The sequence below is a fragment of the Trachypithecus francoisi genome, unplaced genomic scaffold, assembly GCF_009764315.1.
Source record: "Trachypithecus francoisi isolate TF-2019V2 unplaced genomic scaffold, Tfra_2.0 Lachesis_group4, whole genome shotgun sequence".
Taxonomy (NCBI): Eukaryota; Metazoa; Chordata; class Mammalia; order Primates; family Cercopithecidae; genus Trachypithecus; species Trachypithecus francoisi.
The window spans coordinates 105,053,629-105,197,807 of NW_022681469.1; the positions used below are offsets into that span (position 1 = coordinate 105,053,629).

A 144,179-nucleotide genomic window follows, 5' to 3' on the forward strand; every position below is an offset into this window, starting at 1 on the left:
TTGAATTGTAATTCCCAGTGTTGGAAGCAGAGCCTGGTGGGAGGTGACTGGATCATGGGAGCAGAGTTCTCATGAATGGTTTAGCACTATCCCCTTGGTGCTGTCTTTGCGGTAGTTCTAGCAAGATCTGGCTGTTTAAAGGTGCGAGGCATCTTTCCTCTTGCCCTCTGTTGCTCCTGTTTTCACCACGTGACATGCCTGCTCCTGCTTTGCCTTCTGCCGTGAGTAAAAGTTCCCTGACGCCTCTCCAGAAGCCAAGCAGATGCCAGCACCATGCTTCCTGTACAGCCTGCAGAACTGTGAGCCAATTAAACCTCTTCTCAGGGTTTTTTTTTTTTTCCTCAGTCTCAGGTATTTTTTTTAGAGCAGTGGAAAAACGGCCTAATAGCAGTGGGAAAACGGCCTGTATAGTATTTCGATGATTAGTTCTTCACTATATATTAAAATCGACTTATGTTGCTGCATGTATGGCTAATTCATCCCTCTGCTTCAGAAAAATTCCACTTTTTTCATATTTATTCAACATTTTACTTATCCCCTGTGTACTAAAAGTCAAAAACATTACTAATTTAATAATGTCATATTTGTTCTTCTAATTATTTTTTGCTGCATAACAAAGCACTCCTAACTTAGTGGCTTAAAATGATAACAGTCATTTATTTTATTCAAAAATCTGCAATTTGGGCTTAATTGGCAGAACAGCTCATCTTTGCTCCATATGGTATCAGCTGGAGTTGGCGATGACTCAGCAGGTCAGGGCTGGAAGACTCATTCTCGTCAGGTAATTGACATTGACCGTCAGTTGGAACCTCAGCTGGGGCTGTTTGCCGGAACACCTACACGTGGCATGTCCATGGAGCTACTTGACTTCCTCACTGCAATGGCTGGGTTCCAAGAGCAGTTATCCCAAGAGAACAAGACAGAAGTGCATCACTTTTAGGATCTTGTCTCACAAGTCACACAGAGTCACTTCCACCATCCCCTGCTGGTCAAGGAGGACATGAAGATCTTCCTAAACTCTACCACCTGATGGAAGGAGTGTCAGTGTTGCACAGCAAGAGAAACACATGGAATGGGATGTATTGTGATGCCCATCTTTGGAACAGACAATTTGGCACATCTGTGAAAATTAAAAGTCTGATTTGGTTATAACAATTGAGAATGATTAGCAAAGATGTCTAATTATAAAAGTTAAATTCCAAATATACTTTTTGTTTTTTTTGGCCAAAGAACAAAGACTAGGTTATAGCCAAGGAATTCTGGCTCCCTATATCCCTAGGTTTTCTTTTTCTTTTTCTTTTTCTTTTTTTTTTTTTTCTTTTTTGAGATGGAGTCTCACTCTGTCACCCAGGCTAGAGTGCAGTGGCACGATCTCGGCTCACTGCAGCCTCCGCCTCCCAGGTTCATGCGATTCTCCTGTCTCATCTCAGCCTCCCGAGTAGCTGGGATTACAAGTACATACCACCACACCCGGCTAATTTTTTGTATTTTTAGTAGAGATGGGGTTTCACTATGTTGCCCAGACTGGTCTCAAACTCCCGACCTCATGATCTGCCCGCCTCGGCCTCCCAAAGTGTTGGGATTACAGGCGTGAGCCACCGCACCCAACCCCTAGGCTTTATTTCTAAGATTATCAATACCTTCTTCCCCTTGATCCTTATTTTTTATGTGATCAACATAATACATGAGATCAACCAGTTCAAACAACATGATTACAAAACCTATGCACACCTTGAGTGTAATAAAGAGAAACAGAGAGCTTTTTTCCCTTTAGAAAATATATCATACAAGAAAGCAGTAGTAACAGTTCTCAACCTCTTTCTCTTTTTCTTTTGCGCTGCTGGCCAGAAGATCTCTGATGTGTTGGACATTGTGACTAGATACCTTCAGTATACACATGACTATTCTGAAAGCTTATTATTTCTATCACTAGAAAATAGATCCATAACTTTTGCAGTCCTTGTGCCTTTTTCTCTGAACTTGTCTCTCCTGAGACTCTATTAAATACAATGGTGCTTGAGGAAAACACTGCCAAAATAGCTCTGCCTTTCATAAGGTTATGTAAGAAAAATGGGAAAAGCATTCTAGCAAAGTGGTCATGAAAAGATTGTAGTGAGTTCAACTGATTTCTGTATATCGTTTAACTCATTTCTCTTAAAATCCAGAAAGGTCATACCCAAATGGATGAAAATGCTGATCACTTTTACCTTTTAACTACATAAAAATTTCACCAAGGCAGAAAATCACAGCTAAAATATTGACATAAGATGGACCAACCTGATTTGTTTCTTTTCTTGAATTGCTAAGCCAAGACGAGATGAGTGTTGGGCCTTTGTTTTTGTTTTTTAATGGATAATTTGAAATATATACGAAAGTAGAGAGGATGGTTCAGTCATCCCTCAATATCTGTGAGGGATTGGTCTGAGGACCCCCTGTGAATACCAAAGCCTGCTGACACTTAAGTCCCTGCTATAAAATGGCAGAGTATTTGCATATAACCCATGCACATCCTCCCACGTACTTTAAATCATCTCTAGATTACTTATAGTACCTAAAACCAAGTAAATGCTATGTAAATAGTTGTCATATTGTATTGTTTAAGGAATAATGACAAGAAAAAAAATCTGTACATGCTCAGTATAGACACAACCATCATAGACCTAACTACACTTTTGATCTGATTTGAATCTGCAGATGCAGAACCCTACAGAGGGCTATGTAGTGAAATGCCACACCTGTCCCCTAACTTCAGCAATTACCAACCCATGGCCAATCTTGTCATCTGCACTCTCTATCCCCAAATATATTAAAATGTATTACTTTAAAGCAAAAGCTTGATATTATTTCATCCGTAACTGCTTCAATGTGTATCTCTACAGGAAAGGGACTCTTTAAAAAAAAAACTAAAATACCATTATCACACATTTTAAAATTAGCAGTTCTGGAGGCAAAAGGTGTGTCTATAAATGGGGATAATGAAGCAAAGAATGTAAGTGGACATAGAACAGGAGAAACAAACAAAAACTGAGTCTCTGAAGTCCTGAAAGGGGTTCCAGTCCAAAGGTCTCCCTTTGATGTTGAGAGTCACCTCATCTCTTTGTATCATTCTAATAAATCCCCTCTTTTTTGATTACACTGAGTTGAACTTCAGTAATTTTGATTTGGAAGCATCATGACTAATATTCCTGCTATCTGGACAGCTTAGTGTTACTCTTCTCTCCATATTTGTTTGTTTATCATACCATTCAATTTAGTTAATGCCAGTGGCTACTGTTTATTGAACGCCGATCATGTACTTGGCACTCTACCAAGTGTAGAGATTAAACTACACTAATTTACAATAACCCAATCAAAAAGTATTTCCATATCTTGTAGATAAAGAAATGAAGGTCTACCTGGATTAGGTATTATTCCCAGGTTAAACAGTTAACAAGTGTGGAACCAAAATCTCACCCAGATCTTTCTGGCCCTCAGACTGTTCCCACTATGCCATACTGCATCTAACATGATTTTTGTTTTCTAAAAAAGCCAGTACAATTCTGTAGTACCTGCTGTTCATCATATTGTTTCCTCATCTTCCTAGGCATGCAACTACTCCTTCATGGCACTTAGGCTTGGTCATGTGATTAGGTTCTGGCCTATGGAGTGTGAGTAGAAGACATGGCATATTTCTTGGCTGGGCCCAATAAAACTTCCCATTGGCTGTCCTCTTTGCTCTCTCTGCTTTTGCTGTCTGGCTGATGATGCCCAAGGTGACCTTAGGAACCACTCATTGGTGATGGAAAAGACTGACATCTTGAGTCTCTGAGTGACTGTATGGGACAGAGCCCCCCTGCCACCAATCTGAAACCTCTTTGGACTGTTCACATGAGCAAGAGAAGAACTTCTATTGTGTTTAAGCCATTGTATATTTAGCATTCTATTTATTATTACAGCAGTTAGCCTTCCTTAACTTTTGTGTACTGTTTCAATTATCTTTTACTGGGTAACAAACTACCCCCAACATTTAGCGACTTAAAACCACAGTCTTAAATTAACTCATGATTCTGTGGGTCAGAAATTTGGGCTTTTGCCCCTGCTTGTTCATGTGGCTACAGTGAGCAGGTGGGCAGCTGGGGGCTAGTTGGTCCAGCATTGCCTCACTCACATGTCTGGAAATAGGTGCCAGCTGGACCGTGAGTCTCCAGCAGACCTGCCTGAGATTTTTCACATGTTGGTGGAAGTGTTCCCAGCAGCAAGAGAGGGCAAACCCCAATCTGCAAGTACGTCTCGAGCTCCTACTTGCATCGTGTTTGCTGATGTGCCATTATCCAGTGTGAGTCACCTGTGTAGAGGGGAGTATGATTTTTGGGGGACTATTTACTGCAGCAATCTGTCATATGTACAAGAGTTAGGCAAATCATTTACATATATATGACATCTTAGTCACATATTTAATACCAGAATCCCACTTTGAGACTGTTTTCATAACCCCTGAATCAAGTTCTATTTAATAATATCTGATAATCATTTATTTTTTACTTTTCAGGTTTATATATGAGAATAAAATATTTGACCAATACATCATATATTTAGGTTAGTAGAATTGGGATTTAAAGAAATGAACCCAGTTTCATCTTTGCCATTAACATTGAGCTCCCTTTGTTTTAAGTCAGATGCAGGAACCCTCCCTAGACTCCATATCCCCTCTGAGCTACTGTCATATCCTGTCCCCTTCACATCATATTTCTTTCTTTCCTTTTTTTTTTTTTTTTTTTTTTGAGACAGAGTCTTGCTCTGTCACCACGCAGGCTAGAGTGCAATGGCACGATCTTGGTCACTGCAACCTCTGCCTCCCAGGTTCAAGAGATTTTCCTTCCTCAGCCTCCTGAGTAGCTGGGATTACAGGCACCCACAACCACGCCCGGCCAATTTTTATATTTTTAGTAGAGATGGGATTTCACCATGTTGGTCTTGCTGGGGTTGAACTCCTGACCTCAGGTGATCCACCCGCCTCAGCTCCCAAAGTGCTAGGATTACAGACATGAGCCACTACGCCCCAGCCAACATTGTATTTCTTGAAGGATATCCTCATCTTCCAGTTATTTCTCAATCCTTTTCAGTCTGGCTTCCTTGCATTAATTCATGAAAACAGCTCTTAAGAGGGTGACCCATGACCTTCCTGTCACTATATTCATAGGTACGAAACTTTCTTACTGGTGGTTGACTTCTTCTCAATACCACACCACCATCCCTCTGCTTTTCCTTCAACCTTTCTGGCCTTGTCTTAGTTTCCTTTGAAGAGTTATCCTCCTTTACCTTGTCTTTAAGTGACAGAACTCCTCAAGACTCCGTGCTTGGTCTTTTCTCACTCTGCTCTTGCCCTAGGTTGGCCTCATCTTTGACCACGTCTTCAATACCATCTATATCCTGTTGAGTCCCAAACTTGTTTCTCTACCTTCGGCCTCTCCGTTAAGCCCCAGCCCTGTGTATCTCCAGCTGTTTATCTCACGGGCACCTCAAACTCGATTTATGTCCACACCGACCCTGTGCTTCCTCCTCACTCACCCTTCCCTCTAAACAAAATCCAGTTCTTTTCTAGTAGTTTCAGAATGACCCCACAATCCAGAAGCCTGTGAATCATCCTTGATTCCCTGTACCATCACTGCCCCCTGTGCCATCCTTCACCCATTCCCATTGGGCCCCTTTCTATTCTGGGAAAATCTCCCACCGTGAGTCATCTGGGTGGTTGACAGTGCCCCAGCTCCCACTGTGAAAGACAAAGGGGCTAACGTCCTCCCTCTCTCTGTCTCCTAGCAGCTGAAGCATTGCCTGTGACCTGACCTTGGTTGATTGGCTGTGTCTGCCAAGAACTTTGCATAGTGAGAGTAAAACCAAGAAGGTACTATTAGAAGTCATTCATGAATGTATCAGTGGAGTTCTGGCTGTGTTGATCCTGCTTCGTGTATTTCTTAGCCTTCCAGAATTATCTTGGTTCCTGCCCCACCACATTTTCCATGCTGGTGTGCTAGCCCCCAGTAGATTTATCCTATAAATGCCCCCATTTGTTTAAGATACCCAGAGAAGGGTTTTATTATTTGCCACCAGAAAAGCTGTGACCAATACAGGCACTGATGTTCCAGGTGGATTCAGATGGCATCACAAAATTTTCTCCACTAATTGAAGACTCAGCCACAGAATGCACAAAACAGCTCTCAAGATCTCAGCATGCAATATCAGTGCCCATGAGTCCTTGTGGCTGTTTCTCAGTCCCGCCCATAAGCCACCATCATCTCTGCCTCAACTTCTGCGAGAGCCTTCCACCTGGTTGTCTCGTGAGGTCCTCAACCCATTCTTCATACTACAGCCAAAGCCATCTTTTCAGAATGTAAACCTGATGGTGCCTCTCCTCTCTGATGAAATCGTTCAGGGGCTTCGCATTTCTGTGAAAGACCAAAATCCTTTAACTTTTCTGACCTTTACTCACAATAAGATATAGAGTTTATATTGAAACTCAGTACACTTGATGTGTATTTTATAAAAGTGTCATAAGACAATACTTACCCTTTATTTGATTAACAAATACTTGCATGGCAGTTACTGATTGGCAGACACTGTTCTTGGTATGCTGCGAGTAGTAATTCGTCTCTAGTCCCCGTAAGAACCCATGCGATGCACGTGTTCTTATGACCACTTTAACTAAGGCCACTCGGGCACAGAGAAGTTCAGTTGCTTGTCTGAGGTTGTACAGTTAATGAGTGGCAGTCTGGGTCCAGACCCGTGCTTGTCACTGCTTCTTGGTGCTACTCTGTGGTGGACTCTGATATTCTATTCTGTTTCATTTTTTAAAAACAGAGATTGGGCGTATACCACATTGCTTTCACAACCTCCTAGCAGGTCACAGTATACAGTTTAAGAAACACTGGCCTCTCTTGGGGTGGGTCCCTACCTTGTATTTCCCAGCTCTACCTATGCCATGCTCCTCCTTGAGTTCTGTGCTCCAGTTTTCATGGCCAGGCTCCTCAGAGCCATGGGGCCTTGGCCCATGCTGTTCATTTACTGAACCTCACTGTCCTCCCTGCAGATCGTGTCCTTGATTCCAAGCGAGATCAGTACACCTATGATAGGCCCTGAAAGCCCTTGCACCTCTCCTCGGGCACTCATCATGGTTGCAGTTTGGCAATTATCCACTTGGTGGTTTAAATAAATATATCCATCTTCCCCGCTAGACTGTACATGCTGTGAGGGTAAGGTCTCTGCATGTTTTTAGTTCACTGTTGAGAGAGGTGATCTGCCCTGAGTTCTGAGCATCCAGCACATTCTTGCTGGGTATGCACACAAGGCAAGGTCCTGACCACTCTACTCAGGCTGCTTCTCAGCAGACATTATGTTTGCAGCAGACAACCTTGAGGATAAAGTAGTAGCTCCCTCCAGTTCAGAGAGCAGACTTGCTGCTGCTTGCTATAAAATGGCAGGTTCCTCAAGCTCAGTGTTTTTCAGCTGCCATGCAAAGCCACTGTATGCGTAGCATCCACCTGTGGCCCAGCACACTGTCTTCGTGGGCTATGGGGCACAGGGGCTGATGCAGACATGCTCGTGCTCATGTTGTCTACCATTCTGTGGATCATAAAGTCTTGCACTTCCAACCCAGGAGGCTCGCACCCTGTGCCAGCATCCACAAAACAGTAACAGTCTAACTTACTAACTTGCAAGTAGGGTGAAAAGACATGACACTAACCATTTGCTATCAGCCAGCACAGTACCTGACCTAAAGCAGATGTTCAGTATTTACTTGTGAAACAAATGGATGGTTGGATAGGTAGAAAGTGGATGGACTTTGAGCTCTGCTTAAGGTGTTGCAGGGATCAAACCCTTTCAGAAATGCCAACCATACTCTGGAATGATTCTGGAACTCTGGGGAAGACAATTGAGGAGAACTGAAGATTATCTTGACCCGAAATTTCTCATCCTTTGTGTTTCTAAGTAAAGTTTTAGAATCAGCCAGCTCCTCTTCTGATATTAAGCTATCTGACATGGATAGTCCTGTGAAACAGTTGCATTTTATTCTGAATTAGCTCAGTGAGTCTGATGTCCCCAACACCTAGCGAAGCTCAGCAATGAGGCATGGGGTGGGCTAACGTGGGAAGTAGGCAGCCCGGAATGGCAGAGGCCTGGGTGCTATTTTAAAAGGGAATTCTGGGCAGCCCTGGGTCTCTTAGAGGGGGAGTTCGGGAGGGGGAACTGGAAAGTGAGAAAGGGAAGTTGGCACAGCAGCAATGCCAAAGTTAGCCTCAAGTTCTCCCCAAAGGCCAGGTGGCAGTAATTCGGGACATGTTGCAGAAATTCATCTCTGAAGCAGCTGGGACCAGAAAACTTCAGACAACAACTGTCCCCACTAGGAGGGCCTGTTCCCCTTTCACAAACAGCACTGCTTTTCCCAACATAAGCACTGTTCTTACACATAGATAAAACTGTCTTTAGGATAGAGTGAAAAGAGAATAAGAATGTTAAATTCGTAACTATTAAGATGTATTGAAAGTTGAATAATGTGCAGAAAGCAAATCGCTCTTCACAGAAAGAGAGGGTGATAGGTTCTTGAAGACAGCAAGTGTGAGAAGACTTATCTAGGGTTTGATGAGATTTTCAGCAAGACCTTTATCATCCCCACAGGAGCAAAACTGATTCTTGGGAGACAAAAAGGAACCTAGATATTCGATGGTTTGTGGCCTTCAGAGGGCTGCAATTGTACATAAACAAACACAGTATATCAGTGGTATTAAAATTTCAGGATGGGAGAGAGATTGGGGAAAATATATCTAAACTATCTCCTTACAGGGGTGATAATGAGAAGCAATGGACTAGAAGATTCAAGTGAAAGAGTTTTGACCACCAGTGAGTCCTCCTGGGAAAGTGAATTGGAAACAAGCTAAGCACATTTTCTCAGCAGAAGGAAGAAGATCTTACACATCACCTAATGAATATCCAGTTGGGAATCTGAAAGCAGCAGTGGGCAGCTGAGCTGTCCCCACAGCTGTTCGGCAGGTGATGAGCTTACTGGCTCCAGGAAACGTCAGTGTGCTTGGGATGCAGCTGATGGCCTCAGGCACCAGGCCAGTCCCCGGACACACCAGTAGGATAGTGGCAATAGAGGGTGGAAGCTAAGATTCCAGGAATTAGCCCACCCACTTCCTTCTTCCCTTTCTGTTCTGTTCTCATCTTCCTCCATCCTAGTCTTCTCTCCAGCTTGCTCATTCATTTTTACTACAGGCAGGGAAATCAGGAGCAATGTTCATCAGTGAATGAAAGGAGTGCTGGAAAGAGAACCACATTCTGACATCAAAGAAAGAATCTTCAATCATATGATTTTAGTGTGGAAAGCCAGATGATACACTCTAACATCTATGGAATCAAATCAAAATGCAAATCGGTTTATGACTTTCCTAATCTATGTTTCTGGATATGTGTTCACTGGGACACGTGGCTCCTTAACAGAATCAGACTGAAGACAATTTCAAATATAGACAATAGTTAGTTCCAGTCCCACAGGTATTCAGCCTTGGAAATGACTTCTGGTCTCTGGGCTTAAAAGACCAGACTTTGCTATCAGTTTGAAAATGGCAGTGTCGTGAAGGGGCTTTTAAAGTTAGGAAGGATGGCAGAGTCTCTCTTTTTTTTCTTGCCCTATCCCTGATGCTCATTAAGGCAGTGCTGGAGGAAAAAGGTCTCATTAGGTAATAGGAGTTGCTACCGAGTGCTGTTTAAAGTGCTTTACACCTATTAATTCATTTACTCACAACCAGACAATTCTGCAAGGAGAGCACTGTTTTATAAACTCTTATGGATGGGGAGCTCAGATACAGAAAAGCTAAGTCATTCGTCCAAGGTCACACGGCTTCTGGTATCACCAGGATTTGAACCTAGATCCTCAGTCTCCAGAGAACTTGCCACAATAGTGTTCTTTTAATGTGCCCTCAGCCGACTCTTGCACTTATTGATATCTTTGAACTCATGAATGAATGGGCTTAAAATTGTTTTTAACACAATGTACTTTGGTTTGAGTCTTATTTAAATAGAACAATGTGCCAGTCACCAGACCCCTGCACAGTTGAATCCTTTGGCCACTTACATAATGGATTAATTACTGGACACATGCTGCCCTCTTGTGATGAAAGTCACTCAATTGCAACCTTCTCTACTTCTCTGGAATGCACCCACTTACTTCCTTTGTTCCAGTCTCATGGTTGGGGGATGGAGGATCTGTAGCAGTGATGAAGCTGTTGGCTCTGTAGAGCTAAGATGTCACCTGCCATTCTGCAGGGTGCTCCCGGGCTGTGACTCCAGCCATGAGACATGACCCCAGAGTCCTGCAACTTTTAGCACCTGGATATAGGAGAAAAGATCAGGCTTCCTGAAGGAACATTAAAGAGACCCCATCTGTGTCCTTGGCGAAAGAGCTCCATCTTGCTTAACTTGCCCTAGCAGATTGGAACCAGTGATAGTGACAGGAGGCAGCCAAATGCCTAGGCAAATGGGGCAGGTCCCAGGTGAAACCCCACCTTAAAGCCAAAAAACGGCCTGAGGGGTGAAAGACTGGATTGCTGGTCCCTGATGAAACCCACAACCGAGAGTGAAAACTTCTGTTCCTGTTTGCCTGCCCTTTCCTGATTGATTCTTTCTGAATAATGCCTTTTAACCAATCGCATGTTGCCTTTTCCAATATTACCTATGACCTGCCCCTTTCCCATTCTGAGTCCATAAAAGCCCCAGACTCAGTCACAGTAGGGGGGCTTTCCCACCTTCAGGTAGGGGGACCACCCCTGTATCCCCTCTCCACTGAAAGCTGTTTCATCACTCAAACTCCTCGCCTTGCTCACTCTCCGATTGTCAGCATACCCTCATTCTTCTTGGGCATGGGACAAGCACTTGGGAACCAGTGCACAAGCAAGACTTGTCCCAGGCAGGCCATCTCCTGCAGCAGGTACCATGACTGAACAAGACCCAGGTGGGGCATCTCCAGCTAGAGGTCCCTGGCTTGCAAAGTGGCCAAGAAAAAAATCCTGTGTCACCAGGTAATAGATTTGGCAGAAAGGTGATCAGTTGCAGAGTGAACTGAAGTTCACAAACCCTATCAGAACAGAGGGAAAATAAAACCAGACAGAAGACCTGTGTTCTAGTTCTTGTTCTACCAGTAGTTAAAGTGACCTTGAGTGAGTATCTTTTGCTCTCTGACACCAGTTTCCTCACTGGGAGAATGAGGAGATTGAAAACTTAGATATTGCCAGGCAAAACTTAGATATTGCCAGGCAAAACATTCTGGTAGAATATATTAATAATTATAAAGACTAACAATGTGGGAAAATGACAAAAATAACTGCTAATGTACTCTGTGATTATAGCTATGTAAAAAGATGTCTCAAAGTAGGCAAAGCATGGAAGATTACATACAAAAATTAAAATAGCTGTGTTAGTGTTGTGTTATTATAAACATTAAATTTTTCCCTTTATGACATTATTGACAAGGCCAATCCCCCCTACAATGGAGTATTTTCCTATTTGGTGCCACAAAGCCAATACACTAAATCAAAAGCGTGCGTCTAGCAGTGCAGGCTTTATTTGATGCCCATAGAATTGAGATGTGGGAACCTGACTCACAAATCAACTTCTCAGCCCGTGAGGGATAGGGCATCCCCCTATGACAGCCAAGAAATCACAAATATAGGACATCCCTGATGTGAGCCAGGAAGTCACAGATATGGAGCATCTTTAATGAAGGGGTTGGGGAATTAAAAGCAAGGGGGAAAATATTCATGTCTTTTCTGGGAATTAGGTAGATAACTTTTTAGAACCAGAATTTTTGTCCCCCTTTTTTGTCCTTTTATGGTTTCTTCTGGCCATTGTCATGGTGATTGTCTGCTGTCTTGGCACTGGGGGGAGTGTCATTTAGCATGGAAATTAGATTATAATGAAGTTAGAGGTTCTTCAGAGGTCAAGTGAGCTGCCATCTTGGATCCCACCATTCTTAACTGGTTTGATCATGATGAGGAGCTTTTAGCTGCAGACATCCTATTTCGTAAAGATAACCAGAGTTAAAGTGGGGAAGAAATTTACTTAGGTCACACAGGCATTACACTGGGTAACAACATTGCTTTGACAACAAAAATAAATGCACTTTATAACAGAAAAAAGTTCAGGAAAAAATTGAGACACTTTAATATTTGTTATTGGCCTGAAAAAGCACCCGAGTAGTCATGGGAAAAATTAGAAACTTGTTTAACATCTTTGCACTTACTTTATAATATACTAAATATTTTTATTATAGGTCAGAGGGGCCTATAACCTTTTCAGTACTTAATGTCTCTAAGAGTCTTAAGCTGGTCTTGGGTGCAGTTCATTCCATTTTAAGGTTGAGTGGGTAGTGCTGGAATGTCCCTTGGTAACACGAGTCTCAGTCTCCTCACAATGCCATTCTACTTTCATAAAATTCTTCTTCATGGACTTGGGTTAATGGTCATGGCTTTGCCTTTCAGCTCTAACGCAAGGGTTTTTTCTTGTAAGTAAGCAATTGGTTACTGGAAACAGACCTGTGGTCCACCTGGAAGTGAATCAAAATATGGATGAGCAGAAAGCTCCTTCCCACTTGGCAAAAGCTCATGGGCCTGGCTCCATGGGGTGGTGCCAGCTCCTGCACTGCTCTTTTGTGCAGCAAAGACACAGGTGCCCCCTGTGTTCAGTGAGTTGACACTTAAATGGCAGTATGCTCTTTGGTAATAATAATGAAAACTAACAGTTACGCTTTTCACCGACAAAGGTAGGATATTGCAGGAAGCTTGATGTTGAATATTTTGGAGTTTTACTTTGAGAACTCCTAGTCCTGTATTTGACCTAGCTGGAAAGTTCCCTGAGCCTACGAGTGAGAAGGGGACGATGAGCAGAAACGAGACCCGCTGGCTTGATAGTAACTGCCAAACGTTGAAGAGGACCCTGTGCCAGGCTCTGTGCCAGCTACTTTCCATGACTCATTGAATCCTCTCAACAACCTTTTGAGTCAGATTCTGTCAGTTTTTTCAAGGAGGAAATCAAGATTCTGGCCATCTTAGACTGCTCCAAAGCCACACAGCTAGGGCACTCCAGAGAGCTAATACCACATGGCCACACAGTGACTCCACATGGCTTTTAAAGGAGTTCCATATCAGCCTGGACCTGACACAAGTGCAGGTATGAGCTATGGGAGCTGAAGCTTCTTTCCCAAATCAACCAAGATGTCCTGTAGAAAGAAAGAGTTGTAGCCCTCATTTACAGAATTGTTTTTTCAATTGGCTTTTTCTTGATTAGGAAGAGTCTCCATGTGTCTGCTCAGAAGCTCAGCTGTTTCTAATAAGAGAACCTTTCCATCGAATTAGGAGCCTGCTCTCAGTTTTACAGGAGGAATAGAAAACTTACCACTTGCCGGTTGGGCGCGGAGGCTCATGCCTGTAATCTCAGCACTTTGGGAGGCCGAGGCGGGTGGATCACGAGGTCAGGAGATCAAGACCATCCTGGCTAACATGGTGAAACCCCATCTCTACTAAAAAATACAGAAATTAGCCTTGCATGGTGGCGGGTGCCTGTAGTCCCAGCTACTCGGAGGCTGAGGCAGGAGAATGGCGTGAACCCAGGAGGCAGAGCTTGCAGTGAACCAAGATCGTGTCACTGCACTCCAGCCTGGGCGACAGAGCGAGACTCCGTCTCAAAAAACAAAAAAGAAAATCTACCATTTGCCATCTGGACGATCAGAGTATTTCCAAGTAGAATTTAAGTCAATACCACACAAATTCTAATTCCCTAGAGGCAGCAGTTTTAATTTTGATAGTCTCTAGAAGCAATAACATTTGGTAGTTTCTGAGTAAATTTTAGACTCTCAAGGGTTTAGTTTTAGCAGTTTAATAAAACGTGAATTTCGTCTGCTAAGAAGTGAACTTCATGGTAAGACTTGGCAAGTCTGAGGTCTGTGGCATTCCCCCTTTGACCTTCAGTGGGCCATACTCATTCCCTCGTTCTTTCTGGGCATATTTGCTGCCCAGATTCTGCAGTAAGAAGAGAGTTGCTGCCTTGGGGTGATTATTATGTGAATACTCAGGTCTGGGGTTGGGAGGGACATGGTAGGAACCACCAAAATTGAGCCTTTAAGGGAACTGCCACCATGTAGTTGTTAACTGTACACGATTTCCCCCCGCAACGGTCCCCTTCCTAAGAGGCTGCTCTACAAAGCCAGGCTTGGACTCTAAGAACTCAGAGGTGGACCACCGGAGGCCCTGCACGCCTTCCCCTGTCACGTGCTGCCCCTGGCAGCTTGGTGCTTCTTGCCACAGGCCTACCTGGGTCCTCCACTCAGCAGTGAACAGCCGAGGAAGGTAGTGGACGTCGAACCTGGCCTGCCGGCCCTACCATGGCATCGTGATGAAGGCATGAACTTTGGCTCACTTGGCCTGTCCTGGCACCAGCCACCCCCTACTCACAAGTTATTTCCTCTGAGAAGCCACCTGAAGAGATTCAGAGGCCAGATGGAGAGACTTCAGAGGCAGCCGCAGCCTCTTCCTCTCTCTTGGTAGGCAGAGAGGCCTGTGAAGGATCAAACTGGTAATGCCTCTGGCCTTTGTCAGGCTCTCCTCACAGCACATTGCCCCAGAGCCCCTTCCCCGCTGCGGAGTGAGTCAGCATGGGGTTCAGGAGTCAGAGTGCTTACCAGGCCGAGTCCCTTCAAAAACTCCAGACTCAACCGTAAGAGTGTTTTCAGTATTTTATTAACAGATGGGCTGGCAAGAGGACAAGTGATCTAGTAATATCACCCCACCCTCATGAGCAGCCATCACAAGCCCACCATGGTGAGGGGTGTCCAACATGCTCTGCTGGCCCCGTTCCCAGCTGATCCCCCAAGTCTTGGCACCAGTTTAGTCACCCTTCAACTGCTCGGGAGGCAGGAAGAGACTTCCCCTCTTCACGAGGTAAGGGAGACAAAAGCAGCCATTTGGATGCCAGGGCCACAAAGGCAAGCCATGCCCTGTTTCTTTGCGGGGACAGAATCATTTCTTCCCGAGGCCAGACACTGTAGCCCACGGTACTCAGCCTTCCAGAGGAGGGTAGCCTAGCAGAGAAGCCCTGAGTAGAAGCAGGAGTTTGAAGGCATCGTCATTCTTCTTAGACCAGCTAAGAGCTAAGAGGGCATTCTCTGATCTTCGCCAGCAGACAGTGAGACTCCAGGATTAAAATTAAAAGCTTGTGGTGCGTCCTTTCCTTGACACTAACTTTCCACAAAATCTTGGAGGAGTCAAATCCCACACTGCATATACCCCAGTGTCTCCAGCTGTGAAATGGGACCAGTATCAATACATGGGTAAGTGCTGAGAAGGAAGAAAATATTTCAGGTATAATACTTATCCATCAAACACCTTTTATTCAAGAAGCTTGGCACCAACTTTGTGCCACATGCTCAACTCTTCAATGAAAACAGCAGTGGCCGACTCGCTCCTGTTGGTCCCTATGGCAGGCGTTGGAATGAGCTGAGGCTGGCCTCCTCTGTTCGGGTCACAGCTTTATTCCTCCAGCTTCAGATACAAATAATTATAATAGGCAATAAAGTCTCTTCACAGTGTATTTACTGTAACTACAACAGCTCACAAGACACATTATTTTTCTGCAGAATTGTAGCGGGTACTTAGGGAGTTTGCCAACCTGACCTTCTGCACAGGAAGCTGGCTTGCATCATGGAGGCAGTGGACTCCTGATAGTCCCGCCTCCGCAGGCCCCTTTAAGACACTGACACGAAAGACTGCCCGGAGTGGCATTCGCTGCTGAGATTCTGGGGCAAAAACCCCATGCACAGGAGAAAGCATCCTCTCAGAAACAGATAATCCGCTTCTCGTCTTCATAGACTTTGGCCTCCTCTGGTTTTATCAGGTTCCCATTTAGGCTGTTGAAAAGGAGGAAGACAAAAGTACACAGATAAAATGTTAAGGACTCTGGCACACTCCTTCCCAAGGTGTGTTCATAGCACACACTCGTGCATCACACAACCCTGAAATTAAGGAACATACCCTTTTCAGATAGTTCCTTCATATTAGCATGGATCCTCTCCAGCTGCCATCCCTTTGTTCACTGAGTCTCACTAAGGTCACCTGTAGCCTCCATAAGCCTGAATTTAATGACATTTTCCAGGTCTTGGCTTTCTTGGCCCTCACAGGATTTTGGCTGTCCTAACCTTTCCTCCCCCTCCTTCTTGAAGCACTCCCTCCCCTTGGCTTGGTTATATGCCCTGATTTTTCTCCCGCATCTGAGCACTCTACCTCCGTTTCCTTTCCTATATTCTCCTCCATGTGACCTCGACATCTGAGATTTCCTCCAGGCTTGGGGCTAAGCCCTTTTCCCCAGCTGATCTCATCAGTGCCACAGTCTTGTTCATCTGTCAGTGGAGGCAGTTACCTGCTTGGCATCCTCACTTGGACCTCTCCCCCGCACCTCAAAGTAGCCACACGTCCTAGGGTCTCCTGGCTTAGTGAATGGACCACTCTCATCCCGCTGTGCAGGTTAGTAACCTGGGGGTCAACCTGGACACCTTCCTTCTCATCCCCATGTTCCTTGTACCACAAAGTTCTGTCCTAATTCCTAAGCATCTAGAATGCCTCCCTGGAACCTCTCTATATCTTCAGCCGACCGTCTTGGTCTGAGCACCCATCATCTCTTCCCTGGATCAGTACAATGTCCTACTGACAGGCCATTTCCACGTATTCTGGCCTTCTCCAGTCCAGTTTCCTAGAAGAGCCAAGAATTGGTCTTTTTGCAATGCAGATCTGATCACATTCCTCTCCTGCTTCAAACTGTTCACCAACTTTCCATCACTTTTAGGATAAAGACCAAAACGCGCATCATGACCCACAGATCTTTTATGGTCCAGTCCCTGTCTATCTCCTCAGCCTCCTGTAGTCCCCCTTCCACACTGTCTGAACCCCAGGGCACAGCAGCTTCTGGCAGTTCTTCATACTCCCTCCTGCCCCAGACCCTTTGCACATGCTGTTCCCTACTCACCTCAGCTGTCTAGCTCCTATTCATCCTTCATGGTTTACTGTAAGTGCTGCTTCCTCAGAGAGGCCTTCCCTGCAACCTCATCTAAATCAGGTTCCCTCTTGGCCTTCCCTTTGTGACAGTACCCATCACAGTTGTAATTAAATAATGACGCAAATGATTTTCTTTTTTTTAAAATGTGCATCTCGCTTTCTAGACAGTGAACCCATGAAGCCATGTAGTTCACCACTGGATTTTTGGTGCTAGCACAGTCCCTGATGCTCAAGCATTTCATTATTCAAGGAATAAATGAAGACACGGTGCTAGTCCCTAGGACCGGAGCAACGACCTTGACTCAGGCCCCACCCTCCCAGAGCCACAGTCTGGAGGTAGCCTCACAGAGAGCTGTTATACTGGAGTGGGATACATTTCTATAATTTATAGTGTTCATTGTACACCTCTAATTTCTGTTCCTAAAGGCAGAACTCACCAAGGGACTTCAGACTTCCAAGTTATTTTCAGAAAGGAATGAGGTAGAAATAAGTGTCAGTATAGATAGTAAGTCCAAGGAGAAGACTCACTCTGTAAGTGCTGGCTCCAAGCAGAGCTGCTCCCTGAACCTGGCTCCCCGGCCAGCTCGACCACAGCCCTGTGGCCTGGTGTGGCTGTCCCTGGCAGGGCCAACAAAGCCACGGCCTTCTCAGAGCCTAGTTCCATGAAGTCACACACACAGGAGTATGCTCTGGAGGCTCCCAGAACAAGCCAGGGAACTAAGTGAAGACACTCCCAAGACTAGCATCCAGGCCACCTGTCCTGCCCTCTCTGAATTGATGGCCAGGTCCCCTCTCCACCCTGACACAGGTGTAGGCCTTGAAGCTGAAGGCTCCTGGCCCTACTCAAATGGTTCCTTGTGTAGGAATGGTGGCCCTCAAGAGGGACGCAATGCAGATTTTGAAACTTGACAGAATTTAAAGCAACTGTAGGTCTTTACGACCCGCCTGACCAGCTGCAGAGAAAAATGGAAGCCAACTGCTCTGCAAACTGTTCTGTAGTCTGGCAGTCTCCTTCCTCTCCTGCTCTGCCTGCTGTCCTCAAAACATAAGAATCAGCAAAAATGGAGTGACCTGAGGGCAAAGACCCATGCAAACAGTTCCAGTGCCCTCCAGTGCTTCCCAGGCTGCTGGGCAGGCTGGGCCTCGCAGGCACACAGGCCATGGTGTCTGGTTGGATCTGGGCTCTGTTCTCTATGATGGTGTTTTTCTTTTTTTCTTTCTTGTTTGTTTTTTTAAGACAAAAAACACCCAGGCTGAACTGCAGTGGCATGATCCTGGCTCACTGCAGCCTTGACCTCCCAAGCATCCATCCTCCCACACCAGTTTCCTCAGTAGCTGGGACTACAGGCGCAGAGCATGATGTCGGGCTGATTTTTGTAGTGACAGGGTTTTGCATGTTGCCCAGGCTGGTCTCAAACTCCTGTGCTCAAGAGATCTGCCCATTTTGGCCTCTCAAAGCGCTGGTATCACAGGCATGAGCCACCACGCCTAGCCAACAATGTTTTTCAAAAAAAAAAAAAACAAAAAACCTTTTGTCTACAACCCCAAATAAGAATTACATTTTACATTGTGAACCAACGCTTATGCAAACACACACCCACTGACATGCAAGCATGAACTAAGATGAATGAAATACTTCCGCACCACGCACATTGCATTCTGATATTCTGTTCTGTTCTGCTTTCTTTTTAAATATTGTTGGTTGCAACTCACCAAACTGATCTGATTTTATGACAAGTTCCAAACAAGTTCTAAAGCAAAGTTTAAAAAACATTGTATGAGGAGCCTATGTTGGCCAAGGAGCCGTTTTTTGTTTTTTGTTTTTAATTGGCTATGAAATTCTCCGCAGTCATGAAAGGAGGACATAGTTAATGAGGAATGGGCACCTGAGCTGAGGGTTTGGGTCCATGGTGAGACCGCCCCTTGGAGCTTAGAGAAGCCACAGCGGGCTCAGGAGCTCCTGTGTTCTTACCAGAAACTGGCTCTGCCTTCTGCCAGTCTCCATGTGGGTTGAAGCTTCACATTGGGAAGGGGTGTCTCAGGCTCTGAGGTTCAAAACAAGTTTCCAGAGCATTTACGAGTCTGGGTTGAGGTATCCTGAGCCCTCCATGCTCAGGTTGGGTCAGCCAGCACTTTGGTCACATTAATTGCTGCATCTCCAGCCCCTAACATAGTGCCTGGCATGAAGCAGGTGCACAAACACGGAGACCGTTGTTTCTATTGGACACACCATGCATGCGCTACAGGATTGACTTGGTTTGGCTGTGTCCCCAACCAAATCTCACCTTGAATTATAATAATCCCCACGTGTCAAGGACAGGCCAGGTGGAGATAATTGAATCATGGGGGCAGTTTCCCACATACTGTTCTCATGGTAGTGAACAAGTTTCATGAGATCTGATGGTTTTATAAAGTAGAGTTCCCCTGCACAAGCTCTCTTGCCCACTGCCATGTAAGATGTGACTTTGCTCTTCATTCGCTTTTTGCCATGGGATGGTAAGGCCTCTCCAGCTATGTAGAACTGTGAGTCAATTAATCCTCTCACTTTTATAAATGACCCAGTCTCGGGTATGTCTTTATTAGCAGCATGAGAACAGACTAATACAAGGCCCCTCTCCCAGCATCCACCCAGTCCCACCTCACCCAGGCAATTAAGTTGCTAAGGAAGCTGCTGAGTGGGAAGTGTCTGTGCCTTATGGGAGGCAAGAAAGAAGTGGCATGGCACTCAATGTCACAGTAAAGCAAACTTTTTTTCTTCTTTTAGCATAAGGAAGTTCTCAAAGCAGAAAAAAGAAGTAGACAAAGAGCATGAGTCAGTTCAAGTCAGCCTGGAAACGTCTCACGGAGCCCAGAAAAGGGGAAGAACAAGCTCCAAACTCCTGGTCAACACATCCATCTCTCAATCGCTGAGTCCCAGGGGGATTTACTTCCACTAGGAAATCATTTCATTGGCCACTTCCCCCCTCCCACCCAATGAGGGTAGATGGGGGCAGGGGCCCAGGGCAGGAGAGCACAGACTATGGAATCAGGCATTCTGGGCTGAATTCTAGCTCTTGTGGTGACCTTGGGTAACTTTATTTCACTAGTCTGGGCCTCTGTCTACATCTGTAAAACAGAGGTAATACCACTACTGTGCAGGGTTGCTGGAGGAATAAACAGAAACCACCCTGCATCGTGCCTTGCACATAGTCAGTGGTGGTGAGTAAACAGTCACTGGTGTTATTACTGTGACAAACGCTGGGATCTTACCAAATCTCTGTTATGCCAGTGTTGTTCTGTAACGCATCTGCCAGCTGGGCAGTCCCCTTAGCTGTGATCTGATTCTGGATAAGCCTGAAAGAAGAACATAGCTTGTATAAAATCCATAATACTGGATCAAATTTGACCCCTTTGTGAGGGAGTTGTAAGGGTGTGTTGGGATAAGAGACAAGTTGGTCAGGGGAAGAACCGAGTCCATATGACTTTGTATCTGGCTAAAACTGTCTAGATCAGATCCACTAGAGTAAAGGATAGCTTGACATTTTTTAAATTTTCTGTTTGTTTTTATAGTGAACATAATGTAATACATGAACAGATGTGTGTGTTTGCATTTTTCATTGCAGAGGTGCATAATCAAAATATATGGGGCCGGGTGCAGTGGCTCACGCCTGTAATCCCAGCACTTTGGGTGGCCAACGTGGGTGGATGACGAGGTCAGGAGATCGATACCATCCTGGCCCACCTGTCTCTATTAAAAATACAAAAAAATTAGCTGGGCATGGTGGCACGTGCCTGTAGTCCCAGCTACTCAGGAGGGAGGCTGAGGCAGGAGAATTGCTTGAACCGGGAGGTGGAGGTTGCAGTGAGCCAAGATCACGCCAATGCACTCCAGGTGACAGAGTGAGACTCCGTTTCAATATGTATATATATTTTGGAGACCACTAATCTGAACAACAAATTCTAAGAAACACATCATGGGAACAGGAAGTCTGACATCTCCTTCCAGGTAGCAAGGGAAAGGCAAGGCAGGTTTTAAAGTTAAGAGGCTACCAACATGCAAGAGGGAGCAGGGAGAAACAGTTATGCTGCCATGAAATAGTTCTCATGGGGCTCAATGGAAAAGCTTTAATAATGGGGCCTCTGAGAATGCACCCCATTGTTCTGGGTAGCAGTGATTCAAATGAAACAAAGGTTTCAGCAATCGCTAGGAAGCCGGGCCTCTCCTGAAATGCTCCCCCGGGCAGCTATGCTTCCAACCCAACCAGGAAATAAATGCATCAAAAGGCTGTGGTGTCTCCACTTCATCACAGAGTCATTCCCTGCTCCTGGCTGTTTGTAGAATAGGCTCCTGCTAAACCTGACCCCTAGAAATCCTGGCACTAACCCAAGAAGGAAGCTCTTACCAGGAAGACGAGGGCCCTATGCTATCGTGAGTGAAGAGGACTCCCTCGGGAGAGGCAGTATCGCAGAGCAGTTGCAGCTACTCTTAAACCCTCCCTCCTCACTCTTCAGCTACAGAACCTTGAAGAAATAAACGTATCTGTCTGTGCCTCAGTTGTGTCATCTGTCAAATGAGAATAACTGTAAGAGTGCCCCCCATCTACTGGGTGTGTGAGATTTCAAGAGGAGGGTGTGTATTAGGCACAGTATCCAGGGGAAGGGAGCTCTTGTCACTCTTACTGCCCAAGCACACGGGACCACTGGTGGCTGGGCTGTAGCCAGGACCTGGTACTCCCAGCCATATCCCACAAGGGCTAGGGCCCCTGGGTTCAGTGGCAGAGGTGATGACCTTCCCTTTCAAAAGGGACAAAAATAGAACCAGGAAGTGGGCACCGAGTTCTATATTCAGTAACACTCTGCTGTTTTCCAGTCACCACTTAGGCTTTGTTGAAGGCAGGAAAAGCAGCCTCCAACCAAGACTTGGTAGGAGGCCAGGAAGGAGAGCACCTAATGCCCCTAAAAAGCCTGCAGTGTCCAGGCACATCCACCCACTCGGGCTGCCTTCACTAGGGCCAGTGCAGTTTGGGAATGCACAAAGCAGCCGAGACCATCTTTCTGGCCCTGTCCTAGCTCTGCTCTCCCTAGAGAGGCTGGCCTGCACTTAGGGAATGGGATCAAATAATTTTGCAAGCTAAAAGCAAAGAAAAACCAATATGTAGCAGAGTCTAGTCTTTTTGCAGAAATTGACAAGGTGAGTCTGAATTCATAAGAAATGCAAAGAACCTGGAATGGTCTAAACATTCTTGAGAAAGAAGAACAAATGGAACTCACACCTCCTGATTTCAAAATGTACTACAAAGCTACAGCAGTGGTCGTGGCATAGGAGAGACATATAAATCAATGGACCAGAACATAGAATTCAGAAATAAACCCATACATCTATGGTCAATTGATTTCTGACAAGGGTGTCAGGGCCATTCAATAGGAAAAGATAATCTGTTCAACACGTGGTGCTGCCGGGACAGCTGGATATCCACGTGCAAGAGAATGAGGCTAACCCTCACTTTACACTATACACAAAAATCAACTCAAAATGGATTGCAGACCTATATGTGAGGGGAAACAATTATAACACTGAACAGAAAACTTGTGTGGAGATCTTTGCGATCTTGGATTAGGCGATCATTTCTTAGATAAGACAGTGAAAGCACAAGCAACCAAAGAAAAAAATAGATAAATTGGACTTCATCAAAATTAAAAACTATTGGCAGGGTGCAGTGGCTTCTCGCCTATAATCCCAGCACTTTGGGAGGCTGAGGCAGGCGGATCACCTGAGGTCAGGAGTTCGAGACCAGCCTGGGCCTAAATGGTGAAACCCCCATCTCTACTAAAAATACAAAATAAGACAGGCGTGGTGGCTCATGCCTCTAATCCCAACTACTCAGGAGGCTGAGGCAGAAGAATCACTTGAACCCAGGAGGTGGAGGTTGCAGAGAGCTGAGATCGTGCCACTGCATTCCAGCCTGGGTGACAAGAACAAGACTCCATCTCAAAAAAAAAAAAAAGTGAAAAATTTTTGTTCTTCAAAGGTCACTATCGAGAAAGAGGAAAAACTCCACAGAAAGAAAGAAAATACTTGCAAAACCTGTATCTAGTAAAGGTCTAGCACCCAGAATATATAGAGAAACCCTATAACTCAGCAATAAAAAGACAAACCCAATTTTAAAATAGGCAAAGGATATGCAGACATTTCTCCAAAGAAGCAATACAGATGCCCAGTAGGCACATAAAAAGACATTCAACATTGTTGTCATCAGGGAAATGCAAATCAAAACCACAGTATTACTTTACACCCACTAGTATAACTAGATTTTAAAAGATGGACAATAACAAGTGTTGGTGAGGATGTGGAGAAATTGGAACCCACATATGTTGCTGGTGAGAATATAAAATAGTATATCCACTTTAGAAAACAGTTTGGTGGTTCCTCAAAAAGTTACAGAATTGCCATATGACCCAGAAATTCTGTTTCCAGGTATATTCCCAAAAGAGATGAAAACATATGTTCACCCAAAAGCATGAACAGGAGTGTTCACAGTAGCATTATGCATAATAGTCAAAAAGTAGAAACAACCCAAATGTCCCATCAACTGATTAATAAACTGCAAAATTTCCTTAGAGTGAATTATCATTTAGCCATAAAAAGGAATGAAACATGCTAGAACACAGAGACAAAAGGTCACATATTGCTTGATTCCATTTATGTGAAATGCCCAGAGTAGGCAAATCCATAGAGACAGAAAGCGGATTAGTGGTTGCCAGGGTCTGGGAAGGAGAAAGATAGGGAGTGACTGCTTAATGGATACAGGGGCTTTTTGGAGTGGGGAGGGGAAGTAAAAATGTTCTAGAATTAGGTGGTGATGGTTGCACTAAAAACCTCTGAATTGTATACTTTAAGAGAGTGAATTTTACAGTATGTAAATTTTATCTCAAAAAATACTTTTGAAAAGCAACACAGTCTGAAATTCTAAGGCTCTCTGAGTTACCATAAATGCTTTAACGTCTGGTTGACTTTCAACATTTCTGCCAAACTCTCTGCCACTTCATCGTCGAGTTCATTTTGGGTCAGCCTAGGGAAAAAAAAAGGAAGTATTTACTCAAGAGAGCCTACTTGGCAGACATTGTTCTAGAGTTCACAGGAGCAGGAACCCAGCCCAAGGCTCTCCAGCTACACAGACGATCACCCTGAGAACCCAGAAAACAGCCAGGCTCCAAGCCCAGCCTGTCAGCTGCACGGAAGGTCAATGGGACTCATTTCTAATGCAAATCCTGTACCCAGGCTCCTATTTCTTAGCCCGGCTACCTGTAGAGGAGCCCACCTTCCCTCCCCACTTTTACTGAGCCCTCAGATTTCATGGAAGATGGGGGCCCACAGAAAATAAAGATGGGGGCCCACTGCCTGCTTCTCAGGTCTCCTCTAGTCCCAAGGTCCCTTGAACACCACTGACAGTGTGTTATTCCAAGTCAGTTTGAAGACCTGAAACAGCCTGCACATTAAAATGTGTTCAGTGCTTTGCTCTTAGTTAACTTGTGAGGGACCCAAGTTAAGTGACTAACAGTTCAGGAAGCCTCTCAATGGCCCTTAGAACCAGAAGTGGTCTGGATAAAGCACCAAAGTTCCTCGGTGTAAATAGGGTAGGACCCACTTGTGCCAGTGGACGAAAGAATCATTAGGAAGAATAGAACAGAAAGAACATTTAAAAAAATCATTCCTTGAAGGGCAGTTTGGATGTGCCTGTCCAAATTTTAAATGTGTTTCATTTTAAGACAATTAGACTTCCAGAAATTTACCCTACAGTGTGCAAGGATATACACACAAAGCTTTACACATTGCAGCATGCATTGTAGTATTATCCTAATGTAAAATCTGAACAAATTTAAATCAGAAACAACTGATGCAATACATTGTGACATCTATTCAATGGATGATGTGCAGCTAGTAGGGAGAATGAGGTAGAATGAAGAGGGAGAAGAACACAGCATTGACACCTGCTCCGGACTCAGCCGGGGCAAGTTTGTATCACCCACGAGCAGGGTGACCTTGGGCAAGGGGCTTAAGTTCTTTGGGTCTGAGTTTTCTCCCTGGTGAATGTTAATAGTATAGATCGTATAGAGTGATTGTGAGGCTGAGCTAACACAGGGAAAAAGTGTAGAATAACACATGGCATGTAGTCAGCACTTGAGGGCTTCTAGGTGTTGACATTACTACTATCCATGTGATTTCGCTCTCCATGGGGCACCTGGCCATGTCTGGAGGCATTTTGGATCCTCACCACTGGGAGGTACAGGGCAGAGACGCTGCTAAACCTCCTACACAGGACAGCCCTACTGTAACAAAGAATCACTTGGACCAAAATGTCAACAGCATCAAGATTGAGAAACCCTAAAGGAGACATGTAAAATATGTGTAATCCATGATTATGATATTTTTAGAGCCACTGGTTGAATGCTATTCTATTTTGCATATCTTTGAACATACATAGAACAAAAGGCTAGAAAGGAAAGGTTATTTTGGAAAACACAACGGGAGGTACTTTCACTTCCTCCTTTTAGGAGGAACTTTAGGAGGTACTTTCATGTCCTCCTTTAGTGTCTTACATTTTTTCCAAAAACCATATATTACTTTTCAAAACGTTAAATGATTTTTTGAGGGGAAAGAATTTAAAATGCACTTACTGGCCAGCAGGTCTAGTGTCAAAACTCTCTCCTAAAGATGACACTGTCATTATTCTCAGTAATTTAGCAAGATCAGATGAGCACTGGGCTCTGAGTAGATGATAGGGAGGGGTGTAATACAGCTCCCTCACCTAACCTGTAAGGAATTTTTTGCTTTCCTTTTTTTTTTTTTTTTTTTGTAGATAGAGGGTCTTGCTATATTGCCCAGGCTGGTCTCGAACTCTGGGCCTCAAGCAATCCTCCCACCTCAGCCTCCCAAAGTGCTGGGATTATAGGCATGAGTCACTGCACCCAGCCACCTGCATGGAATTTATGATACAGGGATGTAAATAAAATTCAAATAAAGCAAAATAAAACATTAAGTGACCATCAAAAAGGGAACACCAACAAAAAACACCCTCAGGAGGCCACATCCACTTAGTAAGTGCCCTGGAGTGCAGAGAGGGAGCGAGGACTGTGGGCTTCAGGTGACAGGTGAAAGCCTTCAGAGGACTGTGGGCTTCAGGTGAGCTGGATGGAGCACAAAGGCCAAACCCCAATGTGAAGACCTGGGGAAGGAGGAGGCTGCCTGCGGGGAGGCAAGTGAAGAGGAAGAAGGGAGAAAATTTTGAGCCAAGTGCATAGAAGTTGGCCTCTACCAAGCACATCTGAAGGTATCTGAGGATACCTGGATAGCTTGCATGGCCAGCCTTCTGGTTCTCCTGGGGCCTAGAAGGCCAAGGCCTCAGACCCAGGCTCCTGGAGCCCACTTCCCCCTCCTGTACCTGTTTATGCTTGTGGAAGTGGCTATTTTCTTCTCTAGGAGGAAATTAAGTTATAACTTAACTGAAAGGCCTAGAGCCTTTCCAATTGGGAGACATCTTTTCTGTTAAGATTCCAGGCCATCTGCAGCCCCTGGGATAATTCCTAAGACCCAAACCCTCCAAAATGACTCTGTGCCAGGTGCAGTGGCTCACACCTGCAATTCCAGGGCTTTGAGAGGCCAGGGCAGGAGAACTGCTTGAGCCCAGGAGTTCAAGACCAGTCTGGGTTACAGGAAAATCCCATCTCTACAAAGAATTTTAAAATTAACTGGGCGTGGTGGTGCGTGCCTATAGTCTCAGCTACTTAGGAGGCCAAAGCGGGAGGTTTGAATGAGCCTGGGAGGTCGAGGCTGCAGTGAGCCGAGATTGCGCCACTGCACTCAAGCCTGGACAACAAAGTGAGACCCTATCTCAGAAAAACAAACAAACAAATGAAAGGACTTGAGCTATTACCACAGTATTTCTAGAGACGTGTTCTGCTGCAGGGCCCTCGCAAGGCTCTTTCCTCCTTCTGTGGAGACGCCGTTGGACGCAAGACTAGGAAGGAACATGCTTGGGGTGAATTATTAGAGACACATCTACATTCAATCTTAGCTTCAACATCAGAACAGCTGGAAAGCCTCTGCCTGGCCGTGGCCCCAGCCCAGACCCACTCGGGGCAGGATGCAGAAGTACTCAGCTGAAGCGGCAGTGCCCAGGCGTTGCTGCCCCAGAGCCCACACAGAGAGCACAAGGGGAGGCCGGATGAAAACCGGGCCATCAGCACAGCCTGCTCACACAACGGTGGGCTGGGGTCGGTGCCTCAGGTTTCTGCACATGGGCAGGAGGCTGGAGAGGCCTGGCAAGCTGTGCTTCTAAAGGCTGGTCCCATCAAGGGACCCCATCTGCGAGACCTGGTGAAGTCTCTTCTGCTACTGACCCCACCTTCTTGGACTCTTTTTCAGTGGTAGGAAGGACAGCAGCAGAGCCTTGGACATACCAAGGCCTCAAGATTTGGCCAGCAGCCTAAGTGGGGGCTGGGTAGAAGCATCCCTGTTTATAGAGAGGAAGAGTCCCTCTTTTCTAGCATCATCCTGAGGACAAGGAAGGGGCAGGAATCTGCTGGCCAGCATCTTGTTAAGTTTTACCTGCACTTAGGAAACCCTCCCTCTACCAGCAAGGGGCATGCAGGGATGGCTGAGGGACTGGAAATGTCCTCTGTCTTGATGGGGGTAGTGGTTGGCTGGTGTGGGACATATGCAGAATTCACTGAGCTGAATAAATACTTAAGGTGATTCCTAAAGGATCTAGAACCAGAAATACCATTTGACCCAGCAATCCCATTACTGGGTATATACCCAAAGGATTATACATCATTCTTCTCTAAAGACACATGCACACGTATGTTTATTGCAGCAACTATTTACATAGGAAAGACTTGGAATCAACCCAAATGCCCTTCAGTGATAGACTGGATAAAGAAAACGTGGCACATATACATCATGGAAGTATTCCATTGCAGTCATTAAAAAAAAAAAAAAAAGAATGAGATCATGTCTTTTGCTGGGACATGGATGAAGCTGGAAGCCATCATCCTCAGCAAACTAACACAGGAACAAAAAACCAAACACGCATGTTCTCACTCATAAGTGGGAGTTGAACAATGAGAACACATGGACACAGGGAGGGGAACATCACACACCCGGGCCTGTCGGGGGGTGGGGGGCTAGGGGAGGGGGAGCATTAGGACAAATACCTAATGCACGCAGAGCTTAAAACCTAGATGACAGGTTGATAGGTGCAGCAAATCACCATGGCACACGTTTGCCTATGTAACAAACCTGCACATCCTCTACATGTATCCCAGAACTTAAAGTTACAAAAAAAAAAGAATGTGCTTTACTAGATGGCCTCTTATGCATCAAAAAAAGGTTTGACAAGAGTAAGGAAAATCACACATGCAATCCCTCTTCTATTAGGAGCGCCAATCACCCTTCCCCAGCAAACCTAGAGCAGCTAGGAGGGACCAGGTTGGCCCCTGGAGACAGCAGGGCCGCAGTTACCTCAGGGTGGTCAAGCTGGGGTGGTTCCGCAGAGCCTCTGCAAAGGCTTTTGCTCCTTCATCCCCAACTTGATTGCCCCACATCCTGAGGGAGAAGACAAGATAGTGAATGTTAGCTCGCCCAAAAACAGCCACACTTACCCCTCCTTTTATGCCAATGGCCACAGCTCAGTTCCTCCTCAACAGACAGATGTTTGTGCCCAGTCCCTGGATCTGTGGACTGGACACTAATTCCTCACGCTGGCCTCTGAGTGGGCTGCTCTGGATTTCAAATTCAAGGAGTGATGCAAGACTGAAGAGCAGGGGAAGCCTTGTGAACAGAGGCCATCAGCAAGTGGCACAGTTGGAGACCGAGCCTCACCACGAGCTTCAGAGAGCGGTCAGCCTGGGAGCCTGAACTCATGAGACCAAGCACCTGCACGTCTCCTGTGGAGCACAGAGGTCCGCAGAGTCCTGGAGGGAAGGCTGTGTGCAGGTGCTGGGGTCCCAGCAACTGCTCAACTCTGGGCAGGGTCAGAGACATTCCTGAAGACATGGTCTTCCAGGAGACAAAGAGCAGGAAATACCTTCAGAAACCCTATCAGTAATGTTCCTGTCACATAAAGAGGACGTTACCCAACTAAGCTCTGCAGCTGTGGCCATCTTGGTGGAGAGTTGCGGAAATAAAGCTGTATTCTCTCCCCTGCAGCAGATCCGGAGAGGCCCTGGCTAAAACAGTCTGCATGGTAAGATGGCTCTGCCATCTGCTACCTGTGCGAACTTCGGGAAATTATGTAGTCTCTTGGACCTCAGTCTCTCGTCTATAAAATGGAGATAATTAGAGCATTCCCTCGTGGAGTTGTTGTGAGGATTCATTGAGTTAACAGATGCAAAGCACTTAGAACAGTGTGTGGTTCGCACAAAGTGTTGGTTGTTCCCAATAGGATCAGCATGCACTGTTGACACACAACAAAGCAAGTTCGTGTGGCCCACTCACAACACAATGGTGGCTGCCTCAACAACACGTTCACACCAAGCAAACTACCTGCTTACACCATTCCAGGAATGGCTTGCTGGAACCCAGAATAAGTGTTTTCAGTGTTTTGCTTAAATATATGTATTTACTATACAATTGAATGGCATCACATTTTTAATAAAGTAAAAAGCTACTCAAGGCATGAGATGAAGTGAAAAAGGAAGGATAAAACTCTGTACATACAGTCTGACCCCTACTATATTTTTTTAAAGTGGTACAAAGAGAGAGAGGAAGAAAGAGAAAGTGAGAGAGCTTAACTGAGCTTAAATGTTAACAAGAATTATTTTCTGAGAAGATCATTTGTATTATTTTTCATAGTTTCCAAATAAAATTACCTGTGTTCCTTTTATAATCCAATAAAAATTATAATGATACAAAAAGCTTTAAAAAGCCTCAAGAATCAAAACCACAATGAGACACTACCTCACACTCATTAGGATGGGTATTGTCAAAAAGAGAAAATAGCAAGTGTTGGCAAGGATGTGGAGAAACTGGAATGCACTGTTGGTGGGAACATAAAATGGTGCTGCTGCAGTGGAAAACAGTATGATGATTCTTCAAAAAATTAAAAATTACCATGGGATCCAGCAATCCCACTGCTGGATATATACCCAAAAGAATTGAAAGCAGTCCCTTGAAGAGATATTTGTATGCCCATGTGCACAGCAGCATTAGTCACAATAGCCAAAGCATAGAAGCAAGCCAGTGTCTGTTCTTGGATGAATGAGTAAACAAAATGTGGCATAGCCATGCAACGGAGTATTACTCAGCCTTAAAAAAGAAGGATATCCTGGCCGGGCATGGTGGCTCACGCCTATAATCCCGACACTTCAGGAGACCGAGGTGGGTGGATCATTTGAGGTCAGGAGTTTGAGACCAGCCTGGCCAATGTGGTGAAACCCTGTCTCTACTAAAAATATAAAAATTAGCTGGGATCGGTGGCAGGTGCCTGTAATCCCAGCTACTCATGTGGCTGAGGCGGGAGAATTGCTTGAACCCAGAAGGTAGAGGTTGCAGTGAGCCGAGATCATGCCACTGCACTCCAGCCCGGGCAACAGAGTGAGACTCTCAAAAAAAAAAAAGGAAATCCTGTCCCATACTTCAACGCCGATGAACCTTGAGGACATGATGCTAGTGAAATCAGCCATCCCCAAAAGGCAAATACTGTATGATTCCACTTACATGAGGAAAAGTAGTCAAAACCATAGAGAAAGTAAGCAGAAGGGTGGCTGCAAGGGGCAGGGGAGAGGGGACCAGGGAGTTATTGCTTAATGGGCACGGTTTCAGTTTTGCAGCATGGTGAAAGCTCTCCACTGTCTCTCCCTGACAGCGAGCCCCAACGGTCCTTCTGGTATACTGATGTATGAAAAGAACAGCCCGGGCCCACATACACACACAGCAGGTTATACCACATACTTCCGCCCCCTTGTACTCACCCAACGTCAGAGATTGATTTGCTGTTCTTCACAGCCAGGGCGAGACACTTCCCTCCTTCACTCGTTATTTTGTTTTTTCCCAGTCTGCAGAGAGAGTCACGCACAGTCAGCCTCCAGCTATGCAGGGGCTCCAACGTGGGCCACTCTCCTCCCCAGCACAGAGCCCCTTCCAGCCCCATCTTGGGAACTGTGCACTTTCTTCTGGGATCCACAAGAGCCATGCCCTGGGCCTCCTGTCAGGGACGGACCTGAAACCCTGAGGACAGTCAGTTAGGGTTCCTCTCCAGGAGCTGGCCCACAGTCTCTGCAAAAGCTCAGGGACCTGAGCCCTCCCTGGGGTCCTCTTAATCACCTCAGCAGCATCACTGACTTCCCTTGGGAGACCTGAGAGGTCCCACTTTGACTGCCAAGGGTTAAGGTATGTGGCCACTGTCAGGGCAGGACCAGAGGCTCCAAGCCTGGCACACTGTCACCCCCTGGGCAGGGCACATCTACAGCAGGGCAAGGGCCCAAGCTCTTGCAACCAGACAGGAAACTCCCTTGGGGCAAAAAGACCACCAGAAAGGGTGAGAGTTAGTCCTTTCTTCAGGCTAGTAGTTACTGAAATCAAAATGCCAACCTTTCCCCCTACCAACGACAGGTGGCTCTTCCAGAATCCAAGCCTCACGGATCACACAGAGGTATCCTTATTTGACCAACATGGCCCTGGGACTAGTGGGAGGCTTTAGGATGAAAGCTCTTTATCATGACATGTAATCTTTGAACAACAGAAGGGGGTGACCAAGAGAAGATACTAAGGAACCTGGTCCCTACCCCACTTACTTAAGGTGTGTGAGGCCTTTGCATTCATCCAGGATTTTGGTGACGTACCTGGCTCCGACATCGGTGATCTGGTTGTTGTATAAACTTCAAGAGAAAGCACAGCCATGAGACTTTCTGGCTCCTGATGTCATTTTAATAGCCCCTATTTTTTGAAACACATACTGTCTACTGATTTCCAGTCTGGGTTGAAAGGGGAACACACAGGCACCAGAGTTCAGGGCTCTGAGGTCTCACAGCCCAGGTTCAATCCAGCTCCACTACTTTCCCCAGCTTTATGGCCTGAGACAAGTCACCTCACCTCTCTGTGCCTCAGTTTCTCCATCTGTAATACAGGGGTAATGACGATAGCCCCCTTGCAGGGTGGTTCTGAGGATCTTAGGACATAACGCAAAGCCCTAGTGCATGAGTGCTCAGTGACTGGCAGGTGGTGGGTATTTACAACTAAGATTACATTCAGCATCTTGAGAAGAAAAGATTCTGAATATTGAAACTTCTCGATGTCTACCTTTCAGCCATCTCACCACTCAATGCCCATTCAATAACACAGCAGATGGAAGTTGAAAGGCAGCTAAGTTCAGGCTTCCAGGGTTCCACAGCCACACAGAGCCCTGGAGCCAAGTGTGGCCTGGGGTCGTTTGCATCCATGTCCTCATTCACATTGAAGGCCACTGAGGCCCCAAGAAACTGAACAACTGCTCCAGCTTGCAGAGCCACCAGTGGTGTGGGGCTGGCCTACAATCCCTTGTCTCAGGCTCCAAAACCTCAAAGGCTCTGAATGCCCAGAGTTTCTCACAATTCTTTTGGCAACTGATGTGGAGCTATTTATAGTCTTTCTTACCACACTTGTTTGACTGTTTCATCCGTTCTGCGAGAGAAATATGAGTGTTTGAAAATGGGGCACTGCCGTAGACCCCTGTGGCCACATCATGCCGTAGCATGCACTCAGAATCCCCTTTCGGGTCTTGCCCCAAAGGCTCTGGATGAGGGATTCTGGACCCAAAATAGTCCAGACTAATATATAAACAGGATTCTAACATTTATTAAACATATCCCCTTATATTCTCTTTGCATCCCCCAACAACCAGTTGTAAACCTTCTTGCCTATACTGGGATCCCAATTTTATAGGTTAGGAGGCTGAGGCTCAGCAAGACTTCATGACTGGCCAAGCCACAAAGAGAACCCAGGACTCTCAACTCCTGGGCCAGTGCTCTCCCCAGCCCTGGCCCATCCATGCGGATCATCCAGAGACCCATAGGAATGTGAATTCCCTGCAGCTCTGTATTATTACTAGGTAGTTGGCCCAGTGTTCTGGAGAAAGACATACCCCAAATATGTCACAATTTTGTATTTGGTCAGCTCTTCGCTTAGCACCTTTACCCCACCGTCAGTGATCTGGTTTACACTGAGTCTGAAACAAACAGCAAAAAAATTATGAGTCAGGGCAGGCACTCATTATGAAGGATCATTAATCTTACCAAGATCCAGAAACCTTCAGGCCCTGGAGTTTTCCCCAGTATAGACGGCCCTGGAGAATGACTGCAGCAATCAGCCAAAGAGCCCCTTACAAAGCCTGGCCAACGTGGGGCCACCAGACCCGTCCTGCACCAGCCCATGGGTGAGGCTGCAGCACAGCCCCTGGCTCCTCACATGACCATGAGGGACACAGGGAGGACACGTGAGGCCAGCCACCTCTGACATCCACCCTTTGCGTGTGGCCTATGTGTCAGCCAGACCCTGTACCTGGTTCTCGTATGGTGGAGGGCATGGGTTTGGAAACATCAGGGGCTGCTTTTAGCGGTTGTGACTGGAGGAGGGAGTGCCCTGTCATCTTGCAGGCAGGGCCACTGATGTTAGGTGTCCTGCAAAATGCTGGACAGGTCTCACAAGAACTGTTGCACCCAAAATGCCAACAGCCTCCCCCCATCCAGAAACACATGGGCTAACCCTGACTTGTCACTGGAAAAGGCTGTGGGTCCATTTGTCAAAGGAGACTGCTCATGTCATTCCGTAAAGTGTCGGACAGCAAATATTTTAGGCTCTGTGGGCCATGTGGTCTCTGTCGCAACTACTCAACTGTGTAGTGTGAAGCAGCCAGTAAGTAAATAAATGGCTGTGTTCCAACAAACCTTTACTTACAAACACAAGCCACGGGCCCAGTTAGACCCACAAGCTGACCTTGATAACAAGTAAAATGCTGAACAATTAAAAGCTTGATTTTTAGGCCACATCAAAATGATCAAGTCAGACACTCTGGACCCTTCCCCTCAGAGTCCCCAGCTTGGGCTGGGAAATAGTGTGCATGTACACGGCATGGCCAGCCCAAGATAGCACAGGCTACTGGACATTCCCAATATCTATACTTTCTTAGCAATAGATTCCCCCATATTTTAGCTGGGCCCATCTGATTAAGTTCTGCCCATACTATTAAGTACTGAAATCAAAGCAGCAGTATAATTAGTAATAGCCAAGAAGTGTTCTTAAAACTTTGAGGCATGCCCTCAATCTTTGCCCTTCCTTCTTACTGATAGCCAGAGTGTCGACCAGATGGCTGGAGTTTGAGCAGCCCTCTTGGGCCAAGATGTGAAAGCCAGGTAGTGAGGATGGCAGAGCAGCAAGGCAGAGAGCCTGGGCTCCGGAGGGTCATGGAGATTCCATACCAGTCCTGAACTACCTACCTCTAGACTTTTACATGAGAGAAATAAGCTTGTAAGTCACCAAGATTTGGGGTTTTCTCTCTCAGCTAAAATTAATCCTAACTGATGCAGCTAGAGAGCTGAGCGTGCTTCCCGTGATTACCCATACCCTCTGCTTTCCTACAAGCTGCTTTTTCTTTCACTGGTGTGAATGAAAGCTTCACCTGGGGACAGTAGGAAGGGCAGGGCCACCAGACTGGTGTGGAGTTTCCCATTTAAAAGATGGACAGAGGGGCCGGGCGCGGCGGCTCACGCCTGTAACCATAGCACTTTGGGAGGCCGAGGCGGGCGGATCACCTGAGGTCAGGATTTCGAGACCAGCCTGGCCAACAAGGGGAAACCCATCCTACTAAAAATACAAAAACCTTAGCCGGACATGGCGTGTGCCTGTAGTCCCAGCTACTCGGGAGGCTGAGGCAAGAGAATTGTTTGAACCCAGGAGGCGGAGGTTGCAGTGAGCTGAGATCGCACCACTGTACTCCAGCCTGGGCAACAGAGCAGGACTCCATCTGGGGCGGGGGAAAAAAAAAGATGGACAGAGGGTAGCACTGAGTGTGAGACTGCCTAGGGCTACAGAGGGAGAGTCACTGGCTGAGAGTACAGAGAACAGACTGCAGGTTTTCTAATTCCCAGGCTAGGGCAGCCTTCGGCCCCCTGCACCACATGTCCCCATGCAATTTACACTCTGACACTGGGGTGACAGGCACTGGGAGTCAGTTCTAAATCCCTACTGCTCTTCAGAAATGCATGAGTCAAGTAATGGTGAATCTAACCCCCTGTAGAAATTTACTAGGTTTATTTTACACAGGAAATGCTAACAGAAGAAAACAGACTGGCCTCTGTTTCCCCTAAACTATGGAACAGGAAAATAACCACGAGTTAGCATTTTAACTGAGATCTCTAGCAGTGCGAAGGACTGCTGGCTTTGATCACAGAAAGTCACCAATGCCAACTGGCACAAGGTCTGCTTTCGCTGCAGTAATAAAAGCTCCCATATTCCAGAAACTTTTTGAGGGCTATCTCGGAGCCTTACATTAATCTTAAAAGGAAGGTTCTTTATGCATTCTGGCACTACCATGTCTGAGCTGTGTGACCTAAATCAAGCTATTAACTTCTCTGTGCCTCCACTTCCTCATCTGGCAAAATAGAGACAATTACAGTACCTAAGTTACAGGGTTGTAAAGAGCATTCCATTAGTGATATTTGTAATGTACTTCACCCATTCTCAACGTTGGTCCTTGTGGCCATAACTGACAAGATTATGAGCATCTTCTTTTTCCAGATGAGGGCAGGGAGGCTCTGAGAGTTAAGCCACTTTCTTCAAGGGCACCCAGCTGTGGCTGATCCAGGTCCACCTGCCCCGAAGCTTTGCACCTTGCCCTCCGCCCCGCTGAGAGAGAAAAGGTCTGGACATTCCAAGGCCCATGGTCGTGAGTCCTACGGGATCCTGGTCCATGATGCCAATCCTGGTGCCCCCTGAGCCTGGCCCACCCGGCCCACCTGCTGCTCCCCTTGCCTGGTGGCCTCACCTGATAACGGTGAGGTGGCTGAAGCAGGGCCGCAGCTCCCGCACGCCGTAGTCATTGAGATTGTTGTTGTCCAGGTCTAGGGCCAGCCGCTTGCGGAAGTGATGCAGGACGAAGGACAGGGCGCTGCAGTCGGCGGAGCAGGCGTTGCAGTAGGTCAGCTTGAGGTAGTTGGCGCAGATGCCCCTGGCCGCCAGCTGCCCCACCTTCTGGCTCTGTGTCTCATAGATGCAGCGCAGCATCCAGATGAACGTGGGCATGGCCTGCACCTGGTTGAAGCTTTCGACCTGAACTCGGGGCAGGCTCTTCAGGTAGCCCCGCAGGCTGGAAAACAGGTGTGCCCACAGGGCCTTGCGCTTCCTCCTCAGGGCCGCCGCGGGCACCAGGTGCCGCAAGAGCTTCTGTTTGGCTTTGGACAACAGCCCACACAGGAAGAGGCTGGTGAACTGGAAGTGATCCTTGTTCTTGAAGAGGTCTTCCCGCGATGGACTGCTGCCCCGCAGGCACTGGAACGGGAGGAAGGGAGGATAGCAGGATGCGGCCGCTGTCCCCTCAGGGGGCATCCAGTCCTGGAAGAACCTGAGCAACTCCCGAGTGCCCACCCTGTTGTCCAGCACAAGGAAAAAGGCTGTAAAGAAGGCCTGGAGGGTGAGGTGGAAAAACTCATAGGACTGCTGGTCGCCCCCGGGGCCCAGCTCCGGCAAAGCCCGCAGGAAGCCCAGCTGCATGTCTCCCTCCTGCAGACCGGAGGCCTGCACCTCCTTCTGGGTGAAGACAAAGAGGCTCCTCTCCATGCCCCGGTGGGCCACCTGCCCCAGCGAGCACAGAGTGTCCCAGCCGGCACGGAGGGTCTCCACCGGGCTGCGTGTGTTCCGCTGCACCAGGCTGCTGGGCTGCATCCTGTTCAGGTGGACCTCGGTGACCAGCAAGAAGACGTCCGTCAGGGTCATCATGCAGTTGGGCAGCTGTGGTGAGCCTTCGAAGGCGGCACGGAAGTGCTGAAAGCACCGGAAGATGATCCAGCAGAAGAGGGGCACAGAGCACAGGCTGCAGAGGTTGGGGTTGGCCTCCAGCTGGTTCAGCAGGTGGTCCTGCAGAGCCCGCTCAGGGAACATCTTCCTGGCATAGGCGCGTAGGTGGCTGGGGGAGAAGCCCCGGAGAAGCACCTTCTTCCGCAGGAACTGGCGCGGGACCTCGATGCCTGTGCGGGCGGTGAGCAGCTTGCTAGCCCCCTTGAGCAGCTTCCCGCTGAGCAGGTTGGCCAGCAGGACCAGGGGGTGGGCAGGCTCCCAGGGGCAGGAGCTGTCAGGCACGCGGCTCAGGTCCAAGTCCGAGTGCAGCTCATCCAGGCCATCAAAGGTGAAGAGGGCCACATGGGGGAAGCGCAGCAGAAAGGCGAACACCTCCTCGGGGTCCTGCTCCGGGTAGCAGTAGTGCTTGAAGAGCAAGTCCTGCAGACACAGCCTGTCACTTTCCCTGAAGCAGCTGAACATGCGGCAGCGAAAGTGAAAGAAGAATTTGACCCCTGCGTCTAGCCGGCCCGTGGCCCAGAGGCTCTGTAGCCGCTGCAGCAGCATGGACTTGCCCACCCCAGCATCACCCAAGACGAAGATGGTCTCGCCCTGCTCATTGAGGATGCCCGTGGTGTGGTCCAGGAGGCAGGCCAGGCTGTCCAGGCTGCCCAGGCTCTCATTGCTGAAGCCGACCAGCTCCATGATGGTGTCCATGTAGATCTCCTCCAGCAGCAGCTCCTCCTTCTGGGCATAGCACAGCATGAACTTGGAGTCACGGCCCAGGTGGTGTCGCAGCTGCTGGGTGTACCTGCTCACTGGAGGGCACGGCAGCAGAGTGAGAAGGAGAGAGGCAGAAACAGCATCAGACAGGGAGGTCTCAAAGAGGAGAGGCGAGTGCATAAACAAAATTCACAACCTGGACCCTGAGGCCAGCGCAGCCACTCCTCAGATGCAGACCTGGGGAGCGTCAAAGAGCCAGCATTCCTGACCCTGAGGGCCCTGGGCTTCCAACCCTCTGCTTGACCTCAGATTTAGCCAGAGAGAAGGCGACAAACTTCAACTGGGATCAGTGTCTGGGACAGGCCACCCTTATTCCTCTGCATGGTGTCATCATTGAACTGCAGTTAAACGCTGAAGCCCCTCGCACTTGAGGGCCAGGTCAGATGGCCATTCTGGCCCTCCTCCACCAACATCGCTTTTTTATTGTTAGAGATAGGGTCCTGCTCTGTCACTCAGGCTAGGGTGCAGTGGCCCAATCATAGCTTACTGCAGTCTTAAACTCCCAGGCTCAAGCAATCCTCCCACCTCAGCCTCCCAAGTAGCCGGGACCACAGGCATATGCCACCACACCCAACTAATTTTTGTGTTTTTTGTAGAGATGGGGTCTCGCCATGTTGCTCAGCCTGGTCACAAACTCCTGGGCTCAAGCAATCCACCCGCCTCGGCCTCCCAAAGTGTAATGGAGTGTTATATATTCGTCAATAATTTTTAGTAAGTTTACAAAGTTGTACAAACCTCACCACAGTCCAGTTCTAGAACATCACCATTTTCCCAGGTTTCTGGAGCCTATTTGCAGCCAATCCCTGGGCCGTAGGCAACTACTGATATGCTTTGTCTATAGATTTACCTTTTCTGGGCCTTTCATATAAATAGAATCATACAATATGTAGTCTTTTGTGTGAGGCTGCTTGTAGAGTGAATTACGCTTTAAAAGCTAATAAAGTAGCTGGCTAATGGAACCAACAGAGTCTTTCAAAAGGATGATTCCTCATGGGAATATTTTCCTTTTTTTTTTTTTTTTTTTCATGGGGGAAGGGAACAAGGGGAGGCAGGAAGGAGTAGACAGAGTCAGAAGCTGGCAGTGGCTGGCAGGCACCTGCAGGGACCATGGAAGCCGGAGCCTAGCCCTGACACTCTGTTGGCTGGCCTTGTTTCCCCTAAGCACACACCTGTCTTGTGCTTCTGTTTCCAATGACATATTGGATTCTTTAAAAGGCAGGATTTGGGTCCTTGGTGCTGGTATGTTACCAACAGCTGTCTCAAAGTGGAGAGTTCAAAAGCAGAGAAAGAAGACTCCTGCCCCAGAGCAGATCCTGGCCCCAATGATATGTTCTCATGTGCCTTGGACTGCTGCTGTCCTGACTGCCATTTGCAAGGGCACATTTGTGAGATTGCTGACTGGTGGTATCTTCCAGCAGACTTGAAGCTCCCTGAGGGCAGGAACCCTATCTGTGTTTGCTCACCACTGTCTCCCTGACATTCAGCACAGGGTAGGGTCTTGGCATGTGGTTGGTACAGCAAAAAATACTTATTGAATGAATCAATTAACTAATGGGGTCTCCCATGGTGCTTTGGAAATAAGGACTGGCACCCAAGGGTGACAGAATACCTTGCTTAGAATCAAAACTGGCAAGGCTTTTTAATTTTTTTCTTTCCTTTTTCAGAGACAGGGTCTCACTCTGTCACCCAGTCTGGAGTGTAGGGGCACAATCACAGCTTGCTGCAGCCTCAGACTCCTGGGCTCAAGCAGTCCTCTTGCCTCAGCCTCCCGAGTAGCTGGAACTACAGGTGTGTGCTACCATGTCCAGCTAAAGATTTTTTTTAAAGAAAATAAAATACAACCTTGAATTTGTGCAACCATTAAAATGTCTACATATGTCAGAATAGGAAGAAAGCAAGGGGTTAGAACAGAGGCCATTCCCACACTTCCACAGGCCCTTCTATAAACCAGACCATCGAGGTGTGGGCAGTTCAATAGCAGCCACGTGGGCTGTACTTGGGTGACAGGGTTCAGCTGTTCCTTTCTAAAATCAAAATAGCACCTGGGCCTGCTTCCTGAGGTGGCACTCAGGGCTGGCCCAGCCATTACCAAACCCCAGGGCCCTGCTTGCACTGGTGCCTGCGGTCTCGCTGGGGCTGACTCCTACCTGGGTCAGTGTTGACCACGACTTTGCTCTGAATGAGCAGGGAAGGGGAGAAGCCGATCTCCAGCAGCCAAGGCCTGAGGTCCACATAAGCATCTGCGAGTTGCTGGAGCAAGTAGAGGAAGAACTCGGATACCTCTTCACCCTTGCTCTGTACCAGGTCCAGAATTTTGCGGACCTGGAGGCGACACAAGCATGAGAACATGGGCTGGCATGAGAGGCATCCTCCTACCGTAAGGACCCTCAGGCAGGCTCAGGGCAGGGCTCTGAGTTCTTACTACAGCTGGTAGCTATGCCATCCCCCCAGCTGTGACAGTCAACATGCTGGAGTCCTAAAATCTATAAAATGACCTCCTGAGCAAGAAATAAAACCACCCAGCTCTAAGGAACCAGGAGGTTTCCATGAGCCGAAAAATAAAAAGGACAGACAAGTAGCTATGGAATTCTCTCTCTTCCTCCTTCTCCCTCTTTTTTTTTTTTTTTTTTTTTTTTTTGGAGACAGAGTCTTGCTCTGTCACCCAGGTTGGAGTGCAATGGCACCATCTTGGTTCACTGCAACCTCCACCTCCCAGGTTCAAGGGATTCTCCTGCCTCAGCCTCCCAAGTGGCTGGGATTACAGGCACCTGCCACCACACCTGGCTAATTTTTGTATTTTTATTAGAGACGGGGTTTCACCATGTTGGCCAAGCTGGTCTCAAACTCCTGACCTCAGGTGATCCATCTGCCTCGGCCTCCCAAAGTGCTGGGATTACAGGCGTGAGCCATAGTGCCCAGCCTTCTTGTCCCTCTTAACCTGACACAACTGCCGTGCAGGAATGAGAGTGGAGAGGGGAGAGCTACCCCTTGGGCATAATGAGGTGGGCACCTGGGCCACACAGCAGGAGGGTGACAGGCCATATGTTAAAAATGGCTTTTTTTCTTGTTAAAAATGCAGGAAAACAAATCAAGAGAAGAGAACAAAGCACACGAGTGTGCTACTGCTTCCCCCAGAAACAGTCCTGGTCTCTTCTGAATCCCAGCGGGGTCATGTCATAAACGGGTTGTGTCATTCCTCTAACCAAGAAGGAATTTGTGGTCTCCATTTTATTTTTCAGGAGATAATGCAAAACTTCAGTGAAAGTAAGGGCTGTTAAGGCGCCCCACAGTGGAGCAGGGAAGATCCTTTGCTGTGGAACCACCGTGGGATGTCATCATTCCTGAACCTGAGGCGGTTCCCCTCCGAGTCTCACCCAGCAGCGAGCACCCTCCAGTCTTCAGAGGCACTGAACGAACATCGCTGCTGGGGATGCTTTTATGCTTATGTTCTTTTTCCCTCCTAATTTAAGGAGGATTCAAAAATGAAGTGTCTGGGAACCAATACACACAGCAATGAGAACTGAGATGTCAGGGTTTGCTCCAGACACAAACACAGGAGTGAAAGACCTGATGGTGCAACCTGCTAACCCAGGCATTTGTGTGCTATTAGTACCCCAAAGTGCAGCCCTGCCCCCTGGACTAAACTCCCACGCTCTTCACTCAGATCAGCAGGGAGAGGCCTCTTCCAGCTCCCGGGGTCCATACAATGCCCATGCCCATCCCTGTCCCCGGGGCACCTTGTCAGGCTGGGTGGGGCAGGCACACACAATCTCGGCGTCTTCGGTGGAGAAGTAGTCATTCTTCAGTAAGTTGTCCACCAGACACTGAGTGTTGCGGATGCGAGTGACCAGAAATTCCCGGTTGCTTTTCAGTAATTGAATGTGGGGGTGAGACTCTGATGGGATTATTTCCATCTCACTGTTGCCCTGCTCTTCCATAGTTAAAGTAGCAAGTGGCTACTTTTCCCAAATTCATCTTCGGCTGCGTGTGTCCTCCCAGCAGTAGGGCAATCAGGATTCAGGCCCTACCCTCCAGGGCCCCTGCTACTCTGTGCATCCCCTGAAGAGACCAATGACATCATCAGCAAAGCAAAAGCTACAGAAAGAGCCCACCCCACCTTCCACTGGTCCTGGGTTTCTCTACCTAGAGCAGGAAGGAGCCATGCTTAAGACCTTTATCTGGCCAGGCAAGTTGGCTCATGACTGTAATCCCAGTGCTTTGGGAGGCTGAGATGGGCAGACAGCTTGAAGTAAGGCCAGTAGTTTGAGACTAGTCTATGAAACATAGTGAGACCCTCACCTCTCAAAAAATAAAAAAAAATTAGCCAGGCATGGTGGCACACACCTGTAGTCCTAGCTATTGGGGAGGCTAAGGCAGGAGGATCACATGAGCACAGGAGTTCAAGGCTGCAGTGAGCTATGATCATAGCACTGCACTCCAGCCTGGGTGACAGAGCAAGGTCCTGTCTACAACAAAATTTTTATCTTAGATGCATTAAAGAAAAAAAAATCATAATTTAATTGTTTGCACTTGAGGGTTATATCACTAGAGTAGGTGACCAGAGATAGCCAACCCTTTTTTATTTTTAAATCAAAACTTCTTCATTATTACTATAAAGCAAAAGTGTGCTTCGATCTTAGACTGAGATAGAGACGGAAAGGTGTATTATTTTACATAATAAGGTTAACAGGGCTTGCAGGTTTCTGCACTCCCCAAGCAGGGAACAGGCCCAGAACTGGGAAAGAAGGACCTGTGGGGTTTGGTGGGAGACAGGGTCTCAGCACAAAATAGCCTAAGGAGAGAGACAACAGCATGAAGTCTCCTGTGGTAGCCAGAGCCAAGGAACCTGGGGACAGTGATGTCTCAGTCACTGTTGCCCATTTTGGTTTGTGCTATAACCTCTTCCCCCGTGTCCTTGACCTTCAGCAAAGTCTGTTATACACAAGCACCCTGGGGAAGGAGGGAGAAGCAATGGCCCCATGTGGCATGAAGCGGGACAGAGGGAGGGCAGAGGTACAGGAGGAAGAGGGAGAGCCGGCACGGAGTTCCCGGGATTAGATTCCCAAGAGAGGCATCTCTCTGGAAACCCTTGAAAACAAGTGCTGAGTTTCTTGTCTGGGTAGGAACAGGGACCCAAGCTATTTTATTTGGGCATTAAAAAACACTTGGGTTTATCTGAGTTATCCCAAAATTGAACTCACTACCTTCCTTGTAACAGTAACAGCAAATAATAATAATAATTAAAAAAAAAAATCCCACAGCAGACCCTTCAGCCTCTTCTTGTCCAGGCATACTTGCATGTGTAAAATGATCTTGGAAGCAGAAAGGCCTGGAATTGGCCACTTTGTCGTTTGTCTAGGCAGGAAAACCCATGCATTTCACAGAGAGAGTTAAAAAAAAAAGTTTTTTTGTAGTTCAAAAAAAAGTTCATAGGTCTTTTAACACTATCCACATCATTAATATGTTTCACAAGCCACATCTGTTAACATTCAGGTCCAGTGGTTCTCAATTTTTTTTCCACCAAGGGCACATGAGTCTCCTGCTCTTTGACACGCTTCCATGTTTTCTCTTTTTAACCTATCAAATGCCAGACCCCACGCAATAGCTTTCTTTTTAGAACCCAAATGATAGAGCAGGAAAGAGTACAATTTCAAATTATCAGCAACAGAAGAGCAAGAGATCCTCACCAAAAAAATTTAAAGGTATGAAAATATTGGTTATTGTTCCAATAAAAGTTATTAAATGCTAATCCAGCCTTTTCTCCTTTTTCTTTTTTCTTTTTTTTTTTGGTAGAGTCCCACTGTGTGGCCCAGGCTGGAGTGCAGTGGCACAATCTTGGCTCACTGCAACATCTGCCTCCCGAGCTCAAGCAATTACCCTGCATCAGCCACCCAAGTAGCTAGAACTACAGGCGTGTGTCACCACACCCAGCTAATTTTTGTATTTTTAGTAGAGACAGGGTTTCACCATGTTGACCAAGTCGGTCTTGAACTCCCGACCTCAAGTGATCTGCCTGCCTCAGCCACCCAAATTGTTTGGATTACAGGCATGAGCCACCACGCCCGGCTATTTTCCATGGCAGTCAATTCTATGACCCACTTTAGGATCCTTAGCTTTAAAAAATCGGCTCATTTAAAGCATACCAGTTGACAATATTAAACTTAAATTAGCATTAATAATACCTTTTTAAGTTTCTGGCATCATTCTTTGAAGTTAGAATATTTTAAAACAACATTCTTTAAATCTTCAATTTCCAATTTCTTTCTGGAATCTGCAAAATCAAACAAAGACTTAAAAAAATCATTGTGGCACATGGTGAATGAATGAATAAAATTGGCAAGAGAATAATTTTAAAATCTAGTATTCCCAGATATCAGACTACTCTCTGTACCTTATTCTTTTAGGACAGTGTTTTCCAAACGTTCAACATCCCCACTATAGTCACTTTTTGGTGGTTCTTGCCATAATTGAGACACACCTGTACTTTGTTTGCTTAACTTTTTGTTTTCAATTGAGTTTTGAAAACGCTAATAATTTGAAAGGAATGTTATGTCACCACTAGAAACAGAAAAAAAAAAAAATCCTTTGCAATGCATAGAAAGTAACACAAAAATTAATTCATCAGAAATACAACAATATTACTGTATTCCAGCTAGTCCTGCTGCGGTTGGGGCCTGTTTTCTCTCGGAAGCATCTGAGAGATGTTAAAGACACAGTAGCACAGAATTGAGACTTTCTCTTTAAGATCATCACAAGGCTGAGAGAAAACTGGAAAGAAGTCGCTTCTCTTCGTGATTTAGCGTTTTTCAACGTCATGCTCCATTCTTTAGAAAGCTGGGAAGGGGTATTGCACAACTTCCTTCATCCCTCCTTTCCCGACCTTTGCCCGCCTCCCACGAGGGGCCCATTTTACTCACTGCTTCTGTCTCTTCCAAGCCTGCGATTCCCATAAAAACAGCGACTTGTCTTCCCAGATGTTTTCTGTAATTGCCGCCATAGACAGGTATCTCCACCTCTTGCCATCAAAGGCAGAAACTGAAGGAAAGTCTCCTGACTTACAATCACCTAAATAAAGCAATACATTATATGACAGCCATCTGGCAAGGAGGCTACTTTATAATTTCTAGAGCCCTGGCTTAAGATTTAATCAAGTGTGCAGAGTTAGCTCAATTCAGCAAGAACTTAACAAGGTATGGATGTTGGAAAGGAAAGCAGAGAAACTGAACTCAGACCTGGTAAACAGAATCTAAGGGTAGACCAAAACCATACCATGGGAGACTGGAGATCAATTTAAAGTTCATGGGCACTTATTATCAGAAACACCAAAGAGCCAGAGATCTGCTGGCCCTGGCAGGCAATCTTTTCCTTTCTTTACTTGCTAAAGGGTGGGTACAGTTGATGAAAAGGGTCTGGTTCTTTCTTCCAGGCAAAGAGAAGACCAAGGTTGGACCAGGGCCAGGTATCTGGGAGCTGGGTCTGCTCTCCTCAGTGGGGCTTTCCCAGGCCAGTGGTGCAGACCAATGGGGACTGAAGTTGGAGATCCTGGTAAGGCAGCTCCAGGGAATACCCAAAGAAAAAAACCAAGCTAATGGAGGCAGCCAGAAAAAAAGGACGCACCGCAGAACAAAAGATGGATCACCAATTGGAAAAATGAAACAGAGGAGATCAGGGGAGGGTGAGTCCACCACCAAAAGCCATCTCCTGAGGCCAAGACAGGTGGGGGTAGAGCCTGTGGGCAATGAGGGAGCCCTGAAGGGAGCTGGGGCTTGCATAGGCATCTCCTCCCAACTCCTCTTCTTTCTAGCTTTCTGCCCTCAGAGAGGGTTAGTTCCCAGGGTAAGGGAATCCCAGGGGCAATTCACCACTCCAGGCTCCTCACAGAAACCAGTGCCCAAGTCCCATCCTGCAATGTGATCTTCCAAACTAAATACAAGGTCTGCAGAGCCTCCAGGAGAAGATTCAGGGAAGCTGCTAAGTGAAAAGGAAGCAGGGATTGCAGGATGGCGGATCTTCAAAGGGAAAAAGAAGACCACAGAGCAGTTCTAATGAATTGAAATATGACACAGCTTCCCAGTAATTTAAAACTTTCTAGTAGCCACATTAATAAAAGTAAAAATGGACGGGTGAAATTAATTTCAATGATATATTTTAATTCTAATACACTCAAAATATTTCACTATGTCATCCATACAAAATTTATGTATTTGTTATTATTATTTTTTTGACATGAAGTCTCACTCACTCTGTTGCCCAGGCTGGGGTGCAGTAGCACAATCTCGGCTCACTGCAACCTCCACCTCCTGGGTTCAAGCAATTCTCCTGCCTCAGCCTCCCAAGTAGCTGGGATTATAGGTGCACACCCCCACACCTGGCTAATTTTTGTATTTTTAGTAGAGACAGGGTTTCATCATACTGCCCAGGCTGGTCTTGAACTCCTGGCCTCAAGTGATCCTCCCACCTCGGCCTCCCAAAGTGCTGGGATTACAGGTGAGAGCCACTGCACCCAGCCCATCAACACAAAATTTATTAATGAGATAGTTTACATTCTTTTTCTTCATACTAAGGCTTGGAAACCTGGCATGTGTTTTAACCTCACATCTCAGTTTGGATCAACCACATATCCAGTGCTCAAGAGCCACATGTGGCCAGGGGCTACTTAAGTGGACAGCACCACTCCAGGGCAATCACTAAAAGCTAGGGTGGTGAGACGTCAGAGTTCCCGCCTGCTGTCCTTCCATTTAAAATACTGATGCCAGGAACGATCTTTGTTGTTGTTGTTGTTGTTGTTGTTGAGACGGAGTCTCGCTCTGTCCCCCAGGCTGGGGTGCAGTGGCGCGATCTCGGCCCACTGCAAGCTCCGCCTCCCGGGTTCACGCCATTCTCCGGCCTCAGCCTCCCCAGTAGCTGGGACTACAGGTGCCCGCCACCACGCCCTGCTAATTTTTTGTATTTTTAGTAGAGACGGGGTTTCACCATGTTAGCCAGAATGATCTTGATCTCCTGACCTCGTGATCCACCCACCTCCGCCTCCCAAAGTGCTGGGATTACAGGTGTGACCCACCGCGCCCGGCCAGGAATGATCTTAATTGGCTTTTCAGATCAGTTTCATCGGCAACTCAGTGAGACAGAGGTTAAAGATGTGAGGTCACTGAAAATTCTGCAAACTCAGGAAGAAAATACATACTGGACCTACTGGTTTATACTCAATGTAAAATTCCCTTCACTGCTGCATACAATTTGGCAGCTTTGCATTCTTGCAAAGATCAGAGAGTAAGATACAAAAATGCTGTTGATGTTTGGTGAGTCAGGACTCTCCTATACCACTGGTGGAAATGTAAATCTGTGGAAGTCTCTGGAAAGTCCTTTGACATAGTATGTGTCAACAGACTCTGAAAACTTTCTATTTAGTAACTTTCCCTTCTAGAAACCCGCCTTTTGAAAAGAATCAGGGGTTCTGACGGGTTTTTTGTTGTTGTTGTTGTTGTTTTTTTTGCGGTTTTTTTTTTTTTTAAAAACAAGGGACTTCCAGTCCTGGTTATAATAGAATAACTTGTGGCTCACACAGAGGACAACTGCCGGTAAATGGATTGACAAAGTATAACATATTCATACAGTAGAACACAATTCAACAATAAATGCCAATGAAACAAGAATACATCATGAATGAGTGTCACAGATACTACACTGAGTAAGAGAACCCAGGCTCAAAAGAGTACATAGGGCTGGGCACGTGGCTCACACTTGTAATCCCAGCACTTTGGGAGGCCAAGGCAGGTGGATCACTTGAAGCCAAGAGTTCGAGACCAGCCTGGCCAACATTGTGAAACCCTGTCTCCTTGAAAAATACAAAAATTAGCAGGGCATGGTGGCGCACACCTGTAATCCCAGCTACCAGGGAGGCTGAGGCAGGAGGAACTGGTTGAATACGGGAGGTGGAGGTTGCGGTGAGCCAAGATTGTGCCATTGCACTCCAGCCTGGATGACAGAGTGAGACTCCATCTCAGAAAAAAAGATTTCATGCACGTGATTCTGAAAATCTGATCTAGAAATCAGATCAATGGTTTCCTGAGGCAGGGGGCAGATGGGAGTGGGGGAGAAATTGACTGCAAAGAGGAATAAGGGTCATTTCTGGGGAGATAGAAATGTTTTGTGTCTTGATTGCAGTGCTTGCTCTCTCCCTTTTATACAGTCACATATGTGTATCTGTATGTATGAATATACATATAGATACATACAACTTGTCAAAAGTCAGCAACCCATACGCTTGAAATCTGTGAATGTTATTGTATGAAATTATACTTCCATGAAATTGATTTTCTTTTAAGCAAAGGCAAAATAAAGTTTTTCCAGGTAAAAACTGAGACTTTGTTGCTACCATATCTGCACTAAAATAAATACTAAATAGAGTTTTTCAGGTAGAAGAAAAATGATCCCAAGACAAAAACAAAAGTGATGAGCAATAGGAAGTGTTAACAAGCTGAGAAGCAGAAATGGGTACTGACCAAACTATACTATATTAATATCTCGTGAGGCCACCAGGACCCATCAGGAAATGATTGACCTCAAAAGGAGTCTCACCTCCTGGAGAGCAACCAGGACTCTGTCCCTAAATCATCGGGTGGCCCCAGAGAAACCACAGATACACACACACTCAGTGTCACTTTCACCCCAGGCTTCTTTCTTTCCTTGCCCTGTCCCAGGGGACTCTGAGAGGAGATGTGCATTTCTTATAACTGAGATACTAAGATTTAAAAAAAAAAAATTATAAAGATGTTCTCTACATGTACCTTTCTATGTTTTAATAACTTTTTCTGTAAGTATAATACAATATCTGCTCACTGTAGAAAACTTGGGAAATGCAAAAAAAAAAAAAAAAAATTTAGAGGAATAAATTAAGTTCCCTATTACCCATATGCAGTAACCACTATTCTCATTTTGGAGCACTTCCTCTCAGCTTTTCTCGGCATGCATTTGCGCCTACACTGACTTTTTGCATGTTTGACATCACACCATGTTTTTGTTGTACTCTTACCATTATCTTGTGTTTCTTTGTAACTGCTAAGGCCCTCTTTTGAGCTGCAGAAGCTGGCTTCCAGATGACCTGGCTTCTAGAAAGCAGAATGCTTTGCTTTCCCTGGTTTTTCTTTTATAAAAAAAGGGTAAGAACTCACCTGCCACTCTGCTGCTTTAAAGTTCTGCATCTGAGAAATTCTACGTGCCAAAGAGAGGCTCAAAGATAATGGCAAATGGTCTCCCTTTCCTCGGCCTGGCCCCGCCTGCCTGAACTGCTACAGCAAACCTGGACATTTTGCCCAGCAGCCTCTGCCAGCTGCGAGTCACATGACAGTGCTCTACCATCAGTGTGACCCACGGGATAGCTGCGACGGGGTGGGCAGGGGCAGAGAGTGGTGGGACAACTCCATGAGGTTGCAGCCCTGTTCATTCCTTCTACAGAGATCCACTGAGCACTTCCTCATGTCTGGCCCTGCGCTGTGCAAGGGCTCCAGCAGGGCCTAGTCTGATAATAGCTAACACCAAGTGTTTTACTAGGGCGTCAGCATGGATATTAAGGCTTTCTACACATGGTGAGAGGCAGGACAACATAAGGGTTACATCCGTGGTGTCTGGGATCTCTAGAGACAGCAGTGCTCAAATTCTGACTCATGAACAAATTAGAGGAAAGCTCCTGTTAAACGGACCGTGCTTGCTGGTGATTTTAGGCTGTGGGGAACAGGGGCACTCTCAGGTTATGTCTGTTCATGGGACTTTATTATAAGATCACTCATTATAAGGATCATCACTTGTTAGCAAGTTAGCCATCCTTTCTGTGCTGTGATTGCCTCAAGGTAAGAGTTCCTACCTCAAAATGTTGCTGTAAGGATTAAGTGAGTTAATATGCACAAAATGCCTAGTCCAGGGCTGGCACTCAGTAATGAGCGAATCATTTACTAATTTCTATTGTCTTAATCCTTGCAACAACCCTAGATGGCAGGGGTCATTGTTACCACCAATTTACACATGAGGAAACCGAGGCACACAGAAGTCAATTAGCTCCCTGCCCTCACAGAGTTTACAATCGGGCAAGACCGACAGACACAGAACAAGGAATCACAAGTATGGTGAATGTGTGGAAGAAGAAATGAGCAGGGAGAGGCAGGGGGGTGCTGTGGCTCTCAAGAGCTTCCTTGGGCTCCAGCCAGGAGTCTGCTCCACTGCAGCCCTCTGTAATGGCAGGTGACAGGGAGACACGGTTAGAGCTCCTCTCTCAGGGAGTTTAAATCTGAGCCATTTAGAGAGATGCTGAGTCCCAAAAACCCACAGTACATGTGGGTTTGACTGCCCACAGCTGAGGCCACCAGCCACGGCTTCCCTTATTTTGTGTATCTTTATAATAAACCCCCATGAACATAGAGAGGCTAGTGCGCCCCAGTTCTCTGCAGCCTAAAAAACACTAGCACACATGATCCATTTAGCAGGAGCTTCATGCTGTGCAGAATCACCCAGCAGAGGTTTCCCTGCTCCAGTGTGACTATGAGTGCCTTCCTCCCAGGATGAGCAGACAAGACTGGACTCCATCCCAACTGATGGGGCCAGATTGAGAACAGAAACCTCAAGAAAGTCATTTCCCATCATCCACACTGGCCTCATGATTTCACTCTTTTTTTAGGCACCCAATTGTTGGGAATCATTATTTGCTCTTTTGTTTAATGTTTATATTTCAAAATAAATAACACAGCTTTCCACAAACTGGTGTTGCAACAGTAGCAGCTAAGATTCCTAACAGATCTAAGCCCTGTTGTAAAACATTCTGTAGCAATGTAGCAGATGCTCTCTTAGAGTTACAGCCCAGTGTTCTTCAGCAGTGAGCTCTGTGTAGTCAGGCCATTCTGTAAGTTTTTCCACTGTGAGACTTGCTATATAGGTTGGAAACAAATACAAGCATAAGCAAAACCAAGGCCAGCTTTGCTGGCATCCAGGTCATATGGAACCTGGCCCAGTGCCATGCCATCCGCCTCTGCTCCTGTCCTGACCCTCCCTCCTCAAGCTCTGACCACTTCTTGAAGTGAGTTCCCAAACAGCTCTGCTCTCTGCCACCTTGGCGGCCACAGGTAAAGGCCAGTGATTTTATGTACACAGAAAGGACTGGCTTCTAGGATATAACTGTATGGGTCATGGGAGAGTTTTCAGAGACTTTCCCACCCCTTCCTGGAAAACCAGCACAGTGGTAGAAGTACTCTGCTCATCAAACAGTTCAGGTTCTTCTCCTAGACACCTGGTAGGATTACACTTCCCTATCCCCTGGAAGTTACAGGCTTTAACTCACGAATCATGAGCAGAAGTGGAACGCGTTGCTTTGGGTAGGAGGCTTTTAGGCATCACTGCATAATTTATCAATGTGCAATTTTTTTTTTTTCTTCTGGCACTATGATTAGCACAAGACGGGGGCAGCTCCATCAGCTCAGGCCCACAAATAACCACAATGAGTAGCTCTTGCCAACTCGCAATGGACATAAGATATGAGGAAGAAATCAGCCTTGATTGTTTGATAGCCAGGCATGGTGGTGCATGCCTATGGCCCTAACGACTCAGGAGGCCGAGGCAGGAGGATCACTTGAGCCCAGAAGTTCAGAGTTCAAGGCTACAGTGAGCTATGATCATACCACTGTACTCCAGCCTGGGTGACAAGTGAGACCCCTGTTTCTTAAAAAATAAACAAAACAAAAAACCTTGGTTGTTTGAGCCCACTACAGTAAAGGACCCCTCTTTGCACACAAAAGTCGCTACAACCTTTTTTCAGATACTATAAGTATTTATGGAATCAAAATTGAGGATAAAATATAACACCATTCCCTGTCTACCTCAGACTTAGCAGTCATCTATATAGGGAGATACTACTTCACTAGGAAGAAAAATAGGCAGAACATGCACCTTCTTTGTTTGTCCTGAGGTTACATCATTCACCTTCTCCCAACTGGTGTTGGGTCCCTGGTCCTGACACCTCACTCCACCCCTCACTTGGCCCCACAGAACCACAGCCATCATTTCTGTTAGAATTATTGGGTGGGTACCCATAAAAGCCAAGCAGACCAGTGATGAAAAAGAACATGGTGGAGCTGTATGCACTGACATAGAAAGATCCTCAAGACATCCTGTCAATTGAAAAATGCAAGTTGCAGAAAGAAATATAGAGTATAATCACATTTATATGGCTTGCCCACATCCCCTGCCCTCCAAATACACAAAGCACTCCACATTTTCCATAGGCATACGTCCGTGAATGTAAACGCCAAGAAAACTATCTGTGAGAAGACACACGGTGTGAGAATAAAAATTACTTCTGGAAAGGTAGAGGACACCAGGAGTAGGGTAGTACTTTTATTCATAATGTTTTATTTTTTATAAGAAGGCTATACACTTGCATGATTAAAATATTTTAGAGCCTTTTCCTCATGAGGGCATCTTAGGACATCTCGGGGCAGGCCAGCACAACATTCAGTGACTGCCTTCTTTTGAGGAACTGTGACTTTCAACTCAAAGGGCCCATCTGCCCTAGAGAAAAAATGTTTGGTCTCATTAAACTAAATGATGGTTCATTAAGACCAAACAAACTCAGATGAGATGTTAAGACTTTCTGTGCACCTGTACATAAATAAAAAGCTCTTCCTGTTTGGCAAAAGTATCACAGTAAATCTGATGGGATTGTGGGTAGGAACAGTTTTTTGTTGTTGTTGTTATTTTTGTTTGTTTGTTTGTTTGTTTGTTTTGAGACGGAGTTTCACTCTTGTTGCCCAGGCTGCAGTGCAATGGCGTGATCTCGGCTCACTGCAACCTCTGCCTCATGGGTTCAAGTGATTCTTCTGCCTCAGCCTCCTGAGTAGCTGGGATTACAGGCACCTGCCACCACACCCGGCTAATTTTTGTATTTTTAGTAGAGACGGGGTTTCACCACATTGGCCAGGCTGGTCTTGAACTCCTGACCTCAGGTGATCCTCCTGCCTCGACCTCCCAAAGTGCTAGGATTACAGGAGTGAGCCACCGCTCCCGGCCTGTATTTTGTTTTAAATTTAGTAGAAGCCCATCAACTTAGGGTGTTACCATTAAGCCTAGTCAGAAATAAGGAATATAAAGTGAAAAATAATCAGTCCCCACAAAAATAGTACAGAGCAAAAGTCAACAATACTGGCTTTCCAGTGGATTTTTAAAATCCCAGAGCCATAAGAAATACCATATTGAAGAAATACTCAATGATTGCCAAACGTTTCATTTCCTTTGTCTTGTATTTCCTCTTTTTTTCATATAACACATACCTCTGAACACTTTAACATATTAGCAGCTCAACTGCCTTCTGGAACATTCTGACACCAAGTGATGTTTTAATTTTGATTTCTCAGCAGCAAATGGATGATGTCGAAGGGGCCTCACTTTCTCCCGCCCAGTATCAGCTCCCCAACCCAAATGCTATTATTACCAAGAAAACTAGCTCGGATTCTGTTTCCCTTTCTGTTAAAAACACATCCTATCACTAAAGTTTAACCAGCAAATGCCATCTCTGGTAAAGTCACAACCTGTTGTACACAATATGGGCTTCTAAGACATTCTGCCCACCACCATCCTGGACATTAGGAATAGATAACTGGTATTCATTTATTGAATGAACCAAGTTAAAGCCATCATTCCTCACGTAGGTGCCTGCCTACATCAGAGGTGATATAACCCAGACTGTAAATGTCAATTAGAGTGGGCTCCACCAACCCCAAGCATAACTTGCACACATATATCCATGAATGTGGGGACCACATATATCCATGAATGTGGGGACCACATCTGAATTCTCCTTTGGGAAATGACTTCTCTTGAATATGATTCATTTTGGTGAATTTAATCCACAGGCTCCACAGTTTTACAAGTAAAGAAGATAATTATACTCTACTCGTTGACATGCACTGCTTGGATGTTCAGGGTTGTGGTGATGACGTGAACAACAGGCTTCATCATTCTGCAAGGTACCCAACAGCCAGCTGGGCAGATGAAGCCATGCCAACCGCATCTGGCAGGAGCCAGCACCAAACACATTTTACACAGCTTCGACAGAGCTGCATGGAGAACACACACGCTTGGTCAGCTCAAACAGGGTCCTACTTTTTCTGCTGCACAGTCCACAACAATCTGTGTTTTGTTGTTGTCTGTCTGTTTTTCTTGCTTGGTTTACAATTTCTTAAGGAACTTAACCTGGAAAACAAGCCTGGTCATGTGTGCCTCTGCCATACCAGAATACTATAGACAGCCGACTCTGGAGAAAATTTAGCAGATGGATGAAGCTACAATTATTATTGGAAGCTTTTTAACTCCATTAACACTCATTGACTTTAAGTATCTGAAAGCACTTAATCCCTCAGAATTTGAAAGCAGATGGAAGTCAGTCCCTCTCGGTATCTCCCTTCTCCCTCCCGGCTTCCTTCCCCTCCCTACTCCCTCTTCCCTCCCTCTAGTTCCCTCTGTCTCTCATACAAAGTACCTTATAGTGTGAGCTCCGGACACACAGACACTGCCACCCTGCCTACAAAGAAAGGAATGCAGACACAGCCAACGTCAGCATTTGGGGTGGGACCACAGTGGAATGCATACGTCCTTTCACAGCTGCCAGGGCCTTCTGGGAAGTCCAATGCCTGCCCCCACATCTCTCAGAGCCAAACATCTTCTGGTCAGGAAACTCTGTTCAGAGTGCACAGAGAGCCAGCTCCTCCCCTCTCTGCTGAAATCCTGGGCTCCTGAGGTCATATAGAATGTTGTCCAAGCCACCTATTTTAGAGATGAGAAAACGGAGGCCCTGGGCAGGGCCCTGAACTTGTCTGGATCAATCAAAACTAGTATCCAAGTCTCCTGGCCCCGAGACAGTTGCTTCTTTTGTTGACTTCTGGCCAGAGTAGCCCCCTCAGTAGCCAAACATTTCCTCCATCCCCCCAAGCGGGGATGTCACCTGTCAGATTGGGAAAAGGGTAGGGTTCCCACCTTACTCTGTTTCTCCCCTAAGCCCATCTCTCCCTGCTGGGAGGGCCCATGGTATTCTATCCCCACCTGCTTCAGAGGGCGTGAAACTTTGTGTGCTAAGTTGATTATTTCCCTTTCACATTGGTTGGTAGTGGCAGTGAAGGGCACAGACTCTAAAGCCAGGCTATCTAGTTCCAATCACCAGCTATGTGGCTTGGACAGATAATGCTCTCTTCTGTGCTTCTGTTTCCTTCTCTGTAAGTACAGATAATAACTGCACCTACCCCATGTAGGGATCTCTGTGAGCATGCAATGAGTTAATACACATATGTACAGTATTTAGAACAGCACTGGTCACATAGTAAGCACTGGCTGTGACCTACAAGAGGGCAGCCTAGGCCAGCATTTCCATCTGTCATCTTCAAGGCCAGTGCTGACGACAAGGGAGAGTGTCCATCTGGTGAGTCACCATATCTCCAGCACATAGAGGGTGCTAGATAGGAACCGTCGAATGAATGAATCTGGCCCAGTACACTGCGAATAGCAGGTGCTTCATCATGTCCACTGATATGTGGATTTTCATAATTCACAGGCTCACTTAGGGAATGCCACTTACCAAGTTTATTGGTGAATAAATTCAATTTTCCATCACCAATATTTTCTATTGCTCAAAGGTTAACCAGAGCCCAGCTGTCAATCTCAAAAGCATCGCCTGTGCGACTTGGTACTTAATCACCTACTGCTTGACACTTTCTTGGTTTTATGCAGGCTATGAAAAACAAAGTTCCAAAAACACTGCACTTGATATTCATCTCTGAGGGGCCAGTGAATAAAAATATCTTAATGAAGAAAGCCAGCAGAAAACAACGGAGTCTTGAAGTGGAAACCGGTTTCCTAGAACTCTACTCTGTGAGAGGGCTGAAGTGTTTATGCAGAGGAAAGTGCCACAGAAGTGGCCGATCTGGAAGCTGGAGGACATCTGGATGTGGAATTTAGGACTGACACAGAAAATGTCTGGGGCTCATCAAATGAAAAGCACTCCACAAGAACAAAATATATTAGTCACCACCGAAGTGGGAGTTGAAACTGGGCCCGCAGCAAATAAACACTCTGCTGATCGCTGGCCAAAATGCTTAGTTGAAGACTTTTATTAACCCCACTGAACATGTATACACAGTCAGCAAGCATCTAGGACACAAACCTGTCACAGAGCTAAGTGGGAGAGTACCCAGGGATTTATGTGTGGTGACCCTGAGTGGCATTGAGAGGTTGAGAAGATGACAGAGCCATAACCCCTAAAGTATCTGCCCCAGACACGGCACCCCCTGGGCCAAGACTGCTTTCTTCCCTCACTAAGTGAGGTCCCATGTTAAGCAGAAGGCCCAACCAGCCAAGATACACCTGGCCTGCAACACATCTGGCTCTGCAACCTCATGACCGCTTCACAGCAAGGAAGGAGAAACAGGGTCAGTATAAATGCCTGGAAGCAGCCAGCATGCGATGCTAAGGATGTGGGCCCCACACAGTGGAGGCTTTTCCTGTGACCTGAAAGCTCCCAATAAAGAATTTCTTTTTTCCAAACCCTGGGCCTCCCAAGTGCACGCAAATGATGAATTCAGATTTTCAAAGGTGAACAGAGCCTGGAAGGCACCCCCTTTGGGACTTCTGGGCAACAGCTAGGAGGAGCAGAACAGACTAGCATGAAAAACTGACAGCCCTTCCCATAGTCAGGGGGCCCTGACATTTGGTGCCTGCAGATTCTGAACCCCTGACCCACACATGCCCAACCTCCTGCTCCACTCTTCGGGGTCTTTTGTCCCTGTTTCCAAAGAGCCAGGAAGGAGTAGACTCCACCCTAGTCCATCCACTGAAGTTCCGGATGAAGGATGCTGGGAGCCTAGAAGGCCCACACCCATTTACACTCATCTGTCCCAGAAAACTACAGAACAGGTGTTGTGGGCTGGGCAGACCTGGCTCCAAATCCTGCTTCTGCCTTCTTTCACTTTGTTTTGAGCCTCAGTTCCCTCATCTGGAGATTGAAAACCATACTTTCCAGAATTATTTTACACACTAAGACAAGGTTTATATAGCTTAAGAAGTACAGATTGTTCATTATCTGAATAAACAGAGGTGGTTAATGATCTTTTTCTTGTATATTATGAATGACAGGGAAAAGTCAGGAGGGGAAATTCCTCCAAAGTTTCCCTCTGCACTTTAGAATAAAACCCCAAATCCTTACCCAGCCCAGGAGGCCCTGCTTGGCCTAAGTATGTCTCATTATTTAGCTCTGTACCCTCTTGGGCTTGGGCCTTACCATACCAGCCATTCAACACACCCACATCCTTCCCATTCACCTCTGGGTCTTTGAACCCACTGTTCCCTGCATCCAGCATGATTTCACTCTTTTTTCCATCCCAAGTCCTAGTTGAAAAGGCTCATTCCTTGAGAGGTATCCCCAGACTCTCCTAATTCTAGTTCCACTCTGATCTCCTGTCTCATGACATGCTGTTGTTTTCACTTAAAGCACTTTCCACAAGTTATAATTATGTATTTACTTGTGTGCTTACTGCCCTAACCTGCTACTTATGGACTGTCGTTTATGTCCCTCCAAAGTTCACATGGTGAGGGAGAACCCCCAGTTTGATGGTGTTTACAGATAGGGCTGTTGGGAGGTGAATAGGTTTAAATGAGGTCAGGGAGGTGGAGCCCCAATGATGGGATTAGTGCCCTTATAGCAAGAGACATGAGAGACCTCTTTCACAAACCAGGAAGAGGGTCCTCACCAAACTCCCATGCTGGCAACCAGGTCTCACACTTCCAGCCTGCAGAAGTGTGAGAGATAAATGTTTGTTGCTTAAGCCCTCCAGTCTATGATAGTTTTAGCAACCCAAGCTGACTAGGACATCCTCTCCACTCCCCAGTCTACAAATTCCATATGGTCAGAGGCTGGGTCTGTTTCATTCATTGCTGTAATCCAAGTACTTAGTAGACTCCTGGCACCAGCAAGATTTTCTGATAATATTTGTCGAATTAACATGTTGCAGAATTGAAGCCCCATAATGCCAGAAGGAACCAAGAGCTGCAAATAGCTTTCTAACAGCCTTCCACACCAGGGTAGGGGGCCAGCAGAGCACTTCACAACCACAGAAAGTCAGAAAACCAATTACTACCTCATTTTCAGGAATGCTAAAGCAGCCACACCTCACTCAACAGAGAATTTGCCTTTCTGGGCCCCCAAATTACACTTACCCAGACCTCAGGGAAGACTGCCAGAACTCAAGAAGGGGCCAAAGCCACTGGGGTAAAGGAGAGGGAGGATGAGTAAGGAATGTCAAAAAAGGTGGTGTACTTAGAACAGACCACTGCACCTTCGATGTAATATTGTTTTCAATACTGTTGCTGTCCACCTGAGTCTCAACCTGGGATTTCCTAGGCCTGGTTTCTGTCTTCCAAATACCCCCCACATCTGTCTGGGTGAAGGCATGTTTTATGACACAAAGACTAACAATCTCAGTGCATCAAGATGACATTTATCTCAAAACTGACATTGTAACCCACTCTAATAATGTTAGTCAATACCAGTGTCAGATTTTTTTTTTTTTTCAGTTGATATTAGATTAACCAGCCTAAGCAATGGATGAGGTTTAACGTTATCTGGAAGTGGGAGGAGGTGACAGGAGGAGTAAGCCTCCACTTTCACTTCCTAAGTAAGCTGCTCTTTGGAAGCAGGGGCTCTGTTTTCCAGAAATACGGCCCTACGCAGAGCATAAGCACATCTGACTATTAATGGCAGGTGGTGGGCTTCAGGAGGTAGGTAGAATTAGAAGGGGCTGGGGTACTCACTGAGCAGCTGGGGCAGTGGTTAAGAACAGGGACTCTGCTTCAAGTCCTGGGATAGACTTTGGGCTAGTTATTTAATCTTGTTGAGCCTCAGTTGTCTCCTCTATAAAACAGGGCAAATGATAACCACTGCACAGGGTCACTGAGAAGATAAAATGCGCTAAAAAACCAACAACAAAAACCCTAAACTCTTAGACCAGTGTGGGACACAGGAAGTCTATGTAAATACTATTCTTATTTAGGGTCTACCAGATCAGGCCTGTCATCATTTCATGTAATCAAATCAAGCCTCAAAGCAATCTTTCCAGATAGGTAGAGTTAGCCCATTTTACAGATTCAAAAGCCAAGGCTCAAGAGGATTAAAAACCTTATCTGAAGTCACACAACTAGGAGAAGGAAAGACCAGCCCTGGAACCAAAGTAATCATTATAATCTTTATCATCATAATCATGACTTACTAGAAGGTGGGTGATGTGCTAAGCACTTTACATAAATTAGCTCATCAAATACTGAAAACTACCCAACAAGAAAGGCATTATTGTAACTACTTTACAAAGGAGGACACAGAGCTGGAGTGGCTAAGTATGTTGGCGAAGGTCACACAGTTAGTTAAGGCAGCGATCCCCAACCTTTTTGGCACGAGGAACTGGTTTTGTGGAAGACAATTTTTCCACAGACGGTAGGCAAATGGGGGTATGCAGGAGATGGTTTCAGGATGAAACTGTTCCACCTCAGATCATCAGGCATTAGATTCTGATAAGGAATGGACAGCCTAGACCCCTCCCATGTGCAGTTCACAATACTGTTCCCCTCATATGAGAATCTGATGCCGCCGCTGATCTGACAGGAGGCAGAGCTCTGGCAGTAATGCTAGCTCACTGCTGCTCACCTCCTGCTGTGTGGCCCAGTTCCTAACAGGCCACTGACTGGTACTGGTCCATGGCCTAGGGATTGGGGACTCCTGAATTAAGGAATAAAATAGGAACTCGATCCCAGTTCTGACTCCAAAACCCATTGTTTCTTCCATTTCAGCCCCACATGTCTGGTATACGTTATAGATCCAACATCTCTATTTGAAATCATCAACATGCCTGTTTTCATATTAAGTATGAAACACTAGGCTGGGCACAGTGGCTCATGCCTGTAATTCCAGCACTCTAGGAGGCTCAGGCGGGCAGATCACGAGGTCAGGAGATCGAGACCATCCTGGCTAACATGGTGAAACCCCGTCTCTACTAAAAATACAAAAAAAAATTAGCCTGGCGTGGTGGCGGGCACCTGTAGTCCCAGCTTCTTGGGAGGCTGAGGCAGGAGAATGGCGTGAATGTGGGAGGCAGAGCTTGCAGTGAGCCAAGATGGCGCCACTGCACTCCAGCCTGGGTGACAGAGTGAGACTCTGTCTCAAAAAAAAAAAAAGAATAAACACTAGCTTTGTTAAATGGAGTCCAGGAATGACCCACTCACTGAAGGGGCCTGTCTTGTAAGGAGTTAGGATATCCCCTGCCAAAAAAGCCTAGCTTTCCCCCAATTCCCTCCAAGAAGGTTTGGTTTTGAGGTCATAGGCAGCAATCTGGGCATGCGTTACAAGAAGCAGGGGAAGTTCTTACTCATTAGACCTTTAATCTTTTGGGAATTAGAACAAGAATACTCTCCGAAGTAAATCATCATCTGCTCTCGGCTCTGCTACCATGTAAGGAGTTTACTTAGCAATATGTGACTGCCAGGCCCAGTTGCAGGTGGCTCTGAAAATATCTACCAAGTGACTACATTCTCCCAATTCTGACCCTAACCTGTATGGTGGCAATGACAGAACAGAAGGCCAAGGGATACCAACTTTCTGAAACAAACATAATCATGGTAGATGTTCATGCTTTATTAAAATCTTAATCTGCCAAAACCTGGCACTAATCTGATATTCACTTTGCAATTATCTGGGCCCTTACTACAGTGTTCTATAATTTGGAGGAAAAGGACACTTCAGTAAAACAAATTCTAAAGCGGCAGTTTACTAGAGAGTAACTATTAATTTCCATACAGTATAATGCAAAATTGCCTTGTTGGTTCTAACGATATGCCTCATCAGGGAACTCTGCTGCATTAGAGGACCAAGGTAAGATCCCTTGAGAGTGGCACCATCCCCAGTTGGCTCAATGGCTCCAGAGACAGGGAGGATGGCAAAGGGAAGAGGTGGTGGCATGCCTGCCTTGGCCAACTCTGCACAGGAATCTTTGCCCACAGTTTGGTCTGTGGCAGTTCCAGATAAAACACAAGTTTAAATAAGAGTTCAAGCCAGGAAATCTTGCTTGGATGAACTTTCTAGTGTGGGTAAAAAATGTCAACTAACTGACATGCCAGTGACTACTCACCTCTTACCACAAGAGTCAAGTTTAGAAACAACACTTGCCCTCAGCGAGTATTTGATGCACTAAAGAGTTTTTCTAGAAACCAGTTCAGACCTTTTGGGTAAATCAAAGAAGGCCCTTTGTGTGACATGCAACTGACTGTCCCCAGAAGATAAAAGAAAACAGGAGTTCTGAAAACTTGCAAGATACCTAGAGCCTCTGCATGACAAAAATTCAGCATAAGTACACATTTTAGCTTTTCTAATTTCTTCTCGCCTAAAACAAATCCCCCCAATAATAAGAATGATAGAAGAAACTAGTAACTTAAACCTTAAATCCTACGTTCATATCTTAGATTTTGAGCAAATATTGAATCCTTTTCTTTGAATGAGAGATAAGACTTTGATGGTCTTGTGTAAGCAAATATCAGTGATCACACATACACTAGAAAAACACTTGATCTTTATGCCTATATTACTTACTGTTTCTATTTCTGATGTCTAATCCAAACAGTGCTGCTGTTAGGATCAAAGTGACCGTCCATGATGCACAGAGCATGTACCAGGGTAAAGTTCCAGCTGGGACGCAGGCATCAGCAATTGTAGAATTTGGGTTCTCCCTTCCTCAGATCCCTGACTGTCCCTGGTCATTGAAGAAAGATTCACTGTCCCTAGGCCAAGAGTCAGGAGCAAAACAGGAACATCAAGGGTGTGGTGTGAGGATGTTGCCAGCAGGGAGCAACATGCGTGTGTGTGCACATACACTAATTCTGAGACCCTGTCCACAGCCCAGCTTTCTTGTAAAGTCATTTAAAAGATATATATGTGGCAACAGAAGGGAGGAAGTCTCAAAATTAAGAACAGTTTTTCTGTGTGTGTGTCAAAACATTCATTTCTATCACATGCAGTAAAACTGTATTCCAGAGCCATTAATATGCCCTGGGGGAGCGAGAGGATTTGCAGCCTAAGATTCCAGACTTAAAGCCTGCTAAGGCCCTGAGCTGGGCAGCAGGGTGGGAGAATAATGGAGCGTTGAAGGGGACATTTTATACAAACATTCTTCCTCATGGTGGCTGTACTAAGTAAACAATTGACAGGCACAAACTGCCACTCCAGTGTCTAATAACTACCCCTGCCAGAGCACCTGCCAGCGCACCTGCCAGCGCCACCACCTTCCAGGTGTGTGATGCACATCATCTCGCTGAACTATGCTAGCCTCAGGAGAGAGTTGCTCTTCATTTCACAGGTGGGAAAACAGGGGCTTGGAGAGGTCAAGGAACTTGCCCAAAGTCACAGCATAGAAGTGATAGAATCCAAGTTTGGATCCAGATTTGATGGGTTCCAAAGTGTGAACTTATTTCTCCACTCCACAAAAATAAAACCTACTCTTCTTACAATCTTTGAAAGACCCCTCTTCTACCACACTGCTGTTTGTTTTAAACATAGCTCGCTTATCTGTCTGGCATATTCAGTAGAAGTCTGTACTTTGTCAATGCCTGGCTTGCCTGGATTTCAGCTACCTGGCCCCTGGCATCTACGCCTGGGTGAGAACAGGGTATCCACTCCTCTCTAAGATGCATCGTGGAGTTACTCTTTTACTCTTCCCTGAAAGTGATAGTTCAATCTTCAACATTGGCAAGCATGGCTTCTGGCTTCACTTTTTGTTGTTGTTGTTGTTGTTGTTGTTTGTTTGTTTTTGATGGAGTTTCGTTCTTGTTGCCCAGGCTGGAGTGCAATGGCGCGATCTCGGCTCACTGCAACCTCTGCTTCCCGGGTTCAAGCAATTCTCCTGCCTCAGCCTCCCGAGTAGCTGTGATTACAGGCACGTGCCACCACGCCCAGTTAATTATTTTTATTTTTATTTTTTTAAGTTGAGACAGAGTTTCACCATGTTGGGCCAGGCTGGTCTTGAACTCCCGACCTCAGGTGATCCGCCCGCCTTGGCCTCCCAAAGTGCTGAGATTACAGGCGTGAGCCACCGCGCCCAGCCCTGGCTTCACCCTTAAAGCAGAAAGGCCAGAAGTCATCAAGGCCATGGGTTTACTAGCTTCCCCAGACTTAATTTCAAACACCAACAATCGAAACCTTTCCTAGAATGCAGAGCCAATGGGACATCATCATCTGTCATTTCCTATGTTTTTCACAATGTGCCAAAACCACTGCGCACATTGGAGGCTTTTTTGAATGTGATATTCAGGCGACCTTGCCAAGCATTGTCTCATTTCCTTACTTTGTGGAGCTTGAAACCAAAGGGAAGTTCTCACCCTGTCTCCAGGACCAAGCAGGACACTGGGAGCAGCTGTCCCGTCTGCAGGCGGGACTCCATGAAGACTCCATGAAGGCCCCTGTCTGCCCTTCCAGCCTTTGGTCACAAACCCTCCAACGCTGGCTGCACACTGGAATCACTTGGGGAGCTTTTAAAAGATACGGAGTCTTGGGTCTGACTCCGTGAAATTCTGACGGAATTGATCTAGGGTGCAGCCTGGACATCTGGATTTTAAAAGCTCCCCAGGTGGTTCTAAGATGCTGGCACGATTGAGAACCCCTGTCTTCGACCACAATGGGATAAACGATTCCGCTGACGGTGAAGTTCATCCCTCTCAACTTTCGTTACATTCTTCAAACCCGCGGGTGTCTCCGGTTGGTTCCACCCAGAGCTCCTCCAGAGCCGCGCTGCGTTCCGCCCGCACGCAGATCCCGCCTCCCTGCGCCTCCTTGCTCGCAGCGCCCAGGATCCCAGAGAGCGTCTGCCCCGCGCGAATCCCCAGTCGCTGGGACTTACTTGGCCACCAGGTTTACAGACTTCGCAGCCGCTGAGAGCTAGAGAAGAGCCCAGAGAACGCCGTGGTCCGGGGGCGCCGGGGCCAGGGAGCGCCGTGGCCCGGGAGGGCGCTGGGCCGCAGTTGCGCGAGGGAGGGGCAGGACCCGGGCGGCCGCCTCGCAGGCCCGGAACGGGAACTGGCCGCGCAACAGCCTCAGCCGCGCCCCTCTGTCGGCGCGCCCAAGAGCCTGCCGGCTGCTGGCAGAGGCCGCGGTCGGGCGGGGCCGGTCAAGGCAGGGTCCCACCGTGTTGCTGTTGCCGCTCGTCCGGGTCGGGCGCGGCGGGGGGCGAGAAAAGCTGCACGCAGAGGGGCGCCCGGTGCGAGAGGGTGAGCAGCGGATGCCACCGCGCAAGGCCGAGTGGACAGGCCCAAGTTCGCCCAGTGGTGACACACTTGGGAATTCGTCGTGCCAGGCCCGTCCCCCTAAAAGTGCCTACCCAGCACCTGCAACCAGAGCCAAGGCCTGGACATGATAGGGAGACTTGTTAATACGCGACACGTGGTCCTGAGAAAATCGAGCTTAGTGTAATCAAATTTTAATAACACTGCATACATTTCAATTTATACTTTTTTAAAAATCTAAGCTTTTCTTCCTATCCTTAAATTTGTTCTTGGCAGTGCACATTTTATGTTCTATGTATATGCTGTAATAAGTTGTAAAGGAGTTTTTAACGTACTAATAAATGTCCCCAATAAAATAGTTTAAAACATTTTGAATGGGGAACGTGTCCATAAAGGATATTGATGCTACAGTAAATTGTCACTTATTCACACTGAAGAAGTACATTCAATCATATAGCCACTAATGCTTGTGAGTATTAAAATTCCCATCAGAGGCTATTTTCTGAGAAAGAGAAAGTATGTTCTTAAATCAAATGTGAAACTGCAGACGTAAAGTTGATAGGATCAAATGTGCCAACTTGTAAGGTCGGGCCTCTGAGCCCAAGCCTGCACTTACACGTCCAGATGGCCTGAAGCAACTGAAGAATCACAAAGGAAGTGAAAATGGCTGGTTCCTGCCTTAACTGATGACATTACCTTGTGAAATTACTTCTCCTGGCTCAGAAGCTCCCCCACCCGGCACCCTGTGACCCCCGCCCTTGCCTGCCAGAGAACAACCCCCTTTGACAGTAGTTTTCCACTACCCACCCAAATCCTATAAAACTGCCCCACCCTGGCAGGGCGCGGTGGCTCACGCCTGTGATCCCAGCACTTTTGGAAGCCAAGGCTGGCAGATCACGAGGTCAGGAGATGGAGACCATCCTGGCTAACACAGTGAAACCCCGTCTCTACTAAAAAATACAAAAAATTAGCCCCGTGAGGTGGCGGGCACCTGTAGTCCCAGCTGCTCTGGAGGCTGAGGCAGGAGAATGGCAGGCACCCGGGAGGCGGAGCTTTCAGTGAACCAAGATCGTGCCACTGCACTCCAGCCTGGGTGACAGAGCGAGACTCATCTCAGAAAAAAAAAAAAATGCCTCACCCCTAACTCCCTTTACTTAAAAAACTTTATTGCTCACATAAAGCCTATTTGGTGATCTCTTCACATGGACGTGCGTGACAGTAAGAACTGGAATGATGGCTAGGATATGTGAACCCCAAATATCTGAGGCGGTCTCAGTTAACTTAGAAAGTTTATTTTGCCAAGGTTAAGGATTCTCACCCCTGAGGCAGCATCAGGAGGTCCTGACATGTGCCCCAGGTGGTCAGAGCACAGTTTGGTTTTATACATTTTAGGGACACATGAGACATCATCAATCAATATATGTAACATGAACATTGGTTCAGTCTGGAAAGATGGGACAACTCAAGCAGGGAGGTCTTCCAGGTCACAGGTAGGTGAGAGACAAACGTATCCTTTTGAGTTTCTGATTAGCCTTTCCGAAGGAGCCAATCAGATATGCATTTATCTCAGTGACCAGAGGGATGACTTTGAATAGAATGGGGAGGCAGTTTTGCCCTAAGCATACCCCAGCTTGACTTTTCCCTTTAGCTTGGTGATTTTGGGGCTCCAAGATTTATTTTCCTTCACAGAAACTAATTCCTCCAGTCTATCCTTATATGAGACTATGGTAGAAAAATTAGACACTTGTTTTTCCTTTTCCTCTAGGATTCTGAACTTTACCTTCCATGTAGTAACTTCTCATTCTATTTTCCTTATCCTATTTCTCTGCCTGCATTCTGAGTCACTTCAGTTCTGTCTTTTGACTCAGTAATTATTTCGTAGATGTTTAAATCTGTTTTTTAACCTGTCTGTGGCAGGCAGAGTAATCTCCCCCCAATGATGTCCACATCCTACCCCTGGAACCTGTGAATATGGCAAAGGGGCACTAAAGTTGCAGGTGGAATTAAGATTGCTAATCAGCTGACCTAGATGGAGGGATTATCCTGGGTTATTGAGGTGGGCCCAATGTAATCACAAGGGAACTAAAAAGTGGAAGAAGGAGGTAGAAGAAGGAGAACCAGAGAGATGGCAGCCTGAGAAGGACTCGGCCAACATTGCTGGCTTTGAAGATGGAGGAATGAGACTGAGCCAAGGAATGCAGGTGGCCTCTAGTGCTGCAAAAGACAAGGAAATGGATTGTCCCACAGACCCTCCAGAAGGAATGCAGTCCTGCCAACACTATGATTTTAGCCCAGTGAGACCCATTTTGGAATGCTGGCCTCCAGAACCCTAAGATAATAAATTTGTATTGTTTAAGACACTAAATTTATGGTAACTTGTTATAGCAGTAGTAGGAAAGTAACACACCATCTATTTAAGTTTTTAATTTTAACAATAATATCTTTATTTTCTAGGATTTTTAGATTTTTTTTTTGGTCTATTTCTAGCTTTCTTGGTCATTTTTAATAGTCTCCTTTGTTGATTTTATAATTTAAAAACTATTTCATAGTTGTTTTTGCTTTTAAAAAGTTTATTATTGAGACATAATGTTTGTATTTTTATGGGGTACATGTGATATTTTGTTACAAGCATAGATTGTAATAATCAAGTTAGGGTATTTGGAGTGTCCACCACCTTAAGTATTTATCATTTCTTTCTTTGTTTCCTTTTTTTTTGAGACAGAGTTTCACTCTTGTCGCCCAGGCTGGAGTGCAGTGGCACAATCTTGGCTCACTGCAACCTTTGTCTCACAGGTTCAAGCAATTCTCCTGCCTCAGCCTCCCAAAGTAGCTGGGATTACAGGTGCCCGTTACCACGCTCAGCTGTTTTTTTGTATTTTTAGTTGAGACAGGGTTTCACCATGTTGGCCAAGTTGCTCTTGAACTCCTGACCTCAGGTGATCCACCCACCTCTATCAGGGGAACCCACCCCCAATATTTTAATGTAGGTTCTTTCTGTTTTCCCTAAGTGTTGGCCAGCTGAGAAATAAAGAGAAACAGTACAAAGAAAGGAATTTTACAGCTGGGCCTCTGGGGGTGACATCACATATCAGTAGGACTGTGATGCCCACCTGAGCTGCAAAACCAGCAGGTTTTTATTAAGGACTTTAAAAGAGGAGAGAGTGTACGAGCAGGGAGTATGTCACAAAGATCACATGCGTCAATGGGCAAAAAGGAGAACAAAGATCTCATGCGTCTGAGGCCAGTAGAGATCACAAGGCAAAGGGCAAAGCAAAGATCACAAGGCAAAGGGCGAAATCAAAAACTCCTGATAAGGGTCTATGTTCAGCTATGCATGTATTGTCTTGATAAACGTCTTAAATAACAGAAAACAGAGTTCGAGGGCAGAGAACTGGTCTGACCTCAAATTCACCAGGGTGGGTTTTTTTCCCTACCCTAATAAGCCTGAGGGTACTGCAAGAGACCGGGGCATATTTCAGTCCTTATCTCAATGGTATCTTCCCTACTTGCCCATCCGTTTATAGGCTCTCTGCAAGAAGAAAAATATGGCGCTATTCTGCCCGACCCCGCAGGCAGTCAGACCTTATGGTTGTCTTCCCTTGTTCCCTGAAAATCGCTGTTATTCTGTTGTTTTTCAAGGTGCACTGATTTCATATTGTTCAAACACATATGTTTTACGATCAATTTGTACAGTTTGATATAATAGTGGTCCTGAGGTGACATACATTCTCAGCTTACAAAGATAACAGGATTAAGAGTTTAAAGTAAGACAGGCATAAGAAATTATAAGAGTATTATTTGGGAACTGATAAATGTCCATGAAATCTTCACAATTTATATTCAGAGATTGCAGTAAAGACAGGCATAAAACATTATAAAAGTACTACTTTTGGGAACTGATATGTGTCCATATTAAAACTAAATCTTCACAATTTATGTTCCTCTGCCGCAGCTCCAGCTGGTCCCTCCATTCAGGGTCCCTGTCTTCCTGCAACATGCCTCAGCCTCCCAAAGTGCTGGGATTATAGCCTTGAGCTACCACACTCAGCCGAGTATTCATTATTTCTATGTATTGGGAACATTTCAAGTCCTCTCTTCTAGCTCTTATGAAATATAAAATACATTATCAATAACTATAGTCACTCCACTCTGATACATTAGAACTTACTTCTTCTCTCTAACCCTATTTTTGTACACATTAACCTATGTCTCTTTATCACCCCTCCACCTGTCCTTCCCACATTCCCAGCCTGTGGTAACTCTCATGCTATTCTACCCTCTACCTCCATGAGACTAACTTATTTTTAGCTCCCACATGTAAGTGAGAACATGCAGTATCTGTCTTTCTGTACCTGGCTTATTTCACCTAACATAATGACCTCCAGTTCCATCCATGTTGCTGCAAATGACAGGATCTCATTCTTTTTATGGACAAATAGTATTCCATCATATATGTATTTGGTTTGTTTTTAAACTTTTTTGAGATCACTATAAATTCACATACAGTTGCAAGAAAGAGAAATCCATGTATCCTAACCCAATTTTCCTCAGTGGTAACATCTTGCAAAGTTATAATACAATATTACAACCAGAAGATAGACTTTAATACCATCAAGATACAGATCATTTCCATCACCACAAAGCTCCTTCATTGTTGCTCTTTATACAGCCTCATCCTCTACTTAACTCTTGGCAACCACTGTCTGTTATCCATTTCTACAGTTTTGACATTTCAAGAATCATACATAAATGGAACCATACATTATGTAACATTTTGGAATAGTTGTTTTCCATCAGCATAATTCTTTGAAGATTCATTCAGGCTGTTGCATGTATCAGTAGTTCTTTCCTTTTTATTGTTAAGTAGTATTGCTTGGTATGAATTACCACAGTTTGTTGAAAGGCATCTGCATTATCTCCAGATTTGGACTATTATGAATAAAACCACGATAGGCATTCATATACAAGTTGATGTGTGAACATAAGTTTTCATTTCCCTGGGAAATGTTCAGAAGTGCAACTGCTGGGTTGAGAAACTTACAAACTTTTTCCCAGAATGACTGTACTATTTTACATTCCACCAGCAATGTATGAGTGATCCAACTTCACAGCATACTCACCTGCATTTGGTGCTGTCATAATTTTTGGTTTTAGCCATTCTGATATATGTATAGAGCTACTGATACATCATTGTGGTTTTAATCTGCTAATAATGATGTTGAACATCTTTTCATGCACTTATTTGCTGTGTCTTCTCTTGGGTGAAATGTATCTTTGTGGCTTTTCTTCATTTTGTTTTGTTTTTTATTTTTTGAGACTGGGTCTCACTCTGTCACCCAGGTTGGAGTGCAGTGGTATGATCATGGCTTACTGCAGCCTCCACATCCTAGGTTCAAGTGATCCTCCTGCCTTGGCCTCCTAAAATGCTGGGACTACAGGCATGAACCACCATGCCCAGCCTCTTTGCTTCCTTTTCTGATTGTTTACTTTTTTACTGTTGAGTTTTGAGAGTTCTATATTTGGTGTGTAAATGTTTTCTCCCACTCCTAGCTTGTCTTTTTGTTCTCTTAGGGTCTTTCACAGAGCAAAGGTGTTTTTTTGTTTGTTTTTGTTTTTGGTTTGGTTTTTAATGAAGTCTAATTTATCCATTTCTCCCTTTATGGATCATGTTTTTGGTGTCAAATCTAAGAACTCTTTGCCAAGCCCTAGATTGCAAAGATTTTTGACTATGTTTATTTACTCATTATTTTTTTACTAGGAGTTTTATAGTTTTATGTCAGACATTTAAACCCAAGATACACTTTGAGGTAATTTTTGTATAAGGCGTGAGACATAGGTCAAGGTTATCTTCTTCTTTTTCTTTCGACTATCGATGTCTAATTGCTGCTCTGACACCGTTTGTTGAAAAGACTGTGCCTCCTCCATTAAATTCCCTTTGAACCTTTCCAAAAAACCAGGTGAGTGTATTTGTGTTGGTGTGCTTCTAGATTCTCTGTTCTGTTCCATCGATCTCTGTGTTTATCTCCATGCTAATAACATAAAATCTTGAAATTGGGTAGAGTGATCCCTCTCAATTTATTCTTCTTTTTCAAAATGGTTTTAGTTCCCTTTACTTTCCATATACATTTTAGAAAAATAATTATGCTGGTATTTTGAGAGTAATTTTGTTAAACCTGCATATTAATCTGGGGGAGAATTGACATCTCTGCTATGTTGAGACTTCCAATCCATGAACATGACATGCCTTTCCATTTATTTAGATCTTCTTTGAGTTCTTTCATCAGTGTTTTATAGTTTTTAGCATACAAGTCCTGCACATGTTTTGTGAGAGTTACACTTAAGTATTTCTTTTTTTTTTTTTTTATTAAAGCAATTGTATATATTGCTGGTAGGAATGTAAAATGGTTCGGCCAATGTGGGAAACATTTTGGGAGTTCCTCAAACAGTTAAACATAGAATTACCATATAGCCCAGCAATCTACTCCTTGGTATGAATCTATAATTGAAAAAAGGTACTCAAACAAGCATATGTACATAAATGTTTAGAGCAGCACTATTCACAATGATCAAGGGTGAAAATAATCTAAATGTCCATCAATAGATGAATGGATAAGCAATTTATGATATACCCATAAAGCAGAATATTATTCAACCATAAAAAGGAATGAAATACTGATACATGATACAATGTGGATGGAGCTTGAAGATATTATGCTAAGTGAGAGACACCATACACAAGGTCACATACTGTATGATTCCATTTATGTTAAATACCCAGGATACCTAAATCCATAGAGACAAAAAACAGATTAGTAGTTTCCAGGGTCTGGGGAAAAGAGAAATGGGCAGTAACTGCTTAATGGGTATGTGGTTTCCTTTAGGGGTGATGAAAATATTTTTGGAGTAGGTAGAGGTCGTGGTTGCACAATATTGTGAATTTATTAAATGCTACTATATTGTTTACTTTAAAATTAATTTTGTTATGTGACGTGAATTTCATCTTATAAGTAAATATACAATCCAAATGCAATTGTAAATGGTAATGCATTTTAAAATTTGGTGTCCATATATTCATTTCTAATATATAGGAATACAATTGATTTTTTGTGTTTATATTGTATCCCATGATGCTGCTGAACTTACTTACTGGTTCTAAGGGATATGTTTTGTAGATTCTTTGGGATATTCTATATAGATAATAATGTCATCTGAAAATAGGGATGGTTTTATTTATTCCTTTCTGATTTGTGTGCTTTTTATTTCCCTTTCTTACCTTATTGCACTGGCTAGAACTTCCAGCACTATGTTGAATAAAATAGGTAACAGCAGGCTGGGTGCAGTGCCTCAAGCCTGTAATCCCACTCCTTTGGGAGGCTGAGGCAGGAGGACTTCTTGAGATCAGAAGATTGAGACCAATGTAGGCAACATAGTGAGACCCATCTCTACAAAAATTTTTAAAAATTAGCCAGGTGTGGTGGTGTGCACCTGTAGTCCCAGCTACTCAGGAGGCTGATGCAAGAGGATTGCTTAAGTCCAGGAGTTTATGGCTACAGTGAGCTATGATTGTGCCACTGCACTCCAGACTGGGCAACAGAGTGTCTCAAAAAAAAAAAGACTGGTGAGAGCAAACATCCTCATCTTGTTCTCAATTTTAGGTAGAAAGCATTCAGTCTTTTATTATTATGTATTAATATAATGTTAGCTCTAGGTAATTTATAGATGATGTTAATCAAGTTATTGAAATTCCCCTCTATTCCTATTTTTCTGAGAATTTTTATCATGCATGGGTGTTGAATTATGCCAAATGCTTTTTCTGCACCAATTGATATGATCATATAACTTTTCTTTAGCCTATTAAAAAAAAGTGGCTTATTTTGATTGATTTTCAAGTATTGAACCAGCATTGTATCTCTGGAATAAACCCCACCTGGTTATGATGTATAATTGTTTTTGTTCACTCCTGAATTCTATTTTCTTATATATTGATCAAGATTTTTGCATCTATAGAGATATTGATCCATTGGCTTATTTTTGTTTACTTGTGTTTGTATTGTCTCTGATTTTGCTATCAGGATAATGCAAGTTTCATTAAATGAATTGATAGGGGTTACCATATATCCTTCCCTGTTGCTGGTAATTTTTTTTGCTGTAAAATTTACTTTATCTGATATTAGTATAGCCACTTGTTTTTTCCTTTGGTTAATGTTTGCATTGTATATTTTTTCCATCATTTTTACTTCCAAATTGCTTATATTATAGTTGAAGTAAGTTTCCTGTGGACAGCATAAATTTGGGTCATGATTTTTAGTCCACTCTGCCAATGTCTGTCTTTTACCTTGTGTATTTAAACCACTTACATTTAATGTAATCATTAATATGTTAGGGTTTAAGCCCGCCATTTCATGTTTTATGTTCTGTTTGTTCTGTTTTTAATTTCTCTCTTTTCTTATCCCTGCCTTCCTGTGGGTTACTTGAGCATTGTTTTGGAATTCCATTTTGATTTATTTGTTGTGTTTTTGAGTATATCTATTTGTATACTTTTTTAGTGGTTGTTCTAGGTAGTATATATACATAATTTTTCAGTCTACTGGTATCATCGTTTTACCAGTTCAAATAAAATGCAGAAAACTTATTTCCCTTAGCTCTCTCCTTTTATAATCATTTAAAATATTACCTCTACATATATTTAGAACCATTAGTGTTATAATTTCTCCTTCAACAATCAAACATATTTAAAGAAACTCAAGAGAAGTAAAGTCTATTGTATTTACCCATATTTTTGCTCACAATGATCATTTTTTCCTTTCTGATTTCCTATGTTCCTGCATTTATTATTTTCTCTCTGTTGAGAGAACAGCCTTCAGCCATTCTTTTAGGGAAAGTTTCTGGCAACAAATTTTATTAGTTTTCCCTCATCTGAGAATGTCTTGATTTCTCCTTCATTCTCAAAGGCTATTTTTACTGGATTCTTAGTTGATGGTTCTTTTCTTTCAGCACTTGAAAAATGTGCCACTTCCTTTGGGCTACCACAGTTTGTGATGAGAAATCTGGTGTCATTCGAATAGTTTTTTTTCCTATAGGTAAGGTGTCATTTCTTGCTGTTCTTAAGAATTTTTCTGTCTTTAGTTTTCAGAAGTTTAACTATGATGTGACTTGGTGTGAATTTCTTTATGTTATGGGTTCACTCCATTTCTTGAATCTGTAGGTTTATGTCTTTTGCCAAACTTGAGAGACATTTTAGTCATTATTTATTTGGGTACTTTCTCAGCCTTCCCTTTCTCTTCTGGGGAGGCTCCCATAACACAAGCATTAGATCTTCTACTGTAGTCGCACAGGTCCCTGAGGCTCTCATAGTTTTATTTTCCCTCAAGTATATTTTATGTCTGTTGTTCAAATTGGATAATTTCTGTTGCTCTATCTTCCCAGTTCCCTGATTCTTCCCTCTGCCCCCTCCATTCTGTTGTTGAGCCCATCTGTTGAGTCTATAGTTTCAGTTATTATATTTTTTCAGTTCTAAAATTTCCATTTGGTTCTTCTTTATGTCTTCTATTTCTTTGCCAAGACTTTCTATATTTTCATTTGTTTCAAGCATGTTCCTCGTGGCTCACTGAAATATTTTTATGATGGCTGCTTTAAAATCTTTGTCAGATAATTCTAATGTTGTCTCAGTTTTGGCATCTACTGATTGTCTTTTTTCATTTAATTTGAGATGTTTCTGGTTGTTGAAATGAGTGATTTTTCAATCAAAACCTGGGCATTTTGGAGATTGTTATGAGATTCTACATCTTATTTAAATTTACTATTTTAGCTGGCTTACTCTGAAACCACTTCAGCAGGAGAAAGTGAGGGGGCACTGCTTCAATACTGCCAGGTGCGGGTAGAAGTTCAGGTTTCCCACTCAATTTCTGTTGTCACCAAAGTGGGTGGGGTGGGTGGAATGTACCTTGTTATTTAGGAGTAACAGTAGGGGTGGGAGGGGTAGAACTTTCAATTGCCCACTAGTTCTCTAATGATACCTTCTTGGCTGGGAGTGGGAATGCTTTGTTACTGCTTCCCATGTGACCTCCACCAACACCACAAAAAGAGTGGCTTAGTTACCACTGAGAGGTAGTGAAAGTCCTGACTGTTTACTTGAACTTTGATCCCAACCCAGTAGGAAGGGCCAGGGGTACTATTACTGCCAGATGGCGGTATAAGCCCAGGCTCCCCACATGGTTTCCACCAACACCTTGAGGGAGGGAGTCTTGTTATTGCCAGAAGGCTCCCTACTTAGCTTTTTCTGACCCTACCTGGTGGTGGTGAGGTTAGGGTTCTTCATTATAGCCTGGCAAGTGTGGAAGTCTAGGCTCTCCTCTTGACCTTTGCTGGCATGAGTGGAGACTGGCATCCACAATTTTTTCTGTGGTATAACTGGAATAGATTGATTATTCTCTAAAATCTTTGTCATACTAGGTTGTCCTTTTCCTGGTTCTTTGATGAGAGCAGGCTTTTCTTTTGGGGTGTGTGTGTGTCTGTGCTCATTGGTGCTTTCAAGTTGCTGATTTCTTAAGTTGCAAGTACGAGATATATGAAGCAAAAGAAAACTGAGAATTCAGCATCATGTTGTGCCTTGGGTCCTGAGATCCCTGAATAGTCTGTCCTCTCTCCACCTTTCAGAGTCTTCTTCTGTTTGTTTTATATATAATGTTCAAGGATTTTAGTTGCTCTTAACTAGAGGAATAGGGAAAAACATACCTATTCCATCTTCACAGAAGCCAGTCTCCATACATACTTACTTCATATTGTTTTAGTTTCAATATCTTTTTTTTTTTTTTCCTGAGATGGAGGCTCGCTCTGTTGCCCAGGCTGGAGTGCTGTGGCACGGACTCGGCTCACTGCAAGCTCCACCTCCTGGGTTCACACCATTCTCCTGCCTCAGTCTCCCTAGTAGCTGGGACTACAGGCGGCCACCATCACACCCGGCTAATTTTTTTTTTTTTTTTGTATTTTTTTAGTAGAGATGGGGGTTCACCATGTTAGCCAGGATGGTCTCGATCCCCTGACCTCATGATCCGCCCACCTCGGTCTCCCAAAGTGCTGGGATTACAGGCGTGTGCCACCGTGCCCAGCTGATCATTTCAGTATCTTAAAACCTTGGGGATCTAAATGTGTTTTTTCATAACAAATCAGTTTTTTCTGCTCTCATTAATGATGTATCATTTTCCTCATTATCTTTTACATTTTTAAGGGTAGTCCTGAGAACCTAAATTTAAGCTTTCTCCAGAGAGGATTTGCTTCTGTTTCTGCCAGGAGCTGCTGGGGCTACCAACTGGGGACCATTTTAGTTCTCTTTAAGGGTCCTGGCTTCATACAGAGTCTTCAGGTTCCGTTTTCCTGTCCTGCAGCAAGGGTGCTCCAGGGTTAGTAGTTCAAATCCAGAGCTATTATTGGCATTTGTGCCCAAGAACATCAGGATCATTTGTTTACCAGTACTTTGTCCTTTCAGCTCACAGTTCATCTTTCTTCTTTTTGTGGAGGAGGAATTGGTACACCCTGAAGATTTTCCTTATTTCCTTGCAAGTCCAGACGTGGTTTTCAAAAACTATTTGTTATAGTTTATACAGGATCTGTTAGTATTGTGTTTAGAGGGCCAAAATCACTGGTAGAAAGGGAAACCTCCTACATATAACATTTGCATTTTAAATATTACCTTGAAAACAATTTAAAAACCAGTATTTCTCATGATTATTAGGCGTTTCTTTCTTCATCTTTTTTTTTTTAGACAGGGTCTTGCTCTGTTGCCCAGGCTGGAATCCAGTGGCACAATCATAGCTCGCTGTAGCCTCGAACTCCTAGGCTCAAGTGATCCTCCCAACTTAGCCTCCTGAGTAGCTGGGACTACAAGTATGTGCCACCATACCTAATTTTTTAACTTTTTTGTAGAGACGAGTTTTTGCTGTGTTGCCTAGGCTGGTCTTGAGCTCCTATCCTCAAGTGATCCTCCCACGTCTGCCTCCCAGAGTGCTGGATTGTAGGTGTAAGCCACCGTGCCCAGCCCCAGATTTTTCTTAAAAGGCAGACATGAAGGTTTTTATTGTTAGCATTTTGAATTCTTTAGCCAAAGTTGTCATTTTATGTGAGAGATTATTAGAATAATATTCAATTCTTAGTATCTACAGCAAAACTGAGCCTTGTTCACTATACTACTATAAGCCTTGTAAGTGGGTTCTTGCTCACTGACAAACTTGGTTTTCTTGGGAGGAATTAAGAACGAGGAGAAAACTAGAATATGGGAGAGGATATATGGGAAATAGTGAACTGTGATAGCTGTGAAATATGGTCTAACCTGTAGTCTATGACAGCCTCACTACAGAATTGCAGCTGTAACCTGAAAATTCCTTTTGCATTTTTCATAAGAGAACACATTTTTATTTTATACTGCTGCAACTAGTTCAGCCTCATTCCAGCTCAGAAGGCACAGCTCACTGCATTCCACAGAGACATAGAGAATTTTTGATAACTAATATGCATGACTCTTCTTTTCTTCATTTATTCAGTACATAAATTTAAGGTCACTATTTCTTGAAAAGCCAAGAATCCAAGTGCCTCTGCCGCCCCACATTTTTTTCATCATAGTACTGACTCTCCTACTTTAAAATCCTGTTCCAAAGATGGCCCTGGACACATTTAATTCTTCAATAAAATAAGAATTGCTAATACTTACCATATGCCACTTTCTATCCTAAGATTTCATATATATATATGTGTGGTGTGTGTGTGTGTGTGTGTGTGTATACTCATTTAATCCTCAAAATAATCCTAAGATGTAGACGTTTTGGTTATCCTCACTTTATATGTGAAGAAACTGAGACACAGAGAATAAATGGTGGCACAGACAATTGATCCTTGGCTATTTGGCTCCAGAGTCTGTACAATACTACTCTACTACAGATGCTGCATAGCCAAGACCAGACCCAGCATGTGTGATGATTTAACAACATAATGAAATGAAGTACTTTAGTAGAGACAACAGGTTAAACCACAAATACGTTTATTCCTCTAAAAACAGTATACCATCTTTCCAATTCTCAAAATGTTATTATCAATTCTCTGCAGATTACTCTCATTAAGCTGATTTTTAAAAATCTCAGACAGAGCAGAGCAATTCACCAGCACCATCATCAAGCGAGCTACAAATCTATCTTTTACCAGAGCAAGGAGACACTTAAGATCAATTCAAGAGAATAGCTTTCAGTGTTTACAGAAGGGGTACTCACATTCACTTGTCACACATTTCAGGCCCTCATACGCCCCTTTTAAATTGTCTAACTCCTAGCCCAGTTTCTTCTTATAGTCTGAAAACAAGGAATCACCCAAGTAAGATACTCCTTCAGAGCACTGCTGCAAATGGATCAAACATGGAGATCCCCCAGATCCCTGTTCTCAAGTGTTAAAAATATTTTATATTAGCACGTAGAATACCCTTAGATATATTCTGTTATGTTCTAAAGAGTTTGTGTTTCCCCCTTTTTGAGGATGTCCTCTATTTCTTCTGAGACCTTTCCTGTATAGTCATTTGGTTCTATTGCTTTTAACTTCTCTTGATACTCCAGCGGCAAACCATTTTCTTTTGCACCCATGCAAATAATCTGGAAATGGTTAAAACAAACAAACAAACAAAAAAACCCTTTAGTTAGGAATATAATATAATGTACCATACCACAGCTTTATTTGCCTTCTCAAGGTATGAAATATTAGCTTTCAGATAACTCTAGAATAAACAGGTATATAACAAATAGAATACAACCATTCCTCTCACACTGAGCATGAATGCATATGGAGTTTTCAAAGCCAAATGAAACATCCTCATGGAATATCAACTTTCTCAATATGTGATTTTAAATATTTTAATATTAAGACAAAAATATCTATATAGAATTTGTATGGCCTTTTAAGAAAAAAAAATACCATTCTTCAAAAAAAAATTTAAAGTTTACAGAGAGCAGTTTTGGTTACAATGCCAGAGTTTACCCTTGCTCTGAATTAGACATGGGGGAATAAATGGCAACTGTGTTCAGTGATACTTTCAAGATCTATACCAGGTTAATTTCTCTAGGTTCCATACTAGAAAATTCCAGATGAGGCCTAGGAACCAGATTACCTATTACAGGTGCCATGACCTGATTGGGCCTGCCAACAGACAGCTAAGCTTGGGTTCTGAACAGGAATGTTGGGGTCTCTATCCCACATTCTTGTCTTGTGCTTGCAAGGGTGATTTCCCTGATTCTGAAAGGCAGTGTGATGTTTCTTTCTCTACCTATGGATGAAAAACATTTCAGCAGGAGAGAGTATGTTTTTTCCCCTATGAAAATGAATCTTGGTATTCATAAAATACTGTATTATGGGGAGAAAAACATTACAAAAGCATATATATACACACACACATACACACACACATATATACACACACACATATAGAGAGAGAGAGAGAGCACAAGAGAGATACTAAATCTGTTAAAATACTCTTATAAATATTCTCTTCTACTTCAATACATGCCTACATCATAAAAATGAAGCAAACATTTATTGCCAGGCAAAAGAAAGAAAGAGACAGAGAGAGAGAGAGAAAGAAAGGAAGAAAATACATGTATAGAATTCTGACTCACATACATTTCTAAAATTTTTTTTAATAAATAGTTTTAAAAACATAATTCAATCATTACATATAATAATATTTTTGAATCTGTACATTAGGTAAATAACTATCATTTTTATATTTAAAGACATTTTTATTAAAATAAATATGCAGAATTTAAAACATACAAAGCCTTTTATTTCTTTTTTAAAAATTTTTTTGAGAGCGTCTCACTATCACCTGATCTCAGCTCACTGCAACCTCCACCTCCGTGGTTCAAGCTATTCTTGTGCCTCAGCCTCCCAAGTAGCTGGGATTACAGGTGCCCGCCACCACGGCCTGCTAGTTTTTGTATTTTTAGTAGAGACGAGATTTCACCACGTTGGCTAGGCTGGTCTCAAACTCCTGACCTCAGGTGATCTGCCCACCCCAGCCTCCCAAAGTGTGGCATTACAGGTGTGAGCCACCACGTCAGGCCTAAAGTCTTTTAAAAACAATATATTCTTTAGTTTCTCTCAGTGAAAATTAAAAAGTAATCACCACCAGTCTGTAAATAGCTTACCTTTTTATACTGTGGGGATGGTGGAGCACTTTCGTAATTTGTCATCAGATAACTTCGACAGGTTATTTCTCTTCCTCCTTGAGTTGCAACTTTAACTTCTATTACAACATACATTCCACTTTTAACCCCTTCTTGCCTGAAACCAGAACAGCCAAATTTTAACCATATTTGACCTAGCCAATTTAGCTCACTGGGTAAGGTCTTTTTAGAATAGTCAAGACGGGGAATGGGATTAAACATTTAACTACATATGAACATACTTGCTCCCTATGTATTTGGGATAAAAAAATATATAAATTTACCACATTAAAAGTAAGCCTAGCATTTAGGCTGGGTGTGGTGGCTCACACCTGTAATCCCAGCACTTTGGGAGCCAGAGGCAGGTGGATCACTTGAGGTCAGGAGTTCAAGACCAGCCTGGCCAACATGGTGAAATGCCATCTCCACTAAAATATGAAAATTAGCCAGGCATGGTGGTGGGCACCTGTAATCCCATCTACTCAATAGGCTGAGGCTGGAGAATCACTTAAACCCTGGAGGTGGAGGTTGCAGTGAGCCGAGATTACACCAGGGCAATCCAGGCTGGGAGACAGCAAGACTCTATCTCAAAAAGGAAAAAAAAAAGACCAGATGCAGTGGCTCACACCTGTAATCCCAGCACTTTGGGAGGCCAAGGCGGGTGATCACCTGAGGTCAGGAATTCGAGGCCAGTCTGACCAACATGGAGAAACCCCGTCTCTACTCAAAAAAACACACACACACACACACAAAATTAGCCCGGCATGGTGGCACATGCCTGTAATCCCAGCTACTCGGGAGGCTGAGGTGGGAGAATCGCTTGAACCTGGGAGGCGGAGGTTGGGGTGAGCACGAGATCGTGCCATTGCACTCTAGCCTGGGCAGCAACAGCGAAACTCCATCTCAAAAAAAAAAAAAAAAAAAAAAAAGAAGTAAGCTTAGCTTAGCATTTCAATTAGAAGGCCTGAGACATAATATTACTTGTTATAGTCCTAACATAACTCTCCATATTTATCTTGTCTTAAAAGAGGCTTCAATGTAGTTTTTTTTTTTTTCATCTTTATACTCCTGAAACATTGTTCTTTGGGCTACAAAAAAATGGATGGTGTTCTGACAGCAAGAGAATATCTACCTAGAAAAAAGGTATAGAGGATGGCTCATTCTCCTTCACAAGTGAGGTAAAGTATCCAGCATGTGAGATAACCCTCTCTTCTCAAGGCCTCTTCTGCAACTTTTCTTTGTATGAAATGCTCTGCCACACAACTCTGAGAGCTGTAGTTATAAAAAGTATCAAAGCATTTCTAACATGTTGTCAAATGCTTTTACAAAGTATTACTTATTTATTGATTCACCTGCCATCTTAATTGTTCTTTAGAAACTGATTTCAAGTAACTTTCAAAATCAACAAAAATATGTAACAATTACAGAAATCTTCATGCCTTTTCACAGTATGAAACTACAAAGAAAAATTATAAAAGACAATAGAATGAAAAATAAGGGCTTCCATCTTTTACATAAGAGATTACAAACATCCCCCTAAATCTTTATCAGAAAGTGTAGCCCTTCTAGACTTTTTAGCAAACTCACATTCTCATGCCTTTTATGTTGACTCTAAAAGTATAATATGTCTGTAGTATGTGGTTTTGAAAAACTAACACACAGATACACATCCTCACATATAATCTGCTTTCTGAATTAGTTATTGTTTAACTTATAATTAGAAGCCACCTACTCATCCAGAGAATTTAAATTGCTTTTGTTCATTTTCCATACTACTCCCCACACTTCATCGCCAGGACTTTGAAAAATGGTGGCTATCCCTCCATGCCAAGTTTGACTTGTTTTGCCTTGGGAATTGCCAAAGTCAAGCTTAAAATCCTACAAAGGAAATCAAAGTGATATGATCAATATCCACTTGAACCCAAATTTCCCTCCTCAAAATAAAAAGGATTTACCTTGAACTCCATACAATTAAAACATTCAATAAACAGAGTTCCTTCTATGCCTAAGAAGCTGTGGAAAATATAAAGTTAAACAGACAAGGACCCAGATCCCAAGGACTATGTTTTTTTTAATATTTTTCTTTAAAAAATGAAACATATACTGAATATGTACAGACATCTTAACAAAAACAAAAAGTTTAAAGAAAAAAAAAAATCCCATAACCCCAATGCCTTAACACAACTGTTTTCATTTTTGCAAATTACTTCCCAGTCTTCTTACATACACATAAATTTTTACTTAGAGACAAGCTGGGTGATGGCTACATGTGAGTTATAATATTCTCTCTTCTTTTATGTCTGTAGAGTATCCTACCAACATATATCACCAAATTTGCCCTGAGAGATCTGGCATTTGAGGATGAATGATTTGTGTATTTATGAACACTAATACTCATGAATTATACTAATTTATCTACAATAATCATAAGAGCAGCTAACACTAACTGTGAATGGGAAGGACATTTAAGCAGGGGATGAGCATGCCCAAAGGCATGGATAAAAAGAGTGTGTTTTGGGGGCCAGGTGCAGTCGCTTACGTCTGTAATCCCAACATTTTGGGAGGCTGTGGTGGGTGGATCCTTTTATACTCAGTGCTCTTGGCATTATACGGACCATTCCCTTTTATTTTGCTAACAACTTTCTTATACCCATTTTACAGCAATAAACACTGTGGGTTAGAAAGATTAAGCAACCTGCCTAAGGTCTTAGAACTAGTAAGTAATGAAACTAGGTTTCTAGCTTAACTTCTTTCCTCACAGAGCTGGGCAATCAGGGGATAGAGTCCTGGGGGAAGATTAAAAATCCTTATGTGAAAAAACAAAATAAAAAATAAACAAAAACAAAACAAATACAAAACAGAATCCTTATATGGCTTATTTGGCCTAGGAAGATTTCTTTCCATCTTTCCAGAGCTTAGTTTCCTTATAGACAAATTTAAAAGGTTAAACTAAGTGATAATTCTAGGATCCTTTTCAGGTTTATATTTTACCCCTGTCACTTGTATTTTCTCAAAAAACGTGTCAGACATCTCAGGCATAGGGTTGGCTAGAGCGACCAGTACCTTTATTCAGCATAAGAGATGTTCTTCTAGGACAATGTGTTTCTGGCAGGACACCAGGAGATCTGATAAAAGTTACAATTCACACTAACTGGTTGTGTATTGCTAAATCCCATAAACAATTTTCATTCCTCATCTTGTTCCACTTCTCAGTAGAATGTAGGTAACCATCTTCTCCTGATCTGCCTCTTTCCTGATTTTCAGGCTGTTCCTTGATCTCAATCCCCTTTGCCAACTCCTCCTCCATTACCTGATTTTTAAATGTTGGAGTTGCTCAAGGCTTAGTCTAGGCCACGGGTGTCCAACCCTTTGAATGCAAGAATTTTTTTGCTTACCTGTGGTGGCGGACATCGTGAAAATTAGGCATGGCCTTTTGTGTTTGTTTGTTTGTTTAAGCTCATCAGCTCAGCTATCGTTAGTTTTAGTGTATTTTACGTGTGGCCCAAGACAATTTTTCTTCCTCCAATGTGGCCCAGAGAAGCAAAAGGTTGGACACCCATGATCTAGGCCATTTTCTCTATTCATTTGGCAATTTGCCCAAGACATTCTCATCCCCTACAATGGCTTCAAATATTCTGATCATCTTTAAATCCAGACTAGATCTCTCTTCTGAGCTTCAGAAGAAGTGCTTAGCACAGGGCCTAGCACACAGTAAGCACTTGATAAATGTTCGCTAATATTATTCTGTTCACTTGACTGTTTAGCAAGCATTTCAAATTCAAAATGTTCAAACTGAACTTACAATTTTCTCCTCCCCAACTGGATTTTCCTCTTCTCTGTGCAAACATCACCTGCATCTATCTGCTGCCAAAAACCTGAGTCATCTTTGATATTCTCTTCACACTCAATCACTATGCTTTAACAATGTTATCTCCAAATTAGTTCTCAAATCCATCGACCCTGCCCTGCCACCACCCTAGTTCAAGATGCCATTCATTATCTTTGGCATAAATTGCTGTAAAAACTTCCTGAACTCTCCATATCCAGTCTTCCCTCCTTCAAATCTATTTTCCATGTGACCAGAATGTGCTTTGGGAGCTAGAAATCTCATCTTTCATGTGCTTTAGTTCTGCAGTGTGTCTTATTTGGCTTCTGAGGTCTTGGAAGATGTGGCGCTTCCACATCTCTCCAGTCTTCGTGCCACATTCCCCTTACTAAATTCCAGCCACACTGACTGAAAGATCCAGCTTCCTTTCTTCAGGCCTTTTGCAGAAGATGCTGTCCCCTGTTTTGTGTGCTTCCCACCTCTGCAATCATTCAGGTCTCAGCTTAAAAGTCACATTTTCAGGCAGGGCTTTCCTGAGCATCCTGGTTAGGTCAGGTACCCTGGTCATACACCCCATTTCACTTTGCATGCCTCCTTTTAAAGATGGACCATATACCTGTAACTGAATAATCCCTTGTTTGATATCTCTTCCCCCTGCCCTGACTATAAGCATTTGGACTCCCTTCCTACAGTTGGGAAATTCCCTACTTTACGAGTTTGGGAATAGGGAGTACCAGAGCCTGACTCCCATTTTTGAGGCTTCAAAGGCTAGAAGTTGGTTCTCTCAGTTTTGCTTAAAGTTATAGCATGGGTATGTGGCCAAAACTTAGCCAATCAAGACATTCTGGGGCTTTCAATTAGAAGCTAGTGCCCAAGACAGCAGGGACTCCAGAGTGGCTGACACATTCGGGTTTCAGGAACTGCAGGGATGTACAGAGGCAGGCAGCGTCCAGGGCAGGTGGTGGTGGTGGTAGACAATACAGCATCCATGCTTACTAAGTTCAGCAGTGGCCAGAAGAGGCTCCCTGGGCTGGTTCTGTTGTGTGATGCCCACTGTATTACAGTTGCTGTGCCTCCCTTTATGCCTGTCCGTTTTGTCAGCTTTGTACTCCTGCCTTCCTGGTCATTCTGTGAGCTCTCCAATAGCCTTTCAACACATTCTTTTTTTTTTTTCTGCTTAAATCAGCCAGTTTCTGTTGCTTGCAACTAAGAACTCTGACGAGGTTAGCAGAGATCATGTTTGTCTCGTTCGACGCTATCAAAAAGTTTTGTACATACTCTATTGCACCTCTCTCCTACAGGCTGAGAGTTCCTCAAAACAGTCACTTTACTCAATCATGTTTATACCCCTAGTGTTAAGTGCTGGAAGAATATGTGCTAAGTGAATGAATGGACTGGGCTGAAGAGCAATGATTTACCAACACTGGTAATAGTTCATCCAGGCCCTTGACCTAACTGAGCACGGCATTATTACGAATAAGACATGGTCCCAGCTTTCAGGACCTCTCAGAGGAGGAGCGAAAGGCAGGTAAATGGATTTTCACAATGCGAGGTGAGAAGTGCTGTAACAAAGGTATGTACAGAGCAGAAGGCAACCAATTCCCAGACCCGGGTCAAAGAAGGCTCCTCAGAAGTACCCACTGAATGCACTCTGTTAAGTTAGTGGACGAGAGGCCAAATCGGTGCAGACCGAGCAGCCAGTGCAAAGGCCAGGAGGGGGAAAGCTCCGGGCAGCCTGAGAGGGCACCGTGGCCGGGGCAGCGCTGGACAGTGGGCCCAGCGGAGGAGGTGGACCCGCCCAGGAGGCGGAAGCCTCGTCCTACTACCCTCATCAGGAAGAACTGCATGCCTGACCCGATCGGCCACTTGTGCCCCCGAGGAAGCGCCTTCTGGGCATCCCGGCCCCGGAGTGGGTAGCGCGGACGGGGGCACTCACCTGCAGGCGGGCCACACAGAAGAACGCCGCCGAGGGGTTTCGGAGGTGGATCCTCTCGGTCAGCAGGTTGCTGCCGTAGGCAAAGTACAGAAAACTCTCCTCATCCAGACCCGGGACGTCCTTGCAGCCCGAGTTCGCCATGTCCCACTACACGTCTGCACGGGAGCCTGGAGCAGAGCTGTAAGGAGGGGCCAGAGAGCTCAGCACTGCGGCCCACTACTCCGGCGCAGTGACAGCCGCGCCGCAGCCTCAGGGTTAGGGGACTGGCGGGAAGCGTGGGCCGGTCAGAAGCGAGCGCTCTCCTGATTGGCTGCCGGTCCCCACCTACCTGAGTCGCCCCCTTTGATTGGCCATCCGCACGGCCTTCTCTCCGCCTTCCGCTGAGACTCAGAAATACTCTGTCCCCAAGCGACCCGGCGCTGGCTTCTCATTAGACACGATCCAGTGATGTCCCGCCCCTCCTTGCTCAAGGCTTCCTCTGATTCTCTGATTGAGGGGTGGGCAAGCACTCCTCACAGGCGGGTCGGGTCGGATGGGCACCCGCTGAAGGTCTCGGCGCGTGACTGGTTTCTCTGCTCAAGGCTGCGCGCGTGTGATTCTTTGGTACTTTCTGCGCCTTAGGGAGTTCTGGTCAGATCTGAGGCGAAACAGCGGCCCTGGCCACTCCATCAACGGCTCCCTCACCCGGCAGCTCGCCCTGTCCTGCCTTCCTGGCCTAGGGGAGTCAGGCAGACGGTCCGTTAACCCTTTCTGCTAGTTCCCTCATCCCGAGCCCTGGTCATCAACCTGACCCCTTTCCACAAACCCGTCGCCTGCTGGAGCCCTGGGACTCCCTTCCCTGATGGAAATAACATGCCTGGGCTTAAATTCCGATGCTGCCAGTTACTAGCCAAGTAACCTTGGGCACCTCTGGTCTCCGTTTCCTCTTTTTAAAAATTGGGATCATAATATAAGTTAGGGTCACAGTAGAAACCCCTATATTGTGTTTGGTTCCCCCTCCCCCCCACACACATCCTGAGTGTATTTTTTAAAAAACCTATATTGTTAATTTTTGAATGAAAATATGAATATGAAGGGTGTAGGAGCATTGTCTATCCTTGACATCCAGCTATTAATCTCTAAATGCCACCCCCCACTAAAAGGTACCAAGCGCTCCTTTGAGAAATGACTGATGCCAGGTCAGAAGCTGGGAGTGAATGAGGACAATTTGTGTCAGCAAGGACATGGGAGCCAGCCTGAAGTCGCCAACTGGCCAAAATTAGAACAATTTGAGAATCAAAAATAACAATGACTGCAAATTGAAAAATGATTGGAAACTTTAAATATAAAAAAGTCACTGCCCCCAAAGAGTAATCCAAATTTAAAAAAATTAACTTCATTTGCCACACTATTGGTGATGACTATTACACTAACTCTTTACTCTGCAAAATGATAATTTAAGAAAACCAACAGGTATTCACCTTTCTAGTAGCAGCTGTATTTCGGGCTAACCGAAATACAGCTGATAGATGAGCACTAGTTGATGAGGGAACAGTTCTCTTTACAAAAGTATGCCAACTAAGTAATCATAAATGAATAATGGAATTTCATAATTGATTCATGCCAGGATCATCAATGATATCATTTGATGAAAAAGTGATAAGGAACAGGATATTCAGTTGATGCCAAATTGTTTCCCCAGGGATTACTGCTGGTTACAATTTTTTTTTTTTTTTTTTGAGACAGAGTCTCACTCTGTCACACAGGCTGAAGTGCAGTGGCTTGATCTCGGCTCACTGCAAGCTCCGCCTCCCGCATTCATGCCATTCTCCTGCCTCAGCCTCCCGAGTAGTTGGGACTATAGGAACCCTTGTATTTTTAGTAGAGACAGGGTTTCACCATGTTGGCCAGGATGGTCTCGAGCTGCTGACCTCGTGATCTGCCTGCCTCGGCCTCCCAAAGTGTTGGGATTACAGGCATGAACCACCGCGTCCGGCCTACTGCTGATTACATTTTTACAACACAGGAAAATCTTGCCCCTCCTACCTTAACCCAGATCAATCTTATCACCATAAAAGTGACCCAGCCTGACATTAAATGTCTCCCAATTTGATGCAGTATGAAGCTCCAGCATCATCTTTGAAGTATTGTTTCCAAAAAATTTTAACCTCAACATCATTAAGCCTTGAAATCTATCTTCCTGTCTCAGGAACTGCAAGGATAGAAGAATAAAATGACATCAAGAGGAAACAACCAGAAAAACCTAGAATAATGGTGGAACACCCTACTGAACACATGGCCCAGTCTCTTCAATAAGTCAGTGTCATTACAAAAAAAAAAAAAAAAAAAAAAAAGCTGGACTGAGGGATGGCTGTTCTAGATTAAAAGAAATTTTAAAAACATGGCCAGGCGTGATGGTTCATGCCTGTAATCCCAGCACTTTGGGAGGCAGAGGCGGGCAGATCACAATGTCAAGAAATGGAGACCTTCCTGGCCAACAACGTGAAACCCTGTCTCTACTAAAAATACAAAAATTAGCTGGGCCTGGTGGTGCATGCCTGCAGTGCCAGCTACTCGGGAGGCTGAGGCAGAAGAATCGCTTGAACCTGGGAGGCGGAAGTTGCAGTGAGCCAAGATCGCGCCATTGCACTCCAGCCTGGCAACAGAACGAGACTCCATCTCAAAAAAAATAAATAAACAAACAAACAAACATAATAACCAAATGCATGGCTTGTCCTCTGTTGATTCTGGTTTAATAAGCCAGATACAAAACATATTTCGGGGACAACTGAAGAAATATGAGTTTTCACTGGGGTATTAGATGATATTAGGCAATTGTTATTAGGTGTGATAATGGTATTGTGCTTCAGTAGAAAAATGTCTCTATTTTTAGACATGCATACTGGCATATATAGGGTTGAAATATTTGATATCTATATTTTAAGATAATTCAGAACAAAAAAATATAGAAAGTGTTAAATGTTAAACGGAGTTATGAACACAGATGTTCATTATATTATGTTTGAATATTTTCATGTTAAAAAAAGAACAAGGAAAAAAGTGATATATGAAAAGCCCTTGCCATATAGTGAGCACTCAATAAGCAATAGCATTATTATTATTATATAATCTGCGAATAGGAAGATAATACCTCCTTCCACCCCTCAAACATCTAGGCAGAGCTTGAAACACATACTTGGTCATTTCAGGCAGCAAGTTGCTTTTCTTGATGAACCATGTTCTATTGCACTATAAATTCTCAAGGTTCCTATTTCAGAGCACTGCAATTTCAAATGTCTTGCTTTTCAACTGCTCTTAAGAATCTAAATGTGCTTATTATTTAATTATTTTTACAGATATTTAATTTCTCTTCCTATACTTCTTGCTAATTACTTAATTTCATGACAATTGATTTTTCTCAAGACTATTTTGCAAAAATATTCATAAGCTTAGCATTGATATTACCCTCAACACTGAAAATCTTTCCTTACTCCAAGCACTTGTTTAGTTTCCCCACATAGACTGCAGTGTACTAACCCAGGTTGGCCAGCAAGAGGCAGTAGGTAACAAAGTTAGTTGTGTTTTTGTGTTTGTTTTTTCAAATTTAACCAAAGCCTGGTTAATATTAGTAAACATTCATTGAGCACTTCTTAAATGCCAGGCACTGGCCTAAATTCTTAAATGTATTAGCTCATTTAATCCTGAAAATAGTTCTATATGGAAAGTACTGATATTATTCTCCTTTTACAGTGAGGAAACAGGCATAGTAGGTCAACTAACTTGCCCCAGGTTGTAGTTAGCGACGACTGAAGCAGAAATTCAGCCATGCAGTCTGACTCTAAGTCAAATTTTTAACAGTTGTAAAACCTTGGTGCTCTAGATATATCTAGTGATTAACAGCCCACTTTCAAGTACAATCGTTATCTACAAGATTATGAAATAATGATTATAGCCTTCAATCACTTGATAATAAGACAATGAGATCAGATTTCTTCTTCTTTTTTTTTTTTTTTTTTTTGAGCCGGAGTCTCGCTCTGTCCCCCAGGCTGGAGTGCAGTGGCCAGATCTCAGCTCACTGCAAGCTCCGCCTCCCGGGTTCACGCCATTCTCCTGCCTCAGCCTCCCGAGTAGCTGGGACTACAGGCGCCCGCCACCTCGCCCGGCTAGTTTTTTGTATTTTTTTTTAGTAGAGACGGGGTTTCATCGTGTTGGCCAGGATGGTCTCGATCTCCTGACCTCGTGATCCGCCAGTCTCGGCCTCCCAAAGTGCTGGGATTACAGGCTTGAGCCACCGCGCCCAGCCCAGATTTCTTCTTAATGTCATCTTTTATTCTTATTTTTTGAAACAAGACCTTGCTCTGTCTCCCAGGCTGGAGTGCAGTGGTGCAATCATGGTTCACTGCAGCGTTGACCTTGCAGGCTCAAGTGATCTTCTCACCACAGTTTCTTGAGCAGTTGGGACTACAGGTGCGACACGCCTGGCTAATTTTTGCGTTTTTTGTAGAGATGGGATTTTGCCATGTTGCCCATGGCTGGTCTTGATCTCCTGGGCTCAAGCGATCCCCTCACCTCAGCCGCCCAAAGTGCTGAGATTACAGACTTGAGCGATAGTGCTGGGCCCCAAATGCCATCTTTTAATCCAGTGGGCTTTAAAGTTTTTTGATTGTGCCATTAAAAATTTTTGAACACACATAATTATATGTTAATATTAATATATGATTATAATAGTATATAATTATGTGTATGTTAATATATAAAATACATTCTATAATACCCACAAAATAGAAATTTTAAAATAAAAAAAGCTATTTTATCTGTCATTAATTGTGGTAATTTCAATCAATCATTGGCCAATCTCAAGGGAAATACACATATAGGTCAAAGTTAATTACAAGTTATAGTAGATGGAAATTTGTATTGCTAATAGCCCTCCCAGGTGGAGGACTAAATTCTTATATGTATCATTTTGGCTGACCTTGTCAGATGTTACTAGATCACCATTATTTTTATACCATAGTGAATATGATGAGGAGCTTGTACCAGAAGTATGAGAAATGTCGACTCTGTCCCTTTCTTTTTTCTTTTCTTCTGCTTGCAATTTTAACAGGAGTGCCTGTCCAATTCTTTGCAGAAATCTTTTATGTTCCTGTTTTGTGAGAGTTAATTCTTTATAAATCTGTTTAGCTAAGCACAGATAAATGACAGTAAATACTGACATAAGGAAAGTGACTGACTGAGAGCCAGAGCCACCATCAGCCTCTTCCCTAGGGGAGGCACTCCCATTCCTCCTCAGGATACCTTTTATGTGACAGATGATGACTGCCTGGTTAACTGAGGGTTCTACTGTTATAGTAAAGCAAAATTCTTATATTAGTGTTTATTTACTAAATATAGTAAAGTATAGGAAAGCAAAATTCTTTCTAATATTTTAGATTAAAAATTAAAATAGAATTTGTTTTCACATCTCAGATCAACTTGCTCATCCACTTTCAATAGCATTGTAATCAGTTTTAGCATTTACCATTTTCAGAAGAGCATTTCAAGGAAAGACATTTGTACATCATAGCATGTCTGAAGAGTTGTATGGTACAAAGGCTGTGTGTCTGCTGAGGAGGGCCAGCTACCTGTGCAGGCAATGCCATTCAGGGGCAGTAGAACTCTAGTGGTATAGACACAGACTGGGTCTCATGAGTCTGTGTCTTACCTCTGTGGGCTGAGAAACACAATCTTGTTGGTTCTGCCAGAGGGGGCAGATTCACACTAAGCCAACTCATAAGAGATGGATGTACACATCAGAATGTCAGTTTGTTGATGTGCAATGAGAACTGTAACAGATAAACCATGTATTTGTGTTCACAGATCAATGCATTTTCTTCCACTAGGAAAATAAATCCACATGAGGCATGAGTTTATTAGCATGATTGAGGTCAGGAGGTCAAGTGATTAGAGTGGAAGGAATAAAAGCAGAAGCAGTGGGAGATGAGGTAGAGAGATAGGCAGGGGCCGGGTCATGTGGGCCCTTGAGGCCATGTTAAGGCATCTGGATTCTAAGAGATCACAAACTATTGGGGGTGGTTTAGGTAGGAATATGATCTGAATTTCAAAGGAATAATTCTGCATGCTGAGTGGAGAATCAATTCTAAGGGGATAAAAATAAGAGTTAAGAAACAAGCAAAGACGGGGCCGGGCGCGGTGGCTCACGCCGGTAATCCCAGCACTTTGGGAGACTGAGGTGGGCGGATCACGAGGTCAGGAGATGGAGGCCATCCTGGCTAACACGGTGAAACCTCATCTCTACCAAAAATATAAAAAATTAGCCGGGCATGGTGGTGGGTGCCTGTACTCCCAGCTACTTGGGAGGCTGAGGCAGGAGGACGGCGTGAACCCAGGAGGCGGAGCTTGCAGTGAGCCGAGATGGCGCCACTGCACTCCAGCCTGGGCGACAGAGCGAGACTCCGTCTCAAAAAGAAAGAAAGAAAGAAAGAAAGAAAGGAAAGAAAGAAAGAAAGAAAGAAAGAAAGAAAGAAAGAAAGAAAGAAAGAAAGAAAGAAAAAGAAGAAAGAAGAAAGAAAGAAAGAAAGAAAGAAGAAAGAAGCAAAGACAGTGTGCTGCAGAGGTTTTGACAAGAGTGGATGGTGGCTTTGAACTAGGGAGTGAAGCTGGGAAAAGGATGGATTTGGGTTGCCTTTTTTTTTTTTTTATGGTAGAGCAGTTGAGACTTGCTGAGAGATTAAATAGGTGATTCCCTGCTTATCAAACAACCTTCTAGCTGTAATTTTTCTTCTTGGTAGGTTTTCCTTCTAGAGAAGGAAGCACTGGTCAGGGAACATAGGGATCTGATATTTCTGCTGGTTCCAGTTTTCTTCCCTGAGAATGTGTACCTGAGTCTAAGAGGGTTGGGGCCCTCTCTCTCTGAGCACCTACACATTTGAAACACTCAGAGCTGGTCCCAGTCATGTTAGACATGTGGGTTGAGAAGTGGAGGAAGATGATCTGAGCTACAGAGAAGGAGAAAGCAAACCACAGCTCAAGCAGAGAAGGGAGTGAGAGAAACAGTCCTGGGCACATTTGAGTGCCCAATCCAGCTGTCAAGACCCAGTGGAATTTCTCACTGTGGATTTCACAGACACTTTCCTAAGTCTTACACTCCAAATCACACTGGGAATGGAATAAAGATTCTTACTCAATGTATCTATTAATGGTTTATGTGGAAAGCACTGTATCTAATTCCACAATAATATTTTAGAGTGTATCTTAAAGACATCTGGCTCCCAAAGTAAAGTATTTGGTTATGCCTGCATTAAGGTACACACACACACACACACACACACACACACACACACACACATATATATATATTCATGATCTAGAATACAGAGAAATCATCATTAATTATATATGGTCCCAGGTTTACGGGCAGTATGAAATAAATATCAACCTCTAATACCCACAGGGATGTGGGATGAGCAGTTATTGAGAAAGACTTGTATTTGTTGCCTAAAACCGAAAATGAGTTACCTTTGACTCGCCTCTCTCCTTCACACCCTATCTGCCATCAGTCAATGAGGTCTGTGGCTACTTCCTGTGTGCCACCCTCCTCCTCATCCCCACACGCTCACCCTCTCCCTCCTATCCTCATCTCACTCCTGGATTACTGCAACAGTTTCTGAGGTGGTTTTTCTGACTGCTTTTCTATGGATATGGGGTTGCAGGTGAGGACAAGAAGAGGGTGGGAATCACATAAGGACATCACAGAGGTGGCCTTGGGAAATGGCTTCAATTTCAACAGAGCAAGGAGTTAATATTAGGAAATGGGAGACAGTCTGGAAGGAGATTAACATCGTTTCTGGGAGGCTCTTGAGTTTCACACGGAAAAGTTTGGACTATTTGGTGATCAAAGAAGAGTCATTTTTGGCTTTTGAACAGAGACGTTCCCTTGTGTACCATTGGAAAATCAAACATGTGGCTGTGTTCAGGATGGCTTGGGAGGAAGTAGTGGGAGAGATGGCAGAGTGCTGAATACAAGGTCACTGCAAATAGGTAAAGTCATGGAAGCCTAAGCCAGGGTGGCACTCATGGAATGGAAATGAAAGGCCAGAAGGGTGTGAAGACACATTGTTTACATTTGATTTTATCATCTCACTCGTATCTATAAAAACCTGTAAAGGCTGTCTTTTGTTCATTACTTTATCAAATTCAGGCTCTTACGCAAGCCTTCATTATCTGAGTCTCTCCTGTCTGACTAGTCGGATTTCTCAGTAGATGGTAAGCCCTTTGGAGGCAAAGACCACACCTTCTATTTATGCATACTACAGTGCCTACCACAGCACAGATGAATGATACATGTTTGCTAATTAGCTGAACCAGAGTCAAAAACCTCCCCTGCTTCATGCAGGCACCCATATCCTTTTTCTCTATGGTCTTTTCCCCCAGCTTTCCTTGATTTACTGAGAGAAACTTGTTCTTTAGCTCTGACTTAAGATGTAGACATTTATACTAATGCTTTAGCATATACTGAACAAATTTTGTTAGACATAGTGTTATTTATATTTATATCTCTTTCAGCTTATGGTTTGCCACATGGCAGGAAACATGCCAGAATATATGAAATCAGAAATGTTCTGGAGGAAAAAAAAAAGAATGTATTAAAATTCCAGTATATTTAACAGACAATCTGTATTCTTGTTTTGAAAGTAACTTTGAAAAGTAGACCCAACGTAGTTTATTGTTGAGTGCTTGGCCCATGCTCGTCTTTGATAACTCTGTATCTACATTTCTATTCAGATCTATAACTATACACTTTGGAAAGACAAATACCAAAATGTTAGCCATGATCACCTATAGGAAAAGAAATGGAATTGAAGAAGTGGGAAGAAGAGTAGCAAGTCGAACAAAAAGCTTTTATTTTAAAAATTCTGTATTCTTTTGTATTTTTGGCACTTTTGAGCATATATTCTTAGGTTTCTTTTTGTCTTTTTTTCTTTTTGTTGTATTTTATTTTAAAATATACTATTAATTAAAATACATATATTATTAAAATTCAGAACAAAAATTTCTATCTTATGGAATTTGGGCCAATATCTAGAAATCAAATGTCAAGAGGATAAAAAGATTGATGGCCAAATAAACTGCCCAGAGAGAAATCAGGCACAGTGAATACATTCCCAAGTAGTCCTGCCTCTCAGCACATCAATCAGAGAATTAGGCCAGATCAAATCAACCTTGCTGTATGGAAAAATACAGTCTCATCCTGAGAGGCCTGCAACTGCAGAATCTCATGGTGCCTCCCTCTTTGCCCTTTCAGATGTCAGTGAATAGAAGAACCAGAATTTTCCCAGTCTGGTTTAGGAGAAGGCCACAAATCTTCTAGAACAATACCTTGCTAGATCCCATGGCCAACCTTAATAGTCACTTTTGAAAAGTCCTGGAAATACAACAATTCAGCGATCTCTAGGTCATTTACCATAGCTATACTGAATTGAGATGTACCGATCCCAAGATTCACTACTGTTAAAACCTGACAAACTGCATCAGAGTTAATACACTCATTCCCTTAGTTTATGTATTCATGGTATTTATAACACTTTAAATGCAGTTGAAATTCAAATGTAAAAGGAAAATTTTTGCTTCATGTGTCTATTGCCGACAAGAGCACTAGTAACATTTTAAATGAGAATAGAGATTTACTTAAATGAAAATTCCAATGTTTCTCTTGGGTGTAGACTTCATTCTTTCCTTCATAGAAAGAACTGTAAACTCAGTAAATTCTTAATATCTTGTATAATAATTAGATGACAGCCAAGCATTTTCTTAAAGATCCTCTAAAAAGAATGGCTTTGGAATGACACCTAGAAAACATTTATGGAGTGTGAGAGCTACACTTGCATTATTTGCTTAATTAATGTGCTTGGATGTTGTGTTTTCAGTCTATTCAACAATATTTAATCAATTATTAAATTGTCTTAGAGACATACACTTAAATGAAGCACTTTAATTGACTCTTTTAAAAAAATTCCAGGCGGTGTGTAGTGGCTCATGCCTATAATCCTGGCACTTTAGGAGGCCGAGGCAGAAGAATTACTTGAGGAGTTTGACACCAGCCTAGGCAAATGGCAAGACCCCTGCCGTGCCCTGGCCTCCCACTCACTGATGGCATCTCTCTTTCCAGTACTGGATGAATTGCAGTTCTTGTTTCTCCACCAGCTCACTCAGGTCTGCCTTCTCCTCTGGGAATTCCATAAAGCCACTCTGGAGTCAACATAATGGGGTCGCATCTCGGCAGCGACCTGCCCCACCCCTGCGCTTCTTGGCCCATGCCAGGACTCACTCACCTCTAGCTTCTCCATGACTTCCTGCAGGGCCCGATGGGTCTCCCCACTCACAGACTTGCCCCCAGTCCCTGGGGCTGGGACCGCTGCCTCTGGCTCCTTCTGGGCCAAGGCCACCAGGTGAACCAGGTGCTGGCAGCACACAGTCTGCTCTTTCACCTGCTCTCATAACTGTGCCTGCTCCTCCTGGGCACTGGCTCCAGCGGACTTGAAAAATGCCACCGGAAGGCAAGATGTAAGCATTCTTGTAGGGGCATATACAGAACAAATGGGGCAGAGAGGTGGAGTGCAGCCGCTTCCCTTGGGGCCTCAGAGAGTGCACCTGTTGGTCACAGGTTAAATGGTGTCTGACCACTGTCTCCCGGAAGGGGTGAGGGTCCAGAGAAATCAGAAGGCAGGGAAACTAAGAGCATAAAGGGGTCTTGGAGGAACCACAGAGGAAGGTGGCAAAAGGGGTGCAGGGGGAGTCAGGCTCACCATGGCCTCCCAGCTCTCCAGGTCCTCTGGGACGCTCGGCATGGAACGAGGTGCCTCCTCCTCCTCACTGTCCAGATGCCCTCTTCCACCTCCTGGTGGCGGGTGACCAGAGGGGTCCCCAGACAACCCAATAAGGGAGGTACTGTGGGCCCACCTCTGCCTCCACCCTCACTATGTAACCCTGAGCCAGCCCCTCCCCAGAGAGGAATGAGCCGCTGTTCTTTATTTTTACTTTTAAGAACCAAAATGTTACTATACCACCCAGACCCAGTCCCACCACCTCAGAGGGCACTGCTGGGAACTCCGGGGGCAGGGGTTCAGCTGAGAAAGGAAGCCGACAATAAGGGCCTCTGGTTCTCAAAACAAAACAAAACAAAACAAAAACAAAAACAAAAAACCCTCCTCTTGGTGCACAGCTCCTCTCAGGCTCCCCAACTTTGGCCTCACTGCTAATGATTCCTCACACCCAGATGGTAGCCAATCTTCCAAGCCACTTTCAGATAGAGAGCCCTGTGGGTGGCTGACAATGGGCCCTCTTTGCTGATGGGGACACTGAGGCTCATGTAGATGACAAGACTTGCCGTCTCCTGGCACAGACCTCTTTCCCTCTGCCTCAAAGCCCTTCCATCCATCCACCCACCTCCCTGGGGCATTCTAAGCCACCCCCAGGACCCTCTGATGCCAGTCCTGCTCCCAGGTCACACTAGCTCCATCTTACCCGTCTGGTTTTTGAGTTTGGACAAGCTCTTCTCCAGCTTCTCTAGCTGATGCATATCATGCTGCTTCTCCTTCTTCAATGTGTGAACCTGCCCAAAGCACAGGGGGAAAGAGGCCTGGAGAGAGGGGCTGGTGGCTGGACAGGCTACCATCTCCCTCTCTGCCGCCACCTCCACAAAGCCTATACCCATGATCACCTCTGGCTGTACTATTCCCATTTTACAGATGCCCAGAACGATCCAGTGACCTATCTAAGTGGGGGTGGGGCAGGGGGGGCGTGCTGAAGGGTCAGATCTCACCTCCTGTGACATTTTCCTCATTCTCTGCTGCCACCGGGCCCTCTCTCCTTTTATATGTTGAGCATATTGATCTCTCTCTAGCTGGACTTGTTTAAGCAACTCCTTCAACTGCAAGAATGGGCACAGAAGTTAGGAAGGGCTGTCACTGGTCCTCACCTGCTCCTGGCCACCTGGGGTCATCTTCCTTCCACATACCACCCTCTGCAAAACCTCACCCGTGTCAGTTGTGCTTTCAGCCATGCCTTCTCCTGTATGGACTGCTCTAACTGCCACTCAATAAGTGCTTTACTGCGGCTCGAGAACTGGATGGTGAAGAGTGAGAAGTTTCCATCTGGGGAGCCTGGGCCATTCCACAGAGTGCCCCTTAAAAGGGCTAGGGCTAGGCTCAATATACAGCTCGCTCAGTAAAGATCAAGGCATTTCCAAGCCCATGGTCTGGTTTTTAAAAGAACTTAGTTAAGTTGGAAGGGACAGGGAAAGAGATCAAATTTCCAGCTGGCTAACAGAGGCGCAGAGAGATGAGATACTATTGCTATTGTTGTTACTGTTATTATTACCACTGTTTGAACCTTTATGGAGTGCTTCACCAGGTACCATGCTAGCAATCCCATTTAATCCTTGCAACCACCATAGGAGACAGTTACTATGATTACCTCTATTGTGTAGATGAAAAAACATGGAGTATTTGAGGTTAAGTGCTTGTCTAGATCACTTAGGCCGAGCTGGGATTTGAACACCCAGGTCTATCCAATTCTCTAAGCCCATTTTTCTTGCTGGGGATGGGGGCACAGACAGGAAGGGGAAAATTAATCTTTGTTCACTTTTTGAAAGGATGATACATTCACATAGTCCAAAACTCAGAAGGTACAGAAGGGAAGTATCTCCCAGTCACCCTGTTGCTCTCTCCTGAATTTTTTATGAACCCTTGGAGACATGTTTTATGTATATTATCATAGTATGTACACACACACACACACACACACACACACACTTTTCCTGTCTCTACAGAAATGGTAACATACTAAAGGTACCCTTCTGTATCTTCACAGTGCAAGTACCCAATACCCCATCTAGGACTTGGCCAAGACCACGGTCAGGTAAGGACAGGGCAGGCACTTGACCTACAAGCTCTGTGTCCAGTGCTCTCTCCCCACAGTGCCCCCCAGCTCACCCACAGTAGCTGACTCAGCCCCAGGCTGCCTCTAACAACCATACACAAGAGCAGTGAGAAATAGCCATACTGCCTTCTGGGCAGGACACTCCATCCTGCAGACGGGACCTTTAGGCTCACTCCTCCATCTGTGAAGTGTGCTCCCAGGGCATGGGGCAAGTGGTTGAACTCACACTGGTCTCCTTCTTCTCCTGTGTAGCGGTGACAGCAGAGAGAGCCCTCTCTAACTCTCCTATACACTGCAATGTATATTGCAGGGGGCTGGCCAGATCGTTGGACTCTTCTGTAATGAGAGAGTTGAGATGGGGCCTAAAGGACTCTCCCTAAAGACCTGCCAAAGTGCCAGATTGAAGGATGACAGGGTGCCCAGATTCCCACCTTCAAAGTATCTGAGAGAACGTTTCATGTGATACAGGTCTGTATTTAGTTTCTCTTTCTGTATATTCAATCTCTGGATTTGAATCTTTGGGAGAAAAACCAAGCAAGTGCTGAAAGAGAAGGAAAGAAACATTCTCCGGAGGACAGGAGAAAACTTCACACCCTCCACTCACATCTAGCTCCCTTTCCACTTTGTTTCTCATTGTTTGCCTTCTTTTCCTATAGGAAGAAGAAGGCAGAGCTCTTACCAGGGGGAAGCAGAGATGGCACAGCAAGAGACATGCCCCTGGAATGCCACCAGTGCCCCAGGACAGGCCCACCCATGGGCCCAGGTTATCAGAGACTCTGTGGGGATGGGGATGGGGATGAGGTGGAATCTGAGGGGTGAGCCTTCTTCCCCAGGCTGGGAGTGGGCGAGACAAGACTGGGGCCTCTAACACCTGAGTGCCCCCTAAACCCAGCAGTCATGTCGCGAGGAAACAAATAAATCACGTTACTTCTTCCCGCTGATGTTCCACTTGTTTCTTCTGTTGTTTCTGTGGGGAGAGTCAAATTAAAGTGACGGAGGGTAGCCCCCTCAACTCTACTCCCCAGACCAGGAAGCGGTAGGCAGGGGCCAGGAATGGATTTTAAAGGCAAAGTTCTCAGACATAATAGGAACATGAACTGGTAAAGTCTCCTCAGGCTCCCAAGGACAGAGGATTTGGGTCTTTGTTAGTTTTTGCCCACAGCCACAGAACTCAGTCTGAATCTGGAATCTCTTGAGAGGACAGTAACATAAACCTCTAGAGATGGAGTTTGAGAAAGGCCCCCCCTTCTGCCAGCTTTGATTTAGAAAAGTGCCTTCATTCAATAAATATTTACTGAGAATGTATGGGCCAGGTATGGTTCTTCACAGCAGATTTGGACAGAAAAGGACAGACAGGAGCCCTTGTCCCTGAGGTTTCCATTCTAGGAGGCCTTTAAATCTTGGACTCTCAGAGCTAACAGAGACCTTTGATACTCACTACGTTCTCTGGAAACATGAACCCAAAAAGGAGAGGTGGCTTGTCCAGAATCAAAGAGCAAATTAGGGACTGAGTCATGGCAGAAATATGGGGCCCCTGACAACCAGTCAAGCTAGCACTTCCCCGAGAGGCAACAACCTCAGGGTGTGTGTAGCAAGGACTTGAGCAGGGGTGTCTGGAGAGGAGAGAGTCAGCAAAGAGGGCAGCAAAAGAAAAGTCATGCTGCATGCTCTGGGGTCCCTCCAGGTGAGGCCTGGGTACCCCAACTCCCTATTTGTCCTTGGCACCAGGGGCCCCCAGCCCCTTTCTTCAGGGTCCCAAGGGGAAACTGGAGCCCAGGATTGGCAGCATGGAATCAGGGGGCCCCACTGGACTCGTACCAAAAATGTTAGTGTTATTCAGTTAACTGATTTTTACGGACCTTGAGTCCAGGACTACTGCTAGTTCTTGGCACAGGCTCTGAGGCTCATGCAGAGAGGAGGAGGTGGATGAGGAGTAGGGGGAGAGGTAGAGAGAACAATCATTAAGGCTGAGGTGTGTGTGGGCTTTCTCAGCTGGCAGAGGGACACCCATTCCCCGCTGTGGGAGGAGGTTGGAGGGTTGGCCGGCAGGGTCACTGCACCTCCACCCGGAGCCTCTTACCTCCAGATCCTTCAGGATAGCAGGTGATGTAGGGTCCTCCCATGGATACCTGTTGCTGACAACAGGAGATGAGAGTGTACATGGAGATGTTCTGTCTCCCTCAGTGTTTAAGCCCTCTGACTTCCTTACTCCCCCATCAACTGGCAACATTTTCTTTTCTGCCTATCTTGGATGCTTTGTCCCATAACTCCTTTGTGCCAACTTCTCTCATGGTTCTTATCTCCCCACCATCCCACCCTCGGGCCCTTTCAGTGACTCCTGATGGCAAGTGGCTCTTCTCATTGTCCTGGCTTCCCCTTATGACTGGGGATGAGGAAAACCAAACATCAATGACCATATCTGGGTATCCTGGGTGTTTACAGCAGGCCATGTACTAGGGATTAACATAAAAACAACAGTAACAAATCTCATTTAAACTTCACAAATGGAAGTCAAACAATACCACCTCTACTATACAGATGTAAAAAGAGAGGCCCAAAGAGCTCAAGCAACTTGCCCTAAATCGTATCCCTAGCAGACAGAAAGGCAGGATTCAAACCCAGGATTCCTTTTTTTTTTTTTTTTTTTAGATGGAGTCTCACTCTGTCTCCCAGGCTGGAGTGCAGTGGTGCAATTTCAGCTCACTGCAAGCTCCACCTCCCAGGTTCACGCCATTCTTCTGCCTCAGCCTCCCGAGTAGCTGGGACTACAGGTGTCCGCCACCATGCCTGGCTAATTTTTTTGTATTTTTAGTGGAGACGGTGTTGCACCGTGTTAGTCAGGATGGTCTCGATCTCCTGACCTCATGATCCACCTGTCTCAGTCTCCCAAAGTGCTGGGATTACAGGTGTGAGCCACTGTGCCTTGCCAAACCCAGAATTCTTAACCAGTACCCAACAGTCCATCCACAATTTTAACGATTACCCTCTACTGCCCCTTGGGCCCCCTGTCTCCAGGAGCCTGGCCAGCCAAGACTCACATCCTCAGGTGAGTGGCAACCACCAGAAGTGGCTGTCTCAGGGCTACTGCCATTTGTTTTCCTGTTCCTCTTTGCTCCTGCTGGAACACCAGGGCTGTTTCTCTGCCAATATTCTTTTAACTGTGGGAAAGAAGAGCAGTAATACTCATGAGAACTATCAACTCCTACAGCCACATCCTCCTTTACAGTTTTTACAAAACACTCTTATACACCATCTGATTTAATGATACCAACAACTGTACAAGGTGTTGTCACAATCATTTAGTGACTGAGAGGGATTGATATCATGGCTAGAAAAAAGAAAAAGGCGATACTGGAACTTTGGAACCCAGTCTTCTGACTCCAAGCTCTGCAGTTTTGCCAAGAATCAGCAGCTGCCAGGGACCAAAACCAGAGGCAGAGGTAGAAAACTAAACATTAAGTAGGCAGGAACTGTATGCCATGTGATTTAGAGTCATACATCCTCACACGTCTGTTAGTGTGAAGAAGTGCACCAGTACCTCTCAAACTTTTATATCAATGTGTCCTCATGGCAGAAGGCAGCCTTTCTGATAAATCTGGGTATTTATCAGAAAGAGGACAACCCAAGCCTCATTTCAGAGAGAAGTCTGGTATACTCTTAGAAACCTATGTGACTGTTATCCTTAAGTACATTAATGTTTTTCTCTTGATCTCAAGAGAATCAAGGGAAACCGAAGCTTCAGAAAGATGTCCCACATTTATCCTGTGGCACTCAAAGTACCCCAGGTTGAGATAGTATGAGGAAGATTCAAGCTATCAAGTTCAGTTTCCCAAGGTCTATTCCACAGAAGATGAGCAAATCTCATTTCAGAGACCACTGACTGAAGGGCAGTCTCGTCCCAGAACCATGGAGAATTAGAATATGAGGTGGAGAACTCAGAAGAAAATGTTAAGATTTCCCTGGAAAGTAGAAGCCTGGGAGAAAACCAAACCAACCCATTCTCCCATTACCACCCAGAGATACTGTCAATGTTTTGAGCTCTTGGGGGAAGTGTAGGCTTTTCCCACTGTCAATATCTATGTTAAGGGAGTAAGGCAGCCTGAAACTTCTTCTTCCTAGGTCCCATAGTCTCCATTCCCCTTCCAGCTGGAAATTTGTGCTGTGACCAGAGGAACCAGAAATGGGGTGACAACACTTAGGGGACTGGGTCATAAGATCAAAGGCCGGTCTTGCAGTAATGACAGTTCCTAGGCAGATTGTGACATCACTACATTCCACTCCTCCTGGTTGCTGGGAGGGACCACATCAGTGCGTTGTCCAAGTCGCCGCTCCATGATGGGGGAGGGAAACACAGGGTTGGGACCCAGGTCCTTGGAGACGCCAGCACAAAGAGCCCAGGGAGGTCGACCATGATGTAGTAGGAGGGAAGGGCAGAGTCTGCAGCAGGGAGCCCCAGGAGCCACCAGCCCAAAGTCATGCAGGGACAACTGGCGAGGACAGGGCCTGGGGCTGGGGTACCCAGGTCCTTGGAGACAAAAGCCCAAAGAGCCCAGGGTGGTTGAGTTTGGGGCAGCAGGAGGTGAGGGCACAGTAATGGAGCGGGAAGCCCCAGGAGTCACCTACCCAAAGTCACTCTGGGGTGATTGGTGAGGGCAGGGACTGGGCTGCTTGCTGAAGGGACAGAGCTGACTGACAAGACTTTGGTGGGGGGAGCCCAGAGGCACCAGGGTTGGGGGCCCAGTCCAGTGTGCCACAGGAGTTGTGTGGACTCTGGCAGCAGTCTTGTCATTGGAAGGGATCTGTGGCTGGGTTGTGGTGCGTTTTTACCTTTTTCTTGGCTATGGCCAATTTGCTCTGTCGAGTTTCTTCTGCCATCATGGGGTGGGGAGAGAGGCAGGGTTGGGGCAATGTAAGCGAAATCCCAGCCAGCACTGATAATGCCTCCAGTCACCCACCAGGCAGCTGCATGACTGAGCCAGAGGAGGTGTAACCAGGGCCCCAGTAGAATGCAGAATAGGGGCGTGGCCTTAATGCTCCAAGCCCATTGGTCAAAGAGAAAGATGAAAGGGAAAGGGGGCATGGCCAGGCAGCAGTGTGTCCAGGGAGACCTGTGGCTCACAAGGAAAGCTGCCCATGAAACTGCTGTCCCCACCCACTCTGGGAGAGGGAAGGGACCAGCTTTTGCTTTAAAAGCTTTAAAACTTTAAAAAATATGTGTGTGATATATATATATATATATATATCTGTGTGTGTCTGTGTATGTGTATCTATGTGTTCTTCCAGAGCTTTCTTCATTACCCAGCTTCTATGCAAGGTCTATGATTTTGGCCTGTATTTTTCATCTTCAAATACAGTGCAAAAATTACCCATATTACCTTAACTGAGATACAGATCCTATAAAAATGGAAAATCTATAGCATGCTTGATGATTCATGAAGTAGACTATATTATCCAACATTCCAATAAGATGAAATAATCACACTGATTTCTTTTTTCTGGAAAAACATTTCTCTTATTTTCTTACATTATTGTTAAGATTTTTTTCTTAAACAAGAAACATGTCTAATATCTGTAAAAACACAAAACTTTTGGGCCAGGTGCAGTGGCTCACACCTGTAATCCCAGCACTTTGGGAGCCCAAGGTGGCGGATCACCTGAGGTCAGGAGTTTGAGACCAGCCTGGCCAACATGGTGAAACCCAGTCTCTACTGAAAATACAAAAACTAGCCAGGTGTGGTGGTGGGTGCCTGTAATCCCAGGTATTCGGGAGGCTGAGGCAGGAGAATCACTTGAACCTGGGAGACAGAGGTTGCAGTGAGCCAAGCTCATGCCATTGCACTCCAGCCTGGGTGACAGAGTGAGACTCCATCTCAAAATAAATAAAATACAAAATAAATTTTAAAAGCTTTCCTTTTAATAAGCACTCAAAGCTCTTTAACAACTTAAAACAAATAGAAGGCCTATTTTTCTAGAATCACCTGGCTTCTTTAAGCCTTGCAAATGAAACTGAATTTCTCACTTGATACTTGGCTATGACTTGCAATCACGAAAACCAAGAATTGTGTTATGTCACTGTGTACTGCTTGTTACCTGAATTTCACACAAGGCTGGGAGTTTTTGTAACCTCAATGACAAATAAAAGGTTTGTATCCTTAGCCTATAAAGAAATCTTTTAAATTACTCAGAAAAAAGCCAAATGATTTTCAACAGAAAATGGGATATGGAGAAACAGGCCTTTCTCACAAAATGGCCAATAGGTATATAAAAAAGATTCAAAAGCACTAGATATCAAGGAAATGTCATGAAAACAATGATATTTTCTGTATAAAGCCAGCAAAGATGACAAATGGAAGGCAGAAGCTGGAGCTCTGTCCCTCGTGGTGGGGGTATAAACTGAGCCACTTTTCCTGGAGGATAAAATTTGAAAATTTCTATTAAAGACCCTAAAAATTATTACCCTCCAGAAATTCTGCTTCTATGAATTCAGTCCAAAAATGCTTGCTTGAGTCCATTAAAATGTATATATAAGAAAATTCACCTCTGTGGTGGCAGTGATTAACTTAATATACATCCAGCTATTAAAAATGATGATGCCAGGATATATTTACTGCCACAGAAATATGCCCAAAATTTAGTAAGTGGCAAAAGACTATCTATTATGATTCTACTTTTTAAAATGTTTACATGCATAAAAAAGTATAAAAAGCAACAAACCAGAATGTTTTGAGTGGCAAATTAAAGATTTTTCTTAATATTTGTCATCCAAATTATTACAAAAAGAATGTGATTTCCTTTATAATCAGGGAGAAGTGTTATTTTCATTTATTTATATTTAAAATTCTTTTCTTTTTCTTATATTTTCTCCCATAGGTATCCCATGTAGGCCCCATCCCTGCCTCTTGAGGGAAACAAGCCCATTTTTGGGAAGTGCACTACATAAAGCTGCCCCATCTTCCTTTTATTTTAAGAGCTCTGAAGACATTTTTATTTCAAATTGTTTTATTGTTTTATTTCAAATTTATATTATAAATATAAAATATTTATAGTATTTTTTTAATACATGAAATTGAGGAAAAGACAAAGGAAAGACTGACTCCTTACCCTACTGGGGCTACTCTTCCAATTTTTGCTGCTATTGTTATGTATTAATATTCACTGGACACTAAAAAGATGGGCAGCTCCTTAGATCCTTTTTTCTTATCTCTTTCTCATAATCCTGCTTCATTCCTTCATTCACTTATTTTTAAAAGGGTCATGTGTATAAATACATAGTCCAGAAAAATTTTAAAATCTAACTATAAAATATGTGGCAAAATCCCATTCATAGTCTTATTCTCCTTCCACAGCCAAATGCTTTTAATTGGTTTCTTATATATCTTTTCAGAATTTATCTTTGCAAATACACATGTATATTCTTACTCTACTCTTCTCTTTCAACACAAAAAGTAGCATACCATACATACGATATCATTTCCTCTTCTTTTTAAAACACACACACAATATATCCGAGTTCTTCTACATGAGTACAGAGGTCTTTCTCATTCTTTTTTCAACTGCACAGTATGCATCATTTGGATGTACCACAGTTTACTTAACCACTTCCCTGTTGGCAGACACTGATACCATCCCTATCTTACTAAAATCATCCCTATCATACTATTACAAACAGAAATGCCAAGCATAACCACCTACACACACCAAGTTCATTTCTGAATCTGCCTTTGATGAAGCCTCTGAATCACCACAAGGTCATGAGGCTGAAAAGTGAGCCCCTTTTTTAGTTTTCGTTATGTACAGCAGTATGTAGCAAAAGACTCCCTCGGACAAAGCAAACATACTCTTTGGGGTACATTCATAACAATAAATGGATAAATGGAACACCAAGGAGAACCATTTCTATTTAACTATGCATACATATGTATACAATAGATGCATATGCATAGAAAGTACAAAATAAATAAATCCATCAAAGCATTAAGCATTGTCTCAGTATGGTAGATCTATGGAGTACTTTGCGGACCGCCCTCCTTGCCTATCAATTCTTTCTAATTTCACAACAGTAAATACGTACTACTTCTGCAATATAAAATTTCAAAAAACATTAAATTAAGCTGCATATATTCCTTCAGTCTGTCCTATATTTGTATGGTGCTCCAGAGTGCTCAAATAACACTTCACTAAAAAATATTTATTTAGTTTTCAAATATAGAAATGGCAGGGTCTTGCTCTGTTGACCAGGCTGGTCTTGAACTCCTAGATCCTCCTGGATCCTCCCACTTCCACCTCCCAAAGTGCTGGTATTATAAGTGTGAGCCATCAAGCCCGGCCGGCTTCATTTCTGAAATCTTTCCTCAGCACTCCATATATTATGAATAATTCCTTTTTTCTTCTTTAGATAGCATTTTAGTCATATCTCTATTACCTCACTTGTCATATGATAATCAGTTGCTCACCCATCTATCTCCCTTGATTGTTCATGAACTACTTGAGAAGAGTCTGATTTTCAGCACCTTGAACAATGTGTGACACATACATGCTTCATACGCAGACAAGGAAATGATTTCACTACAGTGTAATTATTCCCAGAATTCAATACCTGTATTTCTAAATTGTTCTAGATACTCTGCCAACAACCTGAGAATGTTATGTTTTTCCCTAAAACTTCCATCCATTACTGAGTGTCTACGGTCATAGTTAACGCAATTGCAACGTGACTTCTTGCCAAGCCCATTCATAGTTTTTTTAATGGGATTTTTAATTTTAAGTTTTGATTTTGATTGTTTCTTTTTTGTTTTCTTCATCTAGCAGTGTTTGGTAAACTTCAACATCTCTATATCCCTGTGTCTTTGCACCTGCTGGTCTCTGCTTGGAATAATGTCTCAAGGTTTTATTCACCTGGAAAAAATTTCTACTCACCCTTAAGGAATCAGCTTAAATAGGCCGGGCATGCTAGCTCATGCCTGTAATCCCAGCACTTTGGGAGGCCAAGGTAGGTGGATCACCTGAGGTCAGTAGTTCAAGACTAGCCTTCCCAACATGGTGAAACCCCATCTCTGCTAAAAATACAAAAAATAGCTTGGCCTGGTGGCAGATGCCTGTAATCTCAGCTACTTGAGAGGCTGAGGCAGGAGAATTGCTTGAACCTGGGAGGCGGAGGTTGCAGTGAGCTGAGATCGTGCCATTGCACTCCATCTTCGGTGACAGAGTGAGACTTCATCTCCAACAAAAACCAAAACAAACAAAAAAAAACAACAAAAAACTTAAATAATACCATCTCTGAGAAGCCTTTATATCTTCCTATTCTTTCAGGAACAGTTGAAAATTCCTCAACTTTTGAAACATTTGTGCCTTTATTACTATGTGTCAGGCACTGAACTGAATGCCTAGGATAGAAAGATGAAACTGTAGACCCTGCCCTCATGGAGCTCATGATCTAGTATGGAAAACAGCCATATGAACAAATAACCACACTATAGGTCTTCAGAACTCAAATCCAATCCTAAATACTGCTAAATTAATGTTCTGTGAGGTTTTGAAAGTACTAGGGCCAGAGACAATATGGCTGCTTGGATGACTTTCCACCCAAGTTAACATTCGGCCCTCACCACCAAAGGTGGTATGTGTGTGCCTCTTCTTTGCAACACACCAGGGCCTAACACATCGTATCACCACTTCTGAAATTAGAAAACAGGCTCAGAAGTCCAAGAGCTTGACCAAAGTAACTCATCTGGTAGGTAGCAGAACCAGGTCAGTATGATTCTTCTTCAATATCCTGCCAGTAACATGGGCAAGTGGCCTCAAAATCAACAAAAGACAAGTAGAGGTTGACATGCATCAATGGAGAGAGGCTAAAAAGGAAGAGTTTATACACAAGAATAGAACAGAAATGTTCTGGAAATATGTCTGGGGATGTGAAGTAGGAGGTGGCACACCAGGTTTCACCTTGGTCAAGTGAATCTATAATTCCAAACTGGGCCTCACCCCCTGAGCTCCAGACTTAGCTAACTGTCTTTCTTACTCTAATATAAAATCCACAGGGCAGGACCCTAATCTCTAATTTGTTCATCACAGATTAAAGCAGAGGCCGGCTTATAGTAAGTATTTAATAAAGACTTGAACGAATAAATAAACTATCAAAGAAGCTAAAGAAACATTCCACACTCTTGAGAGAAGGGATTACCACGAAACAGGTCCTAGCAGTCACTTACAAATACAGTTGACCCTCATTATTTGTGAATCCCATATTTGCAAATTTGCTTACTTGCTAGTAATCCCCAAATTAATACTTGTGGAGCTTTCAAAGTGGCTCCTGGATAGACACACAATAGTGAAAACTCTGTCACTCCTTGCACACGTCCCAAGCTAAGGTCAAACAAGGTGACCTCGATCTTGTTTCAGCTCTCATACAAAGATGACTTGAGGATAGAAACAGTAGAGGACCTGAGGACAGAGACAGTAGAGGACAGTGCAGGGTAGTGCAAGAAGCTGTGGCTCTGGGGTTTGGTAAAGCCTCCCCTTTCTTCTGTTAGGAAGCTTTCCCACTCCTCTGCCTGCTTTCGCATCTCTTCCAAAATACAAGCGATGGCATGTGACTCCCTTGTTAGAGCAGGCTCTCAATAAATAGGCTTTGCTTGATTTCATTTGGTTCATCTTCATTTATTTCCACAATATAAAAAGTACTTTTAAACTGGATACCAGATATGGTTCCCTGAATCAAAGGAGGAAAAACGTCAAATACTTGGTGAAGATTCTCTGATGCGCATAACTAAGTTTAGCCTTGCTTTGGGTTTTTCGAATTTGGCTCTCTTCGACTCCATGGGCCATGTGAGGGAAGCATACAGCCCTCCCTGACAGGCGGGCGTTCTCCTGGCTTCCATTCCTATACCCTGAACAGCCCGTAGTGGAGCCCAGCAACGTGCAGGAATCCTCTTCCCAGAGCGGAACTTTAGTTCAGAATGTCACCGAGGAGCTCCAACAGAGGTCCAGACACCTCAGGGCACAGACACCTCAGGGTGGGGCCCTTCTGGCTCTCTCACACAGGGCAAAGCGAAGTCACAGCCCTTCCTTTTGCAGACAGTCTCCCAGTCCCACGAGGATAACCCTTGGGCAGAAGCCCACACACAGAGCTCACATGTACAAACAATGCTCTGGGATGGTGCAGCGGGAACCTGTGTCAAGGAAGAGGAACATTTTCCTAAAGCAGCATAATTGGAAATAAGGTTCCTTTGCCATAAAAAAACTCACTTTTCCCACATGATTGGAAGAATCACCCTCTTCCCTGTACCTCACCATGCAGAATTTTACTTACACTTTCCTCCACTTCCTGACCCTGTCTGGGGTCTTCCTGTTTGCCATTTTGGAGTCCTCGTCGGCACCCTCCAAACCACCTAATCCTCACCCTGTGCCTCGCTGACCACACAGAGAATGAGGAGGAGCTTGGAAAGCTGGTTTTCATTTGCAGTTCATATTCTTAAACACAGCTGTGTTTTTCTCACAAGTCCAGATTAAGAAGAAAGTGACACTATGAAGATTTGCTCTCCCCTTATCCAGAGCAAACCCTAAGGGGTAGGGGTGAAGACAGTGGGGGTGGGGAGAGCTTTTCTACTCAAACGTGTGTAGGAAGATACGATTTGAATATTGCTTGAATACTTACATATTTAAATATTGCTGCTTTAAAATTTTGACCTGTCTTTTCCTTTTGTTTTGTTTTGTTTTCTTTTCTTTTCTTTCTTGTCACCCAGGCTGGAGTGCATTGGTGGGATCTCAGGCTCACTGCAACCTCCACCTCCCGGGTTCAAGCTATTCTCCTGCCTCAGCCTCCTGAGTAGCTAGGATTACAGGCATGTGCCACCACGCGAGGCTAATTTTTGTATTTTTATTAGAAACGGGGTTTCACCATGTTGGCCAGGCTGGTCTCGAACTCCTGACCTCAGGTGATCCACCCACCTCAGTCTCCCAAAGTGCTGGGATTACAGGCATGAGCCACCGCTCCCAGCCCCCTTTTTTCTTTAGACAGGGTCTTGCTCTGTCACCCAGGCTAGAGGGCAGTGATGCAATCATGGCTTGCTTCAGCCTTAACTTCCCAGTCTCAAATGATTCTTCTGCCTCAGCCCCCTAGCCCCCTGAATAGCTGGGACTACAAGTGAGTACCATCACACCTGGCTAATTTTTTTTATTTTTATTTTTTTTTGTGATAGAGATGGGATCTCACTATGTTGCCCAGGTTAGTCTCATACTCCTGGGCTCAAGTGATCCACCTGTTTTGGCCTCCCAAAGTGCTGTGATTACAGATGTGAGCCACCATGCTTGGCTACAATTTTGTTTAATTGAGATAAAATACACATAAAATTTACCATTGTAACCATTCTTTTTTTTTTTTTTTTTTTTTTTTTGAGATGGAGTCTCGCTCTGTCACCCAAACTGGAGTGCAATGGCCGGCTCTCAGCTCACTGCAAGCTCTGCCTTTCGGGTTCACATCATTCTCTTGCCTCAGCCTCCCAAGTAGCTGGGACTATAGGTGCCCGCCACCTCGCCTGGCTAGTTTTTTGTATTTTTTGGTAGAGACGGGGTTTCACCGGGTTAGCCAGGATGGTCTCAATCTCCTGACCTTGTGATCCGCCCATCTCGGCCTCCCAAAGTCTGCTGGGATTACAGGCTTGAGCCACCGTGCCCAGCCGTAACCATTCTTAAGTGTACAAGTCAGTAGTGTTCAGCACATTCACGTTGCTGTACAATGTGGCGACCACCGTCCCTCTCCAGGACTCTTTCGTCTTAACAAATCTGAAACTCCTATCCATTAAACAACAACTCTCCCTGCCTCTCTCCCCATAGCCCTTGGCAATGACCATTATGCTTCCTGTCTCTATGAATTTGATTACTATAGACATCTCATATAAGAGAAATCATATAGTATTTGTCTTTTTGTGACTGGCTTATTTCACTTAACGTCATGTCAACGTTCCTCCATGGTATAGCATGTAGTATGTGTCACAGTTTTCTTCTTCTTCTTCTCTTCTTCTTCTTCTTCTTCTTCTTCTTCTTCTTCTTCTTCTTCTTCTTCCTCTTCCTCTTCCTCTTCCTCTTTTTTTTTGAGACAGAGTCTCGCTCTGTCGTCCAGGCTGGAGTGCAGTGGCATGATCTCTGCTCACTGCAACCTCCGCCTCCTGGGTTCAAGCCATTCTCCTGCCTCAGCCTCCCGAGTAGACTATAGGCACACATCACCACACCCAACTAATTTTTGTATTTTTATTAGAGATGGGGTTTCACCATGTTGGCCAGACTGGTCTCGAGCTCCTGATCCACCTGCCTTGGCCTCCCAAACTGCTGAGATTACAGACGTGAGCCACTTCACCCACCCCAGAGTTTTCTTCTTTTTTAAGGCTGAATAACATGCTGCTGTATGTACATGACATGTTTTGCTTATCCATTCATCCATGGTGGACACTGGGTTGCTTCCACCTCTTGGCTATTGTGAACAATGCTGCTATCAAATAGAGGTGTTCTTTTCTTTTATTTCCTTGTTCTTGACCCTCCTCTGGATGGAGCTTTTGACAGTACCTCAGGTAGTGTTGCTAGGGTAAAAATAATCAATTTTCAGCTTTTAAATGTAATTATATTATTTTACTTCTGAAATACACTTTGAAAACTAAAAGGAAGGTTTGAGGAGAACAGAGCCCGAGTTTTTGCTAAGACAATTATTAGGAAAAAGCTGAGTGTTGGGAGAAACTGAGGCAGGACTTGCATGTCTGACATGTCCTCTAGAATGTATCTAGGCTTGCTGGCTCTTTGCTTCTAGCCTTCCTAGGCTCTTACTCCCATTATCTCAAGTAGCAGAACATGTTCCATATAAATGCTAAACCACCACAGCTGTAAATTATGTGCTTAATGCAACGTGTCCTTTCCACCTCCACATTCTCACCACCTGTTTCTTTGTTGGATTACCGATAAATAGCTTGGGCTCCCAGAGCTCAGGGCCTTTGCAGCCTCCACGATGGTGATGGCCCCTGGTGTCCCACCTTTCTCTCTCAAACTGTCTATTTCTTAATCCTTTGACTCTGCTGGACTTTGTCACCCGCACGACCTGGTGTTGGGTCTGATCACCCCAACATTTCTGGCTGCTGAGTGTGGGGCTACAAACATCCCGATGAAGGAATGCTAGAGCATGTGAAAATGGAGGACACATTGTCAAAGGATACCCAAGGACATCTAAAAGAATTTCAGTGGGAAAACTGGGTGCTTGGAAGAACCAGGGTAACAATGGGACAAAGTGAAAGCAGCCATAATGCTTATTTAAATGTCTTAAGACACTTATTACGAAGAGGGGGAGTGAAAGTTAGTACTCAGAATTTGTTATCACCCACTGTTTAGTGCAGTAAAGCAGTTTGCCATGGTTCCCAGAACGAGGGACTACGGAGTTGGAGGAATGGGAGAGAATTGGCACAGATTTTAAAGAAGTGTATAAAGATGGACTAAAAATTCCAGTCTCCATTTGGTCAATGTGGACGCTAATACAAGCAACTCTTGAGCCATTTCAAATAGATGATGAGGTAGATTCAGTTGAGGAAGAGGAGGACGAGTGTAAAGAACTAAATTCAGATTGTGAATGTGAGGAACAGGAAATGGAGGAAATTAAAGAAAAGAAAGGGAAAATGAAAAAAATATGTTTTACTAGCCCATTGGCTCCACCTGCTGAATTAAGTGAATGGCCACCACCTCTCTCTTCCCTTAATGGGCAAGAAAATGAATTAGCTCCAAAACTTTCCACTCCTATAGTTGTAACATTAAAACCTGGAGCAATTGGTAGCACTAAGACCCAGTGGAATCTGAGGCTTGTTTATTCAGAGAGCGCCTCAATAAACCAAAGCATATCTGGCACAGCCAGTGCCTTTACAAATGGCAACAATTGCCTGCCGCCATGGTGGGCAGTGCTGCTGTGGACCTTTGCAGCACAGTTTCCATTTCCCTGCTTCCTGGGGAGCTGCCAGAGGGGGTCCTCATGGGAGTTGGGGGACCCTTGCCCTCAGGAACAGTGAGTCTATTACTTGAAAGATCTAGAGAGGTTCCAAGATGACTGAATAGGAACAGCTCCAGTCTCTAGCTCCCAGTGTGAGTGATGCAGAAGACGGGTGATTTCTGCATTTCCAACTGAGGTACTAGGTTCATCTCACTGGGGCTTGTCGGACAGTGGGTGCAGCCCATGGAGCAGAGTAGGGCATCACCTCACCTGGGAAGCACAAGGGGTTGGGGAATTCCCTTTCCTAGCCAAGGGAAGCCATGACAGATGGTACCTGGAAAATCAGGACACTCCCACCCTAATACTGCACTTTTCCAATGGTCTTAGCAAATGACACACCAGAAGATTGTATCTCACACCTGGCTAGGAGGGTCCCATGCCCACGGAGACTCACTCACTGCTAGCACAGCAGTCTGCAATCGAACTGCAAGGCAGCAGCGAGGTGGGGGGAGGGGCGTCCACCATTGCTGAGGCTTGAGTAGGTAAATAAAGTGGCTGGGAAGCTCGAACTGGGTGAAGCCCACTGCAGCTCAAGGAGGCCTGCCTGCCTCTGTAGACTCCAGCTCTGGGGCAGGGCATAGCTGAACAAAAGGCAGCAGAAACTTCTGCAGACTTAAATGTCCCTGTCTGACAGCTTTGAAGTGAGTAGTGGTTCTCCCAGCATGGAGTTTGAGATCTGAGAATAGACAGACTGCCTCCTCAAGTGGGTCTCTGACCCCCAAGGAGACACCTCCCAGTAGGGGCCGACTGACACCTCATACAGCTGGGTGCCCCTCTGAGATGAAGCTTCCAGAGGAAAGATCAGGCAGCAACATTTGCTGTTCTGCAATATTTGCTGTTCTGCAGCCTCTGCTGGTGATACTCAGGCAAACAGGGTCTGGAGTGGACTTGAGCAAACTCCAACAGACCTGCAGCTGAGGGTCCTGACTGTTAGAAGGAAAACTAACAAACAGAAAGGACACTGACACCAAAACCCCATCTGTATGTCACCATCACCAAAGATCAAAAGGAGATAAAACCACAAAGATAGGGAGAAACCAGAGCAGAAAAGCTGAAAATTCTAAAAATCAGAGTGCCTCTTCTCCTCCAAAGGAATGCAGCTCCTCACCAGCAATGGAACAAAGCTGGATGGAGAATGACTTTGACGAGTTGAGAGAAGAAGGCTTCAGATGATCAGTAATAACAAACTTCTCTGAGCTAAAGGAGGATGTTCAAACCCATCGCAAGAAGCTAAAAACCTTGAAAAAAGATTAGACGAATGGCCAACTAGAATAAACAGTTTGGAGAAGACCTTAAATGACCTGATGGAGCTGAAAACCATGGCACAAGAACTACGTGATACATGCACAAGCTTCAGTAGCTGATTCAATCAAGTGGAAGAAAGCGTATCAGTGATTGAAGATCAAATGAATAAAAAGAAGTGAGAAAAGAAGTTTAGAGAAAAAAGAATAAAAAGAAATGAACAAAGCCTCCAAGAAATATGAGACTATGTGAAAAGACCAAATCTACTTCTGATTGTTGTACCTGAAAGTGATGGGGAGAGTGGAACCGAGTTGGAAAACACTGTTCAGGATATTATCCAGGAGAACTTCCCCAACCTAGCAAGGCAGGCCAACATTCAAATTCAGGAAATACAGAGAACACCACAAAGATACTCCTTGAGAAGAGCAACTCTAAGACGCATAATTGTCAGACTCACCAAAGTTGAAATGAAGGAAAAAAGGGCAGCCAGAGAGAAAGCTCATGCTACCCACAAAGGGAAGCCCATCAGACCAACAGCAGATCTCTCAGCAGAAACTCTCCAAGCCAGAAGAGAGTGGGGGCCAATATTCAACATTCTTAAAGGAAAGAATTTTTAACCAGAATTTTATATCCAGTCAAACTAAGCTTCATAAGTGAAGGAGAAATAAAATCCTTTACAGACAAACAAATGCTGAGAGATTTTGTCACCACCAGGCCTGCTTTACAAGAGCTCCTGAAGGAAGCACTAAACATGGAAAGGAAAAACTGGTACCAGCCACTGCAAAAACATGCCAAATTGTAAAGACCATCGATGCTAGGAAGAAACTGCATCAACTAATGAGCAAAATAACCAGCTAACATCATAATCACAGGATCAAATACACATATAACAATATTAACCTTAAATGTAAATGGACTAAGTGCTCCAATTAAAAGACACAGACTGGCAAACTGGATAAAGAGTCAAGACTCATCAGTGCACTGTATTTGGGAAACCCCATCTCATGTGCAGAGACACACATAGACTCAAAATAAAGGGCAGGAGAAAGATCTACCAAGCAAATGGAAAACAAAAAAAAGCAGGGGTTGCAATCCTAGTCTCTGAAAAAATAGACTTTAAACCAACAAAGATCAAAAGAGGCAAAGAAGGCCATTACATAATGGTAAAGGGATCAATTCAACAAGAAGAACTAACTATCCTAAATATATATGTACCCAATACAGGGGCACCCAGATTCATAAAGCAAGCCCTTAGAAACCTACAAAGAGACTTAGACTTTCACACAATAATAACAGGAGACATTAACACCCCACTGTCAACATTAGACAGATCAACGAGACAGAAAGTTAACAAGGATATCCAGGAATTGAACTCAGCTCTTCACCAAGCAGACCTAATAGACATCTAGAGAACTCTCCAACCAAAATTGACAGAATGTACCTTCTTCTCAGCACCACATTGCACTTACTCCAAAATTGACCACATAGTTGGAAGTAAAGCACTCCTCAGCAAATGCAAAAGAACAGAAATTCTAACTGTCTTTCAGACCAGTGCAATCAAACTAGAACTCAGGATTAAGAAACTCACTCAAAACCGCTCAACTACATGGAAACTGAACAAACTGCTCCTGAATGACTACTGGGTACATAACAAAATGAAGGCAGAAATAAAGATGTCCTTTGAAACCAATGAGAACAAAGATACAACATACCAGAATCTCTGGGACACATTTAAAGCAGTGTGTAGAGGGAAATTCATAGTATTAAATGCCCACAAGAGAAAGCAGGAAACTGACATCCTAACATCACAATTAAAAGAACCAGAGAAGCAAGAACAAACACATTCAAAAGCTAGCAGAAGGCAACAAATAGTTAACTAAGATCAGAGCAGAACTGAAGGAGACAGAGACACAAAAAACCCTTCAAAAAAATCAATGAATCCAGGAGCTGGTTTTTTGAAAAGATCAACAAAATTGATAGACTGCTAGCAAGACTAATAAAGAAGAAAAGAGAGAAGAATCAAATAGATGCATTAAAAATAATAAAGGGGATATCACCACTGATCCCACAGAAATACAAACTACCATCAGAGAATACTATAAACACCCCTACGCAAATAAACTAGAAAATCTAGAAGAAATGGATAAATTTCTGGACACACACACCCTGCCAAAACTAAACCAGGAAGTTGAATCCCTGAATAGACCAATAACAGGCTCTGAAATTGAGGCAATAATTAATAGCCTACCAAAAAACAAACAAACAAACAAACAAACAAAAAACAGTCCAGGACCAGATGGATTCACAGCCAAATTCTACCAGAGGTACAAGGAGGAGCTGGTACCATTCCTTCTGAAACTATTCTAACCAATAGATAAAGTGGGAATCCTCCCTAACTCATTTTATGAGGCCAGCATCATCCTGACACCAAAATCTGGCAGAGAGACAACAACAACAAAAAGAGAATTTTAGACCAATATCCCTGATGAATATCAATGCAAAAATCCTCAATAAAATACTGGAAAACTGAATCCAGCAGCACATCTCAAAGCTTATCCACCACGATCAGGTTGACTTCATCCGTGGGATGCAAGCTGGTTCAACATATGCAAATCAATAAACATAATCCATCATATAAACAGAACCAAAGACAAAAACCACATGATTATCTCAATAGATGCAGAAAAGGCCTTTGACAAAATTCAACAGCCCTTCATGCTAAAAACTCTCAATAAACTAGGTATTGATGGGACATATCTCAAAATAATAAGCGTTATTTATTACAAACCCACAGCCAATATTATACTGAATGGGCAAAACCTGGAAGCATTCCCTTTGAAAACTGGCGCAAGACAGGGATGCCCTCTCTCACCACTCCTATTCAACATAGTGTTGGAAGTTCTGGCCAGGACAATCAGGCAGGAGAAAGAAATAAAGAGTATTCAATTAGGAAAAGAGGAAGTCAAATGGTCTCTGTTTGCAGATGACATGATTGTATATTTAGAAAACCCCATCATCTCAGCCCAAAATCTCCTTAACCTGATAAGCAACTTCAGCAAGGTCTCAGGATGCAAAATCAATGTGCAAAAATAATAAGCATTCCTATACACCAATAACAGACAGAGAGCCAAATCATGAGTGAACTCCCATTCACAATTGCTTCAAAGAGAATAAAATACCTAGAAATCCAACTTACAAGGGATGTGAAGGACCTCTTCAAGGAGAACTACGAACCACTGCTCAATGAAATAAAAGAGGACACAAACAAATGGAAGAACATTTCATGCTCATGGATAGAAAGAATCAATATAATACAAATAGCCATACTGCCCAAGGTAATTTATAGATTCCATGCCATCCCCATCAAGCTACCAATGACTTTCTTTACAGAATTGGAAAAAACTACTTTAAGGTTCATATGGAACCAAAAAAGAGCCCACATTGCCAAGACAATCCTAAGCCAAAAGAACAAAGCTGGAGGCATCACGCTACCTGACTTCAAACTATACTACAAGGCTACAGTAATCAAAAGAGTATGGTACTGGTACCAAAACAGAGATAAAGACCAATGGAACAGAACAGAGCCCTCAGAAATAATACCACACATCTACAACCACCTGATCTTTGACAAACCTGACAAAAACAAGAAATGGGGAAAGGATTCCCTATTTAACAAATGGTGCTGGGAAAACTGGCTAGCCATATGTAGAAAGCTGAAATTGGATTCCTTCCTTATACATTATACAAAAATTAATTCAAGATGGATTAAAGACTTAAATGTTAGACCTAAAACCATAAAAACCCTAGAAGAAAACCTAGGCAATGACATTCAGGACATAAGCTTGGGCAAGGACTTCATGCTAAAACACCAAAAGCAATTGACAAATGGGATCTAATTAAACTAAAGAACTTCAGCACAGCAAAAGAAACTACCGTCAGAGTGAACAGCAACCTATAGAATGGGAGAAAATTTTTACAATCCCTCCATCTGACAAAGGGCTAATCCCCAGAATCTACAAAGAACTTAAACAAATTTAGAAGAAAAAATCAAACAACCCCATCAAAATGTGGGCAAAGGATATGAACAGACACTTCTCCAAAGAAGACATTTATGCAGCCAATAGACACATGAAAAAATGCTCATCATCACTGGCCATCAGAGAAATGCAAATCAAAACCACAATGTGATACCATCTCACACCAGTTAGAATGGCAATCATTAAAAAGTCAGGAAACAACAGATGCTGGAGAGGATGTGGAGAAATAGGAACACTTTTACACTGTTGGTGGGATTGTAAACTAGTTCAACCATTGCGGAAGACAGTGTGGCGATTCCTCAAGGATCTAGTACTAGAAATACCATTTGACCCAGCCATCCCATTACTGGGTATATACCCAAAGGATTATAAATCATGCTGCTATAAAGACACATACACATGTATGTTTATTGTGGCACTATTCACAATAGCAAAGACTTGGAACCAGCCCAAATGTCCATGAATGATAGACTGGATTAAAAAAATGTGGCACATATACACCATGGAATACTATGCAGCCATAAAAAAGGATGAGTTCATGTCCTTTGTAGGCACATGGATGAAGCTGGAAACCATCAATCTGAGCAAACTGTCGCAAGGACAGAAAACCAAACACTGCATGTTCTCACTCACAGGTGGGAATTGAACAATGAGAACACTTGGACACAGGGTGGGGAACATCACACACCGGGGCCTGTGGTAGGGTGGGGAGAGGAGGAGGGATAGCATTAGGAGATATACCTAATGTAAATGATGAGTTAAGGGGTGCAGCACACCAACATGGCACATGTATACCTATGTAACAAACCTGCACATTGTGCACATGTACCCTAGAACTTAAAGTATAATTAAAAAAAAAAAAAAGAAAGAAAGATCTAGAGGTGTCACTGTGCATGCGGGAATGATTGGTTCTGATTATGCTGGAGAAATTCAACTAGTTATTAGTTCCTCAACTCCATGGTCTGCTTCCCTAGGAGAAAGAATTGCTCAGTTGTTGACATAAAGCTGGGAAGCAGCCCAGTGAAAGGAACAGGAGGCTTTGGTAGTACTAATCCAACAGGAAAGGCTGTATATTGGCTTAATCATATGTCTGACAAAAGACCTATTTGTACAGTAGACCTGATGTTGGATGCTTACAGGTTGACACACAGGCCTGGTTGTCAGTAGTCCCCAGAAAAAATAAATCATGGGCTGCTTTGCATAGGGCAAGTAAAGTCATCCTGAAGCTTTAGTTTCATGGTTAACCTGCCTCTGCTAGAGAAAAACAGATTTAATGAGCACTCAAGGAATGTGTTCATTGTGGTGTTTGTGGCCTTTATGATGGGAATGTTCAACCTCTACTCCTACTACATTGGTGCAAAACAAAATGGAGCCTTCACAACAGAGTTTTAAGACACTATTCTGGGCTATATTTGGACTTTCTGAAGTGGAATCAGAGGACATCAACTATAACTACAAATTCATTGGTATAATGTTCCAGGAAATTGAGGATGATGCTGATGTGGAGTGGAAATTTACAAGGGCCAAACTCTTGTTTTCCTGCTTTGGGGAGGGCAGAGCACTTCCTGTTCCCTTCAGTCTGGTGCAGGGTTCAGGGTCTCTGTTTTGTCTCTTGCTGAAGCTTAAAGGGTGGATTTTTGAGCTCTACTCGGGGTCATTAAAAAGTTTTCCAGGAAAGATGTAGAGATAAGTAAGTAAATACAGCTAAGTAAGTCTAAGTAGAGCTAAGGGAGATAAATATAGAGATAAATAGAGATAGATAGAGATAGAGAGATAAATAGAGACAGAGATAGAGATAGAGATAAATAGAGATAGAGATAGAGACAAATAGAGATAGAGATAAATAGAGACAGAGACTTGCAGGAACTCACAGGAACTAAGAGGTACCACAGAGACAGATAGGGATAGATGAAGCCTAGCAATATATAATCAGTGCCCTAAAGAGGTACAAAAGCAAAGACTAGCAATATAAGGCCAGTGCCCTAAAGAGGTGCAAAAGTAGAGACTAACAAAGACTAACAGAGATTTGCAGGGACAGACAAGAATGTTCTGAATTATGGAAATTAGCTATGGCTCAAAGGGCAAATATAAAAGGAATAGAGGGGAGAAAGGTAAGAATAAAAGTGCTCTTTCTTTTCTCGCCAACAGGACTCTTTGGTCCTTTAAACTTAAAGGGCGAATGCATTGGTGTCTGTGTTCTTTGCTGATGCACACGCATTCCATTCTTTAATATGGGGAAGAGGATTTGTTTGTCTCTCTAGGTGATGATCAGATGCCTGCGTGGGTGCTGATCAAACATCTGAAGATCTATCATGAGCCACAGCATCTAGTGGACCCACCTGTACAGTGCAAATTGAAGGTTTAAGGACTGCTTTTAAGCCTCAATTTGCTTTCCTTGTGCCTTCTGTTGGAAGGGGCCTGTTTCTCAGTATCAGTGGCCTCCCAGCTACAGCCACAAAAGTTTTTGCTTCTGTTTCAGTAGATTTACTAATGTGGGGGTGAGGGTATGCTTGTGTTTTTGCAGGAGATGAACGAACCATGTGGATGCCCTCAAGATGTGTACGACCATGGAATGGGAGACTGGAGGGAACCTAAGGATCCTAACCATGGACTGGATTCCCCAGTACGAGCCATGAGCCAGTTGAATCTGAATGAGAAGATGGAACGAGAACCAACTGGAGTCACGATGCTTAACGGACCAATGCTTTCTGACTTGAGCTCCTCTCTACCCTGAATACAAAAGACCCTAATAGTTAGGCAGCAGTATCATCGCTGATATTCAGCTTGAAGAAGTTACAGAAAGTGGACCTTCATCCTTCTGTGACCCCTAGGATTAAGGGTCCTCTTGTAAAAGGGAAAGGGGAGATATGTGGGAAGCATTCAAACCAGAGTGACTCCAGTTTGAATAAGGGCTAAGAAAAATGAAGCTGGATCACCAACCGGCAATTAAGGGCTGCACAGCCTGCAATCATCTTGCTAATGATAGCTAGTAATAATGATACTTTTTCTTTTACAAAAAAGAGAAGGGGGGCATGTTGGGAAAAAACTGAGTGTTGGGAGAAACTGAGGCAGGGCTTGCATGTCTGACATAATGTCCTCTGGATTGTGTCTAGAATTGCTGGCTCCTTGCTTCTAGCCTTCCTAGGTTCCTATTTCCATTATCTCAAGTAGCAGAACATGTTCCATATGAATGCTAAACCATCACAGTTGTAAATCATGTGCTTAATGCAATGTGTCCTTTCCACCTCCACATTCTCACCACCTGTTTCTTTGTTGGATTACCGATAAATAGCATGGGCTCCCAGAGCTCAGGGCCTCTGCAGCCTCCACAATGGCCCCCTGGTGTCCCACTTTTCTCTCTCAAACTGTCTTTTCCTCAATCCTTTGACTCTGCTGGACTTTGTCACCCCTACAACCTGGTGTTGGGTCTGATCACCCCAAAAGACAATAGATTTGAAAAGAAAACAGAGCTTCTTGGCTCTGGCTGCACTGGGGAAATTTGAAAAAGTATCAGTGCCCAGCCCCTCCACCCCAGAGAGTGTCAGCGAATTGGTCTGGGTGTGTTGGAATCAACTGAGAGCTTTTACACAACACCACTGCCCAGACCCCACCTGAGCCCCACTACATTAGACATGCTGGGGGCGGGGCCCAGGCACTGATGTATTTTGAAGCTTCTGCAGTTGAGTTGATTCTAGCTGGAACTGAGAACCACACCCATCTCTACCCACAGGAGGGCCAAGGAAGGCCATCTGGGGTGGAATGGAGTTGGGAGAAGGCAGAGGCATGGTCTCATAGAAAGGGGGATAACTGAGTGGGGTCATTCCCCAAACCTGTTACATCTGTATAAATCCTATCGTTAAACTCTCCTCAACATGTACATTATACTTTAGCTAATTTAATAAATGGAGGTGTTCTCAACATCTTCCTCCAAAAGCAAAAAACAAAAGCAGCTATCGTCAGTTACCCTGTGTGAGTGTCACCTGCTTCCTGCCAGATCCTGACTGATGTGCTGTGTTAGGCACCTGGTTGCAAAAAAATCAGGTGGTCTGGTTGCCACAAGCATGTGGTATAAGGCAACATCTGGACAAGAGCTGGACTTGAAAGCTGTTCACGAGCCTAAGTTTAGAAAACACTTCTGCTGCCAACCCTCCTTTCCCATGCCTCTCTCAGACCAGAATGGCCACGTCTTCCTGTGCTGCTTTTGGCTCTGTTCTCTCCATGCCCCTTACCTGCCCCAAATCTGCAGCCCAAATGCCAGCAGAGCACCAGTGTCTGGCCACCCTCCACCTCAGGTCGTGGTGGGTATGTGACAGTGGACACCACACCCACCTCCACCCAGAACAGTGCCTTGTGGCGTCCCTGGGTAGAAGACTTCAGACAGGGCAGTGTCAGCAAAAAGGAAACAGCAAACTATGCTTGACGTTTCCAGGACAAAGAACGATGACTACTCATTAGCTTGATGGATTTTATGCATTGTTATTTTTGCTTTTTTGGTTGATTAATTATGCAAAGTGCATAAAACTTCAAGTATGCAGGTGGATACATTTTTATATATGTGTGCACCTGTGAAACCGCCACTCTGAAAAAGATAAAGAAACTTCCAACATTTCAGGAGACTCCCTGCACATCCCCTGCTAGCATTGGTAATTATCCATATGGATCTGCAGCAACTTCAATTCTTGCCTCCTCCGAAGAAAGAATTTGACTGAGGGGCATAAGGCAGAAGGAGAGGCCAAGGCAAGTTTTAAAGTAGAAATGAAAGTTTACTTAAAAGCTTTAGAGCAGGAAGGAAAGGAAGGAAAGTACACTTGGAAGAGAAGCAAGTGGGCGACTCGAAATACAAGCGCATGGTTTGACCTTCTGACTTGGGGTGTTTATATGTTGGCATGCTTTTGGGGTCTTGTGTTGCTTCTCCCAACTCCTGAGATCTTATCAGGAAACTGATGCTCACCAGTATCAGGTGTTTCCTATCTAGTAGGACCATGTCAGTCCCTGGTGCCAGCTGTGATCAATTATTACTTAGACAGTTCACAACTGCCTGACCATGACCTGCTGGTTGCCCGACTTTTCTGGTGTGTGTATGGGGGGAGCCCTCTCCTGCCCTGTTCATACCTGAGTAGCTACCCGCGGTAACACTCCCAGTCAACTCTCCCTGCTCCCCACCCCCTGATAAGGGCTACCGTTATTTTTCATTCTATCACCATAGATTAGGTTATACTTATTCTTGAACTCCATGTAAATGGAATCACCTATTATGTACTCTTTTATGTCTGGCTTCTTCCATTCAACATAGTATCTGTGAGAATTATCTGTGTTATTACATGCAGCAGTAGTTTGTATTTTTCTTGCTATGTGGAATTTCCTTTATACATATATCACAAATGATCCATTCTTCTGTTTTTGTTTGTTTGTTTGTTTGTTTGAGACAGAGTCTCATTCTGTCTCCCAGGCTGAAGTGCAGGGGCACAATCTTGGCTCACTGCAACCTCTGCCTCCCAGATTCAAGAGAGTTTCCTGCCTCAGCCTCCTGAGTAGCTGAGACTATAGGTACCTGACTGATTTCTGTATTCTTAGTAGAGATGGGGTTTCACCATGTTGACCAGGCTGGTCTTGAACCCCTGACCTCAAGTGATCCATCTGCCTTGGCCTCCCAAAGTGTTGGGATTACAGGCATGAGCCACCACGCTTGGCCTCATTCTACTGTGAATAGACATTTGTGTTCTTAACAGTTTGGGGCTATTATGTATACAGCTGCTATGAACATTCTCAAACACATCTTGAACACAGGCAGTAATTTCTCTTGGGAATAGACCTAGGAGTGGAATTGCTGGATCATAGGATAGACACATGTTTTACCTTTAGAAGACACTGCCAAGTTTCCAAAATGATTGCACCAATTTATATGCCCACCAGCAATATATGAGATTCTCATGAATACTTGTTAGTATCAGTTTTTCTCATTTTGCCAATTCTGAGAAGGGTATGGTGGTATATCATGAGGTTTTAATTTGCATATTTCATATATTATTAAAGAAACAAATGAATTTATAAACCAAAAAAATCAAGGAGTTCCTTATGTAAATTGCCAACTTATTCCCAATAATCTTTTCTTAACTTTTCCCCAATATTATGAAAATTTTAAAATACAGCAAAGATGAAAGAATTTTACAGTGACATGTATCCCACCGTTTTTGTTCTTGTTAAATCACAGATCTACCCATCTCTCCATTCTTGCATCCATCCACTTTACTTTTTTTTTTTTTTTTTTTTGAGATGGACTCTCCCTCTATTGCCCAGGCTGGAATGCAGTGGCACAATCTCAGCTCACTGCAACCTCCGCCTTCTGGGTTCAAGTGATTCTCCTGCCTCAATCTCCTGAATAGCCGGGATTACAGGCACCTGACACCATGCCTGGCTAATTTTTGCATTTTTAGAAGAGATGGGGTGTCACCATGTTGGCCAGGCTGGTCTTGAACTCCTGACCTCAGGTGATCTGCCTGCCTCAGCCTCCCAAAGTGCTGGGATTACAGGTGTGTCACCATGCTCGGCCCATCCACTTTACTTCTCTGAAGCATTTCAAATTAAATAGACATCATTACACCTCCTTCTTAAATATTTCACCATGCATATTATTACTAGAGTTTGATATTTCCTCATTTTTTCTTTCTAATCTTAGTAAAATCATATAAAACTTACTATTTGAACCATTTTTAAGTATATAGTTCAGTAGTGTTAAGTACATTCATATTGTTGTGGAACCAATCTCCAGAACTTTCTCATCTTACAAAACGACAACTCCATACCTGTTAAAAAACAATGTCCCATTCCCCCTTTCCACAACTCCATACCTGTTAAAAAAAAATAACGTCCCATTCCCCCTCTCCCCCAAGCCCCTGGCAACCAACATTCTACTTTCTGTCTCTATGAATTTGACCACTCTCGGTACCTCATATACATAGAATCACACGGGGTTTGTGACAGGTTTATTTTACTAAGCATGATGTCCTCAAGTTTCTTCCCTGAAGTAGTATGTAATAGGATTTCCTTTCTTTTTAAGGCTGAATACTATTTTATTGTATGTACTCAAATTTTTTCTTTCGATGTGAAATTTAAATTCAATTAAATGAAGAAGAAACCCCTTAAGTGCACATCCACTAAGTTTCAACAATGTGTAATCCCAGATCACCCCCAAATGTTCCAGCACATCTCCTCTCAATTCATCTTTGTCCTCACCATTCCTCCTTGAGGCAACTGCTCTTCTGAGTTAAAAAAAAAAAAAAAAGTTTACTTTAGGTTTGGAGGTACATGTGCAGGTTTGTGACACAGGTACACTTGTGTCAAGGGGATTTGTTGTACAGATTGTTTCATCACCCAGGTATTAAGCTCAGTATCCAATAATTATCTTTTCTGCTTCTCTCCCTTCTCACACCCTCCACCCTCATAAGTCCCCGTGTCTGTTGTCCTCTTCTTTCTTTCTTTCTTTTTTTTTTTTTTTTGAGATGGAGTCTCACTTTGTCACCCAGGCTGGAGTGCAGTGGCATGATCTTGGCTCACTGCAACCTCCACCTGCTGGGTTCCAGTGATTCTCCTGCCTCAGCCTCCTGAGTAGCTGGGATTACAGGCATGCACCACCACGCCTGGCTAATTTTTGTATTTTTAGTAGAGATGGGGTTTCACCATGTTAGCCAGGCTGGTCTTGAACTCCTGACCTCAGGTGATCTGCCCGCCTTGGCCTCCCAAAGTGTTGGGGTTACAGTCATGCGCCACCGCCCCCAGCCTGTTGTCCCCTTCTTTCTGTTCATGAGTTCTCATCATTTAGCTCCCACTTATAAGTGAGAACATCTGGTATTGGGTTTTCTGCTCCTGTGTTAGTTTGCTAAGGATAATAGCCTTCAGCTCCCTGATTTTTCCACTATGGATTATTTTTGCTTTTTCTGGATCTTCGTATAAATCCAGTAATCTTTAAGTGTTTTCTTTCATTAGGTATATAGCAGACTAGGGAAGCAAAAAACAAACAAAAAACCAAGATACTGAATGAGAAGCCTCTGCTAATTGATTTTCAATCAGAAAGAGATGACACAGGGACTTCTAATTTAAATTTAGTTTAAATCAATAGGAAGTCTTATTAAGACATCCAAACTCAAACACAACATTTTGGCAAAATCTTCTTTTAAGAATGCTAGTTACCTTTTCACTTATCAGTTCAATGACTTACATGAATGATATGATTTGGCTGTGTCCCCACCCAAATCTCATCTTGAATTCCCACATGTATTGGGTGAGACCTGGTGGGAGGTAATTGAATCATGGGGGCAAGTCTTTCCCATGCTGTTCTGGTGATAGTGAATAAGTCTCATGAGATCTGATGGTTTTTAAAAGAGGAATTCACCTGCGCAGGCTCTCTCTCTTTGCCTGCCGCCATCCATGTAAGACATAATTTGCTCCTCCTTGCCTTCCACCGTGATTGTGAGGCTTCCCCAGCCACATGGAACTGTAAGTCCAATTCAACCTCTTTCTTTTGTAAATTGCCCAGTCTTGGGTATGTTTTTTATCAGCAGCATGAAAACGGACTAATACAGTAAATTGGTACCAGTAGAGTGGGGCATTACTGAAAAGATACCCCAAAATGTGGAAGTAACTTTAGAACTGGATAACAGGTACAAGTTGGAACAGTTTGGAGGGCTCAGAAGAAGACAAAAAGTGTAGGAAAGTTTGGAACTTCCTAGAGACTTGTTGCATGGATTTGACAAAAATGCTGATAACTATATGAACAATAAAGTCCAGGCTGAGGTGGTCTCAGATGGAGATGAGTAACTTCTTGGGAACTGGAGCAAAAGTGACTCTTGTTATGTTTTAGCAAAGAGACTGGCAACATTTTGCCCTTGCCCTAGAGATTGTGGAGCTTTTAACTTGAAAGAGATGATATATGGCATGATATCTGCCAGATGATATCTGACAGAAGAAATTTCTAAGCAGCAAAGCATTCAAGAGGCGACTTGCGTGCTGTTAAAGACATTCAGTTTTATAAGGGAAGCAGAGCATAAAAGTTCAGAAAATTTCTAGCCTAACAATGCAATAGAAAAGAAAATTCCATTTTCTGAGGGGAAATTCACACCAACTTCAGAAATTTGCATAAGTAATGAGGAGCCAAATGTTAATTCCCAAGACAATGGGGGAAATGTCTCCAGGGCATGTCAGAGGTCTTCATGGCAGCCCCTCCCATCACAGGTCCAGAGGCCTAGGAGGAAAAAGTGGGTTAGTGGGCCAGGCCCAGGGTCCCTGTGCTGTGTGCAGCCTAGGGACTTTGTGCCCTGCATCTCAGTTGCTTCAGTCATGGCTGAAAGGGGTCAACATAGAGCTTGGGCCATGGCTTCAGAGGGTGCAGGCCTCAAGCATTGGCAGTTTCCACATGGTGTTGAGCCTGCGAGTGCACAGAAGTCAAGAATTGAGGTTTGGGGACTTCTGCCTAGATTTCAGAAGATGTATGAAAATGCCTGGATTTTCATCCAGCATACATACATACAGGCAGAAGTTTCCTGAGGCTTTTCCAGCCACATGGAATTATATGTCTGATTAAACCTCTTTCTCTCTCACTGCATGGAGAACCTCTACTAGGGCAGTTTGGAAGGGAAACACGGGGTTGGAACCCACACACAGAGTCCCTACTGGGGCACCACCTAGTGGAGCTGTGAGAAGAGGGCCACTGTCCTCCAGACCTCAGAATGGTAGATCCACTGGTAACTTGTACTGTGCACCTGGAAAAACTGCAGACATTCAATGCCAGCCTGTGAAAGCAGCCAGAAAGTACCCTGCAAAGCCACAAGGGTGGAGCTGCCCAAGACCATGAGAACCCACCACTTGCATCAGCATGACCTGGATATGAGACATGGAGTCAAAGGAGATCATTTTGGAGCTTTGACTGCCCCACTGGATTTTGGACTTGCTTGGGACCTGTTGCCCTTTGTTTTGGCCAATTTCTCCCATTTGGAATGGCAGTATTTACCCAATGCCTGTACCTGCACTGTAGCTAGGAAGTAACTAACCTGCTTTTGATTGTACAGGCTCATAGGTGGAAGGGACTTGCCTTGCCTCAAATGAGACTTTGGACTGTGAACTTTTGAGTTAATGCTGAAATGATTTAAGACTTTGGGGGACTGTTTGGAAGGTATGATTGGTTTTGAAATGTGAAGATGTGAGATTTGGGAGGGGCCAGGAGTAGAATGATATGGTTTGGCTGTGTCCCCACCCAAATCTCATCTTGAATTCCCATGTGCTGTGGGAGGGACCCTGCAGAAGATAATTGAATCATGGGGGCAAGTCTTTCCCATGCTGTTCTTGTGACAGTGAATAAGTCTCATGATATCTGATGGTTTTAAAAAGAGGAATTCCCCTGCATGAGCTCTCTCTCTTTGCCTGCTGCCATCCATGTAAGATGTGACTTGCTCTTCCTTGCCTTCCACCATGATTGTGAGGCTACCCCAGCCACGTGGAACTGTAAGTCCAATTAAACCTCTTTCTTTTGTAAATTGCCCAGTCTTGGGTATGTCTTTATCAGCAGCATGAAAACAAACTAATACAATGAATGTACCAGGATGCTAGATTCCAAGCTGTGCTCCTTGAAACCCCTAGGACTTTACATTTAAATCAAATGCATGAAGTGGCCCAAGGGGATCTTCAGAAACTTAGGAGGGAGCTTAAAGCTTAAAAATTGTAAAAGCCATTCTCCTAAATCAGTGAGATTTAATGATTCAAAGGAACTTAAAAATTATATCATCAAACATTTTTACTTTCAGGTAAAGAAACCATGGACAAGTCTTGTTTCCTAGGACCTTCTGACAGAGCCTCTACTGATCTTGAGTGCAGTCCACAGGTCTAAAGGAGGAAGAACGGACTGGCTGCTGGCCTGCCAACTGCAGGGGTTCGTGTGGCTTAGCCTGCCTTACCAGTGTCCAGGTTGAACCCCTCATCACTAGTGTAATTCCTCAGTCAAGCCTATGTAAATCCAAGTGCTTATTTAAAAATGAGTTACTTCAAATCAGCTTGCAACATGATGATGATGATGATTACTATTATCATTCTTGAGACAGGGTCCCACTCTGTTGCCCAGGCTGGAGTGCCGGGGCATGATCTCAACTCACTGCAGCCTCCACCTTCTGGGCTCAGGAGATACTCCCACCTCAGCCTCCTGAGTAGCTGGGACTATAGACGTGTGCCACCACACCCAGCTAATTTTTATGTATTTTTTTTTTTTTTGTAGAGATGGGGTTTCACCATGTTGGCCAGGTTGGTCTGGAATTCCTGGACTCAACCAATCCACCTGCCTCAGCTTTCCAAAGTACTGGGATTATAGGCATGAGCCACCACGCTTGACCCAATTACTTTTAATAATAATAGTGCAAGTGATGTTGATTAACATTAGAGAACCTCATGATTAGAAGGACCCTCTGAAAGGCCCCAGGCAATGATTTTGAACCTTCTCTTTGGGCATGTACTATTTTCAGAAGCTGATGAAAACTCTGGACCTTCCTCCCAGAAAAATGAACACACTTCCAGACATTCCTTCCGGCCCAAAATTTCAGGGGGTGTATAGACTCCTTGAAGCTGCTACTTGAACTCCAGATTAAGTATCTGTGTTCTTCAGCATACACCCTGGGCAGAATTTTTCATCTGTCTTTGACAGAAGATCCAGATGGCAAAAACTTCATGGTTCATCATTCCATCTGCCTGGTACACATCTTTTTATTTTAAACTTATTTATCTCATTAACACAGATGTAAAACAACAATCACAATCCTTTGAGTTATGCTAGAAAAGGAAATAAGGAGAATTGAGTTGAGTAGCCAATACCCATGGATAGGAGGGCACTTTTCCTGTCATTAATACCAAGATGATTGAGGTCCTCTCATCCCAGGCAAAGGGCAAAATGCACAAACCTAACAGCACTTTTGCTCAGTTGCTCTGTGACATATTCCTGATTTTAGATGCAGGTAAACTAACTCCTAAAATGGACATTTAGTATTCATATATATACTAAATATTTAAGGTATGTGACCATCAGAGGTAATTTCATTACAACAAAGCATAAGGAAAACATTTTTCAATAGTACAGGAAAATATACATAATGTGAGTTTCTCCAAGCCTTAAGAGGATGTAGGGAGCCTTAGGGGGTCACAGTAGCAGTTATAATTCTTGTTCCTACCGGCTACTGCAAGACTTCCAACTTCTTGCAAATTTCTCTCCAAACATTTCTCTTCCCAGGGAGTGTCACCGCTGGTGGTGCTGGACATGATGTCCTACACCATGATTTCCACCAGGTGGCAGCGCTATGTCAACAGGCACTGCCTTCAATTACCGTAGGGAACCCTCCTCCCAGTGAGACAAAGAAAGTCTTCCTCCCTCTGCATTACTATCAGAGAGTCCCTAAAGAGACTAAAGTTTTGTTTTGCTTTGTTTTGTTTTAAGGATACAGCTTGTTAAGCCCTCGTCTCTCCGTAGGTGTCAGACAGGCCCCTGAAAATCAAATCGGAGACATGGCCATTGGGCTGTCTTCAGAACTGCCTTGCCCTTCTAATGACAAAGGCTTTTCTCCCTGATTTGAGGTTAGAAAAAAAATTACAAAGATGACAGGCTTTGCTGCTGGCTCTTCTCACCACTGGGTTGGTTGAGAGCTTGGGAATAAGACAGAGCTTGAGTGAGTCCAATCTCTGCCACTCACTAGCTATGAGACTTTGGGCAGAGTAACCCCTCCAAGCCTCTGTTTCCTCATCTGTAAAATGAGGAGAATGATGGTCCCTACCTCATACGGCTGATGTGCAGATTCAATGAGAGTCTAGCATAATCTCTGGTACATGAGATGCATGTAATCAAAGATAGAGCTGATTATGATAACCATGTAGAACTACAGAAGTGATACAATTGCTAACAGTGGTTATTTCTGGTGGCAGGATCAGAGACGATTTTTAATTTCTTGTTTTTCCAAATTCTCTTCAGCAGGCATGCATTGCTTTTATAATCATGAAAAGAGGCAATTAAAATATAATAGATTGCTGATCCCCTGTTCTTGATGATTCCTCTGAAACACTGAAACTTTCTCTATGGCTCAATGAGCTCCCCAAGGCTGGGCCTATGTCTTACCTACTTTGGAGTCTTTAACATGAAACACATAATTTAACACACAGTAGGCAGTCAATACTCATTTCCTGAAAAAAATCTCAAAGGCAATTTCTTCAGGTTTTAATTTCTCAGTGTAACTAAACATCTTTTCTTCCTCCAAGAATTCTCTTTTCTCACTTAGATCCAATTGCTAATCCTTTTGCCAAATTAATTAAATCCTCTCCAGATTCTAGTTTCTCCAGACACAGAACTAGTGTCTGTCCTCCAAATTCCTTCGACTATTGAGTTGGTTTTAGGCAGTGATATAGTTTGTCTGTGTCCCCACCCAAATCTCATTGTGAATTGTAGCTCCTATAAATCCCACATGTCGTGGGAGGTAATTGAATCATGGGGGTGGGTCTTTCCCATGCTGATCTTGTGATAGTGAATGAGTGTCACAAGATCTGATGGTTTTTTAAAGGGGTGTTCCCCTACACAAACGCTCTCTTCCCTGCTGCCATGTAAGATGTGACTTTGCTTCTCATTCGCCTTCCACCATGATTGTGAGACCTCCCAAGCCATGTGGAACTATAAAGGAAACCTCTTTCCTTTATAAATTACTCAGTTTCGGGTATGTGTTTATTAGCAGTGTGACAACAGACTAATACAGGCAGGTTTCCAGAAAGTGTTTTACCTGAGTTCCCAGAATTCATGCTGGGGGGTGTATGGGGAGGGAGGTGGGCAGGGGTGGTTAGATCATTGAGTTGAGATCAAATCTTTTCAGTAGCTAAATGAAGACCTAAGAGTCAGAATAACATAGATTATATAAAGAGATTATAAAAGGAAATAGACATTTCTAAAAATGTATTATATTTTAAATGGAAACCCATAATGAAGAGGATGATTGTTCTTTACCCATGGATAGAATACAGGGTTACTGATGATTACACTTGGCTATTGCTGTCATTTGGTTCTTTTGTTCTTCACTTTGAGTCAATGGAACTGTTCAGGCATTCTCTAAGGAGGACAGAGACAAGCATGACACTGCATCAGCATTTCTTCTACAAAAGAAAAATCAAAATAAATGACATTCGCCCATAGCAGCTGATATATTTTAATTCTTTCCTCATACTATTAACAAACATGAGACTTTCTCTTTCCAGGGAAGTTGGATCTGTATGGGAATCCAAATTACAGCTGAGTTATACTGAGGGACAGCCCCTGACAAGCATAGAAATCTCCAAAGTGTCCTCTTTTACACAGAATCTGGATATTCAGTTCTTCCTTTGATCCCATGTTACAAACTAGATTATTCTTTGCTTTAGATGTCCAACCATTCAGACTCCTAGCTGGGTCTTACAAGTTTCTAGCTCAGGAGGGAGTCATTGGGTGGCAGGGGGTGGCTCTGTGGTTGCTGGTTATGTGGGGAACATGTGGGAAGTGCAAGGAGAAAGGAAAGCTCCAGGCTTGCACATGTCAGTCGGGGCTGGTTTCTGTTCCTGTAACCTAAGATTTCAGTTGACATGGTGCCAATTCCCTGGCAGGCATGCAGAGAAACCTCTGTTCTCTCTGCTGTGCTGTGGCATCTCACCTGGACACCTGGCCCCTGAAGCAGAGATATTTCTGCTGTCACCACAGCTCCTCTCTCCAGACTGTTCAGATCTGGTCCTTGTCGGATGGAAGTGCACACACCGTCTCTGCCTGTCCCCAGGGAGCAAGACGTAAACTTCCTCCTTCATCATTCAAGCAAAAACTGAATAAATAGATGAACACCAAATTATGCAAATCTCCGTCATGCAGGCCAGGTTGCCAAACATGCCCAGACCTGCTTAAGCGGAGAAGTAAAGGCTGATCAAGCTCACATCTAAAATCCTGGGTTATAAGGAAAATTCCAGCTGACTTGGAACACAGCCCCAACTCCTCCCACATGATACCAGCAAAGAGCTGGTCCAGGAAAAACTCCACTTGTTCAAAGATGAGTCATCAAAAAGGAAGACATACAGGATCTCTGCAAATGTAGGAAATGGATAGGAAAAACCAGTGGCAGATGTGGAATACTTACCAAGAAGAGGCTGTCATGGAGCAGACACCAGTCATAACCAAGCAATTGCCAGGCACTTAAAAACTTAATGAAATGGTTGCCTCTAAGAAGGAAAAGGATAAAGTGAGCTCAGGGAAAGGATGGTAAGATATCAGGAGGGGGAACATGGGCTCAGAAGAAAAGTGAAAAAGAAAAGAAAGGCAACTAGGGCTAGTCAGGGTTCTCCAAAAAAAAAAAAAAACAGAACCAATATATCTGTCTATCTATCTATTATTTTGTATGTGCATATAAAATATATATAATATGTGTGTGTATGTATATCTTACCTAACCAAACCAATGCGATGATGATTCAAATCAAATTTAACAACAAATCCTAAACTAGAATGACCTACTCCCCTTCGGATCGTCTCTTTGTAAGGGAGAATGGGCCATGAATGTCCTTCCATCAGGGATGAGGGTCTTTGCTCCCTGCATTGCCTCCTGTAGTCACTGGCATTGATATCAGTGATTCTAAACTCCCATGAGTGGGTCATAATGAATCCTAGACCAATATGAGATTTTATCCTAGCTATCTGAAATAGAATGACTGCTCTCCCTTGCCCCCAGAACTTCTAAACAGTCGGCTGAGCCCAGGACCCTGGGGACGTGGGTGAGATCAATATGGCAGACTTGCCTCACTGCATGACTTAAGTCCTGTCAATAGCAGCCTTAATTTTAAATGTGATAGGAATCAAATTAAATGGATTTGGTCCCTCTGTTGGTCAGACTAATCAGAGCAGCTGATGAGGTAGCATACTCATGGGAAAATGTGAATTTGGCCAAGGATCCGTCAGGCCTTGTGGTGGATTTTTGTGACAGGCAATTTGCCACGGGCTCTGACTGTCCCTGCATGCTCTTGCTGGGGATGACAAGAATGCAAGGTCCTGACTGTTTTTTGCTTGAGACATTTCTCTGGGTTGTGTTTGCAGTAGACAGCCTTGACAAAGCAATATCCCCCTGCCCCAGACAAAAAGGCAGGCTTGCTCATCACTTACTGTTAAATTGGATGTTCCCAAGCTCAGTGTTCCTTAGTTGCAGTACAAACACACTGCGTGTACAGTAACCACCTGGGCCCCTCCACATCACCCCTGTGGAACTTGGGGAACATTGGAAAACCAATGCTAACTAACACAAACCTCTTGCAACTTGTTCTGCCATGAGTAGTGTAGTCCTTTGTCTCTGATCCAGTCTCATGTCATCTGCCAGCATCCATGAAACTGTAACAGGCTTACTAGCTTGTAAGATGGGCAAAATTCCAGACTTTCACAGATTCCAACACACATGACCCAAGTAGGGCCAATCAGGGATTCTTCCCAAAGATATTTCCTCAAGAGCGCTTCCCCAGAGTTCTTTCCTGCTGATAGATGGTGATGGGAAAATGACATCCATTTTCTCTCTCTCTCCTTCTTCATTAGTTTATATACAAGTTGTTGGAGGTTAATTTTACAATTTGGTCTTTTGGCAACAGAATATTTAGAGGGACTGTGATCAAATTCGAGTAATGAATATAGCCAGAGATAGATACAATTGTTGTTGGCACTGAGTATCTTCTCATTTGGGAGAAAGGGTAGGAATATCTTTACTGGTAAGAAGGATAGCTATATTTTGTTCATTGTTGTATAGAAGTTCAGATATGTGTAGGAGGGTGCATATGGAAACTCAGTAGCCGAAGGGGTGGGTTGTGACAGTTACCACTTTAGTGCCTCCGAATTCCAAATCCACTCTTCGTTATCCTCCTTTGTGATACTGGAGCTGAATCCTGTAAACATTTCTTTGCCTGCTAGCATGATACTAAGTGCTGTCAATGGATGGCTCTGGAGGGACACTGCAGGAAGAAGAGACTCCCTTCCTTTCCTCTTGCTGCCGCTCTTGACTGGTGCATGGGGCACCCAGGGATGCTCATCCCTGGTGAGTTTCCTAAGGAGTTCTGCTAGCACCTCAGTCAGCTCTCCAGCAAATTTAGCAGCAACCCCACAGGCAGGTTTTCACCAAACGCTGCTGAAGCCCCAGATGGTGGCCCAGTGTGTCTCATAAACGCTCCAGCAGTTGGCTCCCCTGAGTTTCAGTAACATACCACGGGTGAAGTCCTAGTGAGTGCCTGTGCCTCAGACAGCAGCTTCTCAGTGAGTGTTGTCAGCCCCCATCCTGCTGCCCCCACCGGTGCACAGGTTTCTTGCATGCCAGCCCGGCCTGAAGCACTACAACAAACTTCTTTGCCATCCTGCGGGCTCTAGCCACACCATCTCCAACGGTGTCTGGGTCTCATCCCTGGGGAGACCCTTTTCCAAGTTGGTTCCTTCCTTGGGTTCTCTGCTTCAGCCCTAGAGCTAGTGCCTGCCACCTATATCCACGATTCCTGGTTTTTGTTTGTTTATTGTTTTTGAGACGGAATCTCACTCTATCTCCCAGGCTGGAATGCAGTGGTGCGATCTCGGCTCACTGCAACCTCCACCTCTGGGGTTCAAGTGATTCTCCTGTCTCAGCCTCCAGAGTAGCTGGGATCACAGGTGTGTGCCACCACACCCGGCTCATTTTTGTATTTTTAGTAGAGACAGGGTTTCGCCATGTTGGCCAGGCTGGCTTGTATTTTCTTATTGTGGTAAAACATACATAACATTTATCATTTCGTTTCATTTTTAAGTGTACAATTTATGGACATTAGATACAGTCACAATGTTTTGCAGCCATTACCACTATCTATTTCCAAAACTTTTCTATCATTCCAAGGTAAAACTGTATACCCATTGTAATAGTCTGTTCTCACACTGCTACAAAGATACTACCTGAGACTGGGTAACTGATGAAGAAAAGAGGTTTGATTGATTCACAGTTCTGCGTGCCTGAGGAGGCCTCGGGAAACACGTTCATGGTGGAAGGCGAAGGGGAAGCAAGGCAGATCTTCTCTTCACAAAGTGGCAGGAGAGACAGAAAAAGAGAGAAGAGAGCCACACACTTTTAAACCATCAAATCTCATGAGAACTCACTCACTATCATGAGAATCACCTCTATGATCCAATCATCTCCCATCAGGTCCTTCCCTTGACATGGGAATACAATTTGAGATGAGATTTGGGTGGGGACCCAGAGCCAAACCTTATCACCCATTAAACAATAACTTCCCATTCTCCCCTTCCTCCAGCTCCTGAAAACCTCCATTTTACTTTCTGTCTCTATGAATCGACTATTCGTGGTACATTGTATAAATGGCACCATATAATATTTGCCCTTTTGAGTCTGGCTTATTTCGTTTCACACATAATGTCTTCAAGGTTTATCCATGTGGAGCATTTGTTAGAATTTCATTCCATTTTATGGCAGAATCACATTTCATTTTGTTTATCCATTCACCTGTTTCAGTAACCTTTAGACTTCTTTTTATCCCTTAGTGGCTAACCCTCTATTATTAGTTCATGATTATTTATATTACACTTTCCCTGTTGACATTGTATAGCTCCTGTCTCCTGCCTGATACATCTGTCTTAGGAAACTGCCTTTCCATCCCTGTGACTGACGGTGCCATTCATGGAACCTCATTTCCTTCACCATATATAGTATTGGCCCATCACTCTGATAATAGTGATGGGTCCCAGGACAGGCACAAAACCAACCAGCAGCAATCCCATGCCCTCCCCAGGATGGAAAGATGAGTACTGGGAAAAAGCTTTTCACTGGGATTGCCACACTGGTGTTCTTGAGGCCACATTCCCAGATACGTATAGGGTCTCATCTTGTGGCAGGAGAAATTGAGGCCAAGAGACAAACAGCAATAGAGACGAAAGTGAAAAATGGAGACGTTTCTCATATCCCTGGAGAAAGTGCAGCATGAGAAGAAGGTTAAAATTTAAGGAAGTGAGAGCGCAAATAAGAGAGTGAGAAAGAGCAGCTGGATGTGCAGAGGACATATCAGGAGATAGCAGATCATGATACCATGAACATCAGGCTGTCAAGGGAGCATTTTCCAAAAGAAGGAATGAGTAAAAGTAGGCTGCAAAATGCCACTGGCTTGGGCACCAGGTTGTCGTTGACCTTGGTGACAGCAGAGGCAGCATGGCCTGGCCTCGGTGCCTCTCCACCGCCATCTCTGGCACCCCGGAGACGCCATCCTCTGGCCATACTTGCCATTCTGCGGAGCTGCCACAGCTGTCAAGCTTCTCCATTTTCCTTGACCCATCCCCATTTGTCCTCTTGACCAATTCTGACAGATTCTCCAAAATTCAGCTCAACCTTAGATCTCCAGGTTAGTTTCTCACTCCCAAAGAGGAGGAGACGCTCCCCAGCCCTTTGTGCGTCCCTTCCTTTGATAGCGTGTGATTACACTGTTTATTGTGCATGTCTGCCTCCTCCTCCAGTCTGTGAGCTCCTTAAAAACAGAGACTTTGCCTTATGCATCTTTGTATTCTAAGCACTCAGCCCAAGGCCTGGCTCTGAAATGAGCTCAGTGCACATTAATGGATCAGTGCCTGGAGGGAGGCACTCGCTGATCTGATCCTTTTTTAGGAAAACAGGATCTGGTTGCCATGGCGCTGAAAGAGCGCTTTCTGTACCTGCTGGTTTCAGGATGAGCAAATCACTTTCAGCTGACCACACTGTGGCATCTGGCCAGCAGGATCTGCAGAATCCAGCAGGATGGATGCCGAGCCAACCCTGAGATGGAAGAGACACCTTTCTTTCTTCCGAGCAGGTAAACTATTGAGTAACATCAAAGAATTTCATTTTTTCTACCCCTGAAAGATTTAAAGGTCTCCTCTTTTGTCAATATGCCCCTAGCTCTCCTGCCAGTTTTCTCTCGCCTCCTGCACAGTTTTTCTGTCTCCTTATCTGCTGCTACTCTAAGATAGGGCTTTAGCCTATAGGCCAAATCTGGCCCACCACCTGTTTTTGCAAATAAAGTTTTATTGGAAGACAGCCATACCCATTTGTTTACATTTTGTCTATGGCTGCTTATCCTTTACAATGGTAGAGCTGTGGCAGAGATTGCATGCCTGCAAAACAACATGTTTACTATCTAGCCCCTTGCAAAAAATAAAAAGTTTTCTGATCTGTATACTAGAGAATGAGCTTCAGTTGATAAGAGATGATAAGGAAATAGTGCAACTCAAAATGGGACAACAAGGGAAAGAGAAAGAAAAAAACAAAATATGTTCCTAGATTGTTGTGTGGGCAATGTATGGGAGATGAAGAATACTACAGTATTTACAAACCAGATAGTAAAAACTAAAACAAGAAAATAAGAGTAAGAGCCAAGGGAGGCTGAGGTAAGAGGATCGCTTGTGCCCTGGATCGCCTGATTGAGACCAGCCTGGGCAACACAGGGAGACCCTGTTTCTACAAAAAATACAAATATATAGCTGGGTATGGTGACATATGCCTGTAGTCCCACCTACTCGGGAGGCTGAGGTGGGAGGATTTCTTGAGCCCAGGAGGCCAAGGCTTTGGTGAGCTGGGATTGCGCCATTATACTCCAGCCTGGGCAAAGAGCAAGACCCTGTCTTAAAAAAATTTTTTTAAAAAGAGCATTAAAAAAAGTGTACATATAAAATAACCACTGGAATAAAATTACAAACCTTTATAAATACAATTTTTAAAGTAAAAAAATACATTGCATAGAGAAAGAAACACAGCAGATATAATACATGATTAATAGAAAGTAATGTGGTAGAATGGAGACCCAATATATCAGTTATATCAGTAAATATGAGAGGACTCATAAAAAGAAAACATTTTTAATTTGACTCATCCTCTCAGCCTTCTTGGCTAGAACTCCCCATTCTCTCTTGAACCCATCCAATCAGGCTCCAATTCTCACCACCCCCATAGAAACTCTTGTCAAGATAACCAATGGCTTTTCGAGTTTCTATTGCTCTCTTTCCAGTCCTCATTTTCCCAAGTCTCGCAGCAGCAGTTGACACAGGTGATCCCGCTCTCCCCATCAAACACTTTTCTTTACTGATTTCTGGGATAGCACCTCTCCTGGTGCAGGGGAAGGAAGGAAGACTTCCTTTCCAGAGACTTCTCAGCATTTTTTGCTGGATTCTCCTCTTCCTGATCTAATCAAAGACTGGATTCTCCCAGGTCTCCTTCCATGGACCTCTTCTCTTTCCTCTCTTCTCTTTTTCTCATAGTATGTTCCATCATTCCCCTGGCTTTCATGGACAGGCTGATGATCTCCAGATTTGTATCCCAGACCCTGAGGTCTTCCCTGAGCTTTAGATTCACAGACCCAACTGTCTACTCAGCTTGGTACTGGCATCCATCCTGCTGGATTCTGCAGATCCTGCTACACAGATGCCACAGTGTGGTCTGTTTGGGTATAGACTAGACCTCTCAAACCTAATGTATTCAAAGCTAAATTCCTGATTTGTCATTCCTGCTTTGTTTCCTCTACAGTCTTCCCCATCTCAAGAAGCAGCAGCACCATTCACCTCATTGCTTTGTTGAACAGGGGGAGTCATCCTTGACCCCTCTCTCTCTCATAGTTTCTCAGGAAGTCCTGTTGGCTCTGGCCTGGCACAGTGGCTCACGCCTGTAATTCCAATGCTTTGGAAGGCCAGGGCAGGCAGATGTCTTGAGCCCAGGAGTTCAAGACCAGCCTGGGTAACATAGTGAGACCCATGTTTCTATAAATACAAAACATAGCTGGGCATGGTAGCATGCACCTGTAGTCCCAGCTGCTTGGGAGGCTGAGAGGTGGGAGGATACCTTGATCCAGGAGGTCAAGGCTGTAGTGAGCCGTGATTGCACCACTGCACTACAGCCTGGGCAACAAGCGAGACCCAGTATGGGAAAAAAAACAAGTCTGTTAGCTCTAACTTGATCAGTCTTTAATCTGCTCCACCAAGATCTCTGAGGGCCGAGCCACCCTCCTGTCTGGTCTGGGCTACTCCTGTAGCCTCCTAAGTGGCTGCCCCTCGCCTCTACGTCTGCCCCATGCTTTTTTCCTCCACACCTCTGCCAGCGGGATGATTCTAAAATGCAGGTCAGATCACCCCTGCTCAAAACCCTCCAACTGCTTCCCATCCACACTTACAGGAAAATACAAAGAACTCAATGTGACTTACACAGCCCTATGTATTCCGGCCCCTGCCTCTCTCTCCAGCCTCATTTCCTACTTTTCCCTCTCCTTCACCACATTCCAGAGGCCCTGGCTTCTCTCCCGTTTCCAGGACATGCCAAACACAGTCCTGCCTTAGGGCATTTCGCTGTCTGGAAGAGCCTTGCCCAGGCCTCAGTAAGGTTCTATTCTCACTGCATTCAGCTCTCTGCTCTTCTGAGTGGTCCTCATGACAATCATGTACAAAACAGCACTGCTTCACTTGCTTCACTCAAACATTGCTTCACATTTCCATAGTGCTCATCACCACTTGACAGTACTTTGTATTAAACAGTTTTGGGTTTTTTTTTTTTTTTTTTTGAGATGGAGTCTCACTCTGTTGCCCAGGATGGAGTGCAGTGGTGCAATCTCGGCTCTCTGCAACTTCCGCCTCCTGGGTTCAAGCAATTCTCCAGCCTCAGCCTCCTGAGTAGCCCAGACTATAGGTGCCCACCACCATGCCTGGCTAATTTTTTTGTATTTTTAGTAGAGACGGGGTTTCACCATGTTAGCCAGGATGGTCTTGATCTCCTGACCTCGTGATCTGCCTGCCTTGGCCTCTCAAAGTGCTGGGATTGCAGACGTGAGCCACTGCACCCGACCCAGGGTTGTTTTTGAAATGGGGTCTGTCACTCAGGTTGAAGTCCAGTGGCACGACCTTGGCTCACTGCAACCTCTGCCTCCCAGGCTCAAGAGATCCTCCCATCTCAGCCTCCCAAGTAACAGACCACAGGCATGTGCCACCACACCCAGTTAATTTTTTATATTTTTGGTAGAGATGGGGTTGTTGTCTAGGCTGGTCTTGAACTCCTGAGCTCAGGCAATCCACCTGCCTTGATCTCCCAAAGTGCTGGGGTTGCAGGTGTGAGCCACCATGCCCAGCCTAAACACTTTTGTCTTTCTTTCCTCTAAAATATAAACTCCCTAAAGGTGATGACTTTGTCTTACTCACTACTCTACTCTCAAAATGTGGCACAGTGCCTGAAAAATAGCAAGTGCTCAATAAATAATTGTTGAACGAACGAATGAATGGAGACATGGTCCTATTTTGGCCTGTGATTCAGTGTTTCCAAATTCCTGACAGAGTTTAATCTTTGGGAATTAGGAATGAGAAATTAAAATGTATAAGCAGTCCAGGGAATTTCTGAAATCCTAAATTAGGTACAGGTTGCCTCATATATGTTCATTTCTTTAAAAGATGAAACTATTCTGTCTGCTTTACAAAGGACTGTAGGTGGCTGGGAATCGTGGCTCACACCTGTAATCCCAGCACTGTGGGAGGCCAAGGCAGGCGTATCACCTGAGGTCAGGAGTTCGAGACCAGCCTGGCCAACATGATGAAACCACGTCTCTACCAAAAATACAAAAAGTAGCTGGGCGTGGTAGCACGCGCCTGTAATCCCAGCTTCTAGGGAGGCTGAGGCAGGAGAACCTGCTTGAACCTGGGAGGGGGAGGTTGCAGTGAACCAAGATCACGCCACTGCACTCCAGCCCAGGCAACACAGCAAGACTCCGTCTCAAACAAACAAACAACTGTAGGCTATAGTAAAGACGCCAACAGTGGAAAATGCCAGTGAACATTATCAGATTGTATTAGAATAACAACATTGGGATCTTCTAGCAAGATTACTACATGGAATTATGTGTCAAAGCTGCCAATTTAAGGACTTATTTTGCCTTCAAAACTTGTTATTTCTGGAACATCACTCCTAGGATTTGTATAAAGTATAATATGCATACAGACTTATTAGTATTTATTTGATTTGCCAGAAAACTCACTGTTAGAAGTAGTCATGCCAGGAACACATTCATAACACTCAGCAGCTACAGGCCAGGCTGGCTGATGAGAGGCTGAAAGCGCCTCATCTGTGCCCTTACAGGAGTGGTTCCCAGAAATGTTGGCCTTAGCCTCTGACCCACTATCAGCGTTCTGTTCTCTTGCTCTTCCCTGATGTCAGTGGATTCATTTTTACCAAAAATGTCTTGATGTTTATTGTTAAGCTTGAATTCCCACACAATTTTAGCACTTTCCCCATTTTCTGGATGTCTCAAATGATTTTTCTTAAGACTCAGAGTTCGGAGAAACATGCATTTCCAGAGAAAAGCTGGGAAGAGACTCTTGCATGGAAACACTGTCTAAAAGCACTTTCACCTTGGTTGCTGGCAAACAGGCATGTAGCAAGCTACAGTTTAGGACCTGACGCTGCTTTGAAGGTGGGTCAGCTGGACACAGAAAACGAGGTTACGGAAACAACAATCCCAGCATGGCTCACTCTCCACCACTCTGTGCTCTCTCTCCTTAGTCTTGTGGGGCTGGAGACGCAGTGGCTTAGAAGTGGGGTGACCTGGTTGTGATCAAAAGGCTCCTCCCTCTGTGCACCATCCATGGAAAATGTGCCTCATCTTGCACCACACACCAGTGGAAAAGGGAATTTTAGGAAAACTAGGACAAACAGAACTAAATAGAGCAGAGCCTCTAGTATGGGAAGAACAGTGCTTAAAAATTACACAAATTACAAAATACAAAATAAATAGAACACACTATATGAAATGTAAAACTCTCATGCATCATTTTCTAAAGGACAGTATCAAAAGGCAAACAATATTACTTCCTTGTTAGAAAACAATTTGGAAAAATGGGTCTTTTTTGCATTTTTGATACAATTTGCTTCAGTAATGCCACTGATTGGAATTTACTCTAAGGACATGATTCTAAATGCACAAAAGGAGATTTATATATACAGATGTTGATTCAGCTCTTCCCTCTCTCCACCCAGAGCAGCCAGGCATGAGCTCATCCTCAAAGCTGGGCACATGGGACCACTGTCCCAGGATGCTGGGTGTTTGGCCTATAAGGGATGAGGAAAGGAACTGCTCTTCATTGCAAAGACAGTGGGGCCTGATAAAGCTGTTCTGGCTACTAGATGGTGGTTGTGTTTATCGAAGACTACTGGATGCCTGCCAAATATCCGTGTTAGTCCATTTTCACTGCTATAAAGAAATACCTGAGACTGGGTCATTTATAAAAGAAAGAGGTTTCATTGACTCACAGTTCCACATGACTGGGGAGGCCTCGGGAAACTTACAATCATAAGGTCATACTTTGGCAGAAGCAGGAGAAGCAAGAACCTTCTTCACAAGGAAGCAGGAAAGAGAGAGGGCACACAAAGGGGGAAGAGTCCCTTATAAAACCATCAGATCTCGTGAGAACTCACTCACTATCATGAGAACAGCATGGGGCAAACTGCCTCCATGATCCAATCACCTCCCACCAAGACCCTCCCTTGACAAGTGAGGATTAAAATTGAGATATTGAGTTTGGAACGCAGGAGGCGATGCTTCAGCCCTTTTGATGCTGGTTAGAATGTGCATCAGGTGACTCCTGTTTAGTCCTGGTTCCTGAACCACAGAGGGAGTTGAACAGACTGGAGCTTATCCAGGCAGTATGACCATCAGGAAACTGCATTACTGAGGAAGTTCTGACGGAGCTGGAATTAGACAGTTTAAAGCGATGGCCGGACAAGCAAGTGTCTCCTAGGAGCCAATGGCTAAGGGCAGAGGGA

At 44.3% G+C, this 144,179-nt stretch overlaps 2 protein-coding genes, 2 long non-coding RNA genes and 1 pseudogene across 16 annotated transcripts in view; 1 reads left to right on the forward strand and 4 right to left on the reverse strand.

Moving 5' to 3' along the window:
- The first annotated feature begins 1,543 nt into the window (after positions 1-1,543).
- Positions 1,544-6,481, forward strand: LOC117072842. 5 transcript variants are annotated; one of them, XR_004432968.1, is made up of 4 exons: positions 1,544-4,315; positions 4,529-4,575; positions 5,797-5,881; positions 6,123-6,481. It is a non-coding gene; the product is annotated as an uncharacterized LOC117072842 (long non-coding RNA). The 5 variants fall into 5 exon arrangements; XR_004432969.1 differs by having other exon boundaries at positions 5,800-5,881; XR_004432966.1 differs by having other exon boundaries at positions 1,544-3,647; positions 4,162-4,315; positions 5,797-6,159.
- An 8,256-nt stretch (positions 6,482-14,737) lies between these two features.
- NOD1 (nucleotide binding oligomerization domain containing 1) lies at positions 14,738-64,057 on the reverse strand. Of its 8 annotated transcripts, none has more exons than XR_004433310.1 (15): positions 63,804-63,939; positions 44,769-44,916; positions 44,034-44,122; positions 41,589-41,910; positions 39,999-40,173; positions 36,062-37,886; positions 33,164-33,247; positions 31,839-31,922; positions 31,017-31,100; positions 28,567-28,650; positions 26,978-27,061; positions 24,032-24,115; positions 20,316-20,399; positions 16,050-16,147; positions 14,738-15,925 (listed from the first exon to the last, which is right to left on the reverse strand). XR_004433310.1 is itself a non-coding variant. In XM_033194864.1 (15 exons), the coding sequence occupies exons 5-15, from the start codon at positions 41,787-41,789 to the stop codon at positions 15,853-15,855; spliced, it is 2,862 nt and encodes a 953-aa protein (XP_033050755.1). In that variant the 5' UTR covers positions 41,790-41,910; positions 44,034-44,122; positions 44,769-44,916; positions 61,505-61,692; positions 63,804-63,923; the 3' UTR covers positions 14,738-15,852. The 8 variants fall into 8 exon arrangements, 6 of the variants coding, with proteins under 6 accessions (XP_033050755.1, XP_033050754.1, XP_033050756.1 ...); XM_033194864.1 differs by lacking the exon at positions 16,050-16,147 and adding an exon at positions 61,505-61,692 and having other exon boundaries at positions 63,804-63,923; XM_033194863.1 differs by lacking the exon at positions 16,050-16,147 and having other exon boundaries at positions 63,804-63,981.
- A 13,141-nt stretch (positions 64,058-77,198) lies between these two features.
- GGCT (gamma-glutamylcyclotransferase) lies at positions 77,199-85,426 on the reverse strand. 2 transcript variants are annotated; one of them, XM_033194869.1, is made up of 4 exons: positions 85,142-85,426; positions 81,112-81,257; positions 79,362-79,497; positions 77,199-77,813 (listed from the first exon to the last, which is right to left on the reverse strand). In XM_033194869.1, exons 1-4 carry the CDS (start codon positions 85,280-85,282, stop codon positions 77,670-77,672), a joined length of 567 nt encoding a protein of 188 aa, XP_033050760.1. In that variant the 5' UTR covers positions 85,283-85,426; the 3' UTR covers positions 77,199-77,669. The 2 variants fall into 2 exon arrangements, 1 of the variants encoding a protein (XP_033050760.1); XR_004433312.1 differs by lacking the exon at positions 81,112-81,257 and having other exon boundaries at positions 85,142-85,413.
- A 10,259-nt stretch (positions 85,427-95,685) lies between these two features.
- LOC117072995 lies at positions 95,686-102,958 on the reverse strand (annotated as a pseudogene).
- Positions 102,959-130,074: 27,116 nt separating this feature from the next.
- Positions 130,075-144,179, reverse strand: part of LOC117072511 — a 14,856-nt gene continuing 751 nt past the window's right edge. Inside the window, exons 2-5 of the long non-coding RNA XR_004432828.1 lie at positions 142,396-143,059; positions 133,507-133,586; positions 133,036-133,197; positions 130,075-132,505 (exon numbers count right to left, since the gene is read on the reverse strand). This is a non-coding gene — a long non-coding RNA (uncharacterized LOC117072511). The remainder of the gene's footprint in view (positions 132,506-133,035; positions 133,198-133,506; positions 133,587-142,395; positions 143,060-144,179) is intronic.

Excerpts from the sequence above, each read along its gene's own strand:
- NOD1 (XM_033194863.1), bottom strand. The coding sequence starts at position 41,789 with ATGGAAGAGCAGGGCAACAGTGAGATGGAAATAATCCCATCAGAGTCT. Across the intron at positions 37,887-39,998 it reads CGTGGTCAACACTGACCCAG|TGAGCAGGTACACCCAGCAG; the intron begins GTAGGAGTCAGC and ends CGTGCCCTCCAG. Across the intron at positions 20,400-24,031 it reads CAGACGTTAAAGCATTTATG|GCTTATCCAGAATCAGATCA; the intron begins GTAACTCAGAGA and ends TTCTTCTTTCAG.
- GGCT (XM_033194869.1), bottom strand. The coding sequence starts at position 85,282 with ATGGCGAACTCGGGCTGCAAGGACGTCCCGGGTCTGGATGAGGAGAGT. Across the intron at positions 81,258-85,141 it reads TCTGTGTGGCCCGCCTGCAG|GATTTTAAGCTTGACTTTGG; the intron begins GTGAGTGCCCCC and ends TTTCCTTTGTAG. Across the intron at positions 79,498-81,111 it reads AATTTAAATTCTCTGGATGA|GCAAGAAGGGGTTAAAAGTG; the intron begins GTAGGTGGCTTC and ends TTCTGGTTTCAG.